The 107,802-nt window shown below is 39.3% G+C and overlaps 4 protein-coding genes and 1 long non-coding RNA gene across 10 annotated transcripts; 3 read left to right on the top strand and 2 right to left on the bottom strand.

The window, feature by feature from the left end:
• The first annotated feature begins 3,156 nt into the window (after positions 1-3,156).
• TRABD (TraB domain containing) lies at positions 3,157-39,302 on the top strand. Of its 6 annotated transcripts, XM_057378872.1 has the most exons (11): positions 3,755-3,875; positions 5,403-5,518; positions 15,178-15,240; positions 17,401-17,479; positions 20,170-20,336; positions 21,182-21,322; positions 26,264-26,374; positions 27,768-27,907; positions 30,399-30,571; positions 32,175-32,286; positions 34,872-39,302. In XM_057378872.1, the coding sequence occupies exons 3-11, from the start codon at positions 15,217-15,219 to the stop codon at positions 35,044-35,046; spliced, it is 1,122 nt and encodes a 373-aa protein (XP_057234855.1). In that variant the 5' UTR covers positions 3,755-3,875; positions 5,403-5,518; positions 15,178-15,216; the 3' UTR covers positions 35,047-39,302. The 6 variants fall into 6 exon arrangements, with proteins under 6 accessions (XP_057234846.1, XP_057234862.1, XP_057234855.1 ...); XM_057378863.1 differs by lacking the exons at positions 3,755-3,875; positions 5,403-5,518 and adding an exon at positions 3,157-3,336; XM_057378879.1 differs by lacking the exons at positions 3,755-3,875; positions 5,403-5,518 and adding an exon at positions 3,157-3,353.
• A 1,667-nt stretch (positions 39,303-40,969) lies between these two features.
• SELENOO (selenoprotein O) lies at positions 40,970-53,834 on the top strand. Its single transcript, XM_057378841.1, has 9 exons — positions 40,970-41,516; positions 42,847-43,050; positions 43,910-44,090; positions 47,140-47,270; positions 47,626-47,906; positions 48,248-48,398; positions 50,190-50,375; positions 51,421-51,577; positions 52,251-53,834. Exons 1-9 carry the CDS (start codon positions 40,984-40,986, stop codon positions 52,443-52,445), a joined length of 2,019 nt encoding a protein of 672 aa, XP_057234824.1. The 5' UTR covers positions 40,970-40,983; the 3' UTR covers positions 52,446-53,834.
• A 2,231-nt stretch (positions 53,835-56,065) lies between these two features.
• TUBGCP6 (tubulin gamma complex associated protein 6) lies at positions 56,066-97,545 on the bottom strand. The gene is given in 45 exon segments (XM_057378817.1): positions 56,066-57,432; positions 59,206-59,405; positions 60,463-60,676; positions 60,901-61,033; positions 61,275-61,469; positions 62,444-62,585; positions 63,865-64,033; positions 64,310-64,496; positions 64,758-64,813; positions 65,235-66,540; positions 66,765-66,875; positions 66,961-67,099; positions 67,743-67,858; positions 68,022-68,110; positions 68,188-68,269; positions 68,912-69,061; positions 70,687-70,826; positions 70,918-71,009; positions 72,836-72,945; positions 73,339-73,414; positions 73,726-73,847; positions 74,886-75,059; positions 75,542-75,752; positions 77,138-77,301; positions 78,823-79,634; positions 82,246-82,405; positions 84,156-84,341; positions 84,780-84,864; positions 85,498-85,551; positions 86,044-86,129; positions 87,586-87,676; positions 88,321-88,588; positions 89,067-89,134; positions 90,735-90,841; positions 92,077-92,166; positions 92,542-92,601; positions 92,966-93,031; positions 93,509-93,635; positions 94,243-94,311; positions 94,508-94,612; positions 94,693-94,790; positions 95,415-95,511; positions 95,827-95,961; positions 96,800-96,873; positions 97,257-97,545. Coding segments are annotated over 44 exon segments (7,299 nt in total). The 5' UTR covers positions 96,865-96,873; positions 97,257-97,545; the 3' UTR covers positions 56,066-57,340.
• LOC130580980 (uncharacterized) lies at positions 80,344-84,161 on the top strand. The gene is made up of 3 exons (XR_008966178.1): positions 80,344-80,475; positions 83,386-83,525; positions 83,855-84,161. It is a non-coding gene; the product is annotated as an uncharacterized LOC130580980 (long non-coding RNA).
• Positions 97,546-98,352: 807 nt separating the features above from the next.
• Positions 98,353-102,555, bottom strand: LOC130580651 (secreted frizzled-related protein 2-like). The gene is made up of 4 exons (XM_057378285.1): positions 102,230-102,555; positions 101,531-101,700; positions 100,578-100,670; positions 98,353-99,482 (listed from the first exon to the last, which is right to left on the bottom strand). The coding sequence occupies exons 1-4, from the start codon at positions 102,514-102,516 to the stop codon at positions 99,172-99,174; spliced, it is 861 nt and encodes a 286-aa protein (XP_057234268.1). The 5' UTR covers positions 102,517-102,555; the 3' UTR covers positions 98,353-99,171.
• Between the last annotated feature and the right edge of the window lie 5,247 nt (positions 102,556-107,802).

The raw sequence follows: 107,802 nt of genomic DNA, 5'->3' as shown, positions 1-107,802 counted from the left end.
CTGATGTGCTCCCTGCCCAGCCCTGATGTGTGCCCTGTCCAGCCCTGTTGTGTTCTCTGCGCTCTGCTCCCCTTTGCTGCCCCAGTTCACCCGTGAAATGCTCCCGTCTCTATCCCGACCACACCACTCCCGCCTTACTCCCGGGCCGGAAACTCCAGAGCTGGTGGGGAAGGATTCTACTCAACTGGGGAGGGCTCAGCAGTGATGGGTCCAGGTGCGTTTTCCAGACAGCGTGCAGTACCGCCCCAACCAAGAGTCATGAGGCTGGGATTCATGGAGAAAATCTGAAATCTAGAGAAGGCGAGTGGAGGCGTGACAATGTTTAAAGAGGTGAAGGCTGCTACAAAGTTGTCCTCCAGTCCCACAGAGCAAGAGCTACTGGGCTTGGAGATAAGTGAACACAAGTTCAGGTCAGATGCTCGAGTAACATTTCTAATGCTCAAGGTTGGGTGGTTTGTTTTTATTTTTTTTTTGTTTTGGGTGGTAGTGGTGATCTGTTCCGTGACACGGACAGACATATGGCCATTCAAGAAACAGCCTGGTGCCTTTCCTGGCAATCTGTTCAGCGGTTGATTCAAATGTCACACCGGGACTCTATTTTCTACAAACCCAACATCATTGAAGACAATTACGCTACTCTGACTAATGTCACCATTACTCCTATAAGTTCCTAAGAAACCTTATGTAAAAATRCCTTGTCAAGAAGGAGAAAGAAAGAATAAAGCTAAAGGGATGGAAATGAAGGCAGGAGGAAGTGGGGGAAAGAAGAAAAGAGAGTAAGGGAGCGCAGACAGAAGTGCACTTAGCTTCCCTTCCTTGTTCCTAGCCCTGGAAATCCTGAAAATTCTTGGAAATGCCTATACCTAAGTATGGTGGCATGTGCATGAAAAGCTGTTCAACTCATCACACAAGAAACTTACTACAGATATACTGTGCTGGGGCTGTAACCGTCCAGCTTCAATATAAAAAAGAAGTGCATTTTAAGTAGAGTTGAAACACTGAAGAAATCCATGATCATCTACCATGCCCTYTCTTCACCACTGGCATTTGTCATGGATCTCAAAACAACTGTACATCAATAGTGACATTTAAAGAAGATATTCTGAGTATTAAATGGTAAGAAGTGGATTTACATGTCACACTAAGCCACTTAGGAGACACCAGTGCCCCCTCTTGCAATTGCTAATTAATGGAGTGTTSAATTACCACAGCTCTCTGTAAATACAGACCAGAACACAACTTCCAGTCACGCAGCCTCCTGCAGAGACATCACAGCTGTGAGAGGGATCCCTGGCACAGTCCTGGYGCAAGGACACCTTTAAGACCTCCTGCTGGCAGAGGTCCTTGCTTTTGATAAACTTTTTCCCATTTCAGCCCTCCGTCTCCACTTTCAGAAGCATTGTGCACCGCAGACCAAACTGAAACAGCATAGGCAGAATCTCCAGCCACACTGCTTCACGTCAGGAGAGAAATGCATCTTACTTTGGTCCTTGTAAAGGCATGTTCAGCCACCACAGCTCTTGCTGAGCCAGCAAAGGAAACACTGCCTGAAGTGTACGTGAAAGTACCAACACTGTTGACATAATCAGGGTGCTGCATGATGAGCTAAAATAAAATCAGGCCAGCATGGTTCACAGTATTCCCAAAAGCACAGGGCTTGTCAATCAGATCAGATCAGGTGAGGGCTTTCCTGCAGGCTAAGGCAGCACTCCCAAGCTCTGATCAAAAAAAATCAGTGAATCTTTGCAGCTGAAGTAGTAGGAAATTTGGGAACAGATCTGTAGTCTGTCAAGAGGCTCACACAGCTTGCACAAAACACCAGTGGTGGTGTAGCAGGAGGAGCTGCAGCCAAAAAAAACTCTGACCTGTCAGCTTCACTATCAGCTCGAACCAGCATATTACACTGCAAATATCTGGGGCTTGTGTGAGTATAAGCCTGACTCACACTGATAGTTGAGAAAATCTGAGGATAAAACCTATGATTGGCTGTGTAAGAGACACTACTGTAACTTGAAATTCAGACTGCTGAGCATAAGGATCTCTCACATGCTGCTTAGCCAACGTTCACAGCATTATACGTGCTACAGGACTACCCTATCTGCTGGATCTGGTGTATGGAAAGCTTGTGGCTGGGCAAAAATGCCTGGAAGAGGTGGGGTTATAGAGGTGGGATTAGAAGCAGACTCAGAAGCAAGCAGCTGTGGTCAGGGGGAGCAGCTGCATCTAAAAATGGCACTACTCAAGGGGCAGATGTCCTTGGATGCCAATAAAGCCATCGGGCACACTCCCCAATAGCGGCAATCAACTTGTTCTGATYTAGTACAGTGTCACAAATTTCTGGGGGCTGTTCACTCACTGGCTGGGGGGGGAAGAGAAAGGTATTTGGAATCAGTTTGCAGCACTAGATTAAAATGCCTGAAGTGACATTTTCTTTCTTTTATGTCAGACATTGGATGGTTTTTCCTCAAAATTTCCTTTCCTCAGACGGTCTGCATAGCTTATACCTTACTTGATTAGGTGCGTTTTGATCATTCACACATGAAACGCCTGCTCTGTCCTTTCATAGCAAGTTGAAACAGGAAGTAAATCTCCCAGCTGTCTCAACATGTCTGGACTTGATTTCTACATACCACATAATTCCAAAGCTCAGCCTAATCCTAAATTAACCCAGGATGTGAAGTAAGAAAAGATCAGAAAATATACTGTCATTTCTGTTCAAAAGAAACTCTATATAGAAAACAAATGTGTGCTCAGACTAAACGGGTGTTTTAGCCATGCTGTCATTGAACTATGACTTATCACAAACAGAACAGAGAAGCAGGAAATGGATAGAGACAATTCCAGGACACAATCGGTTGTTAAAGTCAATTCTTGACATATCTTTCTGAAAATACATGTTTTCTTGACCAGTAAAATATTTGTGTTAGCCTAGTAATTTGCAGTATCATCAAATGCCACTGGTGCTTAAACAGGTGGTATAACACAATTTTTCAGGTTTTGTGGGTGAAACATTTAACTCTTTTCCATCAGGAGAGATCCACTGCAAGAAGGAAAGCAAAGAACCAAACAGCAGTGTCAGCAGGGCTGCACATCGAGGAAGTCACGGATAACTTCAGAGATTACGTCATTTGGAGTGTGATTTCCCAGCGATTTCCGTCTTCATTAGACCCACGGCGTGTTTTCACAGGGACAGCTCGTGCTCTCCCTTACTCCTCACACCTGTACACATTCCAAAGGGCTCCCAAGGACAGCCCGCGTGTGCCAGCRCGCCGCCAGCAGCCACAGCCGGCACGGACACCTGGGGAGCGCTGCTGGCTCCGGGTCCAGAGCTTCAAGGTCGGTGCCAAGCTCGGGTAAGAACGGTCACAGCGGCTGCAGAGCTGCCTCACCGGTACAGGAAGAAGCAGCCTCAAAGACGTGGCTCAATTCCCTGCCAAATGGTCCCCTGCCCCCCAGGGAAGCTGAAGGCGCTTGGAAACTCGCTGACGGCACAGCCCCGCACGCTCCGCTCCGGAGCTGCTGCAGAAATGCCGATAACCCCGGCGGCCCCTCTGCCAGCACACATGCGAGCGGCCGCGGTGAGCCGGCGCGGACACGGGGCCCCGGGCCGGAGCKGAGCGCTCGCCGGCCGAGGAGCCGTGCGGGGCGAGCGCGAGGGAAGGCGGGGCCAGCGGGCTGGGAGTTGTAGTCCGGCTGACTCCCAATGTCTTGCAACCGGGAGCGGAGCCGAACTACAGCGCCCAGGGTGCCCCGCGGCGGCCCCGCCCCGCGCCGACTCGTGCAGCACGTTGTCCGGCTAACGCGCCCCGCGCCCGCTCCGCCCGTAGCGCCCCGGCCAGCGGCGGCTCCGCCGCTCCCATCGCCCAGCACGGCAGGTCAGCGGGGATGGGGGGCGGCCGCGCTGCCGCGTCTCGCCGGGCTGGGGGGCGGCGGGGCCGTGCTGGGGCCGACCCCCGGTGCGGCGGGTGCTTGCCAGAGGGAGCGGGTTGGGGGCGTTGCGGTTCTCCCGGTGCCCCGCGGGAAGGAAGGGGGCCACGAGCGGCGCGATCGTATCCCCTCGCCGCTGTCCTTGGCGCACRCCCGGCCGTGCCCCTCCAGGTGCCGGCCCGGAGGTGCCGCCGGGCAGCGCCCGCTTGGGCAGGGAAGCGGCCCCACTGGTTCCCGCTGCTGGGAGCGCTCCCCGGGCCTGGCGAGGGAGTTGCAGCCGGGGCTGGTCTGGCGCTGCCCCGCCGGTGACCCCGCGGGCGGCGGGGCCGAGGGGCCTCTCCGGGCGGGGGCGGACTCCCGCCGGGCGGGCGAGCTCCGCCTCGCAGCGGGCGGGCTGAGGCGTTCGGCCCCGCTCGCGGGGCGGAGGAGGCCGGGAGGGCGCTCCGTGAGGAGCCCGCGTGGCGCTGCCGGCCGGGGAGCTGCAGCTGGGCAGGAAACTCGTGGGGAAACGCCACTCTTGGGGCCGTTTGTACAAACCCGGGCCCGCGTGTCCTTCGCTCCTTCTTTACGGCTGTTCCCTGGTTGGGGGATTACGGACGTGGCAGAGCGCTCCAGGCTGTACCTGATCCAGGTGTTTGGTGATAAGAGCGTGGGTTCTGGTGGGGGGCTGCGGAAAAGCCGAAACTCATTGCTTTTCTTTTTTATTTTTTTAGTTCTCTGAACAGTTGTGCCTTTTTCTGAACTCACCTCTGAAAGTAGTTTAGATTAACCCAGGTCTCGAGCATAACTCGTGTCACAGGTACAGCCTGGGCTTTTCTCTTGAGGAAAATACATGTACTGATGCGGATGTCCATACAACAGAGGTGTTTATTTTTGCTAGTTTTCAGGAAGAAAGAGGGTGTTTTTCTTTGGTAAAACTTTGCAGAAAGTTGCAACTGACGGCTTGGAAAAGCGAGAGAACAGGATGAACTTTTACAAGTTGGATGGTATTCCGCAAACGTGGTRGTGACAATAGTAGTCTCAAGAAATATCCAGAGTGTCTGTCTCACTTCTCCATTTTGTAGATATGTGTGTCTCTGCAACTACTGTTCAGCTCATTAATGGAAGTATTCCTTCTTGGAATACTTGGAGTAAAGCAAAAAAAAAAAAAACAAAAAAAACCCAAAAAAACCCCAAACCAAACAGATTTCAGGGGGTTTCTGTACTGTATTTTAGTAGAGGATAGACCTTACACAGTAGGGGAAAAACACGTGTCCATTTGATTATCCTAAGAATTCATTAATTGAAAAATCTGGGTTGTGGCTGTGACACTGGTCTGTGCTGTGCTGTTGGTGGCAGTCAGTAGAGTTTCAAGATTCAGTAACTTGAGTTGCTTATTGTAAATTTCAGTCATCACAGTGTCTGGCACTGGCATCTTACCTGTAGGCTTGGATATTTTGTAGTTTGGTGCTAGAACGGTTGGATTGATTTTTCAGTGCATTCTTTCTTCCATATGTCAAATATGATGAAACACTGCTGCTGCTGCTGCCACAACTGTGAACGAGCCATGAACGAACCATGTGGCATTGGTGTCTTTTTATGGGAGAGTCATGTGAGTGCTTTTTTAAAAATAATACTTTTTGGAAAGCATCTTCTTTTTCCTTATTTGCTATTCGGGAAAAGTGAAGAAAGAGATTTGGGGCAGCCTTCAAAAATGTGGAAATGAGAGCAGGCCAAAGATAAGTGTGCTCCAGATTTAATGGGAGTGGTGTATAACTGTGTCTGAAGTGATATCACAGCTTTGCCAGCCAGTGCTAGTGAGAAAGAAGGATTCTGCAGCTCTGCTTGTCCTGTCWGGGAAAGTTCCCTCTGGTTAGCAGCACTGGTTGTCTCTCATAGATGATTTAGTACAAAATCTGACCAATATATTTTTTTGGTGATAGCTGTTACTAGATTAGAAACCTATTTGCAGATACCTAATGTGCACTGATTCTGAGGTCAGACCTTCAGTTACTGAAATTTTTTTCAAAGGACCATTCAAATTTCAGAKGCAATTAACATGTTAGTTAATACTGTGATTCTGTATTTGAACTTAAAACTTTTGCAGTGATTATTTTTCTTGCTTCCTAAAAAAGTATTCAGTGGAGCATAACTAACATAATTAATGTATATTATTATACATTATAAACAGTTTATACATTTGTATGAAAACATGGATGCRCTCGGTGGCAAGTTCTCTTCCTTTACACTTCTTTTTCTAATAATAATGCAAAAAGAAGTAGAGGAGCTGTTTTCTGCTCTTGCTTCTCTCCTTCCCCTGCCTTTAGTTAACCTGCTTTGCAGTTTTGATTGAAATCACTGAGGGATGTGGGGTCTTGGCATGTCTGCATGTGAGAGTTTAAGTGTCTGGATGATACTGCATATCAAACTACAGGGAAGACTACACTGGAGCTCCAGGAGTGTGTCTTGCAGTGGGTAAGTGCTTCAGGCTATCTGCAAATAGCCTTGTCTGTAGGGACAGTGCAAYGTATGTTTGAGAGGTCTGCCTATCTCAGAAGGGCTCAGCAAGAGTCTGCACCACAGCTAAACACCATGACTGCTAGTGAAATTGAAGAAAGTCTCCAATCACCTGCRTGCTGCGTCTGGAGATCCCGATCTTGCCTTGTTAGGATGCATATCTTGTGTGTTTCACAACTGGGAGCCGTCCTTCAGAAGGGCAGCAAGACAGCTATTAATGGGCAGCGCATAAAGAAGGCCTGCGTGTGAGGAACCGGTATCAGGAGTTGCTAAGCAGTTTTCTCATTTCTTAGAAAGGCGACAGAGAGTCATAGAAATAGAGAGGTGTTGTGGTTTTCTTTAATATACTGAATTTGTTAGATGCAGAGTCCGTTTCAGGTGAAATGAGTGGTGTAACAGCTGGATGGACTTGGAAACAGGACAGCTTTCCTGGTGAGTGTGTCGGTAGTACTGAGCAGTTAGTGTCATCATGGGGCTTCTGTGTCTGCAGGCTGGAATTTGCCATCCTGGAGCTTTGTCTCTGGGGTCTGTCTTGAAACCTGACCCTTTTCCTTCAGTTCCCTGCCAGAGTGGAGCTGCGTGTCTTTACCTGTTGCCAGCAGGGCCTGTGTTGTGTAACTGTTTTCAGCTTTGTGATCACCTAATGATTTTAAAAAAGAATAGATCAGCTTTTTCCCAGATATTGTTTGGACACTAGGATGGAAGGAACACGCAGAAAAACATTATTGATAAATAATGTGCCTGGCAGTTGGGCAAAATTATTTTGTCCTACAAAATCCCAATTTTGCCATCATAAAGATYGCATTTACAAGTGTTTATAGCAAAAGTTGGTGTGTTTGTTGGTACTCTTGAGACCCAGCTTCTGCATGTCTCAGTGGACAGCCACTGACAAGGCAGAATTTCACCCATCTCCTTTGCTTTCTGCTTGTAGGTAATGGTAGGTAACGGACAGTGGAGARCCTGCTTCTTGTGGAACTCCATAGAAATTACACATGCAGCCGCTGTGCTCTTTTCCTTTTGTTCTGCTTGGGTGTGTTTTGCAGATGGTTTTCCAAAATCAAAAGTACCACTTGGTTCATAGCTTTACATGGCCTGGACAGATGAGATGTATTGATATCCTACCCCAATCTGCTGGTTACAGGAAAGTCTAATAAAATTATTTTGGTTCTAGGGCTTCTCTGAATTAATGTAATTCACATTGGAATACTATAGGAAAGTGATTTGGATAGATGTGTACTTTCTAAAATGTATCAGTTTCTGAATGCCTGTCCTGACTTGAACCACATCACTGTGGTCTTTCTGTCCCATGTTTCTAAATTTAGCAATGTCTTTACAACCTCTGAAAAGAGTAAGGATTTGGGCTAATGTCTGTTCTCAATTCTGCAATTAGCATCCTGATTCACCTCATACTTATTCATTTCATCAAGTAGCTCTGGTCAGTGTAATAGCAATAACTTGTAAAACCACAGAGCATCGGAGAATGCTTTCTCATCTTTCATTGATTAACATTTAACATGTTTTCAGTGCATTCAGTGTCCCAGGTGACATATTSTCATGTTCCAACATCTCCTTTCAAGCAAAATGAATGTAGTTGTCTTTGACTTTATTGTTTTGGCTGCCAAAGCATGCAAATGGATGTTGACTTTAGTGTGCCTGAGTTTAGGCTGCATATGTCTGCACAGTTCATTTCACAAGAGCATCTCATTGATGCTCAGAGGGCAAAAATATGTATTTTGAAATTTGTGAACTTCTGAGTCATGGGAAACCAGAGCCATGCTCTACAACCATCTGTGATTACAGAACCAGTTGYTCAGTTAAGTTTCAAAGGCGTGGGTTGTGTCAAGGAGATAACATGCAATATGTGGTGTAGGTCACCTTGGTGATAATTTTGAAATAAATTCCGATTTCTGAATTTGTRGCTGTTACATTAATTGGGAGACAGGTTTCGGCTGATGCATCCTTCTGAGTATGAGCAGTCTATCAACAGCGAAGGCACCATTTGGAGCTGATAATTGTTTGCAAACATTTGTAGGAGTTCTGTGTAAGTATGGAAAAAGCTTCATCAATCCTAAACACCCTGCTTACGTTKCAGAGTATGGTGCTGAGACCTCAGTGGCTATCTGTTATTTTGGTTTTGCCTTAGTAGGTTAAATGTTAAGCATGGAAGGTGCTTCGTTAGGTATTCAAAACAGCGMGTAAAGAGTGCAATGGTTTGTCAGTGGAGAAAAGTTGGGTCTGTGTCTTCTGAAGTACTGATATGCCTCTTCTGTTTACATAAAATAAGGGATCCTGTTAATCAGGATGCAGGCCATAATATGAATGTACAGTGTACAGGCTATACTGGCTAAATCGAATATCCATTGCTAGTGAAACTGCTGGTTGAGGATGAAAGGAAAACAGCCCACTTAATGCACTTAATAGATGCAAGTAAACTTTTATTGTTTCATCTCATGCCAAGCTGATGCAAGCTGTGTTCTGGCCAGGGATACTGGTGTTAGAGGACTGATACRTGAATCTGTGACAGTCTTTTGTGTGTGTTTGTAGCTTATGTCCTGCACAGGTCAGTTTTGACTTAGGTGTGGCAGGACGTGTGTGAGGTGTGCTGTATTCTCACTGGAGGACTCCCACTTTGTTGTTTGGTAGTTTGCTCCCAAATTTGGTCCTTAGCCTACCTCTTGTCTTTCCTGCAGCAACTTTAGAGAAACAGGCCTGAGTGTTGTTGCCTTGTTACTATGAGGAAGTGCTGTCCTGTGGGGTGTGTGGGGATCCCAGAAGAACCTATGATTAAAAATAAAGGAAAATTCAGATTGGAAAATTGAAATGCTTTGAGAGTTCCAGCAGCCTTCTAACTAGCTGTTTAGCTACCAGAGGTCAGACCTGTAGATGTATTTAAACGTTCATATACTGCAGTTTCTTATTTGTAAAACAGGGAAGTACATACAATCCTATTTCAGAGGCTACAGAATTAAGACTTTGAGTACTAAGAGATGTGTGTACCTTCTGCAATGTTAGTGAATATTGTAGCTATCAAAAGCATTAATAGATGCATTTAGATTTGTTTGTTGAGGGGATAAAACAGAAATTTTTGCCTGTTCCTTTTAATAAAAGGTGGAACAARTTGCGGTAGTTTGGTAATTCCTTTCCTCATTTCTTTACTAACTATTCTGGTGTGTGTGCAGCACATAGAAAATACAGAGCAATTACAGGACTACACAGAACTTTTGTTTCCCTCTTGCAGTATCAACATGTTGAGGAAAGCAAGTGCTGCTTCTGAGTTTCTGTATAGCTCAGAGGAGGAAAATATTCAATAAAAATCTTCTTAAAAAGTAGCTGACTAGGTTGTTTTATAAGTAGAAGCATGAGAGATTTTTTGAGAGTTTTTTTATTGGTTCAGTTGAATCACTGTCTGAAGAAAGCAAATTTAGACAAGACAGTAAAGGAGCAAGTTCAGTTCTACTGTAGGAGGATAGCATAAGGAATTGTCTGTCCACCCCTGTGTGGTGCTTGAATYTTCCCAATGAAATTAAATGGGAAAGGGTGTTTTGTTCTTTAMCTTGCCTTGCTAGAAGTCCTGATTTGTGAGTGCATGTACCTCTTGCGTTCTTGAGACTGCAAGGTAAGAGAGTTTCAGATGCCTAGATATGAAGCTAGAACCGAAACACTTTGGTCAGCTAAGACTATCAAGTATGAAAAATGAGCCGGTAGTTCRTGAGAAGATTTCATGCAAAGAGGAAGCTCTGCTGAAGCTGGTTTATATTAGGAAAGCTGAAGGGGTGATGTGAAACAGCATGGCAGGGAGGCCTTTCTCATTCTTCTTTGTCAGCCTCTGTGCAGGATAAGCATTGCTTGAAGATATTGAACTTTCCTGTGTGTTCCTTTCTGAATTTGCTATTTTGGGAGAAAGAGAATAATGTCCATGTGCACGGCAGTGCTTTTGGCAGTAGCAAGGCTGTTCTGTGTGTGCTGTCAGGACAAGACAACCTTGACAGGAAATAGGTGCCTATCAGTGGAGATGAGTCATGTGTAAATTCTAGGCTTGCAGTTTATTCGGTGGTCTCAAAAATTCCTGTTTGGCTGCCTAGTTATCTTAAGAGTTGGGAAAAGGGCTTCATTTGTTCACACATACATACATGAACAATAATTTTTAATGGCCCAGTGAATGGCAAGCCCCCTCAGACTAACAAAGATGCAATGAGCACAAGAATTCCACTTGCTAGGAATAAAGGTGTTTGAGTTGGGGATTCAGTCATCAAGGAGTCCTTTCAAGAGAACTTCAGATGCAAAGCCTAGTGTTGCTGGATTACAAGGAGCAAGATCAGACTCCTCTTTGTTTCCTCTAGCTCCAGGAATTTTCTTGGTGGCACTCACAATAGGAGAATGAATCCCCAGTTGAGACAGTCWCCTGGCAGATAAGAGAACAGAAATACTCTTAATCTCTGATCTTTATGCATGCATAGAAGCTGCATCTCCCAGTTCATCTGAAAAAAGTGCATTGTCATGTCTGAGATTTTCAGTATGTGATATATCTCACAAGGGTCTCTTACAGGCCTTTGAGGTAGCTGGAGGAGGGAAATTTGATTGGTTTCACATGTTCATGCCAAACCCCATAGTAAGTAGAACTTGAGGTTATGAGATATTGTAGTATACATATTAYGGAATACCGTAAATAATTGTCTGAACAGGTTTTCTTGCCTGTAGCTTTTCAATTTAGGATTGAATTTCCTTCYGTTTCCCTGGCAAGTTCTGCTGACCATCTCTTTTTCACATGCGCCTCCTGTAATCTTCAGAGATCTTTTTTTCTTGGAGGAGCGGTGCTGTGCATTGCACCTCTAAATGCCTGTGAGACTCTTCTGTCTTTGCCTAGATTGTTTAAAATTCACCTACGGATGAACAAGCACAAACAAGATGCCTTGCTAACTGGTGTTATTTCTTGTCAGGAAAGTAAATGTTAAAAAAAAACAACAAAAGTATGTGTTGAAAAGCTCATAGAGACATTTGGAAATGTGTGGATCTGAATTGTTCAGATATCTTGCCAGGATTTAATCTGAAATAGCCCTTTTTGTTGCTATTGGACATGGTGGGAGGAAGTATCCACAGATATGTGTGCTTCAGTTGGTTATCTGTGAACAGCAAGGTGCATTCAGAGGCTTCAAGGTTATATTGCAAATTGTATAGCACACAGACATCTTCTGTGAATATGTAGATGTACAAGGGTAGTGTCTTTCATGTGAATGAGCTAGGTCAGCCTGGAGTCCAAGGTATTTGACTAAATCCCAAAATGGATTTTTGCCAGCACTGCTGAGAAGGATGCTGCTAGCTGAGTAGCCAGSCTTATTTGTACTCTGGTGGATCCAGAAACAGGTCTTCCGCATGGAAAATTTCACCCCCAGTGTAACTTGCGCAGACTTGAGCACCTGAAAACAAGATCATAGAATTCTGGGGTTGGAAGGGATCTTAAAGTTCATGTAGTTCCAACCTCCCTCCAGTGGATAGGAACACYTATCACTAGACCAGGTTGCTCAGAGCTCGATCCAGCCTCACCTTTAACTCTCACAGGAGTAGAGCATCTGCAGCCTCTTTGGGCAACCTATTCCAGTGCCTCACCACCCTCACAGTAATTTTTTTTTTTCCTAGGATCTAATCTAAATATACTCAGGATCTAATCTAAATATACTCTCTTTCAGTTTGAAGACATTCCCCTTTTTTCTGTTAATACAGCTCTCCGTGTTTTTTRTAGGCTCCCTTCAGGTACTGGAAGGTTGCAGTTAGGTTACCCTGAAGCCTTCTCTTTTCCAGGCTGAACATCTCCAATTCTCTCAGCCTTTCCTTGTAGGAGAGGTGCTCTAGCCATCTAACCATCGTGCTGGGCCTCCTCTGGATTTAGTCCAATAGATCCATGTCTTTCCTGTGCTAGGGAGCCCAGAGTTGGATGCAGCACTGCAGGTGGGAGAATCACTTCCCTCGCCCTGCTGTCCATGCTGCTTTTGATGCAGCCCAGGAYGCAGTTGGCCTTATGTGCTGCAAGCACAGACTGCTTTCTCATGTTCAGTTTCTCATCCCCCAGCACCCCCAAAGTCCTTCTCAGCAGAGCTGTTCTCAGTCCCTTTGTCCCCCAGCCTGTTTTGATAATGGGGCTTGCCCTGACCCAGGTGTAGCACTTTGTGCTTGTTAAATCTCGTGAGATTCCCATGGGCCCTCTTCTCAAGCTTGTCCTAGGAGAAAATGGTGGCAGACTTGGCTGTCATTCTGGCTGCTCACTGTCTCATCTGGCCRTCAAAGTATTGTTCCATGGGTTCCCTGTGGAGGCTGGAACTGGAAACCACAGTGAAACTGTGAACTGGAAGCAAACAGCTTGTTTTCTCCAAAGGTACAGGTCAGTTAAAAACCAGTGCTAGTTAGCATGAGTAAAAATTGAAGATCTTTCTCCCCCCACCAGTATTAGACATATAATTTTGTTAGAATGGGATGAGGTTTTCTAAAATGTCACTTGTTGGGAAAAAATACCACGTAGTTCTTCTATATAAAAGTTCTTTTTTTAAACCTTAACTTGCAGATCATTATTTTGAAGAGCATTCTGTAGATAAGAGACATGTTTTCAGATGCCAGCAGGCCTTAATCAAGCTGAGAACTTGAGGCTGTGTTTAGGGCCAGCTGATTCACTGGCAGGAAAGTATTGTGCTGTTTTTGCACTCAAGCCAATTGAGAACCAGAGCTAAGCTTCAGAGTATTGGTACACTCTGAATGATGTTGTAGTTGGACAGGTATTTTCTCAGAGGGCAACTGGTTTCAGCATCTCCGCTTCATGCTGTTCCTCCAGTTTTGCTGCTGCAGTTCTTCCTGCAGCTGTTTGATGATCTGAGCTAAAAATGTCTGGGGTGGGGGAAAGGTGATTTTTTTTAACCTGAGTCTGCTTTCCAGTCTTTACTGCCTAAGTCAACAAATAATGAAACCAGTCTCTCAGAGATGGGACAGGATAAAAAGAACCACTGGGTTCATTTAAGCCCACAAAACTGACTGTCTGGGGTGAGGTGCCCTTGGGCTGTGTGTCCCRTTGCAGGTCTCAAGGCAGGGTTTTCCTTCTGTTGTGCTCCTTTAGATCGGTCCATACCACATGAGAATTGTGGAAATACTGAAGCAGAACAACAGTTCAGCTTCACCTGYCATTTCAGCTTAATCTGTCATCCAGGTTTCCACGACTTGACTCCTTGGAAGGCAGGAAGGCATGGCCCTGCTTTTAAAATTATATTGTACCTTGTAGCAAAACCACTGGAGTGCTTACGTTGCCTGTGCAGACTTCTTGCATGTTTTTGAATGGTTTGTTTTACTGAACCTCTTGGACTTTGTGCAATGTGTATTTTTTGTTTTAATGAAGTATTTGCCTCGCAGCTCAGGAGCTGTGTCTGTAGCTGTTGCCTGCTTCAGACATGGGACTCTGTTGGGTTTCACAGGAATTTTCCTCCAGAGACCATGCAGAAGCCAGGATCTTGGACACTCCACTTTTTTCTTGCCCAGCCTGCAGCTGTGATTTGTGGTTTGCCAGCTGACCATGAGCAGTAGACAGTGTGAAAGCACAAATTGCTGAGATCCCTTTGCTGCTTGAAGGGAGATGTGCCAGCAGACACTGCTGCTCAGGCAAATGCCCTTGTAAAGAATTTTTTTAAGCAAAGCTAGAAAGCAAAGTGGCTTTCTAGAAACCAGGATGCAGAGCATTAGTCTAACTACAGGAGACTATTGTAATTGGAGAAGGCTTGCCGTCATGTTTGTGCACTGAAATRTGCTGTCACCCAGATGCCAGTGAGCTTTTCTCCAGCCTTACCTGACCACAGGGCAGGAGCCAAATTTGTCTTTCTGCTCCTTAGAGCAGGAGTGCAAATGTGTTCTATGAATAAGTTGTTCAGGATTGCTCTCTGTATTTAATAAAATAGATCACTGTTCACACATACTGTGAAATAGCTCAAAGGGAGGTAGCCCAAAAGGCTGTAGTAAAGAAGCAGCACTTTCTTTGAGTGCTTCAGTTTTAGTGGGCTAGCAGTGAGAATAAGCAGAATGAGTGCTAGTCATGCGTTCAGTGTCTTGTGTAAATCGCCTCAGAGTACCACCCAGGTACGGTTGTAAAATCTGCCAGCTTCAGGGAGAACCTCASACTTTTAAGATTGCTTCTTTCATCCATACTGTTAAACTAAGAAATGGAAACCATTCACTAAGGGTTTGGAAACCTAATTTCATGGTTTTTTTCACACAGATACTAGCTGACTGATCTTCTAACCCTGGCATATTTGTAAATATAYGTGATCACATGATGCAGTTAAAATRAAGTGTAACTATAGGTGAATATCAAGATTGTGACTGCTCTCTATTCTGTGCAGCAGTGAAGTAATAGTGGTATTTCCTAAAATTTGCATAAAAACTGTCTTGATGTAGTTTATTTGRACAAGACAGAACTACTGATCTACTTGAGCAAGGTTTTTGTTACTGCAGATACTGTGCTCTAGTTTAGAGCCCTCAAGAACCATACTGAAATAGGCTAGTTACACTCTGCTKGAGTAGTTGCTATTGATTCGTTGTTATTTTAACAGCAGTACAGTTGAAGAGGTGACATTTGTTCCTCTTCAGTTTGCTGCTTTTATTGCTTCAACCTTTATGAGAGACTATATAGATACATCTGCTTTTTTACCCCCTTACAGTTCTTGAGCAGTTATTCTGAGTTATGCCATTAATTTTTAATTCTCTCTCATTTCTCTTTACTTCTTGCAGTTCTTGTGTGGTTGGTGAAAATAAGCCTACACTGCAGGAATGCAAGAGGAGCAACAGCCTGAGGTAGGGCTTGGAGATGAAGTGTGTATCCCAGTACAGTTGCAGGGAAGGTCAAGGCTGAATCAGCCAGGTTCTTCTGCTCATTCCCATGGAAGTTCTGCAGATTCTTAGGATTGAGAATGCCAGTGTGAGACCCCTTTTAAAAAGGGGGGAGGGTGTGTTGAATGGTATCTTTTTGGACACTTCCAGGTTCGTTTCAGAATCCCTTTCCCTGCAGATGCAAAAGCTAAAATGGGCCTTGTGTATTAATCTACTTGCAAGAGTGGAATTGCATAAAATAGCCTAACTTCTGAGATTAAACCCTTAGGAGGAAAAGAATTTTTGTAACTTTTATGGAAAATTATAGAAATTAATTATATATGAATTATAGCATTGTACATTGCTTAAATTTCTTGCCAAGTTAAACTGAGATGCTTTTTCYGCCCTTTCTGTTCCTTTTCTTCTTATTTCATATCCATATGCCTCAAAACCTTTTTCTGGTATAATAAATGAAACTCAGGAAATTCTTATTTAATGAAGTATATCAGTTCTTTTGTCCTGTTAATTAATTAAAAAAAAGAAGACTCCTAATGTGGTGGCTTAGTGCTGTTCTCATTGCAGCATTGTGATGTTGTGATGACAAAGCCAGCATAAGTGACAGGATTAATTCCATATGTTACAGATGGATACATTTTTCCAAAATATTTTTGTGACTAGACTTAACGTATGCAAGCGGTGGAGTCAAGCCATATGCTGTGATCAAAAGCTGAGCTGGTGTTAAATTGCATTTGTGAATGTAATTGCAATTTGCAGTGTAATTGCAGTTTGCAGTTGTCAAGGAACAGACTTCTACTTTGTAGTGAAAGGATGATGTGTTGCTGTGAGTATTTTAAACTTTGCACTGTAAAACTGTTGTACTTTTTGAGTTTACTCCATGAAATGTATAATTAATTWTTCTTTGCCTTCTGTGGGGCTATGGTAAGACACTCAGGATTTATATTCTGAAAATTCCTGTTTGGCGTAATAGAATGCAAGAAGAAAATAATTACTGTTGTTGAAAGCTGTTAAGAGTTGGATGTGCTTTGTTCAGTCTTGCTTAACACTTTACCAGGTTAAGGACAAAGTAAATAAACCAGTCATTTTAGATAAAAAGCTGACATCCTTCAGGAGAGTTTGGCTGCCTCCCTGCTGACTTATTAATATTGCCTTTCATTTGAAAAGTACTGAAATGATGATGGGTTTTCATCCTGTCTCTAATTTTTTGACTTAATGTTGTTCAGAAATTCCAAATTCTTCCAATGATCATCCTTATTAAATTTTGAATTAATGTAGTTGTCTAAAGGTGGTTTAAAATTTAGCTTTCTCCTATTCCTGAGTCTCTTCTGCGCTAACTCTGTCTCTSTGGTTTTAATGACATTGGCTGAATGACTGGAATTGCTTGAATTTTATGCACGGGTTTTAAAACTTGCCTGTTAATTAAAAATAAGAAAGGTTTTTGTTGGCCAAAGAGCTGCATCATATACTTCTAGTGATAATATCTAAGAGTCAGTCTTCAGGAATTTTTTCAATTAGCTTCTGTTCCTTTAGAGAGCAAAACTCCGCAGATGCATTGTATCTTTTGGATTTTGATTTCTGAAATATATAAAGTCATCATTCATGTGAACTTTCTAAGATTTTGTATCCATATTGTGTAATTGCTTTACACTTATTCCAAAAAAATACTTGGCCTGAGTCTTCTGGAATGGATATGTTTAGTCTTGTGAATACTGATTAACTTTGTCAGACTTCCTGACAGACTAATGCTGACTGGTAGTTGAGTCAAATAGTATTAAAATAATCAGAGCACATTATAGTTTTCAATACAGAACGTGCTATAGTATATTAGAGATAAATTTGTTCTTTTTRTCTGGAATCCTATATATTTAAAAACTCCATGTCAGGTATAAATACTATCTTTTAAAATARGCATGAAATAGTGAGTTTTTAATACATTCTTTCTCATACTCAGGCATCTAGGAAAAGATAATTGTAAAACCACAGATGTTTTGAATTGTGACACTGCTTAAATTATTTACTTGCTTGAATATTTTATGTAGGTTCAAATTGAGTAAACTCACAAAGAGAAAGATGTATTAAAACGTTTCATTATAATTCCCAGCTCCTTTTGAATTTTTTTTCATACAGGCTGCTGCAGATCCAATGTCGTCCTCTGACGCACCAGAAGATGGCCCAAAGGAAACCTCAAGTGTATCGCAGAATTTCTGTATGTTTCTGGTGTGACTGGGGAGGGTGTATCACATTGGAAGGGTAGTTAAGTAAATGTCTTTGCCTTTTCCTYACCTAAAAAGGACAGACCTGTTAGCACAAAAGGGAGATGCTAATAAAGTCATAGCTGGCTTAATCTGTTCTTGATTTATTGTAAGGCCCAGTTGTGTAAATCAAATTTCAAAAGAGCAATGACATGTCAACTGTCAGTTTGCTGATCTCATACTTTCAAAAGTAAATATTTTTWGATTTAATAGATATTCAGCTATTGTCTTAAGCTCAGTCATTGCTTTCTGAGCCAGTGATGTGTACGTGTTTGTTGGGTTTGACAGTCTGGCATCTAGTGATATGATGTTGATCAGTTATCCTAAGGGGACTGCTTTGCCCRTACCAACATGATAATGTGTTGATACAAAGGCAAGCCTTCAGATGTGGCAATAGAACTATTCCAACCAAAACTGTCTTGTGAAGCCTAGGAAGAGTATCTTTTCTTACCTGTTATTGGTGAGGATCAGATAGTAACAGGCATTTCTTTCTCAAGAGGAGAAAACAAAGGCTTAGGATTTGCTTTATGTATATTTATACACTGTTGTGATATTAATGTATACAGTGCTAATTTGTAACAATAAGAACATTCAGATTGTGCTTTCTGGCAAATAATAGGCTCTAAACCACCTTAGGGCAAGTCAGCGTGTAATAGCAACATTGCTGAAATTGCTGAATAATTCCTAGGGATCTCAACTTTCATGGGAACAAACAGAGCCGTGACTAAAGCTATTGGAAGTGTATGCAGACCTAAAGAAGCAGATTAATTTTTTATATTTCTTTTTTTCTCCAGATATAGAAGTTAGTTCAATAAAAAGCATAGCTGCTCCTGAGAATGTTTTCCTTAATAGTGTCCTTAAATTATAACATCTGGTACTGCACCATTATAGTATTTTTTCTTTACGTGAAACATTGTTCAGTCCGGTACTGAGTATATGTGTGAGGTGAAAGTTTGAAAAATAAATAGAAATTATACCCTTTAAAGGTTATCAAATACATGGAAACCACTTCCAGGTGGGGGAGTCTGAACCATAAATGGCTTTAAGCTAGGAGAGCATTTGGGACAGGTATTACACACACTTCCCCATGAATTATATTCTCCCTTAGACAGGCACTTTTGACCATAGTGGAAGGCAGGATATTTGCTTTGGTGGGTTTTTGTTCATCTATTATGGCTTTTATGGCTGCTTTTATAATTATGTGACTGAGAGTGCTACAAATGCAACAGCCTTACCTTTTCTTCCTTTTTCAGTCATATTTTCTTTACCTKCTCCTTAGTATCACCATCTGTCTTGGATGCAACATTGCCTTTGCTTAGACAGTACTGATTGCAACACACCATGTTCTTGGGTATTGACCATGAAGTAGTAGGTTGCTCAGATTCTAAGAAGGATGTTGAAAGATTGCTTTTGTTTTTTTTGTTTGGGTTTTCTTGTTTGGTTGGTTGATTTTCTTTTCATTTGGTGGGGATTTTGTTTGTTTGGTTTTTGTTTGGGTTTTGTTGGTTTTTTTTGGTTTTGGTTTTTTTTTTTACATAAAGTCTTATGAGATAAGTATTTGTGGGACAGAACTGGGGCCAGAGCCACACAGTTAAATCAGATTCATAAAATGAATGTGTGGTAGGAGCCTGTAATTTATCTGCATCTTTGACATCCTGCCTACAGACTGTTCACTAATCTTTTTTTTTTTTTTTTTCCCTGGACTTATGATCCTATTCCAGGCTTCTGGAGACCACTTGAGACTTCTGCTAACTTGTGCAGCAGCTTGCCAGAGAAAGAGAGTTGGTTGGAAACAAAACTCTGCTTTCCTGCTTGATACATTTTTTTCTAAGATACTTTATAGCTTAAAGATGAGTCATTCAAATTGAGTTGTATTTCCCATTGAGATAGTGTTAAAGCTTCTCTGTCTCAGACAATGAGCCTATCTGGCATTTAACGAGCAACTGTGATGGAGCTGGTAGATCCTCCTATTTTCCATATCACAAGCTTGACRCAGAGGGCTAAACTCAGATTGTACCATTTTGATCATAAATAGTTGTTGAATCTAGGGAAGAATGATTGGATTTCTGACTTAAATACCTCTTGAGGTTTAATATTCCGTTGTGTACTGGTCCCTGGTGTGTTAATCACAGAAAAGGCTAAGGCTGGTAGTGTAGGTATCCTATGTGCCAATATGTCCAGGTGACTTTGCTGTCACATTCACACCAGTGTACATGTACTGCTGTCATTTATATAGATAAGAATCCCAAAATGGAACACTTTGAGTTTAGAATTTTAAAAATGCTCTATTTTTTTTCTTTTTTTTTCCTCTAATGTAGTGTATACCTTTTCTAAGTATTCTTTGCTTCTCTGTCCACCTCACCTGCCACACAGCTTCTCTCTTTCCCTTACTGAACTGCGTGGACAACCTGTCCCAGTGTCCACAGGGTAGGAAACCTGGACTGAGACCCATGCTTGGAGGCAGCCTCTCCAGTGATGGCACTCTCAATGATGTAGCTTCAGAATTGAATGTAAGATTACAGTGGTAAATCAATGGACTTTTAGCTCTGCTCTGCTGTTTAGTGGCGACATTTTTATTTTCTGTTTTACTTACCTGCACGTTATATGATGTGTGCTTTTCTTTTCTATTTCWTTACATTTATAGCTGATGCTGATGCATTTAAAATTCTTCTGGAGATGAAACTGAAGAAGAGGCAGAAAAGGCCTGCTTTACCAAGCACTGTGACTGAGCTTGACACTGAGGATGGTTCTAAAGTCTATGTGGTTGGAACAGCCCACTTCAGTGACAGCAGCAAAAAGGATGTAGTAAAGGTAAATACKCAGTGTGAGCCCCTCAGCACATCTTTATAATGTCAAATTAGTACTAAGTAGAATGAAATCCAGCTCTCAGACTTGGTTCCATGCTGTAACCTTCAGGTTCTTTTTTTCTGGTTGCTGTTGGATGGCTAACAGCACTATGGGGTGGGAGGCAGACATGTTACAGTAATGATTTTTGATGCAATACATTGCTATCCCAGCTCAAATATTTGCCCTTAAATAAAAAAGTCAGATACAGTGCCGGTGTTGAAATGAGAAACCTCACTAGTGAAGCTTACATTGCCTGTGTATTTGGCTGTAAATCSGTGCCACCTAAAATTTGGATTCCATTCTCAAGCTGCAAATGGGCCTGAGGCCCTAGTGCAAATGGAGACTATTTCATATTGTACCTTCTGCAAACTCTGCAATTTAGAGTGACTTAATTGTCCAGGAGCTAGAGGGATGTAAATCTTGTAAGAACAAGGATTGATAATTCTGGTACGAAGTGTATTCTGACTCAGATTGCAAATTATCACAGAGTTCGGTCAAATTAATTTTGTGAGTGTGAAAAGTTTAATATGAAGTGCTATTCCCTGCTCCCCTCTCCCGCACAATGTGTTCACCATTATCCTGTCCCAAATCATCCAGTTACTAAGGCATTTTTCTGTCACCTTCCTTAATATTTTTCTCAATTCATAGATTATTTGGAGAAGTCTTGTTTTCTGTTTTGCTGGGTTTTTTAATTGAGAATGATTGTTGAAATGTGCTTTTTAAGTCCCTTTTCTCTTTAAAGTCTTGATATTAGCTGCATTTCTGCTTATTCCTTTCTAAAGCAGTATAAATAATTTCGTCTTTTTCAGACAATACAAGAAGTGCAGCCTGATGTAGTTGTGGTGGAATTATGCCAGTACAGAGTTTCTATGTTAAAGATGGATGAAAAGACATTACTAAAAGAAGCCAAAGAAATAAATYTGGAAAAACTTCAACAAGCTATAAAGCAGGTATGATTTTTACAGTGAGAATTTAAGCTTTATGTTAAGAGCAATTTGTCAAATTGCAGTCAAAATCAGTGTTCCCACCAGCTGGGAGTCCAGGTTAGGTTCCACACCTAATATTGTTGACCTAGGTGAGAATGCTATTTCAGTGGCAAAGCTAAGTTTGGGTTATTTTTTTTTTTCTTTGTTTTCAGATGGAGCATTGAGGACTTTCTTTTTACTGTGGGATTGTTTAGGCAAATTGACCTTCGCAGGAATCCTCCGTGCATTTAACAGCTGCTCCATTTGCAGGACAGAAGTTTAGCTTTGCAATTGTAATGCTCTGGTGATATATTTAAATGTAGTTATTATTCCTGCAATCTGCATCTGTATTAGGACTATTTAAGGAGCACTTAGTTTTGGTATTTTCTGTTTAGGATGCAGGAGGAATGTAACTAGTGTGTTGCTCTTTAATTCCTACCTGCTAGTCTTTTGAGTAATTCCTAACTGACAATAGGCCCTGAGGGGGAGTGTTGAAAAATCTGGACTGAAAAGTATGGGATTCTATTGAAATTATAACTACGCTGGCGGTGTGGTGTGGACATGTCTGGGATGTGTGTGCAAAAAAAAWGTCCTGTATTTTTTCAGTTTCACCTAGTTAGCTTGTATTTAAATAATTTTAAGGTAGGCACAGTGAAACAACGCAGGATTGACTTAAAAATGACAGGATGTATGATTAGAATGGCAGTGTGTGGTCAGTAGTAAAAAGAATTTCGGTTGTATGGTAATTGTATATTGGAATTGCTTTATTGATGTAATTGGGGGATTTCCAGGACTGCTCCCCCCATAGGAATATAATCTGCATCCATGGAGAARCACTTTCAGTGGCTGGGGACTATCCAGTGTGTGTGCTTTCAGAGAGGCTTTCTGACTCGCAGAGTTAGGCAATAATGTGTCTTTCCTGTTTTCTTTATTTATGCCCTATTGAAGGAAAAGACATTGCAAAACACTTGCATATTGCATGCRTTGCTGCATCTAGCTGTTTATTTTAGGTAAAGTGGATTATTCTGATGCATGTAGYCAAAATGCATGTTCACCATAACTGGAGCAGAATAGCCAGGGGTCTTCTGACCTTGTGAACAGGCACAAAAACTTTTTTTTTTAATACCAAAGCTAAATGGAACAGTTTTTGCTGTGTTGAGTGGAAATAGACAATGAAAAAATAGCAGACTTTTTTTTTCTCTGATGTAAATTAATGTTGGCAGCTTTGCAATTACCACTTCTTACCAGGGCTTGAAGTGATCTTGTGTGCAGACAGTAGGAAGCACAGGCTCTGAAGCCACAGAACAATATAAGGATCCTTCCTATTGTTACAGTTCAGTATTAGTCTCCTTTGCCAACAGAAGTAATGCAAATAATAAAATTTGAACATTGGGCCTTTTAAAGAATGTGTTTCTGTGTCTACGGTCTCAACCGAAAAAACGCCCAACTTTTCCCCTTCAAATCACTAACAGCATGGATTATATAGGGAAAACCAGGAAGAACAGTCCAACTAACTCATGCCAAATTATAGTGTCTTTGTTTTCCTCTAATAGAAATCAGACCAGTTGGTAAGTTGCCCAGCTATGCCTTAGTTTCCTCCTCTCATTGTAATGTATCTTCAGGCCCAAAAGTTGCATTGGGCCTTCAACTTGCATCCTTGAGTTTGGAAATGAGGAAAAAATGCCCAAATGGCATCTCTTTACAATCACCTCCAGTTTTATTGCTTAATATTTATGTATTTCATTGCTCTTAATTGAAGCTGGAAACTGAACAGAATGTTAACAGGAAATATACATATTTGCAATGGGTCACTGGCATCCACAGCTTATCAAGCAATTGCTGCAGGTTAAAACCAGACTTTCTTTACCTCCTCCTTGAATTTCAAAACCCTTAGTGTTGTTTGCAGAGAAGTATCTGCTTGTTTTCCATTAAGCAAAGTAAAACAGTGYGGACTGGTATCTGGCTCAAATGTGGATAACCTGGAGATGTGCAGTAACARTTGGCTTAAACCCAACTGGTAAGAGAGGTTTTCTCTCAATCTTCTCCCCAGCTCCCTGGTTCCACTACTCATTCTGTATCCGTGCTGTGGCCCTGTGTTTGAGCAGGGCTTGGGTTTTTGCTGCATCATCTCCCTGTGAYTGTAAGATTGCTAGTCCTGGCAAAGAGGGGTAGTTGAGAAACTTTGCTCTGGGGCAGAAGAGAATGTGAGTTAGTGATGGCAGAATCATTGTGTAACCTCCTCTTCTTGTGTGAAGCTACCTGTGGAGGAATATGTTGTAATGTTAGTTCTGGCTGGTTCACCTTTTGCATTGCTGTGTAATACAGCCCTCCAGGGATAGTCCTGTTAAATAAAATGGATATAACATTAATTGGTAGATGATAGGTACGTCCATATGGACAGAATGAGGCTGCTGTCCACTTGCTACCTTCACTTTTGTTTTGAAGTATAAACTCCAGTGTGCTTGAAGCAGTTGGAAAACTTGTTCAGGGCTCCAGGTGTCAAGGCTGTGCTGCCTTCTTTTATGGGAAGTAGGATTTTTATAAGAATTACGAATGAAAGTACACGTGGTTTATTTCTGCACTTAGTGCTGGRTCTGTGACTTGTTACGCAGTCGAAGAGTAGCTCCAAAGCCCCCTCCAGAGGCTGTTTTCCCATACATAGTATTAAGTGTTCTTTGCCTGGGTATTGCTCTCTCTTCCCGCCCTTCTCACTGTCTCTATGTTAAAAATTGTGTCCAGTCGTGTATCTTCYTTAGCCATCTATTCCCAAGCCTCAYGAGTATTTGATAKGTTTAATCTCTTCTCRTATATTTGATATTTCTTGGCATATTTCCTATTTAAAGTATCTTGTTTTCAAGACAGGAGTCTGCTAAAGATKTACAGGAGTGCTTTCATGTTTCCCTATTGTTCCTTTCCTGGTAATCTGTCTTTCTCTTCTGGCTTTCTGGCTGCTATTGAACACTGAGTTGATAAARTTGGTGGTTTGCTTTCTCTTTCCTGTATGCTAATAGCTTTGCATCTCTCTGCCTATGCAGTTAAATTCCTTTATACTTGTGCATTTCTATGCTTATTTATGGCTGTTGCATCTGATCTACAAAATTATTGCAAAATCTACAAAATCCACTCAGGATTTAATGTTCTTTTGTGGTCAACTTTCCATTAAATTAAACATGGAATAATCTGATACAGATAATAACCTCCTTTACTGTTTTGCTTTCATCATTTTTTGTGCGTTTTTCTCTTTATCCCCTGACAGTATCTGGCTGGCCAATTGTTGCTGGTTGCTGCTACATAYGGCTGCTTGTCACCTTTTATCTCCTTGATGCTAAATAAATATGGCAGGCACTAAGTTTCATGCAGGTTAAGAGCACAGACAACTCAGAAACACTTCAAAGATGCATTCCTCTGTTAGCCAACAGGATGAATCTCCAGTGTAAAAATACAACTTGAGGCACATCAATCCTGAAGGAGGGATCAGCCAGCAAATAACTTCAGGCTGCATTATTCTAATTTTTTTCTCTTTTGGAGCAGGGGCATTGGGTTTTTGTTTGTTTTTTGCTTTCGTTTTTTTTTTTTTTCGTGAGATCTTTTCTGAACTTCTGGAAACCTTTGTTCCTCAGGCACTTTTATTGGATCTCAGGGACGCTGAAAACACTTTTTCTCCTGTTTCTTCCTTGTCCCCAGGAACCCAGCACTTGACTTTCTGTAATGCTTGCTAGTTTGTAGTATAAAGCAGCTAATTAATTGTTTTTGAAAATCACCCCTCCCTTTTGCCAGTTCTGGTCCTCAGTGGCTCTTGAGTCCATTTAACTGCACAAACCACCCACAGCCTTTGGAGAGGTCACACAAGCATTGAATCTGGCACAGGGTGGGTCATTTGAGCAAAGGATRGAGACTAGGACCTTTCTCTGGTAACTTCTAGCAATAATATTAAGTCAGGCTATCCTGTGTAGCCTCAYCTTCAGCTGTGTGAAGCTAATGATGTGACAGGAAATTAGCCTTTGTTGAGGGAAGGGGCCGTGCCCCTTTTGGCAGCATTATGGACTGATGTCAAATTGGAGATTTATAACCAAGGGACAGGTAATCTTCATGCACTGAGTCTTAATCATAAAAGTAACTTATTGAGGACAGCCAGAGCTGGACAGAAGGGACAGCTCTGAATAGATTTGAGATGTTTTTCTTTCTTTTTGTAAAAGGTCAGGAAAGGGCAGTTTTGCATAGGTATACATAGGAGAATTTTTTTCTTTTTCAAGAGAAGAGTTTTCATTTTAAGTCTCAATTCAAAAAAGCAATAGAGAGCCTTCAGTCTCCTTGTGGGACTGAGTTAYACTCAGGATTGTGATGTCTCTTCTAAGATCTTGTGTGCCAAAGTCATACATTGCAATTTCTTGTGCAGTGCTTAGATTCTCTGTGTTTCTGCATCTAACCAGTCCTCACCCTAGTGTTTTTCAGGATTGTAGACATGTCTGTGATTAGACCACTGGCAATTCAGTATTTCTATAGCATGGTGTTCACTGTGCATTCAGTGGAATATACCCCTGTGGTCCCTTTATATTTTTGTATCCAGATAGATCAAGAAAAAGTAAATGCACAGTATGAACTGTTTTACCATTAAGTTATTCAGACACTTTCTTCAAGCAGGCAGATGAATATAGACTGAAATATGTCTGGCTATCCTTCTTTATTTTCTTAACCTGCTATACATTTTTGTTGACAGGTGGAATACTTTGTCCACACAATGAGATAAATTGATAAAAACTGGAATATGAGCTGTATTGATCACTGAATTGGCTCCAAAATGTAGTTTCAGTGCATTTTTTCATTAAAATAATTAATGGCTTTTTTTTTCATTTCTGTGAGTAGTGAATTCTTCAGYCYGTTGATTTTTTCTTTTTTTTTAACRTGTTTTTTTCCCTCTTCTGCCAGAATGGAGTCATGTCTGGATTGATGCAAATGCTGCTTCTGAAGGTTTCTGCTCACATCACAGAACARCTGGGAATGGCTCCAGGAGGAGAATTCAGGGAGGCTTTCAAAGAGGTGCGAACTTGAAATGGCTTTTCTGAGGTCAGATTACTGGCCTTTTCCTTCCAGAGTTGAACTCAATAAAACCATTTTGTTATTGCCTAGAAAAGAGCACTCTAGCCATACCTCTGCTGAAGCCAATTAAGTAGTAAAAATAATTTTCAACTTCAAAGTGTACCTTAAGGTACAAAGATTTGTAGATGTAAGTGGTGTGAAAGCAATTCCAAAAAGGYTTCAAATGATAAGGGGTTTTCCTGCTGATATTTCTGAGGACATTTGTTTTCATTAACAATTTAGTTTCTTTTAAATAATTGTTTTTGAATTCTGAATATTGATCAGGTCCCACTATTGGATAGTGGGATAGGTCCCACTATTGTTGCTGTCAGGATTTCAGGCTGTGAAAATCAGCTTTAAAGGATTCATGAGATCTGACATGTTCCATTCATCTGGAAGGACTGGGAACATGAAATATCTGACTGGCCTGTTAGTCCTGTATGGTGTTTTAACATCACCTTTTGTACTACTTGCAGTTGTGATACCTGCAACTAAATAGTAGCTGTGTGTCACACTACTTTTTTTTTTTTTTCCTAGGAATATGGGATACTAGTTTCTGTGCATGTATCCATCTTTCAGAATGTATCTTGCTATTTTTGTGTAAATTATGTACTAGTAAAGAAACTGAGAGAACATTGGTGATAAAGAATCTGGAATAATTTGGTGTATTTATCCTTAAAAAGAAATCTTCTTCAAGGTTCATTTTCTTGAGCATTCCAGACCAGAATGAAACATTTTAAGAATTTCTCATTGTAAGTGGGAAAAAATAAATTAGCTCTGTCCTATTCTAAAGWGATTGCTGAAAATTTTTTAACAGCTCTGCATAAGAAAGATTTTCCTAGAAATTTTGTACTGTGCTAAAATTTGTCAGTATGAGTTAACACCCAAGTCTCACCTCACATTATCATGTGGTATCTGGTATCAGTTATTTTTTCATAAGCTCTTTCTTTAATATCCTGACAAATCGGAGGTGAAAGCAAAATAATCACAGTTATTTCACTACAGACTTTATTCAGAGCCAGATAGATATTGAGCCCCATTGTCACCTTAAGTAGTAATAATCAGAAGCTTTCTACTTCAATGAAAGTAACCTCAAAGTTGTGGCATTACAAGGTAATGTGTTTAATACCTTCTACATAGTGTAGCTGATTTACTCCTTTATGAAGTAATGTAGTAGTATTTTGTAAATTTTATTTACCGCAAAGCTAAAATAATTTTTTATGTTGAAGTGTGACACTACTTGCTCTTTTTTAAGATACCATATATAACACAGTAAATCATTAATGTTAGTTAATAAGATTGTGCTGTGCTGCAGTATGAAATGCTGACAAGTTATTTGTATCTTCTCTTTCAGGCCAGTAAAGTACCTTTCTGTAAATTCCACCTTGGTGACCGACCCATCCCTGTTACATTTAAGAGAGCAATTGCTGCACTTTCCTTCTGGCAAAAAGTCAAGCTTGCTTGGGGCCTTTGCTTCTTATCTGACCCCATCAGGTATGAATAAGCACCCCATATGTTTTATGTTTGGGGTGGATTATTCAGTTCTTCAAGTTAACCTTAGGATGAGGGTACCCTGCTGATGCAATTAAATTTGAAGTTAGTGAGAAGGATGAATATACAAACTACCCTGCAATAATATGTATTTTTTGAAGTGAAGGCTGTCTTTCTGATCCTGTGTCAGCTCTTTCTTTAATTGTCTTTCAATGCATTAGTTCCAGGTGAAATGTAAGATTAAGTGCTGGAGAATTCCTACTAAACTTATAAAAAACTTCTTTTAATTATTTTTTTATTTTTATCCTGAAAACAAAACCTTTCCCACCACTGTGTGTGGTGTATGGATATTGTAAATAAAAGAGAGTAAAGGCCTCAGTACAATAATTTTTACATCCTTAAGAGTTCCAAAGTCTTGGGCTTTCTGTGCTAATTCACATCAGGATCAGAGCACCTTGAGAGCTAAATTTGCTGTCTGAACAGATYTGTGGAACAAGAGAAAACTTCAAGACTCCACACGTTCATAGACTTCAAATAATTAATAGCTTTATAAACATGCATTGTTATGAAGCCTTTCCTTATGTTACTGTTTCTTAGACAGCCATTCTCCTGCTTTCCCCTGCCCTTCAGAGACATCTCTGATCCAAGTTTGCACACTCTTTCCACAAGTAGGTGTGTGATAACTTACTTGAACTGGCTGAGAACATGTGCACAGTTGCTCTGCTAAAGTCAGTGGCCAACTACCAGACTTGCWGTGGTGGTAGATGTGCCAAAAATGGATTCCCTGTGCACTTGGCCCCTGAATTTCAGGGCTTCTCTCATAGCCTGTGACTGGAACTCTGCAGCTCATGCAGTGACGTTTTCCAGGCTTTTAAAATAAGACCAGGGCTAAATTGTAGAAAAAAACCTGTAGCTGTCTTGAACAAACCTTCTGTTTTGCAGTTTTAACATTTACTTAATTGTAACTTTCTGTAAATACTTGATATTACATTAATCTGTAAAATGAGCTTGACTGTCTTTTAAGAACTATAATGCACGCACCAAGTTTTCTTACTACCTTTCCCTTTCTTACTACTGCTTCTCTAATACCTGCATGAGATTATTTGCAGACTTTTGGGAGGCATTGAAGGGTATATTTCTGTGCATATTCTCCCATTATTTGTCCATCCTAAGAACATTTTGGTTTTCAGTCTCAATGGGAATGTTGTTATAGTATATGCACACTACCTTCCTGCTGCACCTTGGCAATAACATCTCAGTTACTGTCGTACTGTTGATTTTTACACATAACATGTAGATAGATTTTGGGGTTAAGGAGAAGCCTGTGAGATTGACATGACCCTGCCTTGTGTGTCAAGCTGTGATTAGTTAAACAGAGCCCATAGACACCGCCTAACTGAAGAYGTAATTGGATAAGAAGGTTCATGGGCAAAGGCTCTGGGGGGGCAGAGAGCCAATCTGTGTTTAACCCTGGAAAGTTCAGATTATAAAGTGGCACAACTTTTTGAAAATAGAGGATTTCTTTGAACCAGCTAGAAGAGGTCCATGTCCTCTGTCCCTCCATTGTCACAGATAGAGGTTGAAAGCAAAAGATATTTATATTCAGAAAGTTGCTATTAACATGAGATTCTATGGAAAATTGAGTAATAATTCAACATTGTCAATTGTTGATGTTTTTGGGTCTATTGATAGCTGGCATTTCTCTTTTCAGTTGCCCTGCTGACGTTTGTAGTGTCCTTTTCATCTTGGAAACTAAAGGAAGCCTGTTTGACATCATTCTTTAGTAGACAGTGATGCCAAACCAGATAATTTTGTTGATGCAAGCCATGACCCACAGCTGTGGGTGCAAACAGAAGGGTTTACAGCACCTATGAAAAGAATAAAAGCTCGTTACATTTATTCCTGCAGTTTTTATTTTTCATTTTCTGCCCATTTGCTATTCTTCTGTTCTGGGGATTGATTTATAACTGACTTCCCTGCGGAAGACTGCGATTGGCACTAGGAGCCTCCAGATCTCTTTCCATCCCCCCAGACTGTGCCTTATGGTGTGCCTTTTTTGTTCCTTAAGTAGAGTCTCTGTGTTTGGTGATCAGATCTGCTTCCTCAGAATAGCTCTGTGTTGGCTCTTCRAAGCTTATTAATACACACTGGAAGGGGGGGCACCATGGTAGCTGTTTTCTTTGAAGCCCTAGTGGTTTTGCTCAGTTGACTTGTCAGCTTTTAAAGTGGGAAGGGAGGAAATCCAGTTGAACTGGCTAAAGGCAAATGACCTCTTTTCTTTCCCTTTCCTTCACTGTAGAGGCATTGTTAGGTATCAGGTTTTACAGGTTTATGGAGATTATTTTCCTTTTGGAAAGGAAAACTGGGGGAGGAGAACTGTAGACCGTGTTTAGGTGGATAATGTGTATAATGCTCAATTGCTTTTATTCATTGATTTGTCTGTGTTGACCTTTGAAAGCAGAACAGATACTGAGGAAACTTCCTTTTCTTTCAGTAAAGATGATGTGGAGAAATGCAAACAGAAGGATTTACTGGAACAGATGATGGCAGAAATGATTGGAGAATTCCCTGATCTTCATCGAACTATTGTCTCTGAACGAGACATTTACTTGACCTACATGCTGAAGCAAGCGGCAAAACAGATAGAACTACCTCGAGCTTCAGAAAGTAATTGTTTTAAAAAAGAGATTATAATCAGCAATGTGTTCTGTGTGTACTGATGCAAAGTTTGATYCTCAGGAAATCTGGGGTGTTCTGTTCATGAATGCCACATGTCACATAAGACACGATGCTTAAAAATTTGAAAAGGGCTATTACTCTTCTGTTGAAACCACCTAGAGCAGTAGCCTCTAAGTTATGTTTCCTTTCTCATTGTGCTGTTTAAAACTGGAAAGTACTAATTAGCTGAACGACTGTTTCAAAAGGCAGGGATCTGGTATGATGGCACCAGCATGGGACAGTCTGTCTCACTTGCCTCATTATCCCATCAAATTCATTGTTGTCACTAGCTGCTGAGGGACTCATTTCCTGATAAATTGATTCTCTAATTCAGTACTCTTTATAGTTTGTTTTTTTTTAATTATAAATTGGGTTGCTAGCAACTTTAATAATCAGGCAATAATAATCGTATGTGACTCTGCATGTTTCAAGGTAAAGACATAGAGAAAAGTTGTATTTCTCTAATCTTTGGAAGTATTCTGCTGGCATATGTTACCTGCATGCCCTTCCTACAGATAAGCATACTGAGGTATGTTACCTCTTATTAAATATTTTAAGATGGTGATTGTCATCACTTCAGTGCAGAACTTCTGTTCTATTTGCAGTTCTGATTTAGAGCAACCCTAGAATAGACTGAGAAAAGGAAAATTAAAAAAAATGGTAAATATTTGTAATAGTTCTCATGTTTTCAGTACAGTTTTGTTCCATTTTGAGGGGGATGCTCTTCACATTTTYACTTGTTTTCTGGAAAAATCAAGATGGGTATTTAAAGCAAGACAGTGGAACTTGTATTTTTTATTTATATATTATGTAGAATTTCCCTCATAGGAAAGCAGCTAGATTATTATTACTTAGGAAGCTTTTTTGTGAATGGTTTTTATTGTGGCATGGTACTGTATTTTGCACTGGGGAAAACTTGCAGGAACCACATTTTTTGTTTTGTGAAATTTGGATGGTGGATGGGAGGTGAAGGTGAGAGCTGGCACGTGTTGCATTGGTCTGATGGTAGCTGGCTGGCTGCTGCATGTCACTGGCTTGGGTTTGCTGCTGCTGAGGCCACATCTCTAGGACTCAACTTCACAGGGATAGGTGGGGTCTCAAACGTTGTTCTCTGATTGTGAGTCCAAATCTTGTCACTTTGTGTGCCAGCTGCCCCTGTCAAACATGGCAGAGAAAGCTCTCTGTTCAGGAGACAGCAAAGAGCAGGGCTGTTCCTCAAAAGCAGCACAGAAACATGACCTACACAGAGAAGGAAAGAATTTAGCTTGCATCTGCTGAGCCTTTCACCCTGAGGCTGGAGTATGAAATGGCCAGGTCTGTTTATGAAATAAATGACTCCTGAAAATCTAGGAACCATGCTGATTTTTTCAGACTTTAATGAAAGAGGCAGTAGGTGAGATGAGTATGTAACAATACAAAGATTTCAGTATCTGGTAGCAAAAGCCCCTACATCTTGGAAAGATTGATTTTGTAATCTCACGCGTTACCTGTTTTTTTGTAGCTTGAAATTAGTTATTTTATTAGTTTCTTTCTTTGCACCTCTCTTTCTCAGATGAACCTAGAAAATATATCCCAGCTGTTGTAGTTGGTGTTGTTGGCATGGGTCATGTACCTGGAATTGAGAAGAACTGGAATTCTGACTTAAAGATCCAGGAAATAATGAGGTAACAGTCATCCTTTCCTACATGKTGTTGTAACAGCTTCTCTTGCTAAAAACCAGCAGTAACTAGTTTATTTGGAGTTTTTWTTTGGTTGTTTGTCACAGCTTGAAGCAGCATCTCTATTGTCATCCTTGCCATGTCAGCTCACTGACTTGTGCAGTGCTTGCAAATTGTGCTTACAGCAAAGGAAAAGAAAATATCAAAGGGAAGAAGTAAACAGTTGAATATGAAGGGAAGTAGAGATGAGAATAGACCCCTGTCTAGAAAGAAAATTACTGGTCCTCATTTAAGTCTTCTAAAATGAAAATTCAAATGAGAGCTGTAGAAGAGGTGAAAAGAGAACGAGGCTTTCAGTCTAACTTAGGTAAATATAAATCATTGGATTTAAAGCTTTTGTTTTGTCAGGACACTGCTGGCTTTGGCAAGCTTAGTGTCACAATTGCTTGTAGCCTATTTTTAACTGTATATGCAAGTAATCACTTGTTTTAATGTGTATAGCTAACTAATTATGAGCTGGTTGAAGCCATTATTCAAACTACATATTAAAATAAATGTATGTGCTTTGTAAAAGACAGAATCGAAGAACCAAAATGTTCAGATTSTGTGTATCCCATAAAGTCACAAAGGTCAGGACTTCAGAAATACAGGAGAGATTACAATACAGCCTGGTAGTATTGCTCTGTGGTGCTTTAGGATAATAGTCTTTCAAATATTGACACTTTCCCTATCACATCCATTTATTGTGTTTATATAACCACCTCACCAATCTCTTCAGAAGCTGTGAAAACCAGAGAAGACTGACACCCACATAAATGGTATATTTAGACATCTAAAATATGGTTTAGAGAGACTTTCGATGTCTGCATTCAAGAATGCACAGTACAGAAGCTCTGCCTAGCCATTTATAAATACCTTTCAAGGCTAAGCCTCACCTGGAGTCACCAGCTAGATGTCCATATTCCTCTGCACCCTCACAAATAACCTGTGCAATGAGATTGTCCAAATCCATGTAGTTCTGTGGTTGRTGTTGGTTGCATCACTGACAACACAGAACTGAAGAGCCCAAAAACCAATTGCATGTCTTCAAGTTTGCATAGAAGGTCTTTTTTTCATCAAAGTCGGCTCTGACTTGATTGTCCTCATCACGCCAGTGTCATAACTGAACAGAATTGTTACTAGTATCTTTCACAAGACATTGATATTGCATTAACTTGATTTTCTGAAATAATATGAAGCAAATTATATTCATAAGAATGCTCTATTTGTGACTTACACTTTAAACTTTTTTGCCCCTCATGCTGTTGCATTGTAGTTGCTGAGCAGAGTTAGGGCTTTTGTGTGTTTAGTGTTCATCACTTCTCTAAACAGAAAAGCTTTTATGACTTCTACAGGTATTTAGTTGAGTTTTAAAAGTTGCAACATGAACTGGATAAAAACATACATATGTTTCTAATTTTTTTTCAAATTTTTAAGCTCATGCATTGAACCCAGCTCCAAGCAGACCTTATTGTCTGTCACAGAATYACAGAATATTTTGAGTTGGAAGGGATGTACAAGGGTCGAGTCCAACTCAAAAGTGAATGCTCCATATGGGGATTGAACCCAGGACCTTGGCACTATTAACACCATGCTCTGACCATCTGTTACTAATTGATTTTTTTAAGTTGTAGTGAGGGGTTGGAATTGAGRAAGAGCAGGTAGAGAAGCATGTAAGAATGTGTAAAGAGATGCCTTTACATCATCCTTGCTTCAATATATATGCTTTTTAAAAATTTGTCTATATATTGCTGTAATGTGCAGAAATCTTACCAGTGGTAACTTTTCCCKAGTTTGAGCACATGGATCTAAATTCAGTCTAGTTGTATTCTAATCTGGTTTGAGAGCACTCAGTGTTTTTGCACTATTGCAGTGATTACTTCTGAATACATTAGAAACTTTTTCTGGATATAAATWAATGGTAACTTGAGGCTTCTTTGAAACAATATATGGAAACCTCTGTAAGAGGATTATGAGTTGCATGGGAGAGATGTTGCAGGTGCAGGGCCAGCTGAGCTGCTGCAGAGCCTTTTGGTGAGGGTGCAGGGCTGCACATGCATGTGGCTGTGCTCTCAGAGTCAGCTTTATTGGGAAGGTAATATTAACTGTTTGCTTCATCTGCCAGCAGAGAGACTGCTTGAAGGTGGGGTGCTTGTTGTCCTCTGCCSTCCTGATTCCAGGTGCTCTTTGCAGAGACTTCCCAGTGACTCTGTGAAAATCTTAGCACTCACTTCTAGTATTCTTGAAGAAGTCTGGATATTGACTTAGTTGTGTTGGTAAGGGGTTGGACAAGTCAGGGTTCCTAGCCATTAAGAGTGGCATCATACATAAGTAGAAAAGCCTTTGTTAGTATTAGTTAATTTTTATTATTGTTATTTAATTTGTATGTATCCCTTAAAATCAAAGAATACATTGTTCAATTATGATGCACCTGAGAATTTCTTGCACTGTAGGGAGAAAGGGGAGAAAAGATCCTTTTTTTTTTTTTTTTTAATTAGAAAATTCCTGCTGTTTCCAGCTATGCAAATATTGTTTTTTATCTTTTCTTTCAGTGTGCCTCCTCCATCAACGTCAAGTAAGATTTTCAAATTTGTCTTAAAAGCAACAGTTTTTGGACTGCTGGGATATGGCTGCTACCGAATAGGTCACAGGACAGTTCAGTTTGTTCTCTCAATGCCAGCAACACAGAGCTATATTCAGAGGCTGACAGAGGTGCCTCAGCATTGAACATCAAGTGGAGGCTCTGTGTGAAGAAGGTGGCTGAAAAAAGGATGGTGGAGGCAACCTGTGAACTGGCCTGAAAGAAGATGAGGATTCGAGTCAGAGTTGGTTGATGCTGAGCAACACTCAATCACTATATAATAAAAGATTTGATACTGAAGTTACACCAGCTATGATCTAATTAAGTTTTGATTCTTGGTGGGTGTGTTGCATGAAAACAGATGATTCCAGATTGAGGTAAAAGAAATGTGTATGCAAATATATATATATATTATATATGCATACTATATATATGTATACTGTATATATGCATTATATAATATATATATCTATTGCTGATAATCTAGTACAGGCAGTTTAAAGAGTGTGTGGCTCCTTTTCCAGAGGAAAAAACAACACAAAGTTACCTAATCAGCTGCATCTCCTCTGAAGTTCAGGGACACCTGTCTTGAGAGATTCTTACTTTTTTCTTAGGTATAATAATACCAAGTGGTTGATTCTGGTGCCAGACACTTTTTCATATAATTTAAAAGGACATCTTCTCTATGTGTATTTTATACCTGAAACRTTTAGGCTTTTTTTAAACTTAAGAGCTTTCCAGAAATTTCAGAATTGTACAGGCTGTCACACGTACATGGCTCAAATTTTTACAAGCCTTACTGAAGAACAGGAATGTTGCCTTTAGGTTGCATCCCTTGTTACCATCACCAGTTGAATTGTCTTTCTCCTGCATAGAGAAGGTATAGCCACCCCATCAGAATGCAATGTGGTTTGTGTCAGATGTTTACAGGACACTCTGTTCCTTTAGATTAGCTTATTTAAACTGTATTATTTAGCCAAATCCTGCTGGTTTCAGTATTGTAAATTTAAGAAACTAGAACTACTGTATAATTTACTTTTATTTCTCAGACCTTTCATATTTGGCATAAAAAGCCTGGAATTAACCTGCCCCTTGTTTTTGCTATGAAAATATTTTATTTATCAATGTAATTTCTTGGTGGATGAATATTTTAATCTATTTAATAGAAAAGCAGTGTTCAATTTAGTTTTTCAGATTAGCTGTAGCATTTTATTTCGATTACCTGCTATTTATACATAGAATTATGGGTACTAAGACTGCTGTTATTTTGTTTCTTAATTATCCAGAACAGTCATCCATCATAAAATTTTTCTTTTAATTCTAGGTTTATATTTCATTGGCATTTTTATTACCTTCCCTCCTTCCCTTTATACAGGATTGTCAGTGACTGTAAAGTGCCCTTGGCAATCAGCTAGTCCTAGTTCAGCAACACAGATAACATTGTCATATCAAAGTTAACCTGATGTATTTGAGTGGAAGAGTCCCATTTGCTCCACAGGCTCATATACAGTTGCTCATCACTTAAAGTGAGTTTTTTATCTGTATTAATTTCTTTTGGGAACGAAAGATGGGAACCAGTGTGTGAGGCAGGAGGAGGAAAAGGTGATGTTGTGCTTTGCGTTTCTTTGTGTTTTTTCAGTTGGCTCAATAAAATCCAAAAACCACTTTGAATGGGGTATATTTCCAAAGCCCTGTGTTGGAAATGGTCCTGTACAGTCTTTTGTTTGCTGAAAAGTATGCACATTTATCTTCTGTACAGTGTTGTCTTGTTCAAGCTTTTAAAATTAAGTTAAGGGTCTGATGCTCCTCCCTGTGATGCATTGACTTTGCTGGGAGCTGGTCTGTCCRTGCAATCTGATGCTTTTCTGCTTTGCACTTTGAAAGTTTTATGAGTTCCAGTGCAGCAAATTATTAAAGTGCATGTTTATCTTTAAACTTACTGAATCTAACCCGATCCTGCAGAGCTCTTAAGATAATGCGAGGTGGTTTTCTGGGTCTGGGCCTTACAGGTGTCCAGGGAATAAACTGTAGCAAATGAAAATGACAGCAATTCATGCTTCTAGGACACGCAGTGCAAGTGATAATACAGAGGACAGTGGGGCAGGTCCTTTTATTTTCTATTCATCAGTGCTTAAGAAACCACCAGCTGTCTCTAGCAAGAGGAAAAGCAGCATTTGTAAACAATTTGTAGAAGAGTGACTGCCTGAATTTTGATTCCTGTTTTTTAAAAACATTTAATGTATTGTTTACAATTAAGCAGTCCTATTTGAATAATTCTGTTACATTTTATGTACATTTTTAGAAGATGAAGGCAAAAGCTTAAGCTCACTCTTCTGGCTTTACTGACATACCAAAATGTTGTTCTGTTTGCTGTTTTCTCGAGAATATTTARCTGGTAGAATTAAATATACAGATATTTTGCTTTAAGTTATCTTCAGATTTTTAAAGTATCTGCAGATATTTTAAAAGCTCTGTAGATCTTTGATATCTGTGCTCAGGTAGTTTTACACAAAGTAAAACAAATCTAAGGTAAATTTTAGATAGGAGCCTTAATCTTGGGTGGGACTAATGCTAAATGATTGTCATGGAGCATTCTTGCAGACTTTAAAGTTTTATGTTTTTTAGCCAAAAGTGACTACTGTCTAAGGTGTCCATTCGTTACTCAGTTATTCTCTCCAGTCAGTACCTTAAGTCTATTGTTTCAATCTTTTTTTGTTTTTTCAAAAGCATATCAGCAGATTCTTCAGCAAACCTATYTGTGGATGGAGAATTTGCAATTTATCTTCCCTCTGTTGCAAATTGGCAGATCATATGCATGCACTGTTTATTCAGTGGCCCCTGGAAAGTGATGAATTTGCTGAACTAATAATTCTATGAATCCATACACAAATTCTTGATGTTGTATATTCAATGTGTTGTACTGTTTATGTAACATAATCAGCGTTCTAGGTCCATTCTTTTCTGTTTTAGTCAGTCCTTCCAGTGTTAACACCATCCTGTAAAATTTATATGTTGAATTGTCCCAGCCCCGCCTCAACCTTATGAAGCCATATTGTATTTTTTTGGTGACATGTACATCTGTTTTATGCATTTGTACATGTGATGTAAATTTGAAGTATTTTTAACAATGTGTGCCTTTACTCTAAAGTGATTTAAAGTAAACAGCAGTATGTCCTATTATATAAAAAATAAAATATTTTAACCACCATTTCTGTTGAAGGCATTTATTTTCCTAATTAACCAGTATTTTTATTGAGAGCAAACACTGATTAGTTCAATCTAGTACAGGATAATTCTACCATCTAACATTTTCCYGGAGATCATTAGTTGAATTAAACACCTCCTGCTAAGGGGCATCTGAATGTAATGCTGAAGCAGGGAAACTAGTTTCTGTACCTACCACATGTAATCGGTTAAGAGAAAAAGGATGAGTTTGTGTCCTACTGAACACACAGGGAGAGTGAATACTTAAATTCAAACTCCAGAGTTGGGTGTGGTGAGTTGATTTTCTTGTTGCTCTTCTCTTTAATGCCTCCAGTGCTCAGTCATGCAAGGAGCTGACAGCCTTAGTCTCAGACCAGCAAAGTGCTCCAACATTGGTTTAACATCAGGCACAGTTGTTTGTGCCTAAAGCGCTGTCCTCTGTGTGGGATTTAAAGACCCTTTAAGTGCAAAAGATATTGAATGAGTGGCAAAGAGTTCAATCTCTCAAATTGACACAGGTAAATCAATATAACCATTACTTTAAAAAAAAAGGTATTAATACAAAGACCCTGTATTCATACTTGAAGTAACTATATGATAAGCTGTATTCCATACAGATAATGTACCATCTGTTTGTACTCTGTGTCATTCAGTGGTCCATCTTTTTTGATTGTGTAATGAGYGAATGCAGCTCCTTTTTCCTTGATCAGGCTAAGTTCCCTCCAGTTGCAATTGGAGCTGTATCTGCAAAGAATTGCTGGGTAAAAATTCCATTTAGGTGGAAGAAAAGACTTCAGATACTGTAGTCTAGTACTGTTCCTGGGAGGGGCAGAGGACGCTGCACAGCAGCTCGACTCGGAGCAGTGCTCCCAGCAGCTGCTTGCTTTGGGAGTGTATCATTCACCAGCGTTACATTGCACACTGCTGGCCCACGTCACATTTGAGGTGACTTTTTCTATACCAAATACTGAACAAAATTTAAAWTTGACTTTTTTAGATGTGTTAAAATGTCTAGGATTTCCACTGGAAGCTGTATTTCTATGTGTATTGTAAAACGTAAAAAACTGAGAAATACATCGTTACCTCAAAGTGCCAGGCAATGGGAACTACACATGGAAAAGAAACAGCACAGTATCACTTGTGTAACTAAGATACTCATGTATGTATTTCCCTGTTTCTTTTTAAAGCTGAAATAAACTTTTAGACTTGAGTGTTTTAGGACTGTCATTTTTGTAAGATGGGAGGTTGTAAGATGGGGGCTTTTAAGTATTTGCAGGAGAAGGGTCGCTCTTCTGGTTCTGACTGATGGGCAGACTTGAGCGGGGTTCTGAGCCCCTGCTGTGGAAATGCACACGGAAGACATCAAGCACAGGACAAAAGTAGCTCCTAAGACACACAGCTGGAATCAGTCTACTGCCTGTTCAGGTGAAAAAATGCACCAGCTGGGGATATCCCCACACCAGCAGGTCCACACATAYCATGTGTATGTGAAGAGACCAGGAATAGCGGCAGTCCTGTGCAGCAGYTCCCAGCTGAGGAAGCTGTCAGGACGTTGGCTCAGTATCCCCTCCCTTGTTGCTTGCCTTGTGCTGCAGAATGGAGTTTTCTATATTCCAGGGAGGCAACAGGAGCAAAGATGGGGCTASCCCTACCCTCATTCCTAGTAAAGAAAAGGCTGGGAGCTGAGGTTTGTGTACTCTTTTCTGTCACAAGACCTTGTCTTTTGGGTCCTGACAGCTGACCTGGCTCTGGCTTCTCCTTAGTAGCTCCCTGCTGGGGGCAGCTGTGCCGCAAAGTGAGAAAACGTTTTCTTGTTGGWTGTTTTGTCTATCGGTTTGTCTACGGGGAGAAGCTCTAGTGGTGTTTGGGGAAGGGGGAAAGATGCACACAGCCACTTTCATACTTGTGTTAACCAAGATACTTGGTACTTGTGTGKCATGACTGATGCATGAGTGAAAGTGGGAAGAGTGAAGTCTGAAGGATCAGACTTCAATTAAAAACAAAAAAAACACCCACTTTTTCCAGTTTCAGTAGGTTGTGTCTCCTCCCAGCTAAGTGACATTCTTTCAGTGGTAAGATGTCCCTGATTCTGGCTACAGAGATGATTTACAAATTGGACAAAGTAATGAAGAGTGATATTTGATTAGAGTGGGGTGGTTATTAATGTGATGCATCTCTGCCGCTACTAAACTGCACATCTGCTTTCTCCATGGCCAGCTGCAGTGTTCTGTGCCTAGAGCTGTGTGTGCGGAGGCTTGGCAAGATTGCTCGGGGCTTTAAGTTCATACAAGTGTGACAGAGTTCTGGGTGTGCACCACCTGTCACTGGGCAGCTTCTCCCTGCTGCCATCCCCATGTTGTCTCTGACTTTATGGTTACACCCAAGCTCTTCAGAGCTGAGACTCACTGAGTTTAGCTGGAAAGTACAAATACTAGTAATRACTTAGCGCCATCTACTGTTTGCAGATGGTTTACCTACTGTGTCCGGGTTTAAACACAGGCCTCCTCTGCATCCTTCAGAGAAGATAAGGGTGCATCTTGGAGAGGTTTGGTCTTGATTCGCCAATGTGGTACCTGCTATTATTTGACATAACACAAAATAGGAGCATTCTGAATAAGTACTGACTTGCAGTATACATTCGTTTATCTTTTTTCCTCCTGTGGGTGCAGCACGCCCAAGSCGTGGGGGCGGCTCCCGCCGGCCGCGCCTGTCCATGCTTAGGGGCGGGCCGAGCCTCCCCGCCCTGGGGCCAACTTTCACCCGCCCGCTCCCCCGCCGGGCCCGGCAGCGCTCCCGGCTCGCCGCTGGCCGGGCAGGGTGTTCCCATGGGCGGGACTCTGGACGGCACCGCCCCCGGCCCGCCCTCCCGGCCCGGGCGCATGGACGCGGTGCTGCGCGGCGCCCGCCGCTTCCCCTCGGGGCTGTGGGRGATTGTGTCGGGCCCGGCGCGGCGCGGCTCCGCGGCTGCGGCCATGCAGCGGCCCGAGGGCGGCGGGGGCTGGCTGGGCGCGCTGCGCTTCGACAACCTGGCGCTGCGCTCGCTGCCCGTGGACGCCTCGGAGGAGGGCGGCCCGCGGACCGTGCCCGGCGCCTGCTTCGCTCGGGTGCGGCCCACCCCGCTGCAGAACCCGCGGCTCGTGGCCATGTCGCTGCCGGCGCTGGCGCTGCTGGGGCTGGAGGCGCCCGCGGCCGACCCGGAGGCGGCGGAGGCAGAGGCGGCGCTGTTCTTCAGCGGCAACCGGGTCCCGGCGGGCGCGGAGCCCGCGGCTCACTGCTACTGCGGCCACCAGTTCGGCAGCTTCGCGGGCCAGCTGGGCGACGGCGCCGCCATGTACCTGGGCGAGGTGCTGGGCCCGCGGGGCGAGCGCTGGGAGATCCAGCTCAAGGGCGCCGGCATCACCCCCTTTTCCCGGTAAGGCGCGGGCGGGACGGTGCCGGAGCAGCCGGCGAGGCGCGGTTGTGGGRGAGCCCGGTGCGGGGAGGACGGGCTGGGCTTGCCGGCCCCACATCGCATTAGCGAGAGGCTGGTGCCCCGCTGAGGATCATTCCCCGGGGCAAAGGTCGTCTCTTATGCCCTCGTGGTTGTTTGTTTTTTGTTTAACTTTTGCAGCAGGGARTGTAATGTTTGAATGTTAGACTAGGAGGTGGCAAAATTCTCTGCCGGAAAACAAGACTGTAACTGCGTCTCCTTCAGGTGGCGTCCTGGGTATCCTCCTGTGCGGGCATCCCGTTTGGGAGGATGCAGACCGTAATGACAGTGGCGAGAGCACTGTAATTGCTGCCCTATGGSCCACACAGATGGTGTTTAAATGTGGGTGTTCGATTGTGCTGCTGGTCCTTCTCCCCACTCTTCCCAGCTGTGGGAAGGAATAGTGGGAAAGTCCCCCAAAATGGCATACTGACCAAGTACCTACAAGGGATGCATATCTTCGTTAGTAACATTAGCCTTTAAATACTTCAAATGTTTCAGGTAATTTTTCCCASTTGCATTTCCCATATTTTCTGTCCCAGCTGTACACACACTCGGTAGCAYCTTAGTTTCATATATGCGGTCCTCTGAATGCTTTCAGGTCTCTGAGGGTTAATCACAGTGAAAACCCCAGATACGGTGGTAGCTTTGTACATCTGCCCAGGGCAGCTCTCGTGCTTGTGTGTGGCTTTGGAAGTGCAGGAAGTGTGGGCTGAGAACCACCTCGTGTCTGTTCCTTTTGCTTAATATCTATTAAATAACCTAGTTTGTGATCTGCTGTCAGTTCTGTTCAGTTGGGTTTTTTTTTTTTAATGCAACCATTATGTGTGCCTATACCTAACACCCCATTACTAGATCACTTTCCAGGAAAGAGTCAGAATAATATTTTTCATTATATTTCATTTAATTAAGAGTAAACCATTGACTTGATATACAGTAAAATAGTTATAGTTGTCCAAATTTTAAAATTTTTTTGAAAGACTGTTGCATCAATACAACCAAGAGAATTAATGATTAGAAGTGGTATGTGTACGTGGAAGTTTTATTCTGTTGTGTGTGGTCTTCATTGCARGTTGTGTCCATCCAGTTGAACTTTTAACAAAAGTTTGAAGATCCAGCTTTTGTTTTCAGAGCTGCCACTGCTTTTTTGTGTGACCATGGACAGAGTATTGTAGGTTAAGCTACTTCAAGGCTTTTATTTCTCTACTGCTACAGAGGAGACAGAATTTCCTGCCTTAGTAGCCTTAAMACCATCCATGTTTTCTTGCTGCAGACAAGCTGATGGTCGGAAAGTGCTGCGGTCGAGCATCCGGGAGTTCCTGTGCAGCGAGGCCATGTTCCACCTGGGAATACCAACAACACGGGCTGGGACGTGTGTGACGTCCGACTCCAAAGTCGTCCGTGACATATTTTATGATGGGAATCCAAAAAATGAAAGGTGTACAGTTGTTCTGAGGATCGCCTCTACATTTATAAGGTAGAAGCCTATTTTTGGTTTTGGTTTTGGTTTTTTTCTTCTAAAACTAAACAGTCTTAAAATACCATTTAAGGTGTGTTTCTCTAACATCACTGTGTATGTGTTTCTTGCATTGGAGGCTTGGTAATTCATTTACTGGGCTGTAGGAAGCTGCATTTCTTGCCCAGCAGATGAGGTGAGCAGCTGTCTTTGCACAGAGACAGATAAACATTAGGGATGTTAGCCCGGTAGAAAGAAGAAGTAAGTTCAGCAGACTTAGGAAGAAATTTTTCATGTTTATTCCTGTATAGAATATATTGGTTTTTTTTTTTTTTTATAGTAGTAATGGATTGTAGCTCTATCCTTAATTCCAGTTCTAATATAGTACTGTCAAAGTTTGGGTGTACTTTCCATGCCTGAGAAGTATAGGATGTTTCTGCTCCAGCAGAAGATTYAGGTATTTCAGGAAGTTGAATTGCTTCCTCTAAGGTTACAGAATATTAGAGGAAAGTGAGGTATAAGGAATATGCACTTTCATATCTATGTGTATATTTGTGTRCATTCCTCTTGTGTGTTTACACATGTAGAAAAATTCATCTGGTATGCTTGATGTACAGTATTTAAAGTAAGTCCAATTTCTACATATTTACTCAGGATATGAACTTTTCTGTAGAAGGAGTTGTAAGAATTCCAGTACTGACTGGGTCTGTTAGCACTGAGGTGCTCCAGATTCAGTGTGGGAATCTTGCAGGTCTTTTCTCTCAGTCACCTGAAGGATTGRTCTTGTGATGTGCTGTTATTGCATTTACTTTTATTACATGCAATATCAAATTATGTTGATAGTACCAGATAGTTCTAAAACGTTTTTATTTTGAAACAGATTTGGCTCTTTTGAAATTTTTAAACCTCCTGATGAATACACTGGACGCAAGGGTCCCAGCGTTAACCGAAAYGACATTCGAATACAGATGCTTGATTATGTGATCAGCACTTTCTACCCAGAAATCCAGGAGGCTTATTCAGATAACAGTGTTCAGAGGAATGCTGCTTTCTTCAAAGAGGTAAGAAAGATGAGATTCTCTTCAGAAATCCATACCAGTCATCTTTAGGAAYTTCATCTRCAAGCACAGATGAYTGGAGTCAGTTAATGCTTTGTATCRTTTCAATTGACTGAACTCTTCTTTTCTTTGAAGAAAGCACTCTTAGTAGAACTGCTTATTGTTGAAAGCAGTATTATTGATCTAGCCAGTGAAAAGAGAGTAGAACCTTCCTAGTAAATAATGATTCCCCTGCTTTGGGGAGCTTCCAAAGGCTTGTCTCCATTTGCGGGGGTGTCTTACACTGTGWGGGAGTTTTGGCTCTGATTTTGTCAGATGATGAGTTGATGGTGCTGAGATATCACTTGCAAGGCATCATTTTGTAAAATACTGAGAATGCTGAGTCTCATTTTYCAAATGACAAGCAGAAATACTGACTGCAAATCACTTTTTCTTCAGACTTTGGAACTGAAATATTTAAAGGCAGTTGAGCACTCTTATAAGTAGTCAGCAAACAGAATAACTAAAAAATACCATATAACACTTGACCAGTCTATCCAGAAACTGTTGTGGTGCTTTGATACCTGAAATGATCTGGTCTAGTCTGAGGGATTGCCTGCAGCATGATGCACTTTSAAAAGCAATAAAAAGTCAAAAGCCAGACTTAAAATCTGACATTCTATTGTTATGTTTTGCCCTTTTTGTTTTTCCTTATCACAGCCTCTGAATATTTGCATTAGTTCAAAGCAAGCTATGGCTTGCTTCACCACCGTGTTCCAAACAATTTAATTCTGCTGGACAAGCCAGTTGGGGTTGATGAGGAGAACGGTGGCTTGTCACCCACGGTGTGCATGTCCAGCTCTGTTGCTGATGGCACGTTTACTTCCTGAGGCAGAAAAGTCATTGACACTTGGGGAACTTGGTGCATGTGTGTGTGCCCTGTCCTGCCTCTTTCTGCTTTTGGCTGCTTTTCCTRGTCCAGTTACTACTGGTTTCCTTCTCCTTCCCCCTACCCCTGTTCCTAGCATCCTTTTCTCATTTTCCTATACCATTTCTTGTTCATTGTGCTCCTCCTGAYGCTGCCTGTACACACTCCATGTCTGTGCTGTCATTGCCTACTCGTGTTTATGTTTTCTGTCATCCTTATTGGAGACTTTCCAGACTTTTCTCCACCTAAAAAGCACTCCAGTCCCTTCTCTAATTGGACAAACATATCAATTTTTTAATAGTGGGGAACTGCTGTCACCTCAGCTCTAATTTGTTTTATATTTTTTTTCTGCACTGTGGAGGAAATGGAGAAAAAAAAGTACAAGTGATTGCATTTCACGGCACTGTCTAGAAAGCAAACAGCATTATCTGTACTTCTCAAAAAATTTGTAGCTGTTGTTTACATTTAAATGAGCATGTCCTTCAGCTGGATCTCTTCTATATACATCATAATTGTCTCCTAGTTTGCCTGGCTGTAGAAAAACATTGATCAGAARCAACAAAGGTCAAAGAGGATGCAGAGCTGTCTCTTTCTGATCAATATACCTGTCTTTGAGTGGCACCCAAGATTTAGTTGCTTTTGGGCATTCTCATTAAGGGGATTTCTTTTTACCAAAACACTGGTGGAGTGTGATGCATCCATACAAAAACATCCAGCAGTGAGGACTGCCTTACCACTGGAGTGCTTTCATCCCATCCCTGGTGGCCAGGATTTTTTTATTTTTAACTTTTACATTTTCCTGGCACAGAGCCATTGTTCAGGGTGTGCCTCTCTTACTGGTTTATGGCCTAAGTAATCAGTTTTGGACAGATGTGGTGGCTGCTGGCTTCCAGCTGCCCTGTGAACCAGCGTGCAAGAAAAAATGGGTGAAGTACCTACCATGAAAATACTGGATAAAGTAGAAGTGTGGGGTGTCAAGGTGAACAAAAAAGTTCTGTTCCAAGCATCATTTGTGCAAAGTTCTGTTCCAAGCATCATCACCTGTTATAGCTAGGTTTGTCTCATTTTTCTTCCTTTCTTGACTGCCTGTATTTTTTTTAAAAGGTAGATAAAGGCAGAGAAATATCTAGTGAAACAATGCATAGATCCTTTTTTGAACCTTAATGAAACACACTTGCACTGCAGCATGGAACAAATAGTTGCTTTGAATTTCTGTGCATTGTTAGCTATTTGAGAAGACTGATTTTATCTATGAAAATAAGATTTTATCCATGAAAATAATTTGATTGGAAAGTTTTAGCTAATAGCTATATAAAATGTTTACTTAGAGCAATTTAGTAAAGTATTTGCAACTAGTTTATTTTAAAACCATATTAGCTTCCTGAATTTTATATTTATGGTGTTGTAGTTGATAGGTGGGTTTGTGTATTTAAGTTACTAGGACTACTTTTTAAATATWACAGTATTTATTTGAAGGACGGGGCACATAAAATGATTGCAGTCAATTCCATAAATATAGTTCTCAGTAAAACAATGGAAAATTTCTGATGAAGYATGTATTCGGCGAAGAAATGCATTTAAATAAAACTGTCATTCTTTTACTTAATCTTGTAGCCTTATTTCCACTCTCAGAACATTGAAAGAAGTGCTTATCAGTGCAAAAATTTGTATTTGCAGGGAGTAGTTTTTTGTGTCAACCCTTTTACTTGTGAATCACCCCTGTGTGTGAGGTAAACCAAAAGATTGACTTTGCTTAAGTGATCTMCTGTTTTAGTTACTCTTTAAGATCAGTAATATGCAAAAGAATATRTTTGTATAATTACTAGTCTAGTATGTAAGTCTGATGTCAGACAGTTTACCTTATTTCAGTGTGGTGTTTTCAGTGTATTTGAAAGCCATTCAACTGACTGGCAAGTCAAGCATGGAAGGGGAGAGAAGGGGAGGCAAATGGAAATGGGAGGCAGAGAACCAGGAGAGTTGCTGACAGGAGGAGAGAGGCAAACTGCCTTTAAGATGTGTGTACTGCCAGAATCTGCTTCTGTCAGCACTGTAGAAACGTCGGGTCACACTAGGAAATGCCTGGAAACACATGAATGTATTTGAAATACATTGTGATGAAAAATAAAAATGTATCTTTTCTTTCAGATAACAAAACGGACTGCGAGATTGGTGGCTGAATGGCAGTGTGTGGGGTTTTGCCATGGCGTGCTGAATACAGATAACATGAGCATAGTTGGACTGACCATTGACTAYGGCCCTTTTGGGTTTATGGACAGGTCAGTGTGGCAATGTTTGGAATGTGCATATGTATTGGCTGTGTAGAACAGTCCTGGTGTTCATGGTTGCTTTAATATTTTAACTCTAACATAGACTTTTGAATCTTCTTTATGGTAAAGTAGATTAAGATAGTTCCAGTTGTCCTGCARTTCTTTTCAATGTACTTTTAACTGTGCTCACAACACCTCTGCTGTTAGACTGTTCTTGTAGCCTGTGGGGTTGGGAAAAGGATCAAGGAGTGTTTCCTTTCAAATTGTTAAGTTCCTAGAGCAAACTAAAATAATAAAAGTACTAGTTCTCACAGTGTTGGTGTCCAGACAACTAGAAGAATGCATACTCTTTCTTCTATTGTAGGTATGACCCTGAGCACGTTTGCAATGGTTCTGACAATACAGGGCGCTATGCTTACAACAAACAGCCAGAGATTTGCAAGTGGAACCTGGGGAAACTTGCTGAAGCTTTAGTGCCAGAGCTGCCCTTGGAAATAAGTGAACTCATCCTGGAAGAGGAATATGATGCAGAATTTGAGAAACACTATTTGCAGAAGATGAGGAAAAAACTAGGCCTTATCCAACTGGAATTAGAAGAAGATAGTAAGCTGGTGTCTGAACTGCTTGAAACCATGCATCTCACAGGTTGGTGAACAGCACAGAAGGTGCTTATTTAATAGCCCATCAGAATCTATTATCAAATAAAAACATAAATTATATCTTGACCTTACAAGAAAGTAGCCTTATGCAACTACATTGTTATCTGGGAGAGAACTGAAAATAGTTACCTTGTTATGAACTGTGGAGAGGTTATTGCCTTATACAGGCCCCTGTCTTACAACATTTGCACCCTCACTGAGAGAACAGTTTATTTACCTCTTTCAAATGGTAACCTGTACTGCTGTGGGAGGAGGTACAAAGGAGGTATGGGACCTGCTTTTCTGCTGATTTGTTAGTTGCATTACTCATAGAATTCATTTTTTCAGCTGGAGACTTCACAAATATTTTTTACTTACTGAGTTCATTCTCAGTAGACATTGATTCTTCAAAATTTGAAGATTTCTTAGAAGAGCTTACAAGTCAGTGTGCTTCTGTGGAAGAACTGAAAGTCGCTTTTAAACCACAGATGGATCCAAGGTATTACTCTGCTTAAGTGSTTTTGGTTTTTGCATTTAGTTTCATTATAACCATTATGAACTCTGCATGATATGTAATATTTCACTGATTTTAAGATTGAAATGTCACCGTTAAGTGGATTTGCTGCATCATGATTTACAGCAGTGACTTTCAGCAGTTGGCTCTTGGGTTAAAGYTKTCTGAGCTTTTGTTTGKTTTTTTTTTTTAATTTTCTTCCCTGCCTCTGATGACTTGAGGCAATGAGAGTGCCAAATAATGAAGTGATACAAAAGTATTTTACAGAAGAAATGGGTTTGGCACAGTGCTACCATGTTCTGATAATATACTGTCAGCAAAAAGTCACTTTCATCTGCCAAAGTTCTGGCCTAAGGATAACCTGAACACCCACTTCAGGTGGTGTAGTCTATGTCYCATTTATTCTGCAGTCCAGCTACTCTGGAAAGTAGTAAGGAAAAAATACTATGTCATGTTCAACTGCTGCTTATAACAGTGCTTGCAGCAGTTTTTCACTTTTTGGAGATGGGGAAAAAAATTAAAGGTGTTTTAGGTATGCCTCTCCCCTCCTCCCCCCTTTGCTTAGTAAGTATTTCATTAAAGTAAAGAACCTTACCAAATTCTTCAGCCTTTGCTGTGTGTTGATAGCATGATAAGGAGATAGCTTGTGGGATAGAGATGAGACAGTATTGTTTAAACACTGCATTCAGGACTAGAGAAACGTGAAAAGTAGCTAGAAATCATCATTATATGGATATGACATTTTKGAGGGGAACTGTATTGAAGTGAGGGCATGACTGATTTCTGTTTTAATCCCAGCACTTGGATGTTACAGAACTAGGCATGTCAGTCAGATGTGTATATCAGATTTGGGTACAAACTGACTTCATACAAACCCAGAAGTCAAAGCACCTGGCTTACCTCTGCTTACTAAAAGAATGAAGATATAACCTGATACAATGAATTGTGTGTTTTGAGGCCAGGAATAATTTTTCTTTCCTCCTTTGTTTAAAAATGGAGGAAATAAAAACACTTTGCATTAGTGTTGCAACTAATGCTGCAACTCTTGCAGCAACTCTTGAGTTTTTATTTTACTTTMTGTTATGGTATAATTATTAATTTAGGAAAAGTAAGAGCTAGCATTGTATGGAAAAATAAGGTGGAACTGTTGTACAACACCAGCTAACACAGTGAAACATGAAAAGATATAATCCTAGTTAAATCTTATTTCAGCAAAATATTCTGGATATTGTTAAGAATTTATTACCAGAAAGCAGATCCATTCTGTGATTTAGACTGTCTAACTTAAAAAAATTAAACACAGTCTTAGCACACGTTACTTAAATGAAGTTCTTTTCCCTATATCATTTAGATTTTTATTAGTACTGACAAAATAGTGTTAAAGAAATAAAAAAACTCCAAAAAAACCCTGTGAATTCTATATTATCTTGATAGCTAACTAAGATAAAATTTTTTAAACCAAATTCCTTTCAAAGTTCAAAGGGTGTTTTGATGAGAACTGTACAGCTAAGCTGATAATTCTGAAAAATCTACTGTCTGTACTTTATATACCACAGGAATATAAATTAAAGACACTGAAGAAAGGGGAAGAAACAGTAAAATTAGGATGATTTTTAATGAAAATTGTTCTGTTAATTACAAATTTCTGTTACTTAACTTTTCTAGTGAAATCATAGTTTGTTGTGAATGTTCTTGTATTTGCTTTGACTGCAAAGAGATGRTTCTTGACAGGCAGCTCAACTTTCATATCTAACGTGTTGTTCTTTCTGTTCCCAGACAACTGTCAATGATGCTGATGTTGGCTCAGTCTAATCCACAGCTTTTTGCTTTAATTGGAACAAAAGCAAATATAAATAAAGAATTGGAACGCATTGAACAATTCTCTAAACTGGAGCAGTTAACAGCAGATGATTTACTTAGCAGAAATAAAAGACACTGGAAGGAATGGCTGGAGAAATACAGGTAAGGTTTMGGTATTGATGACACTATTATCTTTCTGCATTTTGAGAATAATGTGCTTATCTCACAAAAGATGCTGTCTCAAAGAGAGATTAGGAGGAATGGGGAGTGCATGCAATTCAAGAATATTATCTACTGCCATGATCAGTGTCTTTGTTGCTGTAAAGGTTCAAGGCGTCTTTGTTTTGTTTGCTAGATTTTGAGGTAGGGTGAGGGTGTAGAAATCACCTAGCATCCAATCTAGTATGAAAAGTGCTTCAACAATGTTGATGTTGATTCTGACAGAGACTAATTTCAGTTAGGAACTTTTAAGTGCTCAGTAAATACAACTGACTGACTTCTAAGCATTCTAGCGTTTGAATTTTTTTCTGAAAGAAAAACCTATGTGTTAATGAACAAAGCAAGTATTCTTAATCAAAGAGTAAAAAAAGAAACTGTGGCCAGGAAAAACAAATGTCTAGACTGTTCTAAAGCCAAAAATCTTAAATGTTAGCATGAGATTTTTTTTTGTAAGGAATACCCCTGAATAGAGCATTAGCTTTTTTAGTGTGTGGATTAGGTCAGATATTTCCTTACCTGGCTGCCTGTGGTCTTGTTCTCCAGMAGGGCTGGGAGCTTTAGCAAGTATTACTGATAGAAAGTACCTCAAAAATGCCTCAGCTGTGTTGCATCCCTGTGCTTTTACAAGAACAGCAAAACATTAACCAATAATTGAGCATTGAAATACTTAAAAGATGAGACCAGAATGTGTCAGTCATTGCAGAGTGATGCAGAAAGACCATGGCCCATGTCTTGATCTGACTTCAGAGAATACAAAAGCTGTGCTGTGCCACTTCCTCAAGCCCCATCCTGCTGACTGTCCATAGAGCTGTTTTTAAATGAAGTAGTATTTTATATTCTGTTGTCATGCTACATTTTATAAACTGAGAGGATTACAGATGATGTATTTTTTAAGAACTGCGAACTAAGGATCTCAAAACAAGAAAATGTGTCAATTTGACATGTGGTGCTTGATCCAAACCAGTTGTTGTCATGTGCTTAATTTCAGAGTCCGTTTGCAAAAAGAAATTGAAAGATGTGGTAATGCTGATGCCTGGAACACTGATCATGTGAAGGTCATGAATTCAAACAATCCAAAATACATCTTGAGGAATTATATTGCCCAGAATGCCATAGAAGCAGCTGAAAATGGGGATTTCTCAGAGGTATGCTGTTACTGGTCCTGCTCTCTCTACGTTATGTGGATGTGTAGTGGTGCTGTCAATGACTGACATTATACCAGGCAAAATTTAGTTTAGAATCTTGGGCAGTATGGGGGTTGGGAATTCACTGTTCAGGAGGTCTTTATTTGTTTTGTTGAAACKGTAGTTTTAATGACTGCAGTACAAATAATGGAATCAAAAATCTGAATCTGAACTTCACCAACTTTTGTAGGCTAACCTCAGGAAAAGACACTCTGCTTTTACTGTCTCGAGTGATATTTACCTTGGGAGGCAGTTGGGGATTAATTTATACTTGTTCCTTGCTGGAAAGTGTTATCTTCTAAAATTTACAGTTTTCACCTGCGGACTTCAGCACATGGAAAGTTACATGCAGAATATAAGGAAATTAATTTATTTTGAGAAATGACATAAGGATTTGTATTTTATATTTGCATTTCAAGTTATTTGAGCTTGAGTCGCACAAAGATACAAGGTCAGCCAGGTACAATTTCACAATTTGCGTCTTATGTGTATTGTTCATCTGTTTAATATTTGGCTTGTCTGGAGTTCATRTATTAAATACAATATGCTTGCTCATTATTTGGCATGAGGTTCTTTTCCATATAATTTTGCCTTCACTTTCTAAATTCTTGTAACCATGCTATGTTTTCTCTAGGTAAGAAATGTACTGAAACTTYTAGAGCATCCATTCCAAGAAGCAGAAGGTTTCCAGGAGGAAAAGGAAGATGCAGAAGAGGAGGGAGCAACTGCTACAGCAGCTGTTTGTGCTCAAGAGACCAGAAGCCAGCAAACATATTGCAGCAAACCTCCACTGTGGGCTTCAGAGCTCTGCGTTACATGATCTTCATAACTGCCTTGTTTTGTTTTTTGCTGTAAACTGAAGACTCTGATCCTCCTTCAGCAGCGAAGAATTCAGCAAGGCAAACATCAAAGTGCTATTAAGTTATGGAAACAACACTACATTTGGATGCATCTGCAGGAGGCTTCAGCTGTGCTTCATTTGAAGCATTTGTGGATTACTGGAACAAACCAGTGACAATCAACAGCCCATACATCRGTAATCTAAATGTTTAAAGACTGAAAGTCTTCCCTTTATCTTTACTACATTGCAAGTAAAAAGCAGTATTTTATGTTGAGGCAGGCTGAACTTCAAACATCCAAATGGAACTGTTGTTGTGTGAAGACAAAAAGAGCAAGTCAGGAATCTGATCTGTTTTTGTCTGATGTCTTAACTAATAGTACTTCTAATAYTTATTTACTGCTTTCTCTATGCAGGAACTTTTAGTCCTCTTTAATGRGGGAACAGAGTCAGTGTTGCTTGTTTGAAGCTATGTTTCATTTAATTAAGTAGTTCATTTCTTGTGAACTTTAGATTGGTATTTAATCATTATCTATTTTCAGACAATTTGTGCAGACTAGAATTTGGGGGGAACAATTAGAATTTTTTAAGAGCAGAATTAAGGGACATTATGTGCATTTGCACTTAAAAACGTGGTGGTGAAATTTATTCAGGTTCAGTATGTTTGCACACAACACATAAAAACCTACTAAACTCAGGAGTGTAGTTTGTAAGCCAATTGCCTTGGGCAGGATCCAGAAGCCAAATTAGTGTGAGTCTTAAACTACCCAGCACTCAAATCCAGGTTCATTGTGTATTTCTGTGCTCCTAACAGAGTCTGTTTGGTAAGTGTACARGTGAGGTACCTGCTCATCACAGTGGTCAGAGGGGTTCTTCCATTCATTCTCTAGTCTTGTACCATTTAGTTTGCTTGCATGATCTTTGAAAATCTTTACACTGGAAGTTGGCTCTTCGGGAAAGTGCTCTTTTTCTTGTGTAAAAGATGATGGAGGGTGTAGGAGGAGAAGAGGAGCTGACTTGCTTGCATATTACTTAATGATAACATTTCAGTTGAGGGTCAGGAGAAAGTTGGTTGCCATTATTATTACACTGTCAAAAGAAAGTGGTTCTGTAGTTGTTACTTAGCTTTCTGAACTCTTTTTGAACGACTGTTACAAGTTCAGACACCTGAACAGTTTGATTCAATGCAAAGCCTTCTCTTTTCCAAAGAGCCCACCATCCTACACTGTGACGTGTCCTCAAGGAAGTTCTTCTGTTACCCTCACACAAGCTTGGTATCAKCTCAGGTTGAATTGTGCTCTTTTTAGTCTTCTTTGGTATGAGCTGTCAGAAAATGGAGAACAGTTGGACTGTTGCTTATCCATCTGTACAAATAATCAGTTTGTCCTCCTTGCTGTCACAGGACAAAAGGGAATGCTTTGAATGCAAACATTCACTCTGTTGTGGAGCTGGAGAAACGGATTACAACAAACTAGAATCTCTGACAAGCCCAGCACTTCCTGTGAGATACAAAAAAGGACAGACTAGGTGTATTACCCAGCCTGTGGAAGAATGATGTAATTGAAAGAGGACTTCTAGGAATAACCCATTTTTGTGGGAATCTGAGACTTTCATTGAGTCTGTCCTTCCTTTACACTTGGGTTACTGGAACCATTTAATGGAAACTTCAGCAGAAAGTCAGTGCTGGGTAAAAAGGACTCAGAGAGGAGAAAGTGTGTCTGCAAAGATGAGTCTGAAAGACACTTCAGCCATCCTGCTGCAGAGCTTGTGGTCTTTTACAGTGTGCCTGTAAGGGAGTAATGGATGGAGAAATTGTTTCAAAGTGATCAACATAACTGTGCTGATTTTGTTTCTCAGTTTATGTATCTTTTCTTTTGGCAGAGGGAAACAGAGTTTCAAGAGGAGCTCTGTCCAAGCTTTTTGCTTAACAAAATGGTGTAAAMAGTAATGATCCTTAACCATACTTAAAGAGTGAAGTCTTCTCAATAGCATTCTGATAACAATTTGGGGAGATTTAATAGGTCTCTATTAACACCGGTATAGAGGAGAATGGTATTAATAATTGTGTGTTTGAACATAAAAGAATTTGAATTAACTACCACATTGYTCTGCACCTATATTGCCAAAATCATGGAAGGACATACTTTGGAATATATACTAGCAATTTTATCCTTAAAAGGGAAAATGGATGTTAGTGAGAAATGAAAATGCAGTGGTATTTGCTGTTAAATATTTGCTTACATGTCAGTCAAGTGCAAGAGGTATAACAGGGTTGGCATGATGTGGCTGCTTTGGTGTGCCACTCAGTAAAGTTGTATTTGTAATAGATGTTCACCAACGAACCTTGGAAGGTTTTCCGTGTTCCAGCTGCATTGACATCCAACTGCTCTGTTCCCTAAGGCATGCAATAATGTCAGTGCTTTGTATTGGAAGCAGCAAGATGATCCAAAGCCAAGTGGAATGCTTGTGCTCTTCCAGCACTCTCATTTCAGAAGGTGGGTCATAGTTTAGTCTCCGAGACAGCAAGTTTCTTCTGTTCTTGTTCCTGGAGCAGTGTGGAAGCAGGAGATTTTTCAGGACAATTAGACAAAATCTGTCCAGTTTAGAACATTATCACTTAGCTCAGTTCTTCAGAGAGAACGGAATACACCTTACAGCATTTGAGAGTCTAAATACTTGAATCATTAWTTGCTTCTTGATTTTTACAGCTTGTATTTGCAATAGGTTCTGAAAGTATTTCTTACTGGTCAAAAAGCCATGAAGTTGTGCTTAATATGAAGTGTGACTCTTACCAAAACTTACTGTGAAAATACTTGATTAGACTTAGACAATACTTGATTAGGGCTATACCATTTATCCTGAAGTACCCTTGCATAAGATCAAGTGGACCCAGATTACAAAACTGAAATGAGAACATCTTGGAGATGAATCTCTGAATAGTCTGTGATAGTGGGACTCCTYTCATGATTTGGTAAAATTTCACCTTAACTCTGCTTCATGAGCTTGTAAATCTACAGTTGCTGAATGTTTTGCTGCCAGCTCTTACGTTGGAATGTTGCTTTTGGGGTTTTTTGTTTGTGAGTTGGATTTGGATTTTTTTTTTTCCAAATAAGTGCTGCAGATTAGATTCTTTTACTAAAAGTAATAAAATCRGCAATTTTAATATTCTTGTTGATGTCTATTTCCTGAAAGTTTTACTGTTAACCATGCTGTTTGCAGATGTGAAACCAACAGGAGCATTTCACAATGGTGTCACAGCCAGTGTACGGTCACACAGTCTGTATTCTGAATAATGCCACCAYTACCTTTTCTTTGCTCCCTCTTGTGTAAGGCCAGCTAAGGCCTTCAGGCATTTTGGAGAGCTGACAGCACTTATGTGTGGTTTTCCCCTGGAGTTACACTGGGCTCTTGGGAAAGCTTAAACTGTGTCTTTTTACAGTCACAGTGTAGTGCCAAACATCAAGGTCCCAAACATCAGATACTGCTCTCTCCAGGAAGTCCAGTGGCTTCAGGACAAGTCATCACTCTGTACCAGAAGCCAAGCTTGCACATTAACACCCAGTCCTATAAATTCCTGAAGAACAAGTCAGGTAAACAAGCAGCTCTCTGCCTCCACAGGCAACAAAATGGCTCAGTCTGCAAGCCACTTGCTCTTGTGATCCCCTTTTCTGTTGAAGAGAAGGCTGACAGTTACTTAAATAAAGCACAGAAAAGCAAACAGCATAGAAGATGTACGTTACTGTGCCATTACCAAGTTTTGACCCTGAATTTGGAAACTGAATAGGAGGAGAAACAGGTAAACTTTGCAGTTGGTATATTCTGACTGATACTTATTTCTAGTTCAGAAAAAGAAAATCATAAAACTACCTATACATCATCAGAAAATAATCTTATTCCATATTCCATAGTCCTGGTAACATGCTAGCCAGGCCTGTAGCTTTAAATAACTGTCCCCTACTGAGACAATGAGCTYCTAYGAATATATCCACAYTTTAAGCAACTGTGWCTTCAGGATCTCAAAATCAACATARTTCAAAGTTGACCGCCTCTCTAATGTTCTCATACCACGAAGTGGAAAGTCCAATTGTCTCTTTTCACAATGTAGGGGAATAAAGCAAGGAAAAGGAAAATTAGCAAACTGAAAATGTGATCCTCCAGTTGAAAWGAGTAGTTGGAATATATTGGGAATTACAGCTTTATTTTGTTTTAGTGATGCTGAATTTCTGTTATAGGTGTTTTAAATAATCACCAAAAATAAAACAYATAGCTTAAATTAAGGATAAAGAAACTATGTTTGGCACAAGTGATCCAACAAATACCAAGTGCTTAAAAGTCAAATATTGTATCTCCTAGYAGATCACCTTGGCATATCAYATCTTCTTCCACTGTGACTAAGAGCCTTGAAGAAATTAGTTAGATTAATTAGTGTCAGTTTGAAAATAAACCATGTCAAGTAACAGGTACTAATATCTGTGGGAATATTTCCACCTCATACCCATCTCTCAACAGTTTTAGAAAGTATCTGTCAATTTATTTCACATATATGTATTTACAYTGAAGGAAATTCACACCACTAAAAATACAACATTTACACATTCACAGATATACAGTTTTGCACTCTCCCGTGTGTTACAAGCAGGCACTCAGCTTTTCCATCTCTGGAATAATGACAACAGCGATTTTCAGCAGATCAAGCAACTGGCAAGTTTGGTGGATTTTAAGCATCATCATGCTCTGTATGAAGTGGTTATATTTTTTAAGCTTTCAGATGACATTATTTCACTGAAGAAAAAAGTTTCTTGTTTGGTATTGGCATAAGCTTCTATAAATCATATACATATAGTTTCTGTTTTACTGTGTTACCAGTGATCCTTACACTATAGAGTTCAGTTATCCTTGTAGTAGTTATTRAAGTTGATTCGCAGCAGAAAGTCCTCCAAATGTGGCTGGTATCCTCTATTTACAAGCTTTGTTACCACTGGAAGAAAACAAAAAAAAATAAGCTTCAACTAAGACTAATATTGTAAAGTCATCCTTGACAATATCTGTGCCTTTTAATTAAAAAAAGCATAATGCAGAAATGTGAGGACAATAGAAACCAGTGTATATTTTAACATAAGGAAAGTCTAATGTTTCTTTCTGGAATTATAAAATATTTCAAATAAGATGCAAAAAAAAAGACTAYGTGTCAGTTCCAAGTGAAAGTGTGTTACTAATAAAACATTTCTTTATCAAGTTGCTTTCATAGAAACACAGAAATTATAGAATCTTTCGCAATAAAATGGTGTGTTCTTATCATRATTTCAACTGACCAGGAAGCATGCTGAGGTCCTCTGGTGACCTAAGTGAAGGAAGCAGTTCTGMTGACATTTTCTTGAGCAAAGTCCATTGTGAGACAGAAAATCAAAGAGAAATTTCTAGGACAAACCCCTCAGGCTCTATGAACGAACAAACCTGCTCTAAACATCCTTAGTTAAAAGGAAAAAAGCTGATAGAAACTCCCTAAGCTCACAAACATCCCATGCACTAATATCAAGGGAATTAGCAGGCAGCAGCATCATGCAAGGAAGAAGGGGAAGTGTACTATTAAAAGTTAGGGCACGAACCAAAGCCATTGAAGTCCAGACAACTTTGTATTGGCTTTCAATGGATTCTGGATCAACCCATTGTGCAAAGAGCATTTTACAATAGSTGGTGACTGAAGGTACACGTGGAGATGAACAAGCACATATTTGTTTGGTAGTGCTTAATAAAGAGGGTGTAAAGAACTGGGTCACTCATCAAATTTCCTTACGGAATGGTCTATTAATCTCTGTCCATGAAGCAACCATAGATCTCGTAGTAGGGGCTTAGGTGGCTCCCAGAGGTGTTCTGACTTCCTGCAGAATTTGGAAGCAGCCATTCTAACTCATCCTGAAATATCTGTTTTTGGTCCTTTGACACCATTTTTGGATACCCTTAAAGAATAAAAAGGGCAGCTCATTTCCTGAAAAATATAGTCTGAACTAGAAAATATCCTAGAAAAATAGATCTAAGAAAAGCAGTTGCACCTCTTTCAGGAATTCAAGATTCTATTTCTTTTCCTAAAAAAAAAGGGAATCCAAACCCCATGAACCACCTTTGTACTAGAGGAAGGATATGTAATGTGCTAAAAACACAAGCAAGATCTGAAAGAGAAATGGTAGGTAACCATTTCATCAGATTATAGCCTAAGCTAACAGTGATATGAAATTTTATTATGTTAAAGGAGAGAACTTTTGGCAAATTATTCATGTAGTTGAGAAACACTTGCCTGGAGCATGTGCTGGGAGGCTCTGAGCTTTAGTCCAACAAGGGAATCAGAATTTTCAAATCTCTTATCAGAGGCAGAACTCAACTAGTGAATATAYATCTAAAATTACTTCTAAGTGGCATCTAACTATTTCTCATTACTGCCAATATAAGTTGCAGAACTCAGTTCCAGAGAAAAGAAAAAAACGTATGCACATAAGTAGAGCTAAATACCAAATACTTATTTTGTAAATTAGCAAAAAATTAGTCATTTTTGAAGTATGTTAGATTTCTTGTGTGGATATCTTAATTGATGTGTATGGCAGATCTCTGCAAACCCCAACAATGCAGTTTTCATTTGGGAACTACATTTCCAACACTCCCCAAATACGCACATCTTCCTACTTTTACATTATACTACCAAAACATTCCAGTTGTCAGTTGACCTTTTCTTCTACCTAGAATGTATGCAATTTCTTACCTTTGAATAAGAAATGGGAATAATACTTGAAGGTATTGTATGACTGCTGCATCAGACCAAAGTTGGGATGAACAGCCATTTGTTTCCCCGCATCGAAGCTCCATGACTGAGAGATGAGCTGGCTGCGGAACTTCAAAATAAGGCTGAAGATGCTGTGTATAATGTTCATCACAGGGGCTGCCTTCTCTGTCAACAGACCCCTAAAAGAACAAAAAGAACTTCAAAAATTAGTTGATGTAATTTATTGTTGTAAGACTACAAATACAAGGACTGACAATCCTTTAGGTTAAAGATAATTGCTTAAAAAAATCCCCAAGACTGCAGCCTACAGATTTTAAACAAGGTGCCCAAATCTAACACAATTTAGTTACACTTCCAAAAACCATATATTTGCCCTGGTGTATCCGATTTCTAGAATGACATCTGCATTTACAACATCATGCTCTGAGTTTCCTTAAACTTTAATCTCCTCTTATCCTACCACCTGTTATCCAAATAGCAGCTCTAGGCAAGTCTTTTCTGATTAAAACTGAAAGAGACATAAGAGATTTCTTTTCTTGTTTACAATTTCTGTTCCTTACCTTCCTCCATCTCACCACTATCATTTCAGTGTACACCCTTCAAGTAGAAACCAAATAAAATCTAGCTCCTTTCCTTTTAGTCACACCAACTCTCTGCCTCACATACAGTAACCAAGGGGCTAAAAGCCTGTGATTCCTAAAAGACAGGTGTCCCTTGCRCTACTCATAAACCTGGAGGCAACTTTTTGTCCCTTCTAATTGCAGCCCTGGTCAATGCACATATATTGAAAGCACATTCAATGTACAGGAGATTGATTTTACATCCTTTAGCAAGGCTTACTGTGCATACTACTCGTGATGAATGAAACAACGGTAATTAAATAAGGCTGTTTAYGAGGATGGGGTGAAAGAAAAAGGACTGTGGCAAGTGTGCCCTTAGTTTAGGGCTATTTAGTTTAGAGCTGTCCTGAGTAGACTGGAAGATTGCAGAGGCATAGTGAACAGGAGCCGAATGTAATTCAAGGAGTCCAAGGAAATRAAAAGGATGGATAGCTAAGAAAAAGTATAAAAGTATAGACCTTGTAAGATAACATGAAGTTTGTTTCTTACATAAGGACACTTTCATAGGTAAAGACTACTTAGTGTGTCACATAAAAGTCAGTTTTGCACAAATACATTAGGCTAGGACGGGCCACTAATTAACATATATGAAGTAAAAGTAAGTATGGTAGCTTGCCTGAAGATTGCTTTGTTGAGGTATTCAGCATGTGTTCTGTGAATTTCTTCTAGGTTGCCCACAGAAGACAGTTTGTTTCCAAATTCACACCATGTAACATGAAGAATCTGATTAGCAATGTAACCTTGTATTACTTTCACAAAATGCTGCATCTCATGTTTATACAGCTGGAGCTGTCGAAACTGAACAGAATTTGATGCATGACTCACTAAAGCTGAAAATAAAAGAAATGTTTYATCAGCCAACAGACCATCTAAAATCAGAATTTTTAAAGGAATAAAGGCTTTTGTTAGTAGAGCCTGTTTAAAATGCCAAGGAAGATTCTTGAGAAAACTGTGTCTTTGGAAGTTTGATATGACTATGTATAAGAAATTGTCTAGCAGAAGGTGCTAAAGGCATTTTAAACAGGATGCTCTTTCGTTCACTCATCACATTTACCAGTGCGCTTCAAGTGAAACCAAACATCCTTGAGGGTCCACACCATGTGCTTCAGCTGAAGCAAAAAGGAGAAGATCTTGTTGTATTTATTCATGCAGCTCTCAGTAATGACAATGTTCAAAGGCCAGTCAACCTACAAGAAATAACAGCACTGATCATAGTGCATTTTTTGTTAGAAAAGTATTTCAACCATTATTATGTATTTTAATAATGTAATGTAATGGTCAGGCTAAGTAAATCCTGTCGTTTCCATTATGCTATCATTTTATTCCATTCTTAAAGATACTGCATTCTTATGAACATATTCAGTTTACCATTGTACATAAGAACTGCAGCATAACTGCAATATTCTATCTTGCTCCACACTTTCTTACCTTGTACCTGAGCTCCAAGCAACTCAGAGCATCTGGTGCATTGGGCTTGAACATTTCTGGGAGATACTTGAGGGCAAAAGAAAGATTGGAAGCAAGCTGGGTGTCACCATGAAGACTGTACTGCAGTGCTTTATTTAAGATGGAATTAAGAACCAGTGGATTCAGCAATTCACCAGGTGTTTGTCCTGATCCAAGCTAGAGGGAAAARAAATTCCTAATTACACCATATTAATAACAAGTCTTGGCTCCTGAACACAGGTGAATTAAAGCAGAATGGTAAAGTGATGACTGCCCTGCCTTGATTGGAAGTTTTTACCTCTGCCATAGGGATTAATGAACAGCATAAGAGGCAACTTCTGCATTATTTGCTGTTCACAGTATGAAGTTAATCTCATACCTGCATTGATTTATTTTCATATGTCTGCTGTGCTTCAAAAGCTGCTACCAGTTCCTCCTGCAGGGAATAGAGTCTTTAGAAAGACAGGGACTCAACTGAAATTTATCTGACTTGAATCTGGCTATCTCATCAACTCAGCACTCTCAGAGGTTTACAAATAAAGCTATTCATCAAGTSTGAATCCCCAAGTGCTTTCCCTAGTTGGGTCTAAAGCATTTTCAGGACTCAGAGAAATGCATTAACTCTCCTATGCCGCATATCTTCACTGGCAACAATCTGTATCAACCCAGGCTATCCCTCCTACCTTGCTATCTTCCCCATGAACACAGCAGTAAATCATGAAAATACTGCCTCATCAGAGGGCCCAGCACACTCTTCACATGCCCTCCCCCCTGCTCTCTATTTGAGGGTATTTAAGGTGAGAACAGGTAGCTTGCAACACAGGTCTTTCCACTGGATTTTAGTAAATGAAAATAGGCTCTTCCAGCCTTGCTGCCAGCAGACAGGAGGAGACAGCAATAGTGCAGAAGTTCTCACCAGAAAGAGTGAAATACCCTTCCATGTGTGTTTATCTGTCCAAAATCCTTTTTCTCCATCCTTACAATGTTAACAGAATACCTTGCTGCAGACTTCTCAACACAGTACAAAAGGAAAACAGCACAAGCCAAGATTCTAATTCACACCATTTCCTCATGCCCATCCAAATCAATTCAGAGGTATCAAGGTAAAGCTGACAACCCAAACAGCAGGATTGAGAGAACAAAGCAAATACCTTCTCAAACAACAGGTCACTGAGTGACTGAGCAAACTCCCCATCTTCCATTAACAAAAAGTGTCTCAATGCTTCAAAATGCTTCTCCACGTTCAGCTCCACAAAGTAGTAATCAACTATTGCTTTGTTCACAAGAGAAACACTAAGAATAAAAACACAGAAAAGGTATTACACTTACACGCAACTCTTTCCTTACTGCTAACATACAGTTGTGGCTACAACAGATTAATGCTCCAGTACTTAACTCTGATTTCTAAGACAAGATGTTATTCATATAGGCAAAAAACACGAGACAAAAAATTCTTTATCCAGCATGTACCAGAATTAAAACTTAGCCCTTCAGGTAACTGGGTTTTGAACAGTACTAGGGAAGTACTTTAAGACTGGCTACATACAATGATCTTTAGAACATGCTGCTGGGCCTGGAGGAACATTTTATCAGTAGCCTTCTTATCCCTGTCACTTACACAAATAGATGAAGACTATTAAATCCCCAATAAGAATATACTAATTGATAAATTAGTCCATCACTAGATATTAAGGACAGGTCTATACTGCAGCTTACAGTATAGTGTACGTGTATTCAACCTAGCTTTAAATAATTTAACTTGCCTAYGAGGGAAAGGCTAATTCTGGCAGCACACAACTCAAGCTCCTTACTTTGGTTTACCAGATACATGAATCTGTACACAGATCATACTGGTAGACAACCAGATGTTTAAAATTAAGTTACACAATAACATTGCACCAAACTTTATAGCATACTCAGAGCTAGAAGATGGAAATACAAACTCACAGAAAGCAGGTTCTAAAAAGGTGTGTCTGTGAGTAATTGTTTACATGACAGAAGCTAATGCTGCACCAAGTAACAAAAACTTTTATTTAAAATACTATTAGATATACTAATTAAACAGTCCAACTATTGTATATGTGGTTTCCCTATATACACCAATAGTAACAAGAACAGCTTCTACTATACTTCAAAACAGAAACATGAAATATACCCTGCTCAATATGATGAGCTTTCAAGTAATCGAAATATTTTTCTTCATTTACTCACTTAGCTTTCATCTTTCAAATAAAAACTAGCACACATATTATAAAGAATATGCCTTCTTTATAAAAGGACAATGAAACTAATGGTGTCAATATCCCTACTGTGTAATCTACAAGCTGGAGTGAACACGTGTCTCTGAGCCCTAGTATTCCAAATAGACATTCAAATTTTTAATTTGCACATAAACGTCTGAGTTTATGCTACTATTTATTACATAGATCTGAACTTTTTAATTAGCAATGAACTATTTACTGAACTACTTTTAGGAGCAAAGAGCAAATTTAAGAGATCTATGTGCAACTYCTCAAAACAGAATACAACATTAATTGCTAATTTAATTGCAAAATTCCTAACAAATACTCACTGAGATACAAGTGGAGCAGTAATAGAACGTTTCATCAGCACTGGCAGAGACAAGAGCTCACTCAGCTGTACAGCAGTTTCGTCTGTTGCAGACTGCACCATAGGATCCACAGGAAACGTGTATGATCTCGGTATCACATGATGCAAGAGATGAGAAACTGGTGGTTCTGCTAAATTTAAGAATACACAAACATTGTAGGTTATTATATTTAAGAAGCTTAATTATATGTTTCCTATTAAACTCTGTATACAAACACTTCTAGGTTAGAAAATCATAACATGTCAAAATGCATTTCTCATCTTTGTGCCTAGGAGCAAATGGCTTGGCTATTGCAGTTCATAACATCAGTAATTTACTGCTAAGTCATGGGTTTTGTTGGCATTCAGCTTTCTTTCTCAAATTTACCACATCTCTATTGATCTACTGTTTCAACAGTTCTACTCACACATCAAATCATAACTATCTTGATACTTTTCAATACAATACTGATCCGATAAGGTTTTCAAATAAGCTTGTTCTTTCTTCCATGTATCTTCYTCTTCCTCCTCCTTAGCTGTGGGAGCATTAGCTTCAGAAAATAAAGTTTCTTGGGGCACAGTATCTTGTGGAATGGCTTTTTCGGGTTCTTCTCTCTAAAATTTATAAATGGACAAATTTTATGAGAGATGCTGTTTTTGTCTACTCAGGCTTAATGTGCTCCTACAGGTTAACTGCCTAGCTGCTCCAAATAAAAACAGAAGAGCCTACTGACCTGTATGTTTCAGACATGTAAAAACAATATGATTTTACAGTGACTACTAGATTAGGAGAGAAATTTAGAACCTTAACCACCACTGTGGTTTCCTTCCTCAAAGGAAAAATAAGTCCTTCCAAMAACTACTTTTGTTTCTTACCTCTAAGCTCTGTGAGGAATCTGGAGAAGGGTCCTTGTTGACAACATCTGCCATTACTGCAAATACAATTAAAGACAGCACTTACTTAGACCTACTTATAATACTTAGTTCATACTTCAGATCTACTCCTAAAATTGTTTGAAATTTCTGTACAAATGAAACTGTTGTATCACAGAAACAACCAACCCAGTAACAGTACCTCCCCACAGCCCCACTCAGGCACTTTATGCATATTCTCTACTTAAGAATCCCAAAGATCCTGTTTCACAAAGATCCAGGCTATAATTATTTTAGTGCTCTGTTTTTTGCACATAGGAGACAACATTAAGCTCAAATTCTTTCCTCTGAATTCTAGCATTATATGAAAAGTCATACAAGGAATGAAGTAGTAAGTATYCATTTAAAAAATAAACATTTACAGTTACTTTCACAAACCCTTAAAYATATGCTGACTGAATACACCTAATTTTATTTTACCTTCTTGTTTCTTTTCTGMTGTATTTTCCTTTTTATCATCTTTAATATTAGCATCAGGAATGTCTGTAACACTGTCAGATGTCTGTGACTGTGGCAGAGTCTCTTCCTGAACTTGTGATTTTGCTTCCTTTCTGCTCCCTTCAGCAGGAGACAATTCTTCACTGTAGAGCAGTGTCTGAACTGTGGAGTCAGATGAAGAACCTGAAATGGTTTTACGATGAGGTATCGAATCAYTTTCTGTAGATGGGGTCCACTTCCCTATCTGGATGCTTGACTGGGATGCGTGTCCAAATGGGCTCCAACGGGATTTCAAAGGCTCTGTATCCGAAACCAGTTCCCCAATTTTGATGTGCGACTGTGAGGCATGCCCATGGATGTTCCAACGAGGTCTGGCTGAGACCACCTCCGACACGTTTTCACCAATCTTGATATTGGCATCAGATGCGTGACCATGGACGCTCCACCGAGGCCTTGCAGGAGCTACATTTGATACATACTCTCCAATCTTAATATTGGCTTCTGAAGCATGTCCGTGGATGTTCCACCTAGGCCTAGAGGTCTCTATGTCTGAAGCATATTCCCCAATTTTAATATGAGCTTCAGAAACATGTCCGTGAATATTCCATCGGGGTCGTCTGGATTCAGCTTCAGAAGTATAGCTGCTTTTTATGTGGGAGTCTGAAGAATGCCCATAAGGACTTGAACGTGGCTGGTAAGTGTCCACTTGAGGTACACATTCTCCCACTCTAATGCTGGCATCAGATGCATGTCCATGAATATTCCACTGAGACCTTCTGTCATCCACATCAAATACATTTTCTGCAACTCTAGCATGTCCCTGCCAAGCTGCAGATGGTCTGAGAACTGTRTTAAAATCATACTCGCTTTGTTGATGCAATGCTGCATTGTCTTCTTCTGGTGCTCCTTTCGAGACAGGCTGACTTTCACTTACTTGCAAGGTCTCAGAAAGATCTGAGTCAATATTTCGGAATGCTTCATCTAGTAAAGATCCTTGCATCTTAATGGCAGTAGGTTGCTCATCTTGTGACTTTGATAAGAAATCTTCTATATTCACACTGGATTCAGGCAAGGAATCAGCACTGCATAGAGGACTGCATGCTTTCTCTGAATTTTGGAGACTGCTTTCAGATTCTGTTGCTTTAGGCTGAAAATGCTCATCAGCATTATTATTTGCTGGCTCTGGCACGTGCAGTGCTTTGTCAGCAGAAGCAGCACATTCCTGTTCAGGCTGAGATTCTTTTCTGTCAACTGTCTCTTCAGAATGTAGAGGTTTCACAAGAGGTGCCTAAAAAAAGAAATAATTATTACACTATATGGTTAATCACATAATTAACCTAATAATAAGAAAATCACTTTATTATAGGTTTAAAAAATCTCCAATTTTTCTGAGGTATTATAAATTACTACTTATCTTGCTGTTACAGTGAACCTTGTGTTTACTGAACTCAAATGAACCTTTAGGGAAACTTGGAACAGCAACTTGAAGTTCATRTAAGAAAATAAACTCACCTGTGAAGGTGGTTCTTTATCAACAGGGGTTTTATCCATAGACAACTGTTTATARGGAATAATATCTAATTTTTTCCTGTAGTTTCCATCTGGAAGTTTTTCAAGCATTTCCTACAAGTAAAAAAAGACAAAAGTCTTTTAAGTACCAAGTATCAAATTTTCTAAATTAAATTTCTTAAATCTTTTTAGGAGGTACCTCAATGCGTTTTTGATCTTCTAGCAGAAACTTAAGGCGGGCTGTTTCCAATTTGTGTCGCTGGATTTTCCATAATGTTCTTTGTTCCCTACGGGCTGCATCATCAGAAAGTTTGCTATAATGGTCAATTAATTCCTGCCTAAATTAAGGTAAAAATAAAGCTGTTATAATAAATAAATAAATATATAAAATAAAGATTTTTGCATATTGATTTTCATGTTCCTTTCTAAAGAATAAGACTTTTTAGCACTTCAGAGCTGACAACTTGTTTTTAAAATGTAGACACCAGAGGCTTCAGTCACAGAGAATAAACMGGTGGAAAACACGGGACTGTATTCCTAGTCAACATGTATTTCAGCAACTATTAGTAGTAGGTCACTCATTTGTCGTAAGTAATTTTAGATGAAACAGAAGAAAATGAAATATCAATTTAACTCCATCTGCTTTTTAATTCTGCTTTGACATACATGTGACCATTTTTGCTGTGGACTCTGCTTTTAAATTTTAAGATGTAGTTACATTTTTTTCCTGAAATTTTGATTATAACAAAACCCAGACTGGATAGGGTTGGCACAAATGAGCAGTTCCCWGATTTTTTGGCCACTAACCATTCCTAACAAAATCATTCATGGATTACCAAAAATCCTTACAGCCATCTTCTAAATGCAAACATCTCCTTGTAGAACAATGTCTGGGAACTACTAGTACCACAAATTTTAACACACAGTAACTTTTTCCTGAGGTCTTTATGATGGTTTTGAAGACTACYAAGATACATTTACCTTGCCTTTTTTTCCAGTTCTTCTTCTAAAGCTTTCAGTCTTTTTTCTCTCTCTCGGAGCTCTCGGGCATAGCTGAAATCATCATCAATCTCCTCCTGCTTTATCGCAAGACGACGCTGCATAAATATTAACACTTTTAAAAGCCRCTCTCAATACCAGCTGTAATGCACACATCTGCAAGAAATTCTTACTTGTACTCTATAAGCTATTAATTCAACCTCAGTAAAACATATCCTTTCACTTATGTGCCTAAGAAATACAGAAACTCAGAAGAGATACCTCTTGGTCCTTTGCAAACTGTTCTTTCAGCTTCTGAAACTGTTCCCGCTTCTTTGCATCCAAAGCCATTCGTTCTGATATTTGCTTGTCTGTATTAAAATGAAGATACTGTTAGCTTACATTAACAAACCCATTAGAAAACACATAAAATGTCACCATAACTTACCACTAATGGCTTTTAGTACTTTGCTAGCAGTTTCCCGAGCATGAACAATTAATTCTTGTTTGGCTATTTCCATGCGCAAATCCTAAAAAAAACCAAAAAAACAAGGTGGAACTCCTTCTATTATTTTAGACTTGAAATACACTGTTGCAAAGATAGATGAAACAGATTAATAATGGCTATTAATCAATTTAGACAATACAGAAATATGATAAAACAAGTAAGTAAATGAAAAATCTACAAATTAGTATGGAAAGTTAACACTCCAGATTTTAAAGCAAACAAAATCCATCTGATATATACACTAAATTGATGGAATGTGAAGGACAGAAGTCTCTTTGTAGCTAAAATGTTCTGAAAAAACAACTAGCTGTGAAAATTACAAATAATCTATTCTGGTTAATTAGTTTGTCTCAYTTGTTAAATTAGGATCTAACAGTCTTTTCAGTAGGAGGACAAATCTGCTGCAAAGAATAAACTTTGAAGTCCAAATTTAATATATGAATATACTCATTTAATATATGAAAAGGTCAAAAATGTCAGCACACCACCTATACTTTTAAAACCTATATTAAGTAAATTTATTTGCTGTGATTGCAATTAAARCTGCAATTAATCTATTAAAAATTCTGACTATAAATACAAATTCTTTAGAAGTTATAAAAAAAGAGAAAATTGAGTATTCAAAAAAAAAAAACATAAGATATTTATTCATGTATTCATTTACCTTTTCCTCCTTGCTTATGGAACTGTATCGGGCAATTCTTTCCATTCGACCTACGTACACTGCACAATCTCTCTCTATTTCTTTCAGTTCTTCAAGTGAAAAAATAACTGAAATCCGGGGAACAGGTATATCTGACCAACATATATAATGCTGAAAAATGAGAAATTTCCTTTTATATATATTTTTAAAAGTGTAAAATTTGATATTATGCATTCACATTATGTATTTTTTTAAACTTAGTCATGTTTCGAGACACTGACAGGAACCTCCATAGAAGATCTAAAATTTTTATTAGTATAATCTTTTAGCACTTATGTAATTCAAAGTAGGAGACAAAGGTAAAATGTTCCACAACTTGGGTCAAATTCTTACACTTCTGAACACTGAAAATCTAATACACACATTTATACTAAACATGTTCTAAACATCCCAAATTTTCCTTTTATGAATATCCTAATTAACTGAGCATGAGTAACTCAGCACYGAACACATCTCTTCTGTCAAAAGCTAGGTTTTGCTCACTTACATCCCCCACAGATCCCCACTCAGTAGGAACTCTCTGGGACAAAACTAACAGGAGAGAGCTCTGCACAAGACATAACTCTCAAAACCACAGCCAGTGCACATCACAGGAGTACCTATTCTTTAAGTATCCTTCATCGTTCTACTCTGCCTCAACATCCCTAAATCTCTGAAGCAACTCTATTAAGTGCAGAAAACAGATAACTGAGCTCGAAGGAGAAAAACAAACAAGTACCCAAGCACTCTCACACTGGATTCCCCCAGTCTACTAGTAAAAGCAAGAAAGGATGCCCARTATGTATTCCTGGGAATGTATTAGCCTAAGCCGAAGGGAAGACCCAGCTCTTGAGGGCATTATCAAAAAGGGATGRAATGTTCCTGGCACTCCCAGACAGATGGAAGATGATTGAGCCTGGGTGCCATATGACCTGGGGGAAGATACTGCATTAGTGATGGATGAAGCTGTAACTTACCATGGACATGATAGCTGACCCTTTCTCAAAGAGCCCAGTACTACTGGCACACCTGAGTCACTTTTTGGGAATGGTTATCAGAGCACACTCAGGAGAACTAGCAGAGGGATATCACACTTGAGGTATTAGGCTTATACCTGATATTAAATTGCTGATAATAAGCTGCTCTGCTCTGTTGAGACTGAGCTCTGATCATAAAAAGAAAGAGAATACTAGCTACCTGGGAATGTCTATAGACTTTAGACAGCTCTCTGGTTGTTTTATTTTTAGAAAGAGGGAAGACACAAAGGAGTTGAATGTGTTTTTCCTGTCAAGGAAAAGAATCATTCTGCAAAATATTAATAAACTGAACAACTTAGGCACTTCTTGAAAATGTARTAATACAGCTGGAAGAGCTATGCAGAACTGAGCAAAGACCTAGTAAGTGAGGTAGCTTTAAACAAAAAAGGAGTAGTGCAAGAAGTGGAAGGCACTTGCTTGAACACCTAAAACATTTCTGCTCTCAATATCAAGAAAAGTAAGAAACACAGCATGTGCATTGCATACAATAAATCTGTTAAAATGAGTATTTCTGCAGGGAGGGGGTAGCAAGTAGAGTGGGTAGCAAGTAGAGTGGGTAATTAGCTCACAAGTATCTGAGAGCAAGTAATTGCCTTTCATGATCCTACTTATGCAATACTGGTTTTTGATAAAGGAGTGAACCTGATAAAAACCTGGACTCTGGCTCTAAAAAAACATGATTTTCTCAATGTAATAGGAAGGAACCAACTGGAAACTTACCCTAGGACAGCACAATTTCAGCAAATTTATGGTTTTCCCACATATGTATACATCATTAGCAATATGTTTAAGAAATACAGGAACACAGTCTTCTACCTCTTTCGAAATCAAAACATAACCATGAGTCCAGTAATGTTTATCTACATAAAAAAAGATGAAAGTATATATTTAAGTTATTTAACTAACAGCACAAATTATATAAATTAGCAATGATCCATATATATACTGTACCTCTGAAACAAAGATAATCCTCATTCACCTGAATCATAAATTCTCCATAAACATCTCTGAATACACCACTGTATACCCAATCATAGATAAATCTAAAAAAAAAAAAAAAAATTCTATGATATTGAAAATCAATCCTTCAATCTTCTGGCCTTCCCACCTTTATCATAACCCAGCAGTTAGTAGTTCTTTAAAATCCCAAAAGATGCAAGCTACAGGCAGGATRAAAAATGAGCAATTAAGTGCTGTGACACTACTATCTCAATATAMAGGAGATTGTGGCTCTACACTTTTCTTAAACTATATTTCTATAGAACATTTCTTTTATAATTACTTCAGATAAGAGAACAGTGCCTCAATTAAACCAATCATTTTATTTCTCCGTATCAATTTAGTAAGCATATATAAAAAAACATATGGAAACCTTTGCAGCAAATCAAGGGCACAGTGAGAGAAAAGCAGRAAGGATTTGTTTTAAATAGAGGTAATTTCAGCAGGGAGAAACTAAAAGGGAAYAAAACAAAGATGCAATACCAAGCACTTTTTCCCCCAGCCTAGCAGCATTTTTAATATACGTGCAATAATGAGAACTACTGTTTTGGAATATTTATTCATGCTTTTCATATTTTCTCTGTGTGAGCCAAACTTCTGAGGAAATAAAAACCTCACAGTTTTTAATACAACACATTTGATGCTATCGATAAAAAGGCTCAGAGGTCCTTGAAGGTTGTTTTTTTTTAACTTAACACTATGCAACAAAGAAGAAGCATTTAACACAGCAACCACTGCTCAATTTTAAGGTTGGAAGTAAAAAACAAAGAACTTYTAATGTATTAAATCTGATGCTTCTATTATTTATTTGAGTAACAACTTATATTATTTAATTTCTTTCAGGTTAAAAAATGAATGGGATAACACTTTTTGCAAATAATGTAAGCTTCCTTCCAGGGCAGTCCTGACTGAGTATAATCAATGCTTCGAAACATATCTGCAACAAATTTAGGAACCAATGTTGCAAGTATCACACACTAGTGTGATACTTCCAGATTTTTTTAGGYACCATGTGAAGACCTTGGTATTTCAAAAATCTGACTTCCTTCTATAAACAGCAAGGTAGGAGCTGTGAAAATATTTCAGTGAGTCTTTGGGTGAATCTGAAATTAAATTTCTCTGAAGAACATTTCATGCAGAAGGAAGAAAACACAGTCAGGGTGGCCAGGGGCAGAATCTTAAATTTAGGGCACTTTGACAGACTTTTGTTTTCTCTTTTACGTATCATTATGTCTGTTAAGTAATACTGCAAACTGATGATGCACTATAGCTATAATTCCTGTAAACAGCTATTAAAAAGATTTACCATCTCTTCACAGGTCGATAAACTAATAGACTTCTAAACTGATGTGTACTGCATAAGAAAACTGTAGTAATCCAAGGAACTCCACTTTTAATTACTCCTATTATCAGTTAGTTACATCTACTTAACAAACAACAGATATTTTATTCACTTTTTGCTTGCTAAAATGCCCATAAGAAGATAGTGGAGAAAAGCATGACCTTCCCCAGTTTGTACAACAAGAGGCATTTATCAGTTTCCAGTTTCAGGATTTTAACTCAGTTCTGAGAAAAAYAAATTAGTTTATCCAAGCCTTAAATTCCAGAATGAATTTCCATGACAAGCAGCAAGAAAGAAGTCTTATTCACATATATTTATTTACTAGTCATACGTGAACCCCTTATGTGGTTGCTGAGCTGAAAAAGAGTGAAATAACAGCAAAGTTAATTAATTTCAATATATATTGCAGATACAGACATTTTTTTTCTGAAAATGTTAAAAGCCGTTGTTAAACACACAAGAGTTACTCCCCAGATTACCACTTCATAACTCTCAAACTCAATTATGCAGAGAACAGTATGGACACACCTTGTGTATGGTTCACAGCTTGTCTTCAGCAAAGACAGAAGAACTGGATAATGCTCATTGCTACAATTGTTGAGAGCCTCTTTGTACAGATAYGAAAGCAATTTAACACCCTAAAAAAAGAAAAATATTGTAACATTWGGCAGCACACTTCACTACAACTTGAATAGCAGAAGACTCATAAATGCATGGTTTTACATGTTTCACTAGACACAGAAGGCAGGATTCACCTCACTTCCTCCATCTATCTGCAGTTAAGATCCCTTTACYTGAGCTAGTTAGCTCAAGTGCACTTCATAGTCTCTAGAGTGAAACACGTATGTTTAGAGTTGGGTTCACGTGACTAGCASGGTTATTTTGGGGCCTTTGTGTATTTTAGGAATTGAGAACACAGGACTCAATTCCAAATTTTTAAGTATCTGGAAAAAGGACCATAGTATTCTAACTGGAGGTCCAAAATCATAACCACCCAAACCAAACAGAAAAACATCAAAYAAAAAAATCACCGTAGGAAATGAAGCACCAGCTCCACCACTGATCCCCAGTGCTGTTGTTCCTATGCCACACAGTTCAGCTAAATACCTAAAAAACAGTATTGAAACATATAAAAATTTCAACCAGAAATCTCCAAGATCACAATGATGAACTTCACTGAATGTGAACACCACACAACAACCATACTGTATCTGCTGAATGATAATAGGGATAACAAAGAAACTAAGGATAAAGACCTTATATGTTTTCCCTAGAATATTCTGGATATAAAAAAATCTGTTAAAATAGAGGAAGAATACTGATAGACTAAGTAAGAATGCCCATGCAATATGGTCTCTTCTAGCGTATATGAAGAGACTGCATTTTTTCTGCTATGAAAAGCTTAAACATTTTCTTACCTCAACTGACGACCTAACTTTCTGAAGAGAAAGCTAATTGTTAGAAGACTTAAAGTAGGAGGTGTTGACAAAACACAGGCTCGGTAATATTGAAGATACTTTCTCAGTCCACTTGTGAATGCCTGGTATAAAGAGAAAATATTTAAAGTCTGTCTGTACAAGTTGCTAATAGTCCATCAATGTCTCATTTCAATTACATCATCATGAAAACAAACCTTTTGCTAAAATAAATGGCATATGGAGGTAAGGGGGACTTGTACACCAAAGTAAGGGGCAAGTGAGGGACAACTTCAGATACTCCAATCAGCCAGATGGCTCCTCCTACTCTTCATACATCCAATGCACAGAGCCTGTACCCATGCACAGTGTAATAAAGCATCTTGGCTCAGCTTCTTTGACTGGCCCTTTCAGAAGCTCCCCATTCACTGTAATGCCAATCCAGGGAAACTGTCTCCTTTCTTTTATGTCTAAACTGGATACTGCAAAAAAAGTAATCTAGAACTTTTTCTAACAAGGAGACTTTCTTAATAGAAATTGAGTAACATTGCTGTCAATCAAATATTCAGAATGAATATATTTTCACACYTAATCCTAACTTAATTCTATGCATTACAGAGAGGTTAAATCACCAGATATAACACAGTGTATGTACAGCTCAACACAATGTACAGAGGTCTGACAAGGAAAATTTGCACTCAATTTTGGACGAAGGAAAAGTAATTAAAGCTATTAAATACTGTATTTCTCTACTTCAGTTTTTATTTTTTAAATGTATATATAAACATACAGTGTACTAAGAAAGTACACTTTCTTAGTGTATTTTAATTTTATACATTTTTCTGTATAAATATGTAATGTTTTTAAAGCATTTAAAAATTGTAATTCTTTAGTACACCACAGAACAATGTGACTAAACAAATCACACTTTGGGTACGAAAGACATTTTACTGCATGTTTCAATCCAAGCAAGCCCTCAGCACAAAGAACTGTGATTTAAATACAGCACTATTCATTGCCGACCTGGGATGGAACATCACACTTGAAATTCTTTGGAGTTTGGCAGAAAGTAGAAATTCCAGCTTTACAAAAAACCAAAATCACCTTCTCTACCTCAGRTAATTGGCCTATTCAATCTAATTGATTTAATACAACTGTTTTACCTGAAACACAAGTCCTTTGCTGTATGAGGAATCCAAAACTGGCTGAAGAGAAAAACGACTTAGCCGTGTGTAATAGGTTCCATACTCTGCAACTTCYGAGAGCAGGTTATGCATTGTCTCTGGTGATGTCCCAGACACATACACACCCTCCTTTATCACAAATGACTGAGCAGCCTAAAAGGGTATAGGGAGACAAAAAAAAAGCAGATTCAACCATTTCATAGCTGTATTCTGATTTYAAACAGCAAACATTTGCATACAAAAATAATAGCAGACAAATTTTCAGTTTAGATACTGAAGACTGAGATAAACTGAAGGTGACTGAGACTATATAACACTGAGATAAACATTAAATTGCAGCAAAATTTCTGGAGTACCATAGTGTCAAACATACTGAATAAGACTCCTTATCTAATTTCTTAAAGAAAATGCAATCTAAAAAATTATTTACACATCTATTTTCAAGTATACTCAGCCTATTCCAGTAAAATAATTACTGCAATATATGAATACTGCCTTATTGGCATTAGGCAACATTCAACTTTTTAACATTAGCCACAACTGCAAGATCTAAATAGAAATAAATGCACTGGAGAGGAAACCCTTTATGAATCAAAAAGATTTGACTAAGAAGTGCAGATTAGAATCTTCCATACCTGATTGAGTGAAAATGTAGTAGATACCACACCAATAAGGACATTCAAGACATCCTTAACCAGCTCAGATTCTTTCATCAGCACAAGCTGAGGAAGCTGAAGTACAGTATTAGTAAACAGCTGCAATTCCCCTTCTCGAAGTTTGTAAAATTTGTCAAAAGCTTCTCTCCCAGCTTCAGTAAGATATGGTTCCTCTTTTTTACCAGGTGGGCTGTGTCAGAGTAAACACAACATTACAAGGTGATTATGGGAAAAGAAGGAAATACATCAAAGGAAAAAAAAAAAAGCATTTCAGAATTTTACACAGACAGAATTCCTCACAGAAAAGGTATTTGTAATATAGTACATTTTTAAAGGAATGTGCACTCAGGCAATGAATCTGTAGCTCAAACTCAGTACAGAGAAAGAATATGCAGATAATTTGAACATCAATTCAGAGACAGAATTCTTGACYGTGAACTACCAGCTGCTTTTGTGGCCTTCCTGATGCAGTTTTCACACTGGGGAAAATGAGAACAGTATATACCATATTTCATACCACGGTTCATTGAATGCTAATATTCAAATAAGTTAAAGAGAAATATGCTCAAAGTGCTAGAATTAACTTCTAGTAACACACTGTACCTCTTCACAGTGAAGATTACTATCCCCTCCAAAACAACTCGTGTTTCCAATTCTCCCAAAAATTCTTAATTCTACTAGCAGATATTACAYAAAATCCATCAGGTATATAGTCTATATATGACTCTGAGACCCTTACAGTCTAAACAGTAGGAAGAAAAACTGTCTTGTACTAGGAAAAATACTCAAGTGGGCTACAGAGGTTTTGAAAAATCACAAGAGGGAACTTCTGAGTTTAGAGCTTCTGAAGCTCAGAGCTGAAAACTGAATACTGTTTAACTGCAACAGCACCCTGGATAATTATTTAAAATTAAAGAAAACCTACAGAGCAAGAATCAGGCACATTCCTGTCCACCTGAAATGTAAGGAAGATACCTGCCATACGTGCCTTTTATCTTCCATTTTAGGGAAGCCAGGAAGCCTTAACAGGACTGTAGAGTGCTTTCTMTCAGGAGATGCATCTTCTACTCAACAGCCAAAAGAACTAGAAATCTAACTAGACCATTAAGAAATCTGTTATAATTTTCTGGTTTGTCTACAGGCTGTGAAAAGGAATACAATACTCTACAATACTGGGARACATTTGTTTAATTCTTCTACTGCTCTACAATTACCATTTTCTCTTTTGAAACTGAAAATATGGAACCATTTTAAACTGAGACTAATTACATAACACAGTCAAAATACATTTTTGACATGCTGCATTTCACACAAACAGCATTTTCCTAATCCCTTTGTTTTTTGACAAAGATGATTTTATCTCTTCCTATGGAACTGGTGCACTTTAAGAACCAGTTTGCTGAAACCACACAACCTTTACTTCTTTATCCCTATTAATGCAGTGTTCTGAATGCTGTGAATTAAACATGCCCATTTCACTATTTATACTGAGCTCCTTTGGAACTAAGATTCAATGCACCTTCACACATTTGCACACAGTGCACAGTAAGTTTAAGAGTAAGATCAGACACGTACTACCCAATTCTTTCCCAACATCTTCGYTTGCTGGGTCCATATGTAAGCACTGCATCCCACAAATCAATGTCTGGAGTCATGCTCGGCTCTGACTGAGAATCAGGAGTCAGATTGGATGCTGACTGGAATCCCTCGTCTTCTGACTGGTCAATACTTTGGGGAACCTGTCAGAAAGAGTTTAAATGTCAGATATGAAAACATTTTACTGAACATACATACGCTAATARAGAAGATGTGTTGCTATCATTCATGACCAAGTCACTCTATATGACCCAAATGCTATCACCTTCATTCCCTTTACAACAATTTTAACTATTTACAGTAAGCACTCTTTTCATTTGATATCAATGCCTATACACAAAAAACCAATCACCTTCAAAATAATATACAAAGTTTGTTGCTGTTAAACTTGAAACTTCCTTATTTGGTAAGCATATAGTTCTGCCAACTCAGGAATGGCAGAATACCTCAGAATCTCAGGTATGGATATTCAATAACATGTACCATTAATAAAAGCATACTGCTCTGCAGTTTGTTCCAGACAAATGATATAGGCCCCAAATCTTCAAATTTATAAACATTTTGTTAACTATGACTAATATAGCTTGTTCCCTTATTCATATGCTAAAAGTCTGTAAGTGTCCAAACAGTGTATAAACCACATCCTCAACTCCCACTCAACAGGAGCCATATGTGCAGAACTGTCCTCAGTTTTASTAAAAGAAAATCATACCCCTATAAAAAGCAGCATATTCCTCAAGAAATTTTAAATTTTCTGGTCAGCTGGAAAGAGTACAGCACTAACTCAAAAAGGCTCTACCTCCCCTAAGGCTGCAATTTACATCCACATGCGCACACTAAATGGCATAGGGTTCTTCTATTTTTATTTAATGTGTCTGCCTTCAAGTTCCAATTCAGACCCTGAATTAAGAAAATCRCAAGATCTATCCATATGTCAAGTAGAAAGAACAAGATGAGGATCTAAAGGTAGGCTATAAATAAGCCTACCTACACACAGTAAAATGGAAAGAAAGAAAAAAAACTGAAAGTGTTTCTAGTACTTCTATGAGAATAAACCAGCAAAAATAAACAGAATGGACAGCAAAAGCTGAAAAAAAATTCAGCAGAAACTGTACATACTGAAAAGGTAAAAGGACAATAGGAAACAGGGCATTCAATGGGGAAAAAAAAACAAAAAAACCATAACCCAGAAAAAATGCTTTAAGATACAACAAACCAAGAAAATAATACAGCAAGTTAGATAACATGATTTGAGCAGCAAAGCACATACATTCAGACACAGATGCCTAGACAGTCAGCCTGAGCACTAACAAGTAAGCAACAAAGCAGACGAGTTCAACAGAGCAGGGAAAAATACAAGTAAAAGGCTGCTAGAGTGGGGAAGGCATAGATACAACTGATGTCTTGAATTCATAAATCCTATGGCCAGATGATRGATTTTGACACAGCTACAGGGCAAGACCACCGTTTTTGTTATTGTACATCTATCACCATGTTGAAAAAGCTTATCTGATTCTCTGTGAAGGATCCCTGCTCCATCTTAAATTCCAGTACTATATATTTCTATCACCAATTAAACCATTATCTACATYTTAAACTACAGTTTCAAAGCGGCACATGAAAGCATGCATACACTTGTTAKACCAAAACAAATGATACCGTACTTTAATTGCAAGTCCAGACAAATCTGCATTGTCAGGCACTGGTGGCAAATCCARCTTGATGTCCATATCATACGCACGGCTGTGGACAAGAGCACCGAAGAGCGAGACGCGCGTCTCTTTCTCAAACTTGTCCCCAGCAGGACAGCTCTGYGAGAACAGCCCGATGGCAGGGAGTCCAGTGCCAGGTGCAGCCTCCATTATCTGAAGCGTCTTGTGAATTGTGTCGTTGAACTGACATTCTTCGTTTGTTATCAGAGATTGTATGTCAGCTTCAAACACACTTACATCATAATAATCATAACCCTGGTACTTGACATTTCTCCCAACATATTTGTTGTTCAAAAAATAGTCCTTTTTTTGTGATACTAGCTGAGGAGGACCTGTTCCAGCAAGCAGTACTAAGAGATCTAAGACAGAATTAATTTCAGTAAATGGTAAGCATTGAGCTGTTTCCAGTTCCTCCACAAGATTCTCCAGTCTCTCCGCTTGAACACCTAGGCCAGCAACTCTCAAGTTGAAAGACAACATCAAAATTTTGTTTTTCACTGGAAGTCTGGAGACGTTTGACTGCAGCTTACGAGCCTCATCTTGAAAAAGGTTCATGAACAGGGCATTATAAGCAGCCCGTTTAAGATTTTGCTTAGCCCTTCTCTTGCTGATCTTCTGCCTGCCTAGRTGAACCTTCCATGGCAAACCTGTCAAGTGTGCTTCACACAAATCATTGAACAACTGTGTAATACTCTCCATTTCATATGAAACTGTCAGGTTTCAGCAGTTACAGTCTGGGTTTCTGATTTCATATGAAGCAAGACCTGAAAAATACCACGAAAAGGAGGAAACTCGTGAGGTGTATAAGAAATCGGTGAGCATCCTTTAACTTAAACTGAGATAGCCCAAAAGGAAAGAGGACTGACCTCCCACATATTTAGGACATGAGCTATAAAAATCACACTTTTAACTTCGATCACCAGTAAAGTGACGGTGCAGGAAGCTTAATTCCAGATGCACAATTTTTCTCAGCAGACTGAAACAGACAAGGTGTTGTGATGTAATCCCGGGTTCCTGGAGGAACACCTCTCCCTTTTCCCTGGAGATTCCTACACCTCCTTCGCATGCGGTGATGCCCTCAGCCGCAGCAGCGGGGCCGGGCGGGCGAGAGGACGTGGGCAAGGCGCGGGTGGTGATGGTGACCGCACGGCCGGGCTGGAAGGCACCCGCCACCCCCGGGGGATTCCGGAGCCCCACCGAGGAGACGCGGGGTGTCGGCACCCCCGGTGGAGCTGCCGGCGGCGGGGCTCACCCTGCAAATGCAGCCGGGCCCGAGCACGGTGCGCCAAGCCCCCCGCGCCCCCCGCTGCCACCGGAGCCCCGCGGGGCTGCCCCCGGCCCGGCCCGCCCATCCCGCCCCTCTGCCGCCGCCCGGGCCGTACCTGCGCGCTCCCCGGGCAGCGGCAGCGGGAAAGCGCCGCCGCCTCCTCCCGGCGCCGCAACGTCACCCGAGCGCGACCGGCCCGCCCCGCTGGAACCGCCCTGGCGGCGAAGCGCAGCGGCCGAGGGCGGCGGAGCTCAGGGGCCGCCCCCCCGGGACCGGCGCTGCCGCACAGCGGCCTCAGCACCGACACCGAAAACGCCGATTTGGACCCAGCACGAAACGTAAGCCGTTCCCGCGCCCATCGCCTTCAACGTTGTCGCCACTCGGCTGACAAATAACAACACGCTAGTGCCAGAAAGCAATGGACCACGCTGGCCCCGAGCCSCAGGAGGCAGCTGCAGCCTTCATTTACAAAGAGTACACTTTTTTCTCCTCTTAATTCATGTTTTAATAAAGGCTTAGAAAAATACGTATTAAAATGCAACATTTATATCAAATATAATTTCCATTGAACAAAGGCTGGGAAAGGGGAAAGAGATGAGCTATTTCTCAGGAAATGCTTTTGCATTGAAAATACTGAGTTAAAAAAAGAGGAGGTGGAGGAGGCATTTAGGAGAGGGAATAAGAGGGAAGATTGACTAAATCTTCTGTTAGGAAACAAACAAATTTCCTGTTAGAAAAAGTGATGAAGCTAAATATTGGCCAGTGGCCAGTTCCCCATTTAAACACTTTTTTTGAACTTCGAAGTTAAGTTTAAAGAAATTAAACTGAAACAGAACATCTTCATATTCTTCAGCTCCTCTTAGTAAAAACCTCTCACGTGGTTTTTATTTTCTTTGAAAATTTTTTTTTATTTCAAAATGTTCAAGGATGGGTATCATTTCCCCTCCAGCAATATCAGAAAACCAAAACAAATGAGAAGGAAAGCAGTGCAAACAATTAAAAAAGACAACTSCAAAGACAGACTTAATTACTCCACATTATATAAAGTTGATCCCAGTAGCAACACCAGTATAAACATAATTTGAAATGTCTGAAATCAGAAGGTCAAAGTATTGAAGTCCCAGTAAGAGAAAAGTGCTCTTGAAAATGATCCCTAAATCATACCTGGAATACTACAAAAGAAGGCATCCTGTGGTTACTACCTTGGGACGTTTGTTTCATTTGAGAACTTACATGATGTAGCCTTAGGCCACTATACTAAATCTCTGGAGGTTTAGTGTTTGTTATATAGACAACTGACATCTGAAAAAGGGGCAGAGTGAAGTTCTCATATTTTCCTTTTCTTCTGCTTTGTAAAATGATTCTGAAGTGAAATCAATTTCTTGAAAGCTCCTCCTTCACTGAAAAGAACAGCAATAAGAAAAACAGTTACTAATCAAGCTCCATCCCACAATTCCTGACCCCACAAGAACATTTTTATTGGAACCACACCGCTGGTATTGGCCATTTCTTCTGAAAGAGAGCACAGCATTTCCTTTTCAGAGAGATGCCCACCTTTAAAATTGCTTTTTCTATTGAAAAACAGAAGTCATTCAGCAGAGAAACATTCCTAGACAGGTAGGCTTGAAAGCATACATACCTGCCTAGCCTGATGCCTATACAATTGCAGTGCCTGATCTTCAGCTCTTTGTGACTGTACTTGCAGCATGACGAATCACTACTGAGTTACATGAAGTTATTTTTGGACAAGTTAAACATATAAAAATACCACCTGATTTGGCACTATATTGAGGAAACACATTAGCAATCAGAGCCAGGGCACATCTTGTTACCCATTCTTTAAGCTCATATTTTGGTAATTTCATTCCAAAATTCCAGAGTAACAGCATTCAAAGTCCCAAGGGTACAGTTGTTAACGCTATGAAATTTGTGCTTTCTGGCTTAAGTGGCAGAATTAGAAGCATTCAGAGTTTCACCATTTTCACATTAGATCAGTCTGCTCCTACTGACTTTAAAAGTCCCACTGACTTACAGGACCCAGCTGTATTTATATATAATCTTTTCAGAAACTTACAGTATATGAGTTTAAGATAAAATCACCAACTTACCTGAACACTGAAGCATTTTCCATTCCTGCTGAAACTGGTCTCTTAATGTTTTTATTTTATTTACTTTTTCTTGTGTAGGAGGTACATAAATTCCAAATGCAGGTATAGAAGCACCCACTAATGCTTTGGCTACATTTTCCATTAAATTTATTTCTGTGTCCTAATTAGGAACAAAAAATACCTCTGTGAACCAAACTCTCTTTTTTTTAGTGATACATGAAATATTTTAAAACAAGATTTTATAATTAAATTGATAGTATTCATAACAAGAATGAGCAACCTCCCATTTTCAAATAAAAATGTGTTCAAATGGGGTTTTTCTGAAAAATGGAAATTAGTTTTAATCTGTTATAAAACTTGTTTCTTTCAAATAGAGAAAGAATCTCACTTTTCCCTTTATGATTGCAAAAAAAATGCTGGATTAAGGACAGAAAATATTATGAGGTAAGGAGAGCARGAAGTTTGCTCACCTCAAGCATCATTTACTTTCTATTAGTGGAAAATAGTGATATATTTTGCTTAATCAAGACATTACTCCTTYTGGACTTCTCACAGTCCAAATATAATTTCCTTGCAGAAACTGTATTTTGAAATGTTGATGCTATGTGAAGATTGTATCTAGAAGACTATAACCTTATTTTGTTTTTAAGAAATAGAAATATTTTTTCAATTTTTCTAAAAAGCCAAGTACATACATTAGAAAATCATGATCCTGTTGTGGAGCTACCTGCAGAGTACCAATATAAAAGTATCAATAACTTTTTTTAACATGTATGCCTAATATCCTTTTATTGTCTGAGTTTACAATTCAGAACAGCAATAATTCTCTCCATTTCATACTCCTAATTAGTATTGTGCAAATGCATTATTTATGGATATCAATTATTATGCATATCAATGAACAAATTATTTTAGCTTAGACAATTTATGTATCAGCATTGTRAATTAAAACAAGTAACATCTGAGAAAACTACAGAATAAATATGTCAAAATCAACTTAATTGGCAGCTTAATGAATAGCATGGCTTTAATTGGATACTTGCTGGGGAACACATTAGAATAAGCATATATGAACTTTTTTCCTTGTTTCTCATTGAAGGACTTGAGAGTATAAAAGTAATCAAAAGTTCTGTTTCACAGATGACACAGAGAAACTTACAACCACAGGATGCTGGAGAGGCCAAGAGTGTAAACAGTCCTTTATGGGATTGGATAAATTCATGGAAGATACACTCACTGACACTGATCACTGATCTGAAGACAACATCCAACTCCTACATGTAGGTATCCTTACTGTGATAAAGCATGGAAACAGCTAGGCTAGGAAAAGCCTCTATTTTTTTATTTTCTTTCCCATGCTCTCTACCAGAAACACAAAGCTGTGGTAGACTGGCCCTCAATTATGTATTATCACAATTAAGTTTATTTGAAGGATATGTGCCATTTTGATTTATGTACTGCATGCTGGAAGTCATGTGTGACAAAGTACAGTGCAGGGGAGAGRAGAGGAAATTTAGGGGTCTGTTATGAACAGGATGACATGCTGCTTTTGATCAGATTTGATGGAAAGAGGCCAGATGATTTAACAAACAGTCGTCTCTCTTTTCAGGAGACAACTCTAAGATGTGGATCCCAGATAGAAATGGAAGTTGTGGCGAATTGTCAGAACTTCTCCACAGATATAACCATGGACTTGCATTCATGCCTTAGCTTCTCCATCCTGCAGGCTGCCTACAGCAACTGTGTCTTAATTCTCAGGACAGAAACTTGGGCAATTTGTGCTGTGAACTTGGGGGTACCAGAGACAGGATAAATACAGCCAGTATTTTCTACTGGGTAGCTTGAAGCAGCTYATACCAGTGTCTCTCTCAGACATTTTGAAGTACCATGGCTTAAGCACCACTTCTTACCTCAATSATGGCAAAAATTCGAGACTCAGCTAATCCTTTTAGTAAAGCAACAAGCAGGGAAATCCCACTTATTCCAAGGTTCCTGTTTGGTCCAACAGCTATTAATGTTAAGTTTGGTTGATAACCATATGCTACAGGAAGAATGAATCCAAGTATAGCAGAAAAGAAATCATTTCCTTCAGCATCCTTTAACAACAACAAGAAATTGGTTAGCACAATGTAAAGTCCCAAATTCCCACATATAAAACAAAATAGAAATRTGAAGCTCAACAAGCTTTCGACTGACCTAGGAAACAGGATGCTGATCTATTTTCCCAGCAATTTTTATATTAAACATGCAGAATTATTCATCTTTTCCTCAGTGTCGTCGCACTGTAATTCTACCTTGCTGAAGATGAACTGCAGTAACTATGGAAGGTTTCCTCAAACCTATGTATTCTAATACACTAAAGCTCTGTGGAGGAGTAATACTCTGGTGAGGGCAAGAAAAGGAAAAATTTTCAAAGGTCCAAAGTGGAGYGAGGGGTGTAATTCTCAATGTCATTTTATAAATTTCTTAATATATTCTAATATTTTGGTTTAAAAAGCTTTTCTCCTATGCTGTTTCCAGAAAGTGAATCTTACCTCTTTCCAGTTTAGAGAAATATAGTGTTTAYAGCTGGTCTTTCCAGGCTGCTCTTTCTCACAGATGTGTATGATGAGCATTTTTCTGTAAATAAAAACCATACTTGACTATTTAACCAATATTTCCCAATTAAAATTTGGATTAAAAAATGAGATATTTTCTTTCATCATTCTTTAAATACTAATTCATAACACAGGAGGAAATAACTATTTGCATTACTACATTCCAAAATATTAAAAATTAAAACTGAAATCCTTTTTATGGTATTTTTAAAAAGAGGAATAAAGACTTGGAAAATTACTTCTAAGAAAAAGGGGAAGTGGAAATAAGTTGTATGTAGGTAAAGAAGACATTCAATAARGAACTCTGCATCAGCAGGAAGAGCCTCCTGAAGTTATAGGTAACACAGATCCCTTATAATTAATTGCCCACTTAATTACAATTATTTTCAATTTTCAATAAGAATTTAAATTTTAATTAATACAGAAGGATTATATTTTAAATCTACTACTAAATGCATAAAGTAGCATTTAGAGACAATACTTTATCTTTGAAGATGTATTTGGCGATGTTTTGCATTACGTCTCAAGCTAAACTTAATGAATGTCAGCTCATGCCTGATTCCTTAGAGCAGATTTTATCACACATAGGGACACTTATGAACCTTCAAAAAGCCCTTGGGACCCCTTAACCCCCTAATATTAAGAGAGACCTCACCCATCTTCTGTGTGTGGTATGATCTGCATGTCTCCAACAAGTATACAAAGCACTCTGCAGAAAACAAAAATATATACACATTTGCAAGTAATTTTTCTATCAGTTAGCACTATTTGTATAAAAGTTTGCATGTAGATTGGAACCATTAAAAAGAATGTATATTGTTTCTGAATTAGGTCCATTAAAAGTAGAAATAAAACACATTTAGGACAGCTCAAGAGAACCCCATTTCTCTCATCAAATACTGGGGAGGAAAAAAAAAAAAATCAAGAAATTGTCCTTAGGCCAAAACCAATTGAAATCGGATAAAAAACGTGTAGGCTAGCACAGCCACCATCCTTACAAATCTTCGGCCTTTGGAAAGGCAAAAGGTTTCTGTTGACATATACGCTGTTTTCTGGATTACATTTTGGAAGTGCTATGCATATGGACATGCTATTTGTTTTAAAATCAAGGTTTCAGAGGCAATTTGCCATATTTGCCACACTAAGTATCTGATTTTAACATTATGTCAAAGGTCATTAAACACAAAACACACAAATTCACCTTTGAAATCCAAAACGAACAGAGTGTCTTAGAGCAACAGCAGCAGAAAGAGCAGCTGTGGGTGATGCTGCAATTCCATTACACACCTACAAAATACATTTTCCATTCAGAAGAAATTAATGCTGCAAAGATCGTGGCATTTTTAAGTGCAACAACTGTATTTTTGCTTCTTTATATGTATCAAGGGATTTTAATGGATAGGAACAATAAGAAGAGGTTTAAGAATGTATTATTAATTCATTTTCTACAGAAAGGCCGTATTTGATTATTATGTCATAAACTGCACTATTATTTCAAAAATACATATGCTATACTATATTTCTATATATACTATATTTCAAAAACACATGTGCTATACTAAGGCACAACTGTAAAAATAGCTGTTACAGGGGAAGGCCAAGTTTACTGGTTCTCTAGATAGTCTGTAAACTGCAGCAGAAAAATACACCCTATGGAAAAGAGATTGTTCCTAAATATTCTGACTCTTCCTTTAACCTAGGCAAGYTGTTCTTTTTTGGAAAATACAAATGCAGTACTATTCAGTCAACCCTTCAGTGTTCATCTGTGTTGTGTAGTGCTTTGAACGCTACATGAAAGTTAAGCAAAATATGTTTCCTCTCCTCATTACTCTTTGTCAGCACAAAAAGTTAACTTCCATCTGCAACTCATTAAAAGTTCTAGTTATTTTAGCTAGTAACCACTTTTTAAAATCTATTTATAAGTTCTCCTGGAGCTGTGTGCAGTTTATAATGCCAGAGATTTGTCCCCAAGATCTACATATGTGACTTCAAACAGCAAAAAGTCTTAGAAGGAAGAGGCCATTGTGGTAGTTACTCTTCGTTGCAGGCCTGGTATTTTCAAGAGAGCTTTTCACTCAAAGGAGACTTATTATGATGTAATATATTAAACTTTATTACATGTTACATTTATTGCAGTTTTTCTTCTATGCTCCTCCAAGTTTTTACACAAAAATATGAAGATGCACCATCTAAGCCTGCCCTCTCTTAATTCCTGACCCTGCAAGAATCAAAATACTGAAYTAAGAATTACTCCATTCAGAATCACAGCGTACAGTAGAGATGTTGAAAGCACCACTAAAGGGTGAATGTCTGTGTGCATATGTAAGTCAAAATTTGCTCTGTGTAAACTTTGCACGCTGAGACAGGGAAAGTTTTTACATTTCTTCAGATTTCTTGCTGCTGCTCACTGGTGCTTGATACACCAATTTYTGCTCCCCTCAACTGGAAGAGTTAATGTCTGGCTCAATGAGAAAGTCCTTAGGGACTCATTCTGTGACTAYGTACAAGAAGTCTTGACAATGACTTGTCAAAGATCATTAGAAATATGGCTTGGGGTTTACAGCTATCCCTAAATAGTTGTTTTCTCATCTTGCATGCTCACTCTCATGGCTAAACACATTCTAGCTGAGATTAATGGACTTGGGAGATAAACAACAACTAATATCCAGACAAGATATARCAGAAGCAAAAAATCAGAGGAATCCAACTCCACCCTCCCCCCAAGATCAAGGCAATATATTACCTCCTTCTTAAGTATTTTATCTAGGATCGCCAACATACTGCCAAGAGAGGGCAAAGTTTTGTCCTCTTTCACAAGGTCTGCATAAAAGCCACTGTAAAATAAATTATATGAAGAAAAAAGATAGGTTAGAGGCAAAAATGCCTTTGAAGAGGACACTGATAAAGTGCTTTGCAGTTAGTATTAATGGGGTACATTTTATATAGGTGCTAGACACTGATTCTCAGAAACCTAGTTCTAGCAGCAGGATGACAACACTGGTGCCTGACAGTYTTCAGGCTCCCTAAACCTGTCTTCATTCTGCACTGGAAAGAAAACAAATATGGCTGATCATATTCAAGAAACAGGTTTCTGCCAAAATTATATGAAGACAAAACAAAACACTGTGTTTCTCAAATCAGAGCAGTTTGGTATTTTTTCCAGTTAAAAGTGATGACAAAGCTTTAAGACAGCTTCTTAGCAAAAAATTTTTCTAAATTAATACATTTGCATTAGCTGTCCTATCTCAGTTGAAAGAGTTCTGGAGAAAAGTATTCTGATTAATTCTTTAAAGGATTTCAGGCTATGAACTATTATGACAAAAATGTCTTTAATTTTCAAAGGAAGAAATTCTGACTGTAATTGAGTAGACCAAGGCCAAAAMGATGATCATGGCAGATCCAGAGCCAGATGACAGAGACCTGTACAGAGACCTCTCATGATCTTCATTATGTTGAAAATTAAATAAATAGCACCAACCTGACAAGAGCTTTTATTTCAGTTTTATCCATTTCCTTCACCAAATGAAGATGCACAGGGAGATGTTCTGAACCTTTAGAGTCTGTTGTTGCTGTTTTGATGGGAGGCACTGGAAATAGAATACTTTTCATGTGCAATTCCAAAAACCTTTCTACTCTGACAGTTTTGTCGTTGTTAGTTATCTTAGGTTCATGCTCTGTGGAGGGATTTRAATTAGCCTTCTTTAGTAAGTGTGATTTGGTGCTCAAATTTTGTAAAAATGATGTATCTAGAGAAAAAGAGGGATTTCACAGGTATTAGTTTCTAAGCAATGTGTCAATATTTGGACATATTTATTTATAAAATAGAATACATCTGGATTCGTAGTACGTATATTTACTCCCATGCACTAACTACAGTGTTTCCTCACACATTATTTTTTTTCAGTGCTACTACATTTGTTCTAATCTAGTGAAAGGTCATRTATTGTAATAAAGCTTAAGTCCATGTTTTTGGCACAGAAAACAGCATCCTCAAACAAAGATATCAAAGTGCTACTTTTTAGCATGAAGTTTGCCAGCTTCAGAAAGTTCTTTTCAGACCAGCTGAAGACATGACCTTGAATGAAGCCTCACACTGCTTCATCAGTCACTTGATGAATAACTGCTTGTTCAMTTAGTTTAATCCATTGGTAGTAATTTTAATAATTTTCAATTTCTGTATAAATCCATTTATCAATAACATTTGCTTTTGTAAAGAGAAACTACCTTCATACGTCAACCATTTCCAGTAGGGTTTATGTGCTGCTCTCACATTTTGAATAGATTCAACAGCACTGCAAAAGAAAMCAGATTAACAGTATCAGCAATAATGAAAATAGAGGAATCATAACTTACATCAACAAAAAAGCAAAACCAAAAAATCCAACTGAAAATAAAATAACTCAGATCTCTTCCAAGAATGAATCAGAAAGATAAAGAGAATGAAAGTCAATGGGCAGATTGCTTGAAAAGGTTAAAGAGTTAAAAAAAAAAAAAGAATACATACAACATGTGCACACATTTACATACTGAGTGAAATACCAACCCTGCTGTTGGAGGAAGCACACCTGTMTGAGTTCAGGAAAAATTTCTCCTGTCTGTCAATGTCTTGCCAAGAGGTTTCATCTACACAATGCAAAGATTTAATTAGACTGACTCAAAAGCRAGACAATCTGTTCAGGAACCAAGTAAATCACATTCCCTGCTATTCTTTGTATTGAAATTTCCTTTTTATTATCACTGGTATTTGCAGTACTACAGGCAAACGGTCCCATTACATTAGTTGTCATTGTCATACAAACATAATTCAGGTCCTATTAAATCCAGAAGAAATTCCATGTTACAATTACAAGACTACTTGTAAGGTGTTCAGGAGCTGGACTGATATATTGGATGAGTATGTGATCAACTCCCTGTTACATAGGATGATAGCAACCTGAGATACTACAGTTGGTAGAGAAGAAAAAGAGGACACAGAGTGCTAATGGGATGTGCTAGGAGCAGCATAACCAGCTTTGCTCCATCAGTTTGCCAAGTGCAAGTCAGCCGACAGCTTATCTGAATCCACACTGCTTCCCTGACTGATCCAAGCTCCGAGTTTAACCTAACACTGCCAAAGTGCATGAGGAGCATTTCTGCCGGAAAAAGCACAGGACAGCTCCTGATGTAGGAGAAAGATGGAGGACAGGACATGGAGATCTGGAGGAGATAGTACAGACAGGTAGAGAGGAAGACACTCTTTASATGTGAGACTGATTCAGATCCAAGGTTCAGAGTGCTTTACTAGGTCAGATTCACCACTGTACAAACACGGTATCTCTAAAAGTTAGACTTGAAATTCAATTATATTGGTGCAGATCTACATAATCAAGTGCTTTTGCACCCCAGGCCTCAATGCTTCAAATTTCAGAAACACAAGTACTAATCAAGACTGGCTCTGCATAGCATCAGCTCTCATTGACGAGAGAAAGGTTACCCCCATCTATTGCTGTACTACAGCAACTGAAGTGGCCCTGGGGTGTGATGCACAAATCCTGGCAGTTGCATACCTTCCCAAATACTGGCTGGAGTTAACTGGCATTGCCTTGACTATAGCAGGAATACCTCAGCCTTGACTGAGATGGATTTCTATAGGWTAACAAGGTCTAAGGATAAAATGGCTTATGGTTTTATGCTGCAAGATCACTTGCAATAACTTGAAATAATTTCTGAAACAAAAGTATATAAAACTGTACCTTGGATGACTTTTTAAAAATGCAAGTTATCCAAARTAGAAAATACTAGATTATAAACTATCATATTAAAACCTTACTTCAAAATGTTCAAAGCATGCATGTCTTTACTCCCTTTAATAAACACATTATTTCTTCTAAAATTCTTTACATGCTTGCTTACCTTAGACAAGGTGCCATTTCTCCAGTTATTTGAGGTATAGGATCTCCAAGCAAAGTTTTTACAGTCATGCAGACTGATTCACCTAATGACTTCAAGTGGTATCCACCCTAAAAAATATTTTGTGTCAACTAAKGGACAAGTACTTTTAACATCTCTCTGAATTTCAACACAGAAAATAAACTATATTTTTGAAATGTATCTGTATTTACAGAAATAGAGGATGATATGCAAGTATAWCTAAGCACATGATTTTTCAATATGAAAACAGTATGTTAGTGTCATGATTGAACACATTTCATCATAGTTCAAGTAACTTCAGAAATCAGTCATTACYTTGCTATGAAAACATATGCCTTCTCCATTCCCATCTACAACATGCCATCTTCAACAATCCTTGCGGAAGATTCCTTAGAAGGCAAATCTATCACTAAAATCTATCACTGTTCTCTAAAATGGCTGTACAAGGGAAATCTTCCACAGCCTGACACTTTTAAGATGTGGTTGCCTAACAGTTTGGCAGAATTTGGAGAACAAGATGGATTTCAGACTGCTAGGTGGCATTCAGCAAGCCATCTATCACCTATAGAGCAGTCACACTACCTGTGGGAGGAGTGAATGCTTATTTGCACTTCAGCTAATAGACAAAAATATGTATAATAACCTGCTAGAGGGAAGGATGATGGAAGAAAGGTTGTGCAAAACAAGAGGTCAAGTGAATCAATTAATGTACAGTTCACTCTTGAAGACCTTGTTGGCAGCAATATTTCCACACACTTATTTGCCTGAAAAGCCTCCATTTTTCTAAAATGCAGTAGAAATAGGGAGTTGAAGTCTAGATTTCAAAAGGATAAAATATTTTAATTGTTTAAAAGAAAGTAATTAAAAAAGCGGTCCTAAAGAGCCTGCATACAGTCTTTAAATCAAAAAAAGAGGGAATTTTCTAAGTCCTCCATTACTAAGTAAATTTAGGTTAAAGGTTTTATAAAGTCTCCTGGAGTAAGACACATTTGTATAAACACAGGTAATACAGCCTATTCACTAAATACATTTTACTGAGYTTGGGATTGTCAAGAGCAGTAGACTAATCACTTTTCACAAGAACTGAACAGTTTAATAGAGGATACGGTTTTTTGAATGATGAGCATATGGCTCCTTCGTTTCAAAACTYTGAAGTGTAAGAGCGCTGTCAAATCTTAGCCATTTTTGCATTCCTAGCACTCAAAAGAAAGGTAAAAGAAAGAAATTATTTTGTTGAGAAGTTTCACTTCCTRGCTTCTAGTTTGCCCTAAATGGCTCTAATACAAAGACCCTTTCCCTGGGGGTGCATTTCAAAAGTCTTTACCTCTAGGAYGACACACAGCTTTCCATTAGCTAACTGCATCAGGAAATGGGTAAGGTGGGCAAAAACCTCAGGAGTGGCATTCATCTCACCCTATACCAAAGAAAAAAATTTTAAGGGATGACACCTTCATTCAAAAACACTRGTAAGGAACCCAAACAAACAATCTGAAATATCCAAGTCTGAGCTGRAATACCAGAACACTTGCCTCTCATTCTATCAAACAGAATACTSAACTAACTGCATTTAAGGAAGGTGAAAAAACAACAGCAATTAYACATATGGGATAATCTCTCTTCACATGTCTTGTTGTAATGTTTAATGAACTCAGGTCAGCCTAAAGACTCAAGCATGTATTTCTAACTTGATTAAAGTGAATTTCACTTAGCAATCACAGGACATTAAAGCAGCAAGAATATTTTCCTAACAGATTCATGACTGASAACACAAAGACCACAAGTTACTTACTTCAGGGTCACCAATTCCAGAATCGTATCCAGAGGAGACAATAACCAGTTCAGGATCAAACTGTTATAAAAGAAAGATAATTGTACCACATCCTCATGTCCCATTTTCAATTTTAGTACAGGATTTCAACTGTAACAAGATCAGCTGTTATTTCAGTTAGAATATGAGCACAAATAAGGATTCTCCTTGAAYACATTACTCTTTTAGCCTATTTTTGTTTCTGCTCAAGAACTTCCAGGTCATTATATTAAATATTTAAAAGCTAAAAWTCTATAAATACTATCCAGTTGATTAGGGCAACATCACGCCAGTAGAATAAATGTATTAACTGTGCTACTGGCAGTYATGCATTTCTGTAAAATATTCAACAGTAAGAATAACTTAAGAAATACTTAGGAATAATTCTTTGGTAGCAAAGAATTACCTCAAAAGCCATTGGAAGCAACACATGGAAAAATGCAGCAAGATAATCTGAATTTCCCATTCCAATCTGAAAAATATGAGAAACACTGGCCATGTTTTCMTGTTGGAATGACAAATTTTATAAGGTTCTTCAAGACTTTAGGGAAAGCTAGGAAAAGTTAAAGATTAGGGAATCTTATGAAGTACAGTGAAAAATCCTGTATTTCAGTAAAGCGCATAAATATCCATCACTTTTAATCTTAATTGCCTTCAGTTCTCTGCTAAACAAGGATGACAACACCTCCTGAAACACTTTCTGATTTGATGTCTGGGCAAAATATTCAAGTAAAAATGAGTGTGTAAGTTTTTTCTCTCCCTTTTATTTTTCCAACRTTATCACATTCTAAGCCATATTTTCAGCAGACTTTCCCCTGACAGGAAGGATATACACTCTGTAAGACATCTGCCAAGCAAGTGAAGCAGTGCACTTACTCAGAAATTGTTACGTAAAGGATGAGATACAAAGCTATTGCACTTGCTTTGTTGAGCCACAAACARTATTTACCTTGTTCCAAGGCAAATTTATGTTAAAACCTTTTCCTTTTCCCAGACCTACAGCATCATAATCAGATTCTTTGAGTGATGGCCAGAATTCCTGGTGTTCATAGCGATGCCAAGAAAAGTACAAAACACTGAAAATTAAAAACAAAATTAAAAAAAAAAAAAATGGTATGACAAAAAGATTGTGGAAATTACTTTATATCCTGAACCTGGTGACTGTATTGCCTGAAAGCAAGAAAATTAAAACTGTGCTTTCCTGTTAGTTCTCTCAAAGGACTTAGACTGTGAAAATTGGTACAGTAGATCCTATGCCAAAATTAACTTAAAAATTAACAAGCTAAAAATGTCTTGTAGGCATGCACTCCATGCAAATTAAATACAAGAAATTTTCAGAACAACCAACTTGTTTCTAGAACCTACTTAGGTAGCTTTTCAAAAAATATATAAAGCTCATGTATTTTATCCAACTACTACTTGAAGACTTTAACTGGGAGATTCATGAATAGAGAATAGATGTACTATCTGAGTACTGGCAAACCAAGGTAATCATATTGCTAATTTTGTTTGTTATTCTTTAATGTAGAACAGATTTATAACCAGTGAAAAAACTGAAAGACTAAAATAGTAAGGCAAATGTTTTCCAAGATCCTAGTTTTAAAAGTTTAAGAAATCTTAGTCTCTACAGCGGCAAACAGTCTTTGAAGAGGGGACATTAAAGAAGAAAAAAATCCTTCAAACCTTGGATCTTGTTCAAATATATATTGAGTTCCTTGTCCATGATGCACATCCCAGTCAACAATTAGGATTCTGTACAGATCAGTAAAAGAAAACGTTCAGAGGAAGAGCCACAGCATCTTATCTAGAGAAAGTATAAATAAAAAATGTTTTTCTGAACCAAAAGGAACGTGACACCCAGAAAGTTCTAAACATTAATCTAAACCAGTACAAAGTCAAACTGTTATTTACATATGAAAAGCTTCTCTAGAGTCAACCGTGCACTTACCTCTGTAGACCGTATTTCAGTTTTGCATATTCTGCTGCAATAGCAACATTGTTGAACAAACAGAACCCATTAGCTGCATTTCTCTGGCTGTGGTGACCTGGAGGTCTGAACCAAAGTTTTATAAAGTTAGTCCCAACAAAATAAATTTTTCTAAGAAGTGAACACTTCCTCACATATTTTCTTACCTTACTAATGCCATTCCATTGTGCACTTTTCCTGACATCACAGCATCCACCAGCTGCAAAGTTGCTCCTACTGCTAGTCTGGCACAGCGGTAAGTGCTCTGAGAAAGAGAAACTCATCAACTTAAATTAGGCACACRTGGCATGCTTTAACATGCCAACAGCAAACTGTCTTGACATAATTCCACCCCASTGAAGCTGTATGAAGATAGTTGAAACAAAACTTTACAACACAGATTTCAACGTGCTTTCCCCTATGACTAGAGGTGATCACCACAATCTTTACAAGGATGTTCTCTGCAGTAAAAAACATGAGATGGATGTATTGAGTGGAATAACAAGACATTAGAAAATAAGGAATGAAACCCTATAGAAACATAATACAGAAGACTTCATCCATTTCGTGGCACAACATTTAAGAGCAATTGTTACCAAAATGTGATTTGCAGGTCACTAATGGTCTACAGTGACAATAAGTGACAAAAATAGACCTAAAATGTGCGTAGTGCATTATACAATTACAAAATAGATGACAGGACACTTGACCAATTTACAGCATTATACYAAACTATAAACAGATAACAGTAATGTCATAAATAAATGTGAGACTACGTAAGTGCAAAAAATGTATTTTTAATTTTCTCCTACTTAGAAAAATGCCACTCAGATGCAGTAACACAARTAGTTGTAACTCCTAAAAGAGGAAGCAATTTAACTTAACACACCGGATGAAAGAAAAAAGCATCATAATTTTCAGAGATTCTTTTCAGCTCCTCCTCATTCATTGTCTGGGTGCTTTTTGCCACTTCCAAGTGCTCTAAACTGTAGGGGAAATAAAGATAAACACAACACTTCAGTAACCAACTATAAATATTTTCTAGAAGTTTACTATTATTCCTATGTATAAATCAGCATTCATTGCTTAAGATCCCACAGAGTGAGAATGTAAATTTAGTGGAACAGCAGATTCATAATGCAGCACCTACACCATACTCAACATTGTGACACATTTTCTATTGAAATGTATGGAAGCCATTGAACTTTTGAGCACTCTTTTCAAATGGATCAAAAGATTATCTGGAAATATGAGATCTGCTGTTTCCTTGAATTAATCTGAATGAAAGTTAAGTTTCAGACCTGTGAACCAACAGGATCTCCTCCTCGCTTCCTTCTCTGACAGGCACATGGRCACATCTTTCCACAAGATGGTAACTTTTAAGTTGCTCATAGGAGGATGAAAGTCTTTCTGGCACTTCTATATCACAAATGGGACTAGAAATAAGCAGTTATTATATTACTATAATATTATACCACCATGAGTAACTAATACACTTCATAATGCCTAGTTTTTAAAACTCACATTTTAAGAAGATTCATTACCCTAAAAGAAGTACATGACAGTAAATGGGAAAAAAAGAATATCTTTAAATACTTTCTGTTTTGGAACTGAGTCAGAAATTGGTTCTAAAATATGTAAGCAAAAAAAAAAATGTTTCAAAAAAAGAAACCAATACAGTAGTATAATCTATTGTTTCCTCTCTCACTGGGAAAATTTGCAATGYTTAACTGCAGACAAGGGAATGGTGAAATTAAAAGCTGTAGGTTTTAATGAAGGGGAACAGAGGAGAAGCAGGTTTGGGAGAGAAGACAACAACGGATTGTTACTCTGAGCACTGCAAAGGAACTGGTCTAATTCACACAAATTTTAGTAATACACCGAATTCTAACTGATTGTAATTGACAGGTTTCAGCTGAGTGACTATATCTTCATACTTTTTCCAAGATCAATTATACTTAGCTTTATAAAGAATTTAATTAGCTTAACTACTTACTTAAGGGGTATACTCAGATCCCTCATCCTAACACTTCTTAAGGCCTCCCAGACGAGATGCCTACAGCTTCTCAAATCCAGTTTTAGATTATCATTACAGTATTTAGATACAAATTGGGAATATTTTTTTTCTCCTAAAGGAAAGATTTTCTGTTGACTCAGAAAAGGGCACCTATCACTAGGTGCTTCCTATTACATTTACAAAACATGCATTTATTTGGTACCGGTTTTGCAAATCCTAATAAGAATCTATTAATAAAAACAACAGCARCGACTTACTCAGTCCAAAGTAGTTTGTGAGTGGTCATCTCCTCATCATAAATCAGCGCTGTTCCTGAAGCCATTGCTACATACTGAGCAGAACAAAAAATCCCAAGACATACACTTCACATCAGACGTAAACTTAAACCAATCACTATTACATTACCAAGTGAGAATATAAGTACATATAAGATATAAGATATATAATATAAGAATACCTGCACGGCAGTTTTGCACTTTAGACTTTGTACTTATAGAATGAAATCAAAGAACGTTTGGGACCCAGATTCCGACAAACTGCACCCACTGCCGTGAGGTGCGGGCAGGCAGGATTCGCAAGGACCCGAGTGTTCCAGACTGRGCGCGGGCCTTTCTGGGGCAGGGGCAGGGGGCACCCAGCTCCCCCAGCCCCCGGTGAGGGCCGGACCGACAGGGGAGGCTCGGAGCACAGGCCGCCTCCTCCCTCCACACGTACCTGTGGGGCGAGGCCCAACAGCTGCTGCTGCCAGCCTGAGCTACGGAGCCGCGGAGTACGAACAGGATTTCACACCCCACGCGCAAAACAGCTAAAGCGATCTGCTGCGTTTAAAACTTTAGAGGTCGTTCAAAAGCCCCAGAGAGGCGCTGAAGAGACAGAAAGAAGCCGACGCGAGGTCAGCGGATGCGAGCGCACTGCCGASCGCGGAGGTGGCGTACCCTGGGCCACGGGCCCGCTCCTCTCAGCCGCTCGCTTCCCGGGAGGGCCAGCAGCCCCCGGCAGCCTCTCACGGAGCCAGCCCGGCCCCGCGCCCGGCCCACGGCTTCCGAGGGCGGGGAGGCGGGGAGGCGGGGAGGCGGTGCGGCCCAGCCCCGCGGCCCGGCTGTGGGTGTGCCGAGCACAGCCCCCGCCCCCGGGCGTGCATGGAGCGCAGTTCGAATGGCGCTGTTGGGCTTCCCCTGGCCGTGCTGTGTCCGTGCTGTGTCCGTGCTGCCCAGCCGGTGCTGCCCAGCCGGTGCTGCCGAGCCGAGCCGAGCCGAGCCGAGCCGAGCCGAGCCGGGCGGGGCAGGCAAAGGGACATCGCCGACCCCAGGGCCCTGCGGCGGTGAGGCCGTGCCCGGGGGAGTCTAAGCGCTGAGAGGGTTTTAGTGTGGAACTGACACAAGAGCAAAACAACCCACAGCCCCGGGCCGTGTGGCATCCTCTGACATAAGGAAAAACAAAGTAAAGGGATTTCTCCTCCGTTTCCGCTGTGTGCCGTGCCGTCAGCGGGTCAGTCCGGGCGCTGGTGTCTCTCCTGTCTGTCCGAGGCTGGCAGGGCAGTCGATACGTGTGTGTACACAGCTTCTTTAATTATTGACCGCTTTTYCCCTCGGTTTCTACTAGTTTCCCAGTTCATGGTAGTAAGTGACGGAACAGATGTCATCAAATTTGATAATCCGATACAAATCTGCACTTTTGGACAACGTATCGGAAACCCAGATCATTACAGGTGCAAATTTTAGAAATCTACTGCCAATAAACTTTCCCCATATTTGTGTCAAGAAAATATGACCATAATAGACACTGTGTTACTGAAATAGTTTCTAATTTATGYATTATCAATCACAGTGCGTTTATTATTCACATTTATGAAACAAAAATTAAGTCAAGTTCTGTCCATCCTCACGTAGTCTTAATGTCAGTGTATTGCACTTACCGTGAGGATGCTAATCTTGTGCCTGCGGTAATATGTTTTTCTTTTTTAATTTTTGGGGTTTTTTTAAATATTGTGACTTTGTTAGTTCCCTGCAGATGATTTGGAGAACTGGTGAACTATTTTATACACTGACTTTTATAATGTATCTGAAAATGAAAAGGGACTTTTCAGTAGGAGGGATCTGATTTATGACGCTTAGTTACCGAATCTTCTTGTGACTGGTGCCAGCCATACCCTGTTTACAGTTGCCATTATGCTCTTTATTCCACTATAATTCCGGCAAAAGCGACCAGCAGAGGGCTGCCTCCTTTCAAAATACATCAGTGGGAGAAAATGAGATGGATTCATGAAACATTAGGCAGGGGAAAATTTAGGTAACTGGAGAAAATGGTAGAGTGGGTGGTATAGACAAATACACTAAAAGTAGTCAGCTGGATTTGAAATTGGTTTATGCCTGTGTTTGCACATATTACAAATTTTTTTAAATCATAACCCGAAGAAGTATTTATCCATGGCTGTCCAGCTTCAAACTGGATGAGAGTAGCTGTAACACTACAGAAAGGAAGCCTGATAACACTGGGGTTTAAGTCCAACTTACAATACAATTTAAAAGGAAATTAAACCTTTATATTCAATTTATAATACATTCCTATTTACAAGATAGGTTTGGCATGAGAAGTATAATCATCTTTTTACAAATAATATGATAAATATTTACAAGCATTTATGGTATCTCCACTTCTGAGTGGCCAAAGTGAGCTGGGAGTCCTTCCTCTGCCAGCGATAGACCTGGTTTACTAAAATGACGCCTTCTTCAATATTCCCCACGAGGAGATACACCATGGGACGGTGGGTTGGAGTCATCCTCTCTGTACATTTTTCATTAATTAGTAGCCACTGTTGAATCATGCTTTGAGTTTCATAAGGCAAGAGGGAGCCCTGGATAATGAATTCTACCTGGCATTCAATATTATACTCTGGGTCATCAAATGCTGATCTCTTCTTGGAAAGCTTTACTTTCACTGCTAAGGAAAAAGAAAAGGAAACACGAATCACTCCATTTCTCAAATGCAGAAAGAAACACTAACAGTGAAAGCAGGATAATTACTTAAAAATATTACCATAATTTATGCTGACAGAGTATCATGAGGCCTTTTCCAGCAGCAGAAAAAAAGTTTAAAACATTTTTGAAAAGTAAAATTTAATTAGTAATCAGGTTGGTTGTTTTTTTTTCCCCCCCCCCACTGAATTGGGTGACTAGGAAAACATATTTTCACTAGTGTGAGTCATTTATTTTTACTGTCACCATGTTGTGTCAGACTTTTTGGGTAATTGCATATTGTAGGTGTTGGTGCTGTTCTTGTATCACAAGGCTACCAAGCAATTGCCCAAGCAATTTTCCTGAAACTCATTCTGTCCWTGTGTGGAATCCCTAGGCAACAATAACTTGCTGATACCAGCCTTTTAGATATTCCTTTTTCATCATAGGCATCTACCTACCCCACTACTCGACTCCACCAACGCTTTTTACCATGACATTTCTCTGTATTTYTTGATCTACTGCTAGTCAAAGTCACTGAAATTCTCTGCACTGACAYCAAAGAGCTAACCAGGAGCTCTCTAGGGAAAACTCCACTCAACACTCCAACAAGACAACATGAGGCAAGAATTCTTTTTACCTATATGATTTTCTGAGTCTCCTTTTCAATAAGCTAGGTATCACATAAAACTCATGCACAAAAGTAGCAAAGATACACCATACACTCCAAAGCTTTTCTTTGTGTTTAAATGCTAATAAAAAGGCAAACTTGCTTATTTGGCTGCTTTTGACAGAAATATTTTCCATAAAGCATGTTGTACTACAGAGTAGCCAATTAGACCAGAAGAGCTATTTGGTTGGAAAACAGATCATTAATAAATCTTTCATGCAATGTAAATCCTCCTTATATTTAGATTAGAAAGAACATATTCTGAAACTAACCTAAAAATAAGTTAGCYGCCAAACTCTTAATCCTTTGAAATCCCTGCAGAAACTGTCACTAATTGTAATCCTACTTTTAAAGCATTTAGAAGATGAGTTGTTAGTCTCTTTAACACCAGCTACATTAGCAAGGACTTACCAAAGTTACTGTCACAGAAAACTTCGAGAACTCTTTTGTGTGTAAAGAATTCCTCCACTGCTGGGCAAGTCTGGCAGGCAGGCTTCGGTAGGACTGATAAGAAATTACAAAGTCTCATGTTATCTTTTAGAATAATTTGATTTAGATTTCTGTTTTCAAAGCTGAGAACCCATTGTTTAACCACAGGGATGACAGAGAAAATAGACAACAGGCCAGTGACAATAGCTAAAAAGTCAAGACACTTCTCTAAAACATTAGGGATGAAAATGAGTTTCAATTTCCATGCACATTCAGTCCTTGTTCAGACTGACAAGCTCAATTATCAGCAACAAAAAAAAAAAAGTAACAAATGCAGTATTATTTTTAACGTAGCTACATTRGGTGATAAAGGGTTGAGGTGACTTATTCTCTCAGTCACTCTGGCTTCAGCTGCACTTAGACTCTGAATATATATGAATTTGGGCGTGCTAGCAGCAACTGAATCCTACTCTTTTCCAGGGAAGTTAGTAAGTGTGAGTGCATTTGAAGATTTGAACATTAATCCCATGGTAGTTCATGTTTATTTGAGGAAAATCAGATAAAATCATCTCAATTTTTCTAAGCTGATCTGAGAACCAACTTATTGCATACATCGATTCATCTGTGGAAATTCAAACAGGGTGTGCTGCTGCGGGTATGACACTGCTCTCAGCTGTGCAGGATGACAATTGCCTTCCTCCCCTATCAAAACAGAGTCTGCTGCACTGCTGCCTTACAGCACCCGAGGTCTGCTGCAGCTTACACTGCCAGCACTGGCACTCTCCCACCTATCTGCACCAACATGTGRGGCAGTAAAGGTAGACTTGACTCCATTTACAAAATCACAGAATGTCTGGAAACAGTGTCCCTTGTATCTCCTCGATTCCCAGGAACACAGGATATGGCCACCCTCCCCTCTGCCATCTTCCAGCTACCTTTATGCAAGTATTTATGGTCCTTAGTAAGAGGAGCCAGGCACATGTCCTCATCTCCAGGGAATCGATTGCAGTCCAGGCTGTCCGGCCAGGGGTGTCCATGGCAGAGGAGCACAGGGGCACAGCTGTCACGGACAGCAACACACATACTCCTACAAGGATGGATAAACCTGTTGTGGGAGGAAATACCAGGCTTAGTCAGTCGGCTCAGTGATAACAGAAACTATTGCAACAGTGATTCCTGTGCAAAATACATAACTTTGCTGATATTTAACATCCTTCAATAATAATATAATTCCAGAAGCAGCAGCTGTGGAGATTATGCAAGCAGTCTCTGTATGGACTGAGCTTACAATATTTTGTTAAGGTTTTTAAAATGCTTTTATGACAACCTGAGAGAAGCTTCAGTATGAGCCTGATTCTATTCACAGTAGGTGCTTACAACCCTAAATGAGAAAGAATAAAGTTCAGCTGTAACAAAATAAAACATTGTATCCTTTAACAACACCATTCATATTCCCAAGGCAAACTAAAGTTGAACAACTTTTCAGTACGTTTTTTCTGATAAATACAAAAAGGTTAACAGAATTACTTGAGAAAAAGCAGAGATTACCTTTAGATTGTGATAAACATGCCTTTGATTTCATTCCTGTTCTRGCAAATAAAGGCTGGAGTTTTGTGCTGTGCTGTGGTACTTACGTATCTAAACAGATGGGCGCGAACAGGGAGCACAGGAACGTCCTCACRTGAGGGTGACAGTCTGTGTGTACAAGGTGCTGCCAGGTGGTGGATTTTTGGATAACCTCTCCCATGCTTGTGTGTCCCATCAGGTTGGGAAGTCTCATTTCAGAGTATCCAATGTTGTGGCACATGCCCATCTCCTTGGGTATCACTACACATTTTGTGGATAATCCAATGTCAAAGCCCGTTGCCACTCTTAGGAAACCACTCACGGCAAAAACGAGTATTTTTGCAGTCAATAACATCTTCCAGTGACCCCTGGGCTGCTGAACAGGGAGCTGACAAACCCTCYAAGTGCAGAGGCATGCTGAAAACGTTGTGGCTTATATATCCCAAGAGCTTAATGAACTGTTGGTTATCAACTGCTTATCAAATCACTCGAGACAAGACCAGGTCTAACTGCCTAATGAAGGGATTGTTGTGACAGTCAGGGAGGTGGAGAAAAACTATAGAACTATGCTCCCCAAGGACACTGATTTGGTACAGCCTTTCACATGTCCCATGGTATCAGTGGCTGCAGCATGYTACGTAGCATATTAAATTTTGACACCTTGAAGGTTTGCTATGTGTTTTCAAAAACAAATTAAGAGATCCCCCAGAAACAGGGTTGGGCAGACATRCTGTCTCCTGGGTCTGCTGTGTCTCCTTTGTCTTCAGACACTGCTGACATGACAGAAAAAAACAGCCCAGACTGACTTATCAAGTGAAAATGTTTTGCTTGTGCTAATGGCCCATGTCTCTTCCACTGTTTTGCAATGGAGAAGAGGCACTTTCTTTAGTCAAGCACYATAAAAGAGACAAACTTCTGCTATTAACCGAGTATTTTGATTGGAAATTAGGATCCCTATTCTGTGACATGCTAAAGGTCCCGACTTCTATTAATTTTAATAGAYGCCTGAAAATACAAAATTGAATTTGTAGCACTGTTGTGACTATCAGTATCTAATCAGGGAAAAAGTAGTTACACATTTTTATTATTTTATTATCGTCTAAATTTAAAATTGCTCAAATAATGCAGCATTTCAACTATTTATTGATGCATTATAACTACATTAAACTGTATGAAAGCAAGTGATTACACAGGTGTACTTCTGTTCATAGTTCAAAAATGGTATTAAAAATTCACACCCATAACTATTGGGAAAAAATATTTTCATAGAATTAAAAATTTCCACAAAATGCTTTGCTTAGATCTAAAGCTTTTTAAACTCATAATCTGACTTTTCCATTCATAATAGGCAAGCAATGCATTACTCAGATCATCTTTCATCTTAACTGGTTCCCATCTTCTCTATAGTAAAGAGCTGTACTAACTGTGATAAAGTACTCATTCAGAATTCTTTTACTTTTAATATAAAAAAAAATTTTCCACACCTGGTTATGTGAAATATTAGCAGAAATTAGTAAGTGGATTTGCTGTAAAATATCTATCTTGGATATTAGGCTAAAATAARTATGTTCATACTCTTGTATCATCTAGTATTACTGGTGCTTGATTGAAATACATTTCTTCAGAAATGGTAGCTTTTTGTGCTTATACTGAGATGTAGCACACTTAGACAATGCATTACATATAATTTACATGTTTATACCTAAATGCTAGGTTATTAAATCCCAGCATCTTTGAAGCCAAAGACAATTCCCCACTGATTCCTCCTTGCCTACCTTCTTTACTTTAAGCTACCGGAAAAATTACAGTATCTGTTTAAATAAGTAGAGAAAAATGACAGCATGTAAAGTCCCAGGAGCTAGAAATGTATYTAAAACAACTGTCAGCTTTTCTTCTCATGCTTTTCTGCCAGAATGGTGTTTTTTCCCAGCAAACGTGGTTTCTCTGTATCTGTTATCTCACCTCAAAGCAGTGGAACTGAATGCCCAACCAGGCTGACTTAGGCCTGATGAWAACTTCCCTTTGACAGGGGCTCCATGCATTTCTTAAGAAGTCAGAGCCTTACTAGTAGTCAGTAAAAGTCCCATTCCTGCTAAATCTATGCACACATGTCTTTGGGCCACACTTTCACATGGCTGCTCTTGCTACCGTTTTGCAGTGAAAGGACTGCTTGGAGCTGCTTAACCCAAGGAGAGGCAGGTCCRCAGGCCAAGTCAACTGTGCAACTTCTTTTAACTCCTGGTGCCCTTTGGTTCCCACGTGTGCCCAGAGCAAAACCAYGAGCTCCACCTCCCATGCAGAGGCRCCTCTGCCCCACGCACAGAGCTCAGCTCACACAGGTTCCAGAGACGCTGCAGACACCCTGATGTCTCTGACTTGGGTGTCTCTTTGGCATTCAGCAGCTGGTGTGAAACTGGAYGAGTGTTCCCTTTATCCAGCAGGCTTCTGCACCTGTCCATGTTGMTGATATTTGTACCGAGCCATCTCGCACTTTTATGAAATTAATCAAATTCCTCTCTGTCTCTAGTGATATTCTTCTGTAATGTTTTTCTCTGTGTTTTTCTCAGTGACTATCTCACAACCTACAAGAAAACCTGATTCATCCTAAAACCTGACTCATCTTTGTTACTACAGGTAATGAGGAGGTGCTGAGGCTCTAGCCCTTGATGCTGCTCTGCAGGAGGAGGGTTGCTATGCCCCTTCCTATCAGTGCATGAAAGCAGCCCATGGCAGGCCTGTGTTGAGCCCAAGCTCTGGCTGTACCCAAAACCACCTGAGCTGCCTTGTGAGCCAGTGGGGCTAATCTCAGAGGTCCCCTGAGTAATGACTGATGGACAGAACAGAAGCAAGCATAATGAGAGCATGTGAGACAAAGACCATCTAACAAGAGCTAATACCTATCCTGGCAAACTTAGTCTCCATAGGAACTGTCTTAGAAATGAATGTTTATCTCTGAATCAATTTCCTGCCAGGCTTCCCAGGGAGCAGGTCATTTATGAGCMGCTGTGGAGCTGTGCTTTAGTTTCCATTAGCCACAGCTGAGTCTTAGAGGCATCCARCTATCTATTGATACTTTGCTTTTGGAGAGCTGACTTTTGGTAGACTCAAGTGCTGAAKAATTGTCACCAGTTTCAAGAGAAAAATGAGCCTAAATGTCTTTGCTGGGCACTCATGACTGCACTGGGTCAAAGGCTGAATCTGAAGCCAGATCATTATCCATAATTYAGTAATTTATGACAGCCATCTTCTGTCAGGAAAAAGAATCATTTATGGGAGCTTCTGACTCTCTTCTGGAAGTGACTTGGTTCAAATTCCTTACCTTGTGCCTTTTTCAGTGTCATCATTTACTAAGGAATTYACCAATTTGACATCCTTTTCACCACAGTCACAGGTCACTTTTAAGTAATGGAAAGTGCTTCTGTTCAGGCTCAATTATTTTGATGTTCCTCATGAGCAAATGTTACCTTTGAACTTGGTTTGACAGMAAGTCGTTATAATTTATAATTTTTAGCAAGAGTCTTGCAGAACAGTTAATAAAAGTGAGCATKCAGAGTAGATTGCCATTGCTTGGAGAATGCCACAGGTCAGCCAGATGTTGTGGCACCTACGTTGCTCTGCCAGTTCTTTTTTTTTTTTTTTTCCCCAAACACTCAGCTGCTCATTTACAGTGGGGAAGAAACATGAAGCAAATATACACACAGATTGATTTTGTGAACACAGTAAACGGTGATTTACTGTTGCCACACCAGCTAAACATTCAGATTGCACAAAAACTGATGGCTCAGTGTTTTTGATTGTAGTGACGTATGTCTGTAGAGTTGCTTGAAYAAACACTGATTAAAATGAAGAAAAATATTAGTTTAACAAACCAGCATGGCAACTGCAGTGCCTGCACMCAGTTAGAGCAAGGCATGTCTCAAAACCTGGAGTCCAGTTACTGCTCTTTGAGACTTCTGAAGAAAGCTGTGTGGTGGTTCCCTTAGCCACAGGCTGTATTTATTGTTCCTGTATATGAGCAAGGGACACCTGCTGATGGACCRTGATAAGAGGAACTGTGGTTGGAGGCTCGCTCCCTGCCCACCTCTGTGTCCTCTCCTTTGACTRTTACCAGGGAGACAGACAGAGATTAACCAGGAGCCACCCATCAGAGCTCAGTAAGAAGCAGGACTGACATTTTCTTCAAAGAAAGCAGGGGTTTGAGATCAAATTTTCAGATGTGGGGATTTTTGGTTTTAATCTAAACATTTGTTCCAATATTTGGCTGGAATCATTTTTATCTGGAGTCAATTGCAGAGATGCAAGGCTCCCAGACAAAGATCAAAGTTTGTAACCATGCACCCCAAGACGCAAAAGGAGGCAGGGGAGAGGTTTCCTCACTCTGATGAAAGCTTTGCTGGACTAACATCTTTACTCTGCAGGGCAGGATTTACCTCATAACATTTCCTTTATTAAAAAATAATTAGGCCACATATGGAGTCTGTAAAACAGCAGAGGTAGAGTCATGGATGCCTTTGAACATCTTTGAAAAGACCTCATTAATTTATTTGTCACAATGGCTTTAGCATTGCTTCAAATTTTAAAGGACAGATATACCGATTTTCCTTATATATCTGTAATGGAAATTCTTACAGGCTCACTGCTCTGGCATGCTGAGCTCTGCCCTTTTTACTGTCAGTCAATTAGCTGAGAAGAAACTTTAAGAGTGAAGAGAAATTTGATGCTTTGGGTGACCCAAACTTAGTTTCTGACTTTGCCACATTTYTTGTGGAAGCTTTAACCTTACTGCTCTGTGCGCCTTCACATGCAGACTGTCCTGGTTAACATTGCTGGGGAGATGCTGGAGTTAAATGTGTTCAAACATGAAGTGTTAGACGCTACAAGAGTGGGGAGGGCCACGTAAATACCCACAAGATTCCAAGAGTATCACTCAAAGCAGAAGGGTGCTCAATACTACACAAAGCCTGGGTGAGGAGTATTTCCTAAGCYGGCCAAGTCAGTCCCGGCCAGAGGAAGGACACAGGAAGATGAAGTGACCTGCTAACCTGCTAGCAGCTAACGCAGGCATACAAACCYGAGCTATTAAATCGTGGTGTTCATTGACCTATTCAGCTTTTGGAGGTCCTGCCCAGCAATATTTTTGTCACTGAAAAGCAGGACAATTTGTGTAAAGTGATTTCAGAGGAAGAACTGAAATCCAGCATTGAYTTATTAGTGGCACACCCATAAAATTGCATTTGGGCCATATCCATGTGTGCTGCATGTCTGGGCCTCAYGATGAACACCACATTGGTTAAATGCTGTGTGAAGCTGCTTTCAAGGTGGCTGAAAGGAGGAAATGACAGTTGTCATTAAGAAAGTGGAAATTTGCTTTTCAGCCATAAAARCCATGGCAGGTAGTGGATTGGTTTTGCTCCAGGGGTAAGCAAATTCCAAATAATGGCTTTCCAAATAATGGCTTTCATTATTTCAGGTGGGAGCAAAATACCATCTGTCTGAATTTAGGGTTTTACACTACTGATCATGTACCAGATGAGCACCTTCCACAAACAGAGWGTAGTAATAGCCACTCTTCTCTGTTCTCCCCCAGGTATAAAATGAAACATTTTAGGCTATTTCATTCCTTGGTTGGCATTGGTTTGTT

This window comes from Malurus melanocephalus, unplaced genomic scaffold (assembly GCF_030028575.1).
Source record: "Malurus melanocephalus ecotype Western Australia unplaced genomic scaffold, MMel_1.1 scaffold_11, whole genome shotgun sequence".
Taxonomy (NCBI): domain Eukaryota; kingdom Metazoa; phylum Chordata; class Aves; order Passeriformes; family Maluridae; genus Malurus; species Malurus melanocephalus.
The sequence above is the reverse complement of the archived record's forward strand: the minus strand, read 5'-3'. Positions and strand labels throughout refer to the sequence as shown.